The 141,889-nt window shown below is 42.3% G+C and overlaps 2 protein-coding genes, 2 long non-coding RNA genes, 1 other non-coding gene and 2 pseudogenes across 15 annotated transcripts in view; 4 read left to right on the forward strand and 3 right to left on the reverse strand.

The window, feature by feature from the left end:
* The first annotated feature begins 1,616 nt into the window (after positions 1-1,616).
* LOC112579693 lies at positions 1,617-30,399 on the forward strand. 2 transcript variants are annotated; one of them, XR_006545383.1, is made up of 3 exons: positions 1,617-2,049; positions 2,608-2,685; positions 30,229-30,399. It is a non-coding gene; the product is annotated as an uncharacterized LOC112579693 (long non-coding RNA). The 2 variants fall into 2 exon arrangements; XR_003104008.2 differs by lacking the exon at positions 30,229-30,399 and adding an exon at positions 26,051-26,639 and having other exon boundaries at positions 1,619-2,049.
* A 10,659-nt stretch (positions 30,400-41,058) lies between these two features.
* LOC102400471 lies at positions 41,059-41,461 on the forward strand (annotated as a pseudogene).
* Positions 41,462-52,200: 10,739 nt separating this feature from the next.
* On the reverse strand, positions 52,201-53,948 carry LOC102409103 (annotated as a pseudogene).
* Positions 53,949-54,664: 716 nt separating this feature from the next.
* TRNAW-CCA lies at positions 54,665-54,736 on the reverse strand. The gene has a single exon. It is a non-coding gene; the product is annotated as a tRNA-Trp (tRNA).
* A 24,547-nt stretch (positions 54,737-79,283) lies between these two features.
* On the forward strand, positions 79,284-111,006 carry DDX6 (DEAD-box helicase 6). 5 transcript variants are annotated; one of them, XM_006044674.3, is made up of 14 exons: positions 79,284-79,468; positions 82,930-83,399; positions 86,437-86,500; positions 87,381-87,485; positions 95,315-95,444; positions 96,320-96,466; positions 97,627-97,721; positions 99,666-99,788; positions 100,214-100,342; positions 101,353-101,469; positions 102,743-102,806; positions 104,995-105,096; positions 105,493-105,699; positions 106,699-111,006. In XM_006044674.3, exons 2-13 carry the CDS (start codon positions 83,200-83,202, stop codon positions 105,666-105,668), a joined length of 1,452 nt encoding a protein of 483 aa, XP_006044736.1. In that variant the 5' UTR covers positions 79,284-79,468; positions 82,930-83,199; the 3' UTR covers positions 105,669-105,699; positions 106,699-111,006. The 5 variants fall into 5 exon arrangements, with proteins under 5 accessions (XP_006044736.1, XP_006044735.1, XP_006044734.1 ...); XM_006044673.3 differs by lacking the exon at positions 79,284-79,468 and adding an exon at positions 79,837-79,969; XM_006044672.3 differs by lacking the exon at positions 79,284-79,468 and adding an exon at positions 80,055-80,185.
* Positions 111,007-136,833: 25,827 nt separating this feature from the next.
* Positions 136,834-141,889, reverse strand: part of LOC123329805 — a 6,219-nt gene continuing 1,163 nt past the window's right edge. The window contains exons 2-3 of the long non-coding RNA XR_006545384.1: positions 141,228-141,516; positions 136,834-137,926 (exon numbers count right to left, since the gene is read on the reverse strand). This is a non-coding gene — a long non-coding RNA (uncharacterized LOC123329805). The remainder of the gene's footprint in view (positions 137,927-141,227; positions 141,517-141,889) is intronic.
* The window catches only part of LOC123329804 (trehalase-like), a 7,362-nt gene continuing 4,119 nt past the window's right edge, over positions 138,647-141,889 (forward strand). The window contains exon 1 of one of the 6 annotated variants that reach the window (XM_044929649.1): positions 138,647-140,598. In XM_044929649.1, coding sequence (XP_044785584.1) covers positions 140,435-140,598 — 164 coding nt within the window. In that variant the 5' untranslated portion in view covers positions 138,647-140,434. The other 5 variants (XM_044929647.1, XM_044929650.1, XM_044929648.1 and 2 more) reach the window with 5 other exon arrangements.

A 141,889-nucleotide genomic window follows, 5' to 3' on the forward strand; every position in this document is an offset into this window, starting at 1 on the left:
TGGGGCGGGGCGGGGCATTTGCCTTACTCCTCTTTGTAGCAGAGACATCCGCACAAGGGTCCTGCTAGATAATGACCTAGCACAGTGCCAGGCACACAAGGCAGTGGAGTCTGTAGTCCACAGAGGTTTGATGAACGATGGATGAACACATGCACGATAATTGAGTAAATAGCCTCTGGAATCTAAAATTCTACTTCTAGAAACTAAAGGAATGTAAGCTGTTGCTGTTACGGTTGTTCAGCTTCAGGCAGAGAAATTCTTTTCCTAAGTGGTTGATCCAGCCCTGTGATCTTCCAGGGCTTCTGGCTAGATGCCAAAGGGAGGCTGTGGAGGCAGCGGTGGAAGAGAGGCTCAGCTTGTGCAAAGGGGCAGTCACCCTGTGCTTGACGGCTGAGCCGGAAAAGAAACAATGCTTTTTGTCCTTATCGGGTCTAGGGTGGGGAAGAGAAAGCCACAAGTCACTGAGTCTTATGAATCAGTGCAGTGCCCAGAAAATGGACATTGGCCAAGGCTGCACAGCTGTAGAATTCTCTGTCCTGGAGATTGGCCAGGGAGCCTGAGCCCTGGTCAGCAGCAAAGAGAGGGCTCCTCAGGCTGAGCAGTGGGGAAAGACAATGGCTGGGGAGGTGCCTGGGGATAGGGCAGAAGGAACCCAAACTGGCCTTGACAACTTCCATGTGAAACTGGAGGGAAGGGGGCAGGGTGCGACCTTTAAAAGAATATCCTAGCCATCAGTTCAGTTTAGTTCAGTTGCTCAGTCATGTCCGACTCTTTTCGACCCCATGAATCACAGCACGCCAGGCCTCCCTGTCCATCACCAACTCCTGGAGTTCACTCAAACTCATGTCCATCGAGTTGGTGATGCCATCCAGCCACCTCATCCTCTGTCGTCCCCTTCTCCTCCTGCCCCCAATCCCTCCCAGCATCAGAGTCTTTTCCAATGAGTCAACTCTTCGCATGAGGTGGCCAAAGTACTGGAGTTTCAGCTTTAGCATCATTCCTTCCAGAGAACACCCAGGACCAATCTCCTTTAGAATGGACTGGTTGGATCTCCTTGCAGTCCAAGGGACTCTCAAGAGTCTTCTCCAACACCACAGTTCAAAAGCATCAATTCTTCGGCGCTCAGCCTTCTTCACAGTCCAACTCTCACATCCATACATGACCACTGGAAAAACCATAGCCTTGACTGGACGGACCTTTGTTGGCAAAGTAATAGGACGTGACAAAAACTGGTTAGAATCAACTGGGCCCAGGATGGCGGAAGATTTGACTTCCAGTGGACCTTGTTGTTGTTGTTTAGTCACTAAGTTCTGTCTGACTCTTTTCGACCCCAGAAACTGCAGCACACCAGGCTTCCCTCTCCTTCACTGTGTCCTAGAATTTGCTCAAATTCTTGTCCATTGAGTCAGTGATGCTATCCAACCATTGCATCCCTTTTCCTCCTGCCCTCAATTTTTCCCAGCATCAGGGTCTTTTCCTGATCAGAGTCAGCTCTTGGCATCAGGTGGCCAAAGTATTAGAGCTTCAGCTTCAGCATCAGTCCTTCAATGAATATTCAGGGTTGATTCCCTTTAGGATTGTCTGGTTTGATCTCCATGCTGTCCAAGGGATTCTCAAGAATTTTCTCTAGCACCACAACTCAAAAGCATCAATTCGTCAAAGAAAGCACTCAGCCTTCTTTATGGTCCATCTCTCACATCCATGATCTTGAGCCTCTTTATATCCTCATTGTAATACATTAGCATCTGAATGACCCACCCACAGGTGACAGTCCTGAGCTAACCATAACAGGCCAAAAAGTGGGCGGTGGCCCATTTCTGCAAATCCCCACCCCTTCCCCCCAGATAGCTGGACTACTCCTCCCACTCATTAGCCTATGAAATTACCCACCTTTATAAAAACTGACAACCCCATACCCTGGTACCTCTCGCCCACACTCTGTGGAGTCTTTCTCTCTAAATAAATCCACTTCTTGCCTATCAGTCTCTCACTGCATTATTTCTGTGATGAGACATCAAGAACCTGAGCTTTGTTAAGGCCTGAGACCAGGTGAGTGATTGTAATTAAAAGATCATGGGTTCAAGTCCCAGTCTGGGTTCCGTGGTTTCACATGCACCCAGTTCCTCCTGTGAGATGGGCCGAGTTTGGAACATATCACAGAAGGTTCTCGGACCGGCGGCACAGGAGGCTGCTGAGGGTCTCCTTCCTATCATCTGAGACTAGGGCATCGGGATGTGGCACGTGGGGGTGTGCCCTGGAGCGAAACCTGCCTTGCTGCTGGCCAGAGGACCCTTGTGAAACCGTACGGCTCACGCTGTGACTCAAACCCAACCACACCTCAGATGGGACTTGAACCCAGCCAAAACTCAGAATGGGACTTGAACTCCTGGGCTGGGACTCGAACCCACTGTCTTTTAACCGAAATTGCACTCCTGGTTTCGGGACTTAAAGAATGGGAGTTTTGTTTCGTGTTGGAGTCTCCCTTATGGACCAGGCTTTTTTTTTCTAAAGAGTCTTCTTCCAGGCTTATTTTTTAAATCTAATTATACAGTATATGAACACTGTATATACAGTTATTTTACAGTTATGTTTATAAATGATTTACAGAAAAAGCCCTATGATCAAGACCAACAATGTGCTTTCCCTTCTCTCCAGACCTGTTCCAGGTGCTGCCGAAAAGATAAGGTAAGCTTTGCTTCATTTTTCTGTAAAGGATGTCATGTTGTCCCTATTTCAGTAAGTCAAACTTTTGTTTTAGAGACAATTTTAAATGAAATTGGAAAATAGCAAGAAATTCCTTCTAATGTTACAATGAAAAATAATGCAACTTTTTCTTCTACGTATCTTGCAAATTTGTAATCATAGTATCTGTGTGATTTTGTAGCCTTTTCATTTAGTACGCTCTCATAAGCATTGTTTGTAGATTTTTAGCAAGAAATGTCAGTGCTTAAAATTGTTCTTTTCCAGACTCTTACTGTTTCCAAAATGATAAAAGAATAACTAGGGTGACTAGATATTAACTAAATGTATTCACAATTATTATCAGGAGTGTATTCAGTACTGTAAGCCAGGTTTTGTTTTAGGATGTAGCAGTGAACAAAATAGACAAGGATCCCAGTCTTCACAGAGCTTACTTTCTAAAGGTGAAAGGCAGAAAATAGGCAAAATAAATAAGAAAATTAGATAGTGCATTAGATAAATAGTTTGTGAGAAGGACACATGTACTACTAAAAAAGGTAAAGCTGGAAAGGAAGACAGGGAGGGCTGGAGCTGCCAGGAAATATGTAGCATTTAGAAGGGGACTTTTGGGTGAAGATTTGAAGGTTACAAGAGTGAGCCAAGAGGATGACTTGGGGTAAAAATGTTCCAGGCCTCTGCTAGCAAATACAAAGATTCGGGGGTGTGGGAACATGTAAAAGGCTGGGCTGACTGCAATAAAGTGAGCCAAGTGTAAAGAAGATAACAGCAGAGATGGTGGGACCAGATTGTATACAACTTCATAGGTCCTACAACGACTTTGAGTCTGACTCGAAACAGGGAGTCTACAGCCATACCGCCCTGAACACACCTGATCTTGTCTGGCCTCAGAAGCTAAGCAGGGGTGGGACCTGGTTAGTACTTTTGGAGGCTTCCCTGGTAGCTCAGACAGTAAAGAATCTGCCTGCAGTGCAGGAGACCTGGGTTCGATCCCTGGGTCAGGAAGATCCTCTGGAGAAGGGAATAGTTACCCACTCCAGTACTCTTGCCTGGAGAATTCCACGGACAAAAGCAGACTACAGTCCATGGGGTCGCAAAGAGTCTGACATGACTGAGCAACTAACACTTTCACTTTTCATTGAACTGGGAAGTACTGGAGAGTTTGGGGCAGAAGAGTATCATAACATGACCTTTATGCTGCTGCTGCTGCTGCTGCTAAGTTACTTCAGTCGTGTCCTACTCTGTCCGACCCCATAGACGGCAGCCCACAAGGCTCCGCCATCCCTGGAATTCTCTAGGCAAGTAAATAGGCTTACCCTGGGTGCTATGTTAATAGACTTGGAGGGACTTCCCTGGTGGTGTAGTGGATAAGAATCCACCTGCCAATGCAGGGGACATGGGTTCGATCCTTGGTCAAGGAAGATCCCACATGCTGCGGAGCAACTAAGCCCCTGGACCACAACCACTGAGCCCGAGCTCTAGAACCCGCAAGCCGCAACTACTGAGCCCATGTGCCTAGGGCCTGTGCTCCTCAACAAGAGAAGCTACTGCAGTAAGAAGCCAGCACACACCACACCTAGAGGAAGCCCGTGTGCAGCAATGAGTACCTAGCACAGCAAAAAGAAAATTAAAAAAAAAATTTTTAAGTAGATTTGGGGATAAAAAAACAAAAAAGAATAGGCTTGAGGAGAATAAAAATGAAAGCAGTGACACCAAGAAGCTATTTCATTAGTCCAGGTAAGAGCAGACAGTGACATGAACCAGTGTGGCTATGGTGAAGGTGGTGAGAAGTGGTCGGATTCCAGGTGTATTTTGAAGGAAGGGCTGATGTAATTTGCTAATGGGTGACTCCAAGGGCTTTGGCCTGAGCAGGTAGCAGTGTGGAGTTGCCATTACCTGAGACAGAGAAAACCTGGGAAAAAGCAGGTTTAGGGAGGGAGATGAAGAGTTCAGTGTGGGTCATGTGAGGCTTAAGATGTCTATTAGATGTCCAAGAGGAGTAGTCCACCAGGCAGCTGAGTATTGAAATGTAGAGATCAGAGGAGAGGAAGGAGCTCAAGATGTAAATTTGGAAGAAAGTATTTAAAACAGAGGTAGTAAGTGTAGGCAGAAAAGATGAATGATTCTGGCTTAAGGCACAAGGTTCAGAGGTCAGGGAAATGCATTCATTCATTTAACCTTCACAACAAAACCCTTTGAGGAAATTACTATGATTGTCACTATTTGTTTGTTGTCGTTTAGTCGCTCAGTTGCATCCGAAACTTTTGTGGCCCCATGAACTGTAGCCCAGTAGGCACCTCTGTTCATGGGATTTCCCAGGCAAGAATACTGGAGTGGGTTGCCATTTCCTTCTCCAGGGGATCTTCCTGACCCAGGGATTGAACCTGTAAAGTCTGTGTCTCCTGCATTGCAGGTAGATTCTTTACTGCTGAGCCACCAAGGAAGCCCTGCCATCATTTTACAAGTGATGAAATTCGGGCATAAAGAGATGAAACAACTTGGCAAAAGTCACATAGCCAACAAGCAGCAGTACTGGGATTTGAACCAGCCAGTCTGCTTCTAAGTACCATGCACTTAACCTCTAGGTTATGTGGGGGGCTCTAGGCAGGAGCACAGGTGGAGAAATTGAGCCTTGGGCTAAGTAATTTGCTAATTGGTGACAGAGCTGGGATAGGAAATCCCTCATTGACTCTTTGCTTTGAGAGATCTTGGCTTTTTTTAAATCATCCTGCCATGGTGGTGGTTTAGTCACTAAGGCGTGTCTGATTCTTGCAACTCCATGGACTGTAACCCACCAGGCTCCTCTGTCCATGGGATTTCCCAGGCAGGAATACTGGAATGGATTGTCATTTCCTCCCCCAGGGAATCTTCCCAATCCAGGAATCGAACCAGGGTCTCCTGCATCGCAGGCAGATTCTTCACTGATCGAGCTACAAGGCAAGCCCCAACATTTCTCAAGTTAAAGCCCTTAAACAATGGGCTTTCCTCCTCTCACACAAACATTTTTTGACTTGTTAACTGTGCTTGGAAAAATGGGATGCCAGGTATAGCTGCCAAGGCAGCCTCGGACCCTGAGACCCTTCACCTCCCCTCTCTCCCGATCAGGAAGCCCATGGTTGGATATGGTTCCAACTTCCTGAAGCTCGGGTCTTCAGGTGATTCCTACAGAATGGTTCTTTGTGGCTATTAGCAAGTTGCTTCCCTTCCCAGCCTCAGTTTCCTCTTCAGTAAACAAGAGGATTGGGTCAGGACAGTGGTTCCCAAGCTGGCTCCATACCTGATTCACCCACCTGGGGACTGTTCAGAGTCTGTATTGCTCACAACAGACCTATTGAATAAGACTCTGCTGGGGTGAGGCCCAGCCAGGAACTTGATGGTTCTGACACATCTCTGGTTAGGATGCCCTGGGTGAGATGATCTTGAAGGCCTCTTCTCAGCTCTGTGTACTGATCTTGGATTGAGCTTCTCTGATGTCTCTCAGGCCAAGAGCAAGGTGGACCTCTGAGTAGAGGTCAAGAACTTGAGTTCTTATGCTTGTCAGGCCCATAATTCAGCTCAAACAGGACCTCCCTCTGGACCTCAGTTTCCCCATCAGCAAGAATTGTTTATTGAGGGCAGGGCATAGGATTGCCCCAGAGTCATTCACCCAGCAAGTATTCCTTGAGCACCTACTGGACTCTCTACAATTTGCTGGGTCTGAGTCTAAATCACATGGAAGGGTAATATCACAAGAGGTGTGTGTGGGAGGGTGGCTGCTGCCAGGCAACTGGTCCCAGTTACCTAGACTTCCAGGCATGGATGCCATACATCCTTTTTTAGCATAAGTATGATGGTCCCCTCTCCCTAGACCCTCTTCCTGACCCTGGCAGCTCCAGTTGGTCTCCACAGCAACAAGCAAGCCTGGCAGACTCTGGGAAGGAAGAACATGCAAAACTGGCCAAATAAAAAATCATTAGCTTTTCTATAGAATCACAGTAACAGGGTCTAAAATATTAGATTAAATAATCCCATTCCAAATAGCACAACCACAATCTCAGTGATCAGCGTGCAAGCCCCAGCACCTTAGCAGCATCACCCCAGAGCTTGCTAGAAATGCAGAATCCTAGGCTCTGCCCCGGGGCCTGCTGACTCAGAGTCTGCTTTTCAAGATTCCCAGGTGATGGTATGCACATCAGAGTTTGAGAAGCACTAAACTAAAAATAAAATCACCTCAGAAAACCCCCTGACAAGAAATATGTGCGAGACCAGCATGAAGACAAGCACGTGACTTCCCTGACAGACAGCACGTAGCACATTCCTGGATGGGGCAACTCAGCGGTGTGAAGACGTCTGTTCTTACCACCACAGAATGTGTCAAAGTGATTTGTGAAATTCATGTGAAAGAATAAAGGGCCAAGAATAGCGCTTTTTTTTTTTTTTTAAAGAAAATAAAAATAATGAGATGAGATTTGCCCTGTCAGAGAGAAATGGGTGATAAGTAAGAATTCAGGTTCTGGAGGAAGCAGACCAGACATTGAATCTGGCTCTACCACTTCCTTGAGTTTCCTTCCTTGAGCAAATTTCAGGAGATAGTGGAGGACAGAGAAGCCTGGCATGCTGCAGTCCATGAGGTTGCAAAGGTCAGACACAACTTAGCGACTGAACAGCTACAACTTCTACCACTTCCTGGACATGTCCCTGTTGTGGCATGGTGTCCCGCCAAAATTCACATGTCGAAGCCTTAACCCCCAGTGTGACTGCACCCATAAAGAGACCTGTCTGTCTGTCTGTCTCCCTCCATGCCTGGGAATGAAGGAGAGGTCATGAGAGAACACAGCAAGAAGCAGGTCATCAGCAAGCCAGGGGGAGAGCCCTCACCAGAAACCAAACTCCATCAGAACCTGGATCTTAGACTCTCCAGCTTCAAGAACTGTGAGAAAATTAATTTCTATTGCTGAAGCCACACAAACTGCAGTGCTTTGTTGTATCAGCCTGAATGGACTAATATAGTCACCTTTGGAAAGATTTCTAACATTTTGTAGCCTCAATGTCCTTATCTAGGAGAGTGGGGAGAAGAATACCATTTAGAGTATTGTTTTTGTTTTTTTAACTTTTTGTCACAGTGTAAAGAATTCACCTGCCAATGCAGGAGATGCAAGAGACATGCTGTGATCCCTGGATCTGAAAGATCCCCTGGAGGAGGAAATGGAAACCCACTCCAGTATTCTTACCTGGGAAATCCCATGGACAGAGGAGCCTGGAGAGCTACAGTCCATGGGCAAAGAGTCTGGCATGACTGAGCACACAAGTAGTCAATTACCAATGTTGTGATAGTTTCAGGTAGACAGCAAAGGGACTCAGCCATACACAGTACAGGCATCCATTCTCCACAAACTTATAATATTGAGTGTCAGCTGGATGCAAAGCACTTAGCACAATGCTTAGCCCTTAACAGCTGCTCAATGAACAAGTACAATGATAACAACTGTGCCATTGGAGCAAGAATTCAGAGAAAGACCAGTGGAACAGAATAGACAGCTAAAAACATACCTCAGCATTTATATAAGCTCTGGGAGTGAGAAGAAGGACTATATTTTTATTCATGGTTGTTTCATTCCCCCCACGCAGTATAGGTATCACACATACTAGGTGCTAAAAATATTTTGTTGAATGCCTGAACTAGAATTTTGCACATACTAAAGGAGGACTCATGTTAATATTAATGGTGAAAGAAATTGAATGATCAGATAAGATCAGATCAGTCGCTCAGTCGTGTCCGACTCTTTGCAACCCCATGAATCACAGCACACCAGGCCTCCCTGTCCATCACCAACTCCCGGAGTTCACTGAGACTCACGTCCATCGAGTTAGTGATGCCATCCAGCCATCTCATCCTCTGTCGTCCCCTTCTCCTCCTGCCCCCGATCCCTCCCAGCATCAGAGTCTTTTCCAATGAGTCAACTCTTCGCATGAGGTGGCCAAAGTACTGGAGTTTCAGCTTTAGCATCATTCCTTCCAAAGAAATCCCAGGGCTGATCTCCTTCAGAATGGACTGGTTGGATCTCCTTGCAGTCCAAGGGACTCTCAAGAGTCTTCTCCAACACCACAGTTCAAAAGCATCAATTCTTCGGTGCTCAGCCTTCTTCTTCACAGTCCAACTCTCACATCCATACATGACCACTGGAAAAACCATAGCCTTGACTAGACAAACCTTTGTTGGCAAAGTAATGTCTCTGCTTTTGAATATGCTATCTAGGTTGGTCATAACTTTCCTTCCAAGGAGTAAGCATCTTTTAATTTCATGGCTGCAGTCACCATCTGTAGTGATTTTGGAGCCCAGAAAAATAAAGTCTGACACTGTTTCCACTGTTTCCCCATCTATTTCCCATGAAGTGATGGGACCAGATGCCATGATCTTCGTTTTCTGAATGTTGAGCTTTAAGCCCACTTTTTCACTCTCCTCTTTCACTTGCATCAAGAGGCTTTGTAGTTCCTCTTTACTTTCTGCCATAAGGGTGGTGTCATCTGCATATCTGAGGTTATTGATATTTCTCCTGGCAATCTTGATTCCAGCTTGTGTTTCTTCCAGTCCAGCGTTTCTCATGATGTACTCTGCATAGAAGTTAAATAAAGAGGGTGACAATATACAGCCTTGACAAACTCCTTTTCCTATTGAATGATATTTGAATTGATATTTGAATTGAATGATAGATCATATCATTACAGTTTATAAAGAAGCTTTCAAACCATGAAATATGTGAGACATCTCAGCCAAGTAAATACACTCATAAATATAAATTCATAATTAAAGCAACAGATCATAAAGCATATTTATTCTTATTATGTCAGATGGGCTCTGATCTGTTCTACCCTATCCAATTCTACTCCTAGTCTACCCTATTAGAAAGAAAATTCTTGTCCCTACCCAGTAAGCTGACCTCACTATACTTATGAGTAGCCATCAACAGTTTGAAGAATACTACCTTGTTAGATTAATTTCCAATTTGAAAAAGGAAAAGAAATTATAGCTAAATAATATAAAGTTTTGAAGTGATAAATGACTTGAGAATTAAAAAATGATGAGATAGGGACTTCCCTGGTTGTCCAGAGGCTAAGACTCCAATCTCCCAATACATGGGGCCCAGGTTGGATCCTTGGTCGGGGAACTAGATCCCACATGCCACAGCTAAGACCCAGTGCAGCCAAATATATAAACATAAAAATTAAAAAAAATAAAAGATATAACAAGGGCTTGCCTGGTGGCTCAGGGGGAAAGAATCCACCTGCCAATGCAGGAGACACGGGTTCAACCCCTGGGTCAGAAAGATCCCACATGTCTCGGAGCAACTAAGCCCCTGCACATCAACTCTTGAGCCTGTGCTCTAGAGCCCAAGCTCTGCAACAAGGAAGTCACCACAAAGAGAAGCTCATATACTCTGATGAAGAGTAGCCCCTGTTCGCTGCAACTACAGAAAAGCCCATGCAGCAATGAAGACCCAGCACAGCCAAAAATAAATACATTATTTAAAAAAAGAAAAATGATATAAGGAATTTACAGTAGGTCCTTGTTGGTTATCCATTTTAAATATAACAGTGTGTACATGACAATCCCAAACATCCTAACTTTCCCTCCCCTCGCCCTGGGCAACCATAAATTTGTTCTCTAAGTCTTTGAATCTCTTTTTGTTTTGTAAGTAAGTTCATTTGTATCATTTCTTTTTAGATTTCACACATAAGGGATGTCATAATATATTTCTCCTTCTCTCACTGTAAACTATTTTTTTTTTTTGGAAAGAAAATGATGGGGAAAATGTCACAGAGGCAAATGTTAACAGGTTTGACTATTTAAGCCTTTTAAAACATCCATCAGAGGGATTTCATGGGGAAGAGGCAGCTGTGACTGAAACAGGACATGTCTGTGACGGGAGGGAAAGAGGCCACTTAATCTTGACGCTTCCTTCTTCCTCAAACTCACCTGCCTCTGAGCATCACCAAGGCGTTTAGATTCGGCCTCCGTCTGTGGCCTCATCTCCCTCCCTGCAGCCTCATCTTTCTCCTGCCACCATTATCTCTCACCTGAGCTGCCGCCTCCACCTCCTAACTGGTCTCCCCACTTCCACTCTGCACCCCACAATCCTTTCTCCTCATAGCAGCGAGAGTGAGACTTTTAAAGTATAAGCGAAGTCTCACACTTCTTAATACTCTTGATGTACAATCCAAACTCCTGGATGTGGCCTTGCCGCTGCCCACCTCCCACCTCATATTCAGGCGCTCCCCATTCTCCTCCCTGCACACTCCCCTCTCAACTCTGGCCTGTCCTCGGTTCCATCTGAACTCAGTACTCTTCCCTCTACTCCCTTCTCCCCTGGTTTCTCATCCCCCATTCCTCAGCCTGGGTCACCTGCACCCAAACACAAGCAGCTCCCTCTCTCATAGTGTGTTTTTCCCCCCGAATGTATAAATATTTGCTATTTGTTTTCTCCTTTCTTTACTGCTCAACTCCCCTGAATAGTCTAAGCTCCTTGAGAGCAGGGACCACTCAGTCTTCTTGTCTACAGCAGCTTTGATATGCAGCACAGTGAACTTCCTGATGTTCAAGCTGGTTTTAGAAAAGGGAGAGGAACCAGAGATCAAATTGTCAACATCCGCTGGATCATGGAAAAAGCAAGAGAGTTCCAGAAAAACATTTATTTCTGCTTTATTGACTATGCCAAAGCCTTTGACTGTGTGGATCACAATAAACTGTGGAAAATTCTGAAAGAGATGGGAATACCAGACCACCTGATCTGCCTCTTGAGAAATTTGTATGCAGGTCAGGAAGCAACAGTTAGAACTGGACAAGGAACAACAGACTGGTTCCAAATAGGAAAAGGAGTTCGTCAAGGCTGTATATTGTCACCCTCTTCATTTAACTTCTATGCAGAATACATCATGAGAAACGCTGGGCTGGAAGAAACACAAGCTGGAATCAAGACTGCCAGGAGAAATATCAATAACCTCAGATATGCAGATGACACCACCCTTATGGCAGAAAGTAAAGAGGAACTACAAAGCCTCTTGATGCAAGTGAAAGAGGAGAGTGAAAAAGTGGGCTTAAAGCTCAACATTCAGAAAACGAAGATCATGGCATCTGGTCCCATCACTTCATGGGAAATAGATGGGTAAACAGTGGAAACAGTGTCAGACTTTATTTTTCTGGGCTCCAAAATCACTACAGATGGTGACTGCAGCCATGAAATTAAAAGATGCTTACTCCTTGGAAGGAAAGTTATGACCAACCTAGATAGCATATTTAAAAGCAGAGACATTACTTTGCCAACAAAGGTTTGTCTAGTCAAAGCTATGGTTTTTCCAGTGGTCATGTATGGATGTGAGAGTTGGACTGTGAAGAAGGCTGAGCGCCAAAGAATTGATGCTTTTGAACTGTGGTGTTGGAGAAGACTCGTGAGAGTCCCTTGGACTGCAAGGAGATCCAACCAGTCCATTCTGAAGGAGATCAGCCCTGGGATTTCTTTGGAAGGAATGATGCTAAAGCTGAAACTCCAGTACTTTGGCCACCTCATGCAAAGAGTTGACTCATTGGGAGACTCTGATGCTGGGAGGGACTGGGGGCTAGAGGAGAAGGGAACGACAGAGGATGAGATGGCTGGATGGCATCACTGACTCCATGGACGTGAGTCTCAGTGAACTCCGGGAGTTGGTGATGGACAGGGAGGTCTGGCGTGCTGCGATTCATGGGGTCGCAAAGAGTCGGACACAACTGAGCGACTGATCTGAATCTCTGACAGTGTCCGGCCTATAGTAAATGGTCAATAAACAGTCACTGAGTGTAATGCATGCAAAGACAAGAGCAAGGGGGGCTCCAACTTTGGGCCTGCACTTTAGAGGCCCCTGCTGTGGTCCTCCCATACTCTGCCCCTCCCTATAGGAAGCAGAGAATATGTGTCCACCAGGCTTCTCCCCTCAAGTCCATGTACCTGGGATCCTAGAATTTCTTTCGCGATGCCCCTCACCCTCTTCCATGGCCTTCAAGGGCCTCTTTCCTGGGCCCATCATCCCAAGGATAGGTTGGCTCATCTATGTGTGCATCCCTAGGCCTGAAGTTTGGGCATGTAGTAGAACCTAGATGTGCTGGCTGAGGCGATCACAAGCATACCCCCGAGACCCTGTGCAGGATGGGGTGGAGGTGCAGGGTTAGAAGAGCGAGAGGCCAGCCCTGCCTCCACCTCTGCATTCTGGAGAGAAGCTCTAAGTCCAGGAATTCTAAATTAGAGCCAGGACCTCCTGGTTGTTCTGAAGGTATATTTCTCAAGGTAGGAGGATAGACTATATGTATGTACATACATATTTAAATGTATTTTATTGAAGTATACTTCATTTATAATGTTGTTTCTGCTATATAGCAAAATGATCCACACATACACACAGATATAAATATATATATATATATATACTTTCATTTATTTATTTTTAATCAAAGGATAATTGCTTTACAGTATTGTGTTGGTTTCTGCCAAACATCTGCCAAACATCAGGAATCAGCCATAGGTATACATATTCTTTGGAGAAGGCAATGGTACCCTACTCCAGTACTCTTGCCTGGAAAATCCTATGGACGGAGGAGCCTGGTGGGCTGCAGTCCGTGGGGTCGCTAAGAGTAGGACACGACTGAGCGACTTCACTTTCACTTTTCACTTTCATGCATTGGAGAAGGCAATGGCACCCCACTCCAGTACTCTTGCCTGGAAAATCCTATGGACAGAGGAGCCTGGTGGGCTGCAGTCCATGGGGTCGCTAAGAGTCGGACGTGACTGAGCGACTTCACTTTCACTTTTCACTTTCAGGCATTGGAGAAGGCAATGGCACCCCACTCCAGTACTCTTGCCTGGAGAATCCCAGGGACGGGGGAGCCTGGTGGGCTGCCGTCTATGGGGTCACACAGAGTTGGACATGACTGAAGTGACTTAGCTTAGCTTAGCTTATGCATATTCTTTTTCACGTTCTTTTCCATTATGGTTTATCACGGGATATTGAATATAGTTCCCTGTGCTATACACTAGGACCTTGTTGTTTATTCATTCCATACACAATAGTTTGCATCTGCTAACCTCAAACTTCCAAACCATCACTCCCCACCCCCCATCCCTTGGCAATCATGTTTGTTCTCTTTGTCTGTGAGTCTGTTTCTGTTTCATAGATAAGTTCATTTTTGTCATATTTTAGATTCTACATGTAAGTGATACCATATGGTATTTGTCTTCCTCTTTCTGACTTTCTTCACTTAGTGTGATAATCTCTAGGCTCAGAGGATAGACTATATTTTATCTAATAAGTCTCTTAGCTTGACTTATGACGTCTACTTATTTACTTAATTTTCTTTTCAAATGATAATTTTATTTTTTAATTGAAGTATAGTTAATTTACAATGTTTTATTAGTTTCAAGTATACAGAAAAGTGATTCAGTTATATATATAAAACTGAATATATATATGAATATATATAAAACTGAATATATATGTATATATATAAAACTGAATATATTTATATATATATATAACTGAATCACTTTTCTGTACACTTGAAACTAATAAACATTGTAAATTAACTATACTTCAATTAAAAATAAAAATAAAAAATAAAATTATAGGAATAATTTGAAAAGAAAAATAAATAAAAGTGTGTGTGTGTTTGTGTGTGTATATATATATATATATATATATAAAAACTGAAAAGTGAAAAGTGTTAGTCACTCAGTTGTGTCTGACTCTTTGCTACCCCATGGACTGTAGCCTGCCAGGCTCCTCTGTCCATGAGATTCTCCAGGAAAGTATACTGGAGTGTGTAGCCATTCCCTTCTCCAGGGGATCTTCCCAACCCAAGGGTCAAACCCAGGTCTCCCACATTGCAGGCAGATTCTTTGCTGTCTGAGCCACTAGGGAAGCCCCATATATAAAACTATATATATATATAAATAACCATACATATATAACTATATATATAAGAATATATGTTAAAAAAAGAATATGTATTATTCTTTTTCAGATTCTTTTCCATTATAGGTTAATACACAATATTGAATACAGTTCATTTCCCTGTATTGACTGATAACTTAATTCAGTTCCCTGTATTGACTTATAACTTTTAAATGTTAGATATATGGTCTATGGACATCCATTTGCACTTCTGCCCTGGGCCTGGCTGGGTCAGGCACAGGCATGGCTGAATGCATGGACAGCGCCTTCTTGGGGCTGAGCTCTCCTTCTGTGGTTAGTGAGTGGGGACACACACAGACCCAGTGTTGGAGCTCCATTGAAACTTGACTCTCAAATCTCTGATGCCTTGATAGGAGGGGAGGAAATGAAAAACTGTCATTTCAAAGCTTTCGTTAATCCATTTTCACTCTAGGGAAACCACTTAGGGGACTTTTAGTTATGCAAATATAGAGCAGAACTACCCCTCTGAAAAGGAGATGCCTCTGGCCCACTGGCCAAATGGTCCAATGGCCCAGGAGCACCACTTCTGGTCAGATATTGATGGCCTTTGTTGTAGGCAGAAAGGCATCTCTTCAGTTTCTATTTCCAAAAACAGAATTTTTTTTTGTATAAAGTGTAATGTATACAATAATATTAAATGAACAATCATGTGTCAGATATTATGATAAGCACTTTACATGGATTATCTCATTCAGTTTTCATGATACCCAATATTATCATCTTCATTCTATAAATAGGGAAGCTGAGGTTCATCGAGTTTGAGTAACTAGTGCAGAGGTCATGCAATTAGCAAGTACAAAGCTGGGATTTGAACCTTCATCTGACACCAGAGACAGAACCACCTCTATCAACCTCTGGAATTGTTAATAATCCTTTACTGTGGAATGCCCAGACTAGAAGGGTATCCTCAAGACTGACTCAGACAAGCAGAGCAAGAGAAGCCATCATTTTCTATGAGGTGAATGCCAACTGGAGTCATCCTTCTGACTTCTAAATTTGTTTCTTGACCCAAGACAGAGAGGGCGGAACCACTTTACAATAAGGGCATAAAGATGCAACAGGCAGGAAGGAACCAAGGCCCTTTCCCACTCTGGGACAGGCCAGGAAGAGCTGAGCCCCACCCAGGTGATCAAGCCAAGTTCAGAAGGGTGATGTTGAGGACAGTTTCAAGGTGATGCTGACAGACCTAGTGTCTCCCAGAAGCAGAGAGCCCACTGGACAGGGGCAACTGGCCAGAGTGACTGCTGGGGTGATCCATTTCAGCAAGTGGAAGGAAACCTGAAAGCACCTCCCACGAGCAGCCTGAAGCCACCTCCTGGACAGAGCTGCCCCCTTGGTGCAGATTGGGGCTGGGCACTGTATTGGAGACCTGAGGGTCCAAAACAGAGGGATGGATGTCCTTATCCTTTTGGGTAGGGAGGCCTGTAGGACTCAAGAGAACTTTTGTTTGTAGATTTAGCATTTTTTACTTTTTGCTTTTCAAACCACATTGTTAGCAGAGCACAAATGCCGCCTGCCTCCTATCCACTCAATTTGCATTTTGGGGGAATCCAGGCCGGAGGTTGAGCAAAGAAATTGTAATAACTCCATCCTCTCCCACCCCTCCTCCAAGAAAAGAACCCAGCCTATTTGTTGCAGCTCAATGATTGCACTTTTATCGATACTTCTTAACATTTTGCTGTAAGCTGTTGGTTCATATTTAGCTTGTGGTTGACCTAAACCACCAGATTTTTTTCATACAAACTGCTGTGAGGCCAGTTTTTCCCAGCTTAAGCTTCTAGTACATGTGCAACTGATCAAAAATAAAGTAAAATGTAAATGCAGGACATTTCACTTTTTAATTTTATTCGATTCTGGTCTGCTGAACTACTGTAAATATTTTACTCTGTCACCTTTTATAATAATTGCTTTGCAGCTTTGTATCACCTGCAAAACTGATGAGCATCAATTACTTTGTAGTCAGTGAAAATTAATTACAAAACAGCATTAATAATTAATGAAAATGAAAAATAGGGCAAAACAGAGCCTTGTGGCATAGGATGACATTGGGGGTTCTCATAGTGTGGTCCACAAATCCTGGAGTTCCCTGGGACCCTTTCAGAGGATTTATGAGATCAAAACTATTTTCATAATAATGCTTAAATGTCTTTATCCCTCTCATTCTATCATGAACAAACCTTGAATTTTCCAGAGGTTACATGACATATGATATTGCTCTAGACTATGCAGAAGTAGTTATGAGAATCCAGCTGTCTTCCACGATCCAGATGTTAAAAAGATTTGCAAAACTGTAGAACAAAACCACTCTTTTTTCACTATTTTTTTTTCTTTTTGGAAGATATAACCATTTTAAATGAAAAGTTTATATAATATAAAATAGAGAAACAAGGACCTACTGCATAGCACAGGGAACTATAGTCAATATTTTGTAATAACCTGTAATGGAAAAGAATCTGAAAAATAGTATGTATATATGTATATAAATATGTATATAAAATAATACGTACTGCGGTTCATGGGGTCGCAAAGAGTCGGACACGACTGAGCGACTGAACTGAACTGATGTGTATATATATATGTGTGTGTTTTTATGTGTGAATATATATATATATATAAAACTGAGTCACTTTGCTGTACATCTGAAACTAACACAACATTGTAAATCAACTATACTTCAATAAAAAAAATCAAGTCTTGTAGAGCCTGTCCTCTGCAATGAGAGAAGCCACCACAAATGAGAAGCCCACACACCACAACTAGAGAAAGTCTATGTATAGCAACGAAGACCCAGCACAGCCAAAAAAAGTCTAAAAAAATTGTTTAAAGGTTATGTAACATACAATAGATTTATTATTTTTAAAGCAATAAAACATTTAATGTATTTTATGAATTTTAATTTCCAATACAATAATTTTCTATTAAGAGATATAATCCACATAAATGAAAGTTCTGAGAGTCCTCAAAAATTTTAAGTGTCAAGGAAGATCCTAAGACTACAAAGCTCAAGATTCACAATGTTAGCGATAACCCTACAGGCTGATAGCAAGCCTCTACTCTTCATAAATAATGTGAAGATTTGTAGAATTTCCTTAGCACTTTTCTTCTAAGGCAGAGGCAGTATAGTCAGGCAGACACTGACGATTAGAGAGATTGGAGCTCTAACTCTGGCTGTGTCACTAGCCAGCTATGTGATTCTGAGTGCTGTGCTTAGTCACTCAGTCGTGTCCAGCTCTTTGCAACCCCATGGACTGTAGCCGACCAGGCTTCTCTGCCCATGGGGAGTCTCCAGTAAAGAATACTGGAGTGGGTTGCCCTCCCCCAAGGGATCTTGGATCTTCCCAACCCAAGGATCAAACTCCGATTCTTTACCATCTGAGCCACCAGGGAAGCGCATGATCCTGGGTAAATCCCCTCATTTCTCTAGAGAACTGTTTCCACATTTGTAAAATGAGGAGCTTTATGGGATTGACCTTTAGGGTCAATTTTTCAAAAACTAAAGCACTTCAGGGGGAAGGAGCAAGGGACAGGTATTTATTCTTCATTTTACCAATAAGGAAGTTAAGGTCAAAGATGTTAATGAGAAAGAAATGTTCAAGGACATGTCTTGAACTGGTATCAGATTCAGGATTGAAGGTGGCGTCCTTGTCTTCTGGGCTAAGACTTGATGCATTCAATTGGTAATATTAATAGTAATAGTATTTGCATGTATATACCATTAAAAATAAATTCATATTCTGAAACAAGTCCAAATTTCTAAAAGTTGGACAGACAGAAAGAACTTTATAATTTTCGTGACTATGGGAGCCAGCCACTCAGGTGGCCTGCAATAATCCTTTCTTCTGGTATTTGTGGGCTTGGGAGTCTCCACCCACATTCAATAGTGCTGACCCGTGTGACCAACAGAATATTGGCCAGTAAACTGAAGCAATAAGGTGTGTCATAACAAACATTACAGCTTCTACCTTGCTCTTTCTTAGATTGCTCTAGGGATATCTAAGATTGCTCTAGGGAAAACCAACCCCAGTGTTTTGAGGACGCTTAAGCATCCCTGTGGAGAGTCACATGTGATGAAGAACTGAGTCATCCTGCCAACAAGCAGCACCAACTTGCATTCATGTGGAATGCAAAAGAGGTCAGAGGTCTTTGCAGACTGCTGCTGCTGCTGCTGCTAAGTCGCTTCAGTTGTGTCCGACTCTGTACGACCCCAGAGACGGCAGCCCACCAGGCTCCCACGTCCCTGGGATTCTCCAGGCAAGAGCACTGGAGTAGGTTGCCATTTCCTTCTCCAATGCATGAAAGTGAAAAGTGAAAGTGAAGTCGCTTAGTCGTGTCTGACTCTTCGCGACCCCATGGACTTCAGCCTACCAGGCTCCTCTGTCCATGGGATTTTCTAGGCAAGAGTACTGGAGTGGGGTGCTACTGCCTTCTCCGGGCTTTGCAGGCTAGAAAATGACAAAGGCCGAGGAGTAGGTCGAGCCCTAGGATAGAGCGATGATGGTATACTGCTGGACCTGCCAGCTAAAAGAAAATTGCGTTGGATGGTCTCTTCTAAAAGGTATAGAGTAAAAAGCACTAGTCAAATCAATAGAAAACTAAGTACCATGGGATATGTTGATTTGCTTTAGTGAAGAAATCATACCTAGAATAGCAGTTGTGATTGAGTCATCAAGTTTGGATAATCCACTGTCATTCTCCAAGTTCCATCAGTCTTCAGAGAGACAAAGAGGTGATCTGAATGCTGCATATGGTAGGAATAACTACCTCTGTGTCTGTCAAGACCGTGTTGGTGACACTGACCTCTTCAGTCCATCCAAGAATGCAATACTGGTTTTGGTATCCTGTTTTAGGAAGTGGACACAGTTCCAGTGACTCCACTAAGCCTTTTCTTTTCTTTCTAAAAAATATGTATTTATTTGGCTGAGCTAGGTCTCAGTCGTGGCACATGGGATCTTTAGGTGCAGCATGTAAGATCTAGTTCCCTGACCAGGGATGGAACCTGGGCCCCTTGAATTGCAAGCAGGGAGTCTTAGCCACTGGACTACCAGGGAAGCCCACTTGACTTTTTCTGTCATGATAGCTTTTACTTCCTGGGTCAGGGGAATGTCTACCAGTTGCTGATTTTATCTTCTCAGATACCTGCTGAGTATATCTAAGCTGCAATATATATCCATCTATGTATTCTGGAACTGAGGAAAAATAATGGGATGGTTTCTGGGAACCACTGGGCTTGTTGTGACATGAAGCTAAGCCAAAACTCAAGATCATCTGACTTTCCTAAGCCCCTACTTTGACGGTGAATCACAGTGGCATTTTGAGTCTCCAGGGATTAGTATCAGTTCAGAGCCAATGTTCAGTAATCCCCTAAAAATCTGGTTATCTCCCCTTCCTAATGCAGTTGCCATGATAAATGGTTGCAGGTTCCTTCAGGAGAAAGGGTTGGTAGAAGATTTACAGTGTGACTTTTTGGCAATAGAGCGGGGTCCTTCCTCAAGTGGTCTCAGGCTTCTCTTCATTCCAAAAAGTTGGAACAGGCTCCAATCTAAGAACTGGTTGAAGGGCTCTTGCTCTATCGTTAGAAGTCAGATTTCTGACCACAACTAGAGTATTTCACTCACAGTAACCAAGTAAAACTTCTGCCCCTGGGACACTCGGATCAGTTAGCCGCTGCCAAAGCTCTGTAGGCCAAACCACTTTGATGCCTGTTTGGGCTCTCCTGCCCATTAAAGTAACTACACTAACTTGTCTAGGTTACTAAATGCCTCCACTTTGCTTCTGATACCTGATAGCCTGTCATTCCCATTGAGTTAATTCAGGAAGCCCGTCTTGATGACTGTTCCCCACCACCACGCCTGCCTTTAGAGAAAAGCCACTGTAGCCCTCTTCAGGGAGAAGGCAATGGCACCCCACTCCAGTAGTCTTGCCTGGAGAATCCCATGGATGGAGGAGCCTGGTAGGCTGTAGTCCACGGGGTCACTAAGAGTCGGACACAACTGAGCGACTTCACTTTCACTTTTCACTTTCATGCATTGGAGAAGGAAATGGCATCCCACTCCAGTATTCTTGCCTGGAGAATCCCAGGGAGGGGGTAGCCCGGTGGGCTGCCATCTATGGGGTCGCACAGAGTCGGACACGACTAAAGTGACTTAGCAGCAGCAGCAGCACTCTTCAAGGATGCTGGTGTTCTAACCAATGTCTGTCTCAAAACTCTGGTGAAGGGAATATCTTCTGGATCCTACCCAGGAAGACTGTACATTGGTTTTATGTTATCAACCTACTCTAGTGTTCAGAATACTTTCCTCCTCAATATTGGAATTTCTGACATCTCAGCTTCCTTCAATGAAAGCCCTTTCTGGATTTAATCAAACTATTAGAGCTATTCCCAGCCAACATGAGCAAATACATTAAATCCAGAACCTCTGTTTAGTGTACTCATGTAAACACATTCAGCCCAAGCCACAATAAATATTCCTTCCATCCTGACCCAACACCTTTAGGATCCATCCTCACACATTTTCTCTGGCTTTCTGTCCATATACATTGGCATCAGTGGGGGTCTGGATGAAAGGTAAAGAGTATCGTTTGTACCATTCTTGCAATTTTCAGTAAGGGTGAAATTCTGTCAAAACAAAAAGCGAAACAATATATAAACTGACAGACTTTCAATATTCTTTTGGTGTGTTTGGCGCTTCCTAATGGGTCATGCTGGGGCCTGCTTGCACTTGAATCAGGTCACAGATCTAATAGAGGTGGTGGGGCTAGGTTTCTAGGAGGATGAGTTGCCTGCGAGGCAATGACTTCTGGGGAGATCATTACAGGTTCTTCAGGTAAAAGAAGAGTAACTTTATTTTTACTGCCCAGGGAGGGTCAGCAGAACTTAGAGGTTAAGGACTTCTTAGTTTCATCAGAATCTGTCCACGTGTCCCCATCCTAAGATTCAGGATCTCATTCCTTCCCAGTCAATGTCTTATTTTACATGAGACCCTGCTTGGTTATGAATTCAATTTGTAGGGAAATTCAGTTCCCTGCCAAGTGAAAACTGAGGGTTTTGTTATCAGAAATCTTGACCCTGAGGCTACAAGAGATAAAAGTTTCCTCCATGGCAGTTAGAGAAAGTTTTTGGTCCCTTTCCCAGATTTTGGGCTGGGAATTTAAAGGCCTAGGTTCATTATTTTCTTTCTCTGAACTCTCCAGCACACTTAGAAGCAACCAACAAAGCTCACCGTTTGTACTAAAATGTTCTAGGACTGCAAATATTTGGTTACCCTAAGGTTTGCCTTCCATAGGCATTTATCACAGTGAGCTTTATCTACAAGTGGGAATTAAGTGACTGCTTTGCCACTGAATGCCTTGGAACACTGATGGCCCCTTTCCCACTGGCAATAATCATTAATGTGTTTAAATTTCATTAGATTAGAAAACCAATTCCAGATTCCCATCCTTAAGAATCTATTTCCCTGAGACCACAGTCAGAACCAGTAAGTGTATCAGTCAGGAAAGCTTAACCACTGTGAATTATGAAATAAGAAGTTTACTATGGGAGGGACTTCCCTGTTGAGTCAGTGGCTAAGATTCTGTGCTCCCAGTACAGGGGGTCCTGGGTTTGATTCCTGGTTGGAAACTAAATCTCACATGCTGCAACTACCTGAGTGCCACAAGTCAGAACCTGCGTGCTGCAACAAAGATCATAGATTCCATGTGCTTGGACTAAGACCCGGCATGGCCAAATATTAAATATTAAATAAACAAAAGGTACCTCAGCCAATCACAGTGCAAGACCGTTAATAAAAGTGTAGTTTTCTATGGGAATTAGAGCTTACACAGTTTTGGAAAGAGCTGGAGAAGTGAAGGGCCAACAGAGAAGTCAGAGGATCAGGAAAGGAGTCACAAATGTGGGAAACCCAGCACATCTAGCAGACATGGGACACTGATGGGAAAGCTCATGAAAACTGCCACCTCTGCGGGTCTACCAGCAAGTGTCTGGAGGTGGGCCCAGGGCCACTGTTGGTCAGGAGGGTCAACAATTGGACTGCATTGCAGGACTCTAAGAAGTGCAGAAGGGAACGACAGAGGATGAGATGGTTGGATGGCATCACTGACTCAATGGACATGAGTTTGAGCGAACTCCAGGAGATTGTGAATGACAGGTAAGCCTGACGTGCCGTCCACGGGGTTGCAAAGCATCAGACATGATGTAGCAACTGAAGAACAACAACAAAGGAGAACAAAGCAAGAACAGGCTTGAGCTCATTTTTAACACTTGTTTCTAACAGTCACCATGTCTAATCACAATGACCTTCAGAGAATCATACTTGCTGCTTCATTTCTGCCCTCCGAATCTCGTGCCCATCCCTCATTTGACTAATTCTAACCTGAAACCATCCAGGGAACAGGATTCTGGCAAACATAGCTCCAGCTGAACCAAGTTCTCACAGTACAAATCATTGCCGTACTTGCAACGTGTGAGCCTGGACTGGACCCTGGACTGGAGAAAAACAACCCGTAACAGACATTTTCGGGGACTCCCCTCGTGGTCCAGTGGTTAAGAATCCGTTTGCCAACGCAGGGGACATGGATTGGATCCCTGGTCCAAATCCAGGAAGATTCCACACGCCTTGGGGGAACTAAGTCTGCTCGCTACAATTACTGAAGCTTGCACACGCTAGAGCCCATGCCCTGCAACAGGAGAAGCTGCCGAAACGAGAAGCCCAGGCACTGCAACTAGAGAATAGCCCCTGCTCGCTGCAACGAGAGAACATCCAAGTGTAGCAGCAAAGACCCAGAGCAGCCAAAACTAGAATAAAAAAGACATTTTGGGGATATTGGAATGGTTTCTATATAGATGATTAATAGGGACTAGTGGGTGTTTTTCTGGCCCTGATGTGCGACTTGTGGGGTTTTTAGTTTCCCGACCAGGAATTGAACCTGGAGTTGTGTCAGTGAAAGTCCAGAATTCTAACCGCTAGACCACCAGGGAACTCCCATAAAAGAGATTATGTTAATTTTTATGCTTGATCATGGCACTGTGGTTATGTAAGAGAATGTTATTATTAGGAGCTAGCTGTTTAAATATTTAGGGGTAAAGTTTCCAATGGTTTAGCATTTATTTATTTGTATTACTTATTAAGTGACTATGGTAGATTGTTAATCATTGCTGAATCTAGGTGGTGGATCTGCAGATGTTTCAACTTTTCTTTGTGTTTGAAATTTTTCATAATTAAAATATTAAGGAAAAGAAAAGACTGCTGTGGTCATTACTTCCTCTGGAAACCTTTCCTGCCCATCTCCCCTCTTCTCCTCCAAGGTGGTTATGTTGTTTCTTTTACTCTGCAAGTACCCCAGATGTAGCATCCAAGCATTTATCACATTGTACTTCAATTTCTTGTTTTCTCATCTCTCTCCCCCTCTAAACTTTGAAGTCTTTGTAAGACACAGGTGGGACTTCCTTGGTGGCCCAGTGGCTAAGACTCCCCACTCCCAATGCAGGGGGCCTGGGTTCCATCCCTGGTCAGGGAACTAGATCCTACATACTGCAGCTAAAGATCCGTCATGCCACAACTGAGACCTGGTGCATGCAAATAAATACATATTTTAAAAAGGAAAGGACACAGCTGTCTCTGGTCTTTAACTCTTCTAATATTTCTTCCTGTTTCTGACACAGAGTAGGTACTCCCTTAATCTTTATTCGCTCAAGAACAGAAGAAAGTCTAATTGAGGAATTGCTTCAGAGATACCATCAAATTAGGGTTCAAGTGAATCTAAGGAAAGCAAGGTTTTGAGTTTAAGATTTTTTGTTTCAAATTTAAAAAGTAATATATGCAAATAAAAATAATAGAGTAGTAAAGGGAAAATTAAATTATTGTTTCATTCCTGTTTTATACATATACTCCAACCCAGGAGTCAAGAGTTTAAAATGTATCCTTCCAGAACCATTTCTATGCAATTATAAACACCCCCACACACACCCCCCCACAAAATGTTGTTTGGTAACTTACTTTTTTCTTTAACTTGATGATCCACATCCTTGTATGGATAGATCTACATCATTCTCTACACAGGCTACCTTGTATTTCATTGTATTCATATGCACTTACTTATATAACAACCACATTTAAATAAGCATGTAGACAGAGGAGCAGTTTCTGCATGAAACCAGTACCGTTGACCAGGGGTCCCCAAACTCCAGGATCTAGTGCCTGATGATCTGAGGTGGAGCTGAGGTAATAATAATAGAAATAAAATGTACAACAAATGTTATGCCCTTGAATCATCCCGAAACCATCCCCTTCTCCCTGGTTCCTGGAAAAATTGTCTTCCATGAAACTGGTCCCTAGTGCCAAAAAGTTTGGGGATGGAGAATCCCAGGGACGGGGGAGCCTGGTTGGCTGCCATCTATGGGGTCGCACAGAGTTGGACACGATTGAAGCGACTTAGCAGCAGCAGCACCAGCCCTACAAAGGGATTTGGTAACTCCAGTAATCAAAGGAGTAAGAATAGCTCAACGTTGAACTATGGGTTCAGAGACAGGGTAAACTGGCTAGGAAGGGACTTTACCAGTCTCAGCTTACAGAAAGACTTGGCCTTTTCAAGGAATAAAAGAGAGAGCAAGATGATAACAATCAGAGCGTGAGACTGAACTGAGCCAAGTGACAAATGTGTGACCATGTAAGCCCCTAATCTGCATCCCCTGACACCTTCCCAGTAAATTAACGCAGTCCTTCGTGGACTGAGCACAGCCACCAGGGGACAAGTGAAAGTGGCCAGTGTATGGGCCTGGCTCATCTTGGAGGAGAAAGTCCCCCAGGTTTCCCAGTGACAGCAGAAAGTTACTCAAACAAGTGTTGATGAAATCCTACCAGAAGTTTGTTTCGTGGGCCTTTCTGATCTCATCAGTTGGGCCCCTCCACTGCTTTCGCTTTCCCTACTTGTTCCTCTTGTGCAAAAACAAGCTGATTTTGTCCTGTAGTTTGCCCCCCTCTTTAAGCGTCCTCATGCTCCCTAACTATCCAATCTTATCTCCCTGTAAATTTCTAATGTCCACCTTGTGTTCCACTTAGACTGTTACAGTGTCAACAAAACAATGCTGGAATGCACTGAGGCTGTTAAAATGTGTTGTACAGTCTTGTGGTGTTGACCTAAACCAAAGCACAGCATGATCCCATTCACATCAATTTACCTTCACTGCCATCTCAAAAGTGTGTGTTTGGGGTTCTTTCTGCTGCTAACGGCAGGTATTCACATTCTCTCCAGCAAGAATGCTGACTTTCATTCAATAAAAAAAAAATTTTTTTAACGTTTATTTATTTCGCTGAGCTGGGTCTTAGTTGCGGCACTCAGGATCTTTGATCTTCATTGTAACATTCGGGATCTTTTCTTTTTTTAGTTGTGGCATGTGGGATCAAATCCAGGCCCTTCCATTGCAAGCTCAGCCCTTGGACCATCAGGGAAGTCCCAAGAATGCTGACTTTTAAATACTAAATATTGGTAGCATTATCTCTCAATTTTTAAGATGATTTTTTGGGGGCATTTATTTTGTGTTAACCTTTTAGAGTGTCATTCAGTGTCTTCTATTATCAAATGTCTGTATCAGATAGAGATCATGTTAACATGTTATTGACATACATAATCTTGTCACAATATGTTGGTTCATAATAATAATAAATGTGCATTTATTATTACATTGCTTTTTTGTAGCAAGCCTCTGAAATGTTTAGTATAACCTTATTACAGAGAACTGATTATTATTAAGATCACTCACTGTTATTTAAAACATGTAAATAAAGTGTTATGAAAAATACAGAACAGTATATAACCTCAAGAATTCCTGGGGATTTTTATTTCTTATTCCCAGATCCAGAAGGTTGTAAGTTGATAATTTTTGAAGCTGTTCATATCATGAAGGGGTTCCTAATGCTGCTATATGTTGTCATATGTGTTTAAAGTTTTCTGTAATAAAAAGTAAAACAAAACTGGATCATGCGACATTCCTGCCTAAACTTCAAGGGCTTTCTCGCGCCTTTAGGACAAAAACCAAAAGCTTTTAAAACTTGCATAAATTTGACCCTTTCAGCTCTCTGGCCCCAACTCATCTTATTCTCCCACTACCTTCCAGAAACGGTAGCCTTCTTCCAGTTCCTCAAACTTCCCAAATATTTTCCTGACTCAAGATCTTTGTCCATTCTGTTCACTCAGCTTAGAACACTCTTCCTGGCCCTATTTCCCTGGTTAACTCCTACTTATCTTTAAATATGAGCTCCTGGGCTTCCCTGGTGGCTCAGTGGTAAAGAATCTGCCTGTCAATGCAGGAGACGTGATCCATGGCTCATGCCACGGAGCAACTGAGCCCTTGCACCACAATGGCTGAGCCTGTGCTCTAGAGCCTGGAGCTGCAACTACTGAGGCCCACACGCCCTAGAGCCCGTGCTCTGCAACAAGGGAAGCCACCGTAGTGAGAAGCCCAGGCACCACAACTAGAGAGTGGCCCCTGCTTGCCCCAACTAGAGAAAAGCCCACACAGCAACGAAGACACAGCACAACCAAAAGAAAACAATAAATAAATGAATAAATAAAATCTCTTGGAGGCTTTACTTGGAGCAACCTCCCCTACCTTGCACCACCAAGTCTAAATGAGGTCACCCTGTGATAATCTTACACAATTTCTTCATAGCACTCAATACACTTTGTGTTGAATATGTCTGTTCATTACTTATTGTTTAAATGGCCATCTCCCTCAGTACACAGTAAGAAGAGACGGTATGTCTGTTTTTCTCACCCCTGTTTTGCCTGCACCTAGCATAATGCTTGGTACAAAACAGGCCAACAGAAAATATGAGTTTAAACAATCCCAACTGTGCAAGGGAGGTAGGTATATAACATTTAGAAAATAAAGTAAAATTGTTCTTAATGAATATACAACAGCTCTCAGTGATGACCAAGTTTTTTTGTATTGCTCACAAACATGTTCTAGAATCTCACCCAAGATCAACAATGAGCTTGCTTTTTGTTGTTTCTGGAGTCTGCCTTTCTTCCCAACAGCTTTAATTAAGCCTAAAATGGATCCTTCAAGGTTGACTGAGAAAAGAAAATAAGCATAGGAGATCTAAGAGACATAGCAACCAGCGGTAATGTGTGGACCTTCTTTGCCTACAATTTGAAGTCTGACTCTTGTCCCAAGATTTAGTTTGGGGTGCAAGTCAAAAAGATGATTTTACTATAGATCTTACAGATTTTTAAAAGACAGCAATGGAAATACGAAAAACCTTATTCCAATAAAAAGTTGGCAACTTAGATGAGATGGAGACAAATTATAACAACTGACTCAGGAAGAAATCAAGTACTTGAATTGTCCTATATCAATCAAATAATTGAATTTGGAGTGAAAACAAAAAATCTTCCCTTAGGCCCAGAGAGAGCTTCTTTGTTAACAGAATATTAGTAAATGGAATTCATCAAGAGGATAACACAGCATTCCCAAGTAATCAAGATTGGTTTGAAATCAATTAACGTAACTTATCGTGTTAATAGAACAAAGGAGAAAAGCCATATGGTTATCTCAATGGAGGCAGAAAACAGCATTTGAACAAATTCAAAATTAATTTGTAACAATAGCTACAAAACACTCACCAAGTTTTGTTTTGTTTGTTTGTTTTGTCCAAGATTTACTGTGTATGTAGCCTAACTTTCATGTGATTTCACTCTGCACTGAGTCTCCCTCTACAGCCAATCCTGAGGGAGTCAACACACAACTTTGAACAAATATTTGTGACATAGGAGAGAAAGGGACAGGGTGCGACTTTTAAAAGGATGACATAGCCGTGGAGGATACAATATGTTGGTTAGAACCAGTGAGGCCCAAGATGGCAGAAGACTCGACTTCCAGTTGCCTTGAGCCTCATTATACATTCATTGTAATATATTACCATATGCTAAAATGCACACCCATAGGTGCCGTGACAGTTCCAAGGCTGAACATAAAAAGCCAAAAAGTGGGCAGTGGCCCGGTTCCTGGAAATTCCCAATCATTCCCCCAAATAGTTAAAATAATCTTTCCACTTTTTAGCCTATGAAATTACCCAGCCCAGAAAAACTAACCACTCTGGCACCCGGAGGCCTCGTGCCTTCTGAGTCTGCTGACACTCTGTCTGTGGAGTGTGTATATCCCTTAATAAACTTGTTTTCATGTTGGTATGGCTTGCTCTTAAATTCTTTCCTGTGTGAAGCCGAGGGCCCTTACTTGGCGGCCTGCCCCAGGAACTCACCCAAGACCTGGGACATGACCACCATCCTCTTGTGCCCCATTCTCTTGCAACATTTGAGTGCCTATAATGGATTAGTTATGTTCTAGGAGCCGAGGATACAGATGTGAACCAACAGAAGAAGTCCCTACCTTAAAGAATTTGGAAATAGGTTTGATTTTATTAAATGTTCTAGGAGAATTCTCTTTCCTTTCATCCTACCCAAACCACTTCTGAAAAATCAGATCTGTGCCTGTCTTCAAAACTTCTCATTCCATGGGACTGCCCCAGTGGTCCAGTGGTTCACACTCCTTGCTTCCAATGCAGTGGGTGCAGTTTCCATCCCTGGTCAGAGAACTAAAATCCCACACATATTGTGTGGCCAAAAAGTGAAACAAAACAGAAACAACCCCCTGAAAGAGCCCCATGATAACATAAATAAAAACCATATTTAAAAAAAAAAACAACTTCTCTCCCCTCCCCAATTCTCCAGAATTTCTCTTAGATTATGGGGTAAATGGGCTTTCCAGGTGGCACTAGTGGTAAAGAGCCTACCTGTCAAGCAAGAGACATAAGAGACTCGGGTTTGATCCCTTGGTTGGGAAGATCCCTGGAGAAAGTGATGGCAACCCACTGCAGTGTTCTTGCCTGGAGAATCCTATGGACAGAGGAGCCTGGTGAGTTACAGTCCATGGGGTCGCAAAGAGTTGGACGTGACTGAAGCGGCTTAGCACATGCACACAAGCGTGAGCTAAATAGTGACTAGTCCTAAATTTCTTTCAGGGCCCTAGGAGTAATTTATTGGGGTTTGGAGTCTTTAAAACACAAAGAGGTTCACTTATTATCTTTCCTGTATCTTGGACTTCAATTCACATTTAACTCCATTGTCTTTAGTGGTGCTTTAAATAGGGGATGCATGTTTTTCTGTCTGCCACTTGCAAATCTGGAACCTTATGCCTGAGCACTAGTTAGTGATTCTCTTGTTCTAAATATTTCTAAAAAACAGCTTTATTGAAATATGATTCATATACAGTTCAAAGGGTTTTTCTATTTAAAGTATATAACTCAGTATTTCTTAGTATATTCACAGTGATCTAATTTTAGAATGTTTTCCTCTCCCCTTAAAGAAATCCCATACCTATTAGTAATCAGTCCTAAGCACTTTTAAAGTGGCTTTATGACTGTCCTTAGCTGGTTTTCTCAGGCCTCATGCTAGGGGTGGTCTTCCTCCCCGGCTTCAGTGTCTCTAGGACAGCACCCGTAACTGGTGCACACGTTCCCTCATATGCATATTTGAACTTGCCCTTCTTCTATTTTCTTCCCTTAGGATCATAGTGGATGTTTTCTTCACAATATCCAGCCCACCTCCCCCACTTACGCAGCAGCAAACATACATTGGAGTTCCCGCTCCTGGTAAAAAGAGATTATGACTAACCTGCACTTAAAATCTTTACTTCCTCTATACTTTTCAGTTACGTGAGTCAATAAATTTCCTTTATTAAGTCAGTTTGAGTGGGCTTTTTTTAATAAAACTGATTATGGGATCCTACTTACCTTATTCACATTAATTTTTAACAGCTTTATTGAGATAGAATTTTTTAAGATACAATCTATGTACATATGATCCGTCCATTTAACGTGTGTACACAGATGGATGGTTTTTAGTATAACCACAAAGTTGTGTGACCATGACCAGAATGAATATTAGAATACTTTCATCACTTTTAACAGAAACCCTGTACGCAGTACCAGCCACTCTCCATTTCTACCTGTGGTGGACTTCTGACTTCCACAGCTACAAGATAATAAATGGCAGTGATAGAAAGTGAATAAGCAAATTAGAAAGAATGACATTTGTAATTCTTCTCTAGAGAAATGTCTATTCAAGTCTTTGCTCATTTTTCAACTGGATTATTTATCTTTTTATTGTTGAGTTATAAGAGTTCCTGGCTTCCCTGGTGGCTCAGATGGTAAAGAATCTTCCTGCAATGTGGGAGACCTAGGTTCAATCCCTGGGTCAGGAAGAGACCCTGGAGAAGGAGATGGCAACCCACTCCAGTGGTCTTTCTGGGAAATCCCATGGACAGTGGTGCCTGGTGGGCTACATTCCATGGCATCGCAAAGAGTCAGACATGACTGAGCAACTAACATTTTATAAGAGTTCTTTATATATTCTGGGTAGAAGTCCCTTATCAAATAAATAATTTGTAAATATTTTCTCACATTCTGTAAGTTGTCTTTTCACATTCTTGGTCATGTTCTCTGATCCGCAAAATATTTAATTTTGATAAAATCCAATATATCTATTTTTCTTTTATTGTCTGTGCTTTTGGTGTCATATTTAAGAAGATTTTGTCTAACCTAAAGTCATGAAGATTTACTTCTATGTTTTCTCTTAAGATTTTAGAGTTTTAGTTCTTACATTTAGATCTATGATCCAGTTAAATTTTATGTGTGGTGTAAAAAAGGGGTCCAACTTTATTCTTTTGCATGTGGATATCCAGTTATCCCAGCATTGTTCATTGAAAAGACTATTCTTTCCCCCACTGAGTTGTCTTACCACCTTGTTGAAAACTGATTGGCCATAATAGGAAGAGTCTATTTCTGGACTCTCAAATCTGTTCACCTTATATGGCTCTCCTTATATCAGTATTATCCAGTCTTTTAAACATTTTTTAACTTAATTAATTTGGCTGTGTCAGATCTCAGATGCTGCACGCAGGATCTTCACTGTGTTATGTGGGATCGTTTGCTGGGCTCCAGAGCAGGTGGACTCAGTAGTTGTGGCACTTGGGCTTAGTTGCCCCATGGCATGTGAGATCTTAGTTTCTCAACCAGACTGGAGCCAATCAAAAAAGATGTTCTACATCCAAAGATATAAAGAAGTCACAACAAGATGGTAGGAGGGGCATACTTGTGACATAATAAAACCCATATTCCCAAGGTGGGCAACCCATAAACTCGTGGTGGTTTAGTCAGTTCAGTGTGTCCAACTGTTGCAACCCCATGGACTGTAGCCTGCCAGGCTCCTCTGTCCGTGGGATTCTCCAGACAAGAATACTGGAGTGGGTTGCCATTTCCTTCTCCAGGGGATTTTCCTGACCCAGGGATTGAACCCAGGTCTCTAGTATTGCAGGCAGATCTTTGACTGACTGAGCTACGAGGGAAGCCCAGCTGGAAAACAATTATATTGTAGAACTTCTCCCATGGAAATTAGAGTTATGAGCCCCACGTTACGCTTCCTAGCCTAGGGGTCTGGCATTAGGAGGAAGAGTCCCCAGGGCATTTGGCTTTGAAGGCTAGCAGGGCTTGATTGCAGGACATTCTCAGGCCTAGGGGAAACAGAGATTCCACTCTTGGAGGGTGCACATAAAGTCTTGCATGCACAGAAACCCAGGGCAAAGCACTGGCCTCATAGAAGCCTAGGCCAGGCTGGTCTGGGAGGGTCTCCTGGGGAGGACCTAATTAAACTTAAAAACTTTTCGCACAGCAAAGGAAATCATAAAGAAAATGAAAAACAACCTACAAAATGGGAGACAATATTTGCAAATGATACTACCCACAAGAGATTAATTTCCAAATATATGGTTTTTACAGCTCAATATAAAAAAACCTCAAACAACGCAATCAGAAAATGGGTAGAAGATCTAAATAGGCAGTTTTCCAAAGCAGATATGCAGATGGCCAACAGGAACATGAAAAGATGCTCCATTTTGCTAATTATTAAAGAAATGCTAACCAAACTACAATGAGGTATTACCTCTCTCCTGTCAGAATGTCCATCATCAGAAAGTCTACAAATGGGGGGTTCCCTGGATGCCTAGTGGTTAGGATTCCAGGCTTTCACTGCCATGGTCTGAGTTCAATCCCTGGTCGGAGGAACTGAGATCCCTCAAGCTGCACAGCCCAGTCTAAAAAAAAAAAAAAAGAAAGAAAAGAATTCCATTTTTCTCTATGCAAAAAGAAAAGTCTACAAATAATTAATGCTGGGGTAATAAATGTGGAGAGGGTGTGGAGGAAAAGGAACCCTCCTACACTGTTAGTGGGAATGTGAATTGGTGCAGCCCCTATGGAGAACAGTATGGAGGTTCCTTAAAAAACTATAAATAGAGCTACCATATGATCCAGGGATCCCACTCTTGGGCATATATCCAGAGAAAACTGTAATTCAAAAAAGATACATGTATTCCTATTGTCATAGCAGCACTATACATTATAGCCAAGACTTGGAAACAAGCTAAATGTCCATCAACAGAAGAATGCATAAAGAACATGTGGTGTGTGTGTGTGTGTACGTGTGCCTATATATATATATAATAAAATATTATTCAGCCATAAAAGAATGAAATACTGTCATTTATAGCAACATGGACCTATAGGTCATCATACTAAGTGAAGTAAACCAGATAGGGAAATACAAATATCATATGATATTGCTTAATGTGGAATTCGGAAAAAAAAAAAAAGATACACATGAACTTATTTACAAAACAGAGTAGACCCACAGACATAGAAAACAAACTTATGGTTATCAAAGGGAAGGGGGAGCGGGATGCTTAGGAGGATGGGATTAACAGATACACACTACTATATATATAATAGATAGACAACAAAGACCTACTGCATAGCATGGGGAACTACACTCAATATTTTGTAATAACCTATAAGGAAAAAGAAACTGAAAAAGAATCTCTATCTACCTGTCTGTCTGAATCATTTTGCTTTACCTGAAACTAATACATTATAAATCAAAATACTTCAATTGAAAAATTTTCCAAAAAAAAATCAAAAATTAAAACAAGAAATCAAAGCATTTCTCCAATTTACTAGAAACTATGCAAAGCATCTTTTCTAATGATTGCATTAATGTTCTACTGTGGGAATAAACTGAAATGTATTAAACCAGTTTCATTTTTTGGTACCTAAGATGTTTCTATTTTTTTCAGCCTCGTATATAACACTGAATATTTGTAAATAACTCTTTGTATATATTTTGGATAATTTTTTTAGGATAATTTAACAGGAAAATACTTGATATGCATCACCAGATTATTTCTCTAAAAGCAGTATCAATTTGCCTTCCCATCAGCAGGACATAAGAATAGCCTTTGCATTGCATGCTTGCCAGCACTGGATAGTCTTTTTTTTTTCTTTTCTTTTTTTAACTTTTGCAAGTTTTGATAGATAAAAAAATGGTACCTGGTTTTTAAAATTTGCATCTCTTTTGTTATTAGTGAAGTTGTACATTTTCCCACGTGTCTTTTAGCCATGCATGTTTCCTCTTTTGTGAACTGTTCAAGTTCATTTACTTTTCAGGTGGGGTCCTTGACCAATTCTGACCAATTACTTTGGATCCTAACTTTCCTGTTCCTAACCACCCTCTTAACACACCTGGGTCATTTGCTCAGAATATACAGAAAGCGGCTTTCTAAATAAAGAGGATATTAAATACATAGATATCTAGAAATGGGCTTTTCTTTGTAAAGTGGACAGATTGAAAAAGTGGGGTCAGAGTACAAATATCCATTTCTGAAAGGGCCATTAGCACTTTCTGACCAGATTCAACAGCCTGAAAAGTTGACAAATGTAGCCTTGGGCAAAACACTACGGTCTTGAGAATTTCCATTCTTAAAAATCTCCAAATTTAAGTTCCCATTGTCTTACATACAACCTTAAATTTAAGTGCCTTAAGACTGTGGTAAAGATCTAAATGTGCTTCCCGGGTAGCTCAGACAAAGAATCTGCCAGCAGTGCACAACACCCAGGTGTGATCCCTGGGTCAGGAAGATCTCTTGGAGAAGGAAATGGCAACCCACTCCACTATTCTTGCCTGGAAAATTCCATGGACAGAAGAGCCTGGTTGCAAAGGGTCAGACATGACTGAGTGACTAACACACACAGAAAGATCTAAATGGTCTTGTATTTGGAAAAGATTTGGCATGGGGTGCCCTGCAAAAGTGAAGCAAAGTCATTATCTATTTATGCCCAAGGCAGGAAAAGAAAAACTAAACACAAACTGCCTTAGGACAGGTATGGTTTAAATATCAATAAGGATGAGCCAATTGTCAGCTGGGTGAGTTTCTGGGTCAGATCATTGGGAAAATCTGGTTATTTTGTAGGAAGAAATTGAGAATCCCTTGATAACTTTTTGGATATAATAAGCATGTCCTATGGGAGACTGGGATGGGTTAATTAATCTGGATTTCAGCTGGCCTGCGGAAGGCAAAAGAGTATGATCTCAGAGGGCCGTGACATCATCACGTCATCCACCCATGGCTAAATTAGACCAGTCTATTAACATGCAGGAATTCTGGGCCTGAGTGGGAATCCCACAGAAGTCACACTACAACGTGAAGGTTAAGGGGGAATACCAGACCGGAACCTGACATTTCATTCTGCTTCCCTGGCAGGACCTTTTCAAAGAAACAAGAACTGAAATGTAGCTTGAGCTGGCATGCAAAGCAGGCCGCTATTTCAGTCTGAATCATGAGTAGGGGCCTCAGTGGGCCATGTGAAACTGAGGGGCAAAAGAAAGCCGAACACCAAGGCAGGAGCTGCACGTGATAAAAAAAATTGAAACGGTCTGGGTGACCGGACAGTTCCAAGCATTAGCACCCTGGGAGCCGGGCCAGGAAGCAGAATTTTATAGCATTTCCTTTCTGGCTAGAATCGTGCACCAGTGGTATTCTCTCTCTCTTCTCTTTCCCAGGATTCCTGCAGTTACGCCCCTGATCTGCCGCAGGACTGCAGGACGGCAGGTCTCTGAGAACTGTTTGGCCACGTACTGCAGTGTTGCCACGTCACCTGGTGCTCTGCCCCTCCCCCCGCCCAGCCCAGGGTCACAGCAGCCTGCGGGGTTGCCAAGGAGCTGGCATTACCCAGATCCAGAGGGCAGACCAGTGGCTGAGGTGGCCAGCCATGTCAGTCATCTGCAACCCAGAGTGTTTATGTTCCCTGCAGTCCAGCGACGCAAGAATCTGTCAACGGTCCTCATATTTATTCTGCTTTCTTGAGCCTTCAAGAAGTGAAGAGCTGTCATGAAAACAAAGCAAAGAAAGCTCTGATGGGGAAAAGGTTCAGGCTGCCTTCTTGAATTACCTTTCCCTGCTAAGTAGTTTTCTTCCCTTCCTCCTGCGTGTCTCCCCTGATGGAAAGCCTTCCTTAACTGTGGCTAAGACCTGCTCACTCAGGTTCCTGTTCATCTCTCCTCTGACCATCAAAAAAGAGTTTTCATTCAAGGTCAAGTTACCTCCTAACCAGGGAAGCTGAAAGAGTGTTTAGAGAAAATAAATGGATTTTACTATTAGCTTAAGTTAACACACATGTCTTCAGTACATAGTAAGCTGGAAAAGACTGAAGGCAAAAGGAGAAGGGTGGGGGCGTGCAGAGGATGAGATAGGGGGCAGAGGATGAGAGGATGAGATGGTTGGATTCAATGGACATGAATTTGAGCAAACTCCAGGACATAGTGGAGGACAGAGGAGCCTGGTGTGCTGGAGTCCACGGAGTTGAAAAAAGTATGACACGATTTAGCAACTGAAAAACAACACATAGTAAGCACCAAATGTATTTAATTTAATTGATAATGTCATAGGGCTTCCCAGGTGGTGCTAGTGGTAAAGAACCCACCTGCCAATACAGGAGACATAAGAGAGTCAGGTTCAATCCCTGGGTCAGGAAGATCCCCTGGAGGAGGGCGTGGTAATCCACTCCAGTGTTCTTGCCTGGAGAATCCATAGGCAGAGTAGCCTACAGTCCATAGGGTCCACAGGCAGGCTACAGTCCACAGGGGAGCTACAGTCCATAGGGTCAGAAAGAGTCAGACATGACTGAGGAGACTTAGCACTCACATGTACTTGAGAGCCAAGGCAGTTTTAATTTTTATATTATCTATGCACACATCATTATTGAAATCCCAGGATCTTCATTTAGACAGACCTAAGTTTAACTCTAGGCTTTACCACTTAGCCCAGTTGTGTCCTGGGCTTCCAGGTAGCTCAGATGGTAAAGAATCTGCCTGCAATGCAGGAGACCTGGGTTTCATCCCTGGGTCAGGAAGATCCCCTGGAGAAGGAGATGGCAACCCATTCCAGTATTCTTGCCTGGAGAATTCCATGGACAGAGGATGTGACCTTGGACAATTCATTTCACTTCTCTGAACCGCTTATCACATGAAATGAAGATCCTAATCTGCCTCATAAGGCTTTTCAGATTATGTACAAGAGCCTCTTGTTCACACTTGTGAACAGTTAAGCAACAGCTGCATTACTATGTGTACATGTTATTTCATACCTTCTCTCTGTACACCTCTGCTTCGTGACCATGATCTATATGAGGGTGGCACCAGGCTCTACCACCTGAGTTGGTGGTTATCCAGCTGATTGATTCTACATGCATCATGCCAAGAAAGCTGAGATACAGTCTCATGGTACTTGGGGTACCTTCCCAGGTGGCCCTAATGGTAAAAAAATCTGTCTGCAATGCAGGAGATGCCAGAGACACAGGTTTGATCCATGGGTCGGGAAGATCCCCTGGAGGAGGAAATGGCAACCCACTCCAGTATTCTTGCCTGGGAAATCCTATGGACAGAGTAGCCTGATGAGCTATAGTCTGTGGAGTTGCAAAGAGTTGGACACGACTGAGCATGTACACAGGAGAAAGGCCCGGACCACTGATTTTGAGACACAGCATTAATATCTGCATAGTGAACCAAACGTGCTATGTCAGGCCATGATACATAGTTGTGAAGTTTTAGGAAACTCAGTTGTTTAATTATTTGATTATTCACCCACATATCTACTGAACATCTGTTATGTTGGAAAACATACAAGTTCTCTTTCCACCTAAGCTTAGAGTTTCATTATTTAACCTAAAGAAATAATGGGGCAATTGAACTAATTTTCATTGCAAGCATTTCAACTATGTAAGGGAACATTGTGGTTTATTAAAATAAACCAGAACCCTTGAAGCTTAGCTCGAGAGAAAATATCTAGATAGAATAACTGGCTGACCAGGGTCTTGACTCTGTCCCAGGTTCCCCCTCCTTCAAGTTTCCTTTGTCTTTTTTTTTTTTTTAATTGAACTATAGTTGATTTACAATGTCGTGTTCGTTTCTGTGCTATCAGTAGGACCTTGTTGTCTATCAGTTTTCCTGTGTCTTTGCTGTTTCCTCTCTAATCCTCTGGCCCAAACATAGATTATAAATCTTTTGCATATTGATGAAATCAGCTGGAGTACCCAAAAAAATACTCTATTAAAAAAAAGTATGGGAGGGGCTTCCTGATGGCTCCGTGGTTAAGAATCCACCTGCCAATATGGGAGACACAGGTTCAATCCCTGGTCTGGAAAGAACCCACGTGCTGTGGAGCAACAGAGCCCACGCGCCACAACTATTGAGCCTGTGCTCTAGAGCCAAGGATTTGCAGCTACTGCAGCCTGCTCGCCCCGGAACCCCTGCTCCACAACAAGAGAAGCTACCGCAGTGAGAAGCCACACATTGAAACTAGAGTAGCTCCCGCTCGCCACGACGACAGAAAGCCGGCACACAGCAATGAAGACCCAGTGCTGCCAAAAATAAATAAATGGATTGAAAAAGAAAAAAAATAAATAACAAAAGGACATTCTTGAAAACAATATGAAGCATCGTTATGACTTCGGACAATTGGTGGTATTTACTGAAGCCGCTCACAGTCATATACATGCAAAGACTCAGCAGGTTCATTCCTAGGAATGTACCCAAGGTGCATTTTTTGGGTATATTTGTTCACTAAAACCATGTACTAGGACGATAATAGCAGTATTATGTGTAATAGCCAAATATTGGAAACAACCTAAATGTCCATGAGAAGTAGAATAGATAATTAGGGTATCTTTATACAATGGAATACTACACAGCACAACAAACTACAACTCTAGGTAAAAAAATGCGTGGATCTCACCAACACAACGTCGAGGGTTAAACCAGGCACAAAAGCGGATCTGCTGTGTGGCTCTGTTTATCTACATTTCCCACACAGAGGAATCTGGGGTGTTTGCAATCAAGTCATTGTCACTGGAACTAGTGACGACAAAGGGCACAGGTAACTAGCCCTGGAGGGCGAGTAATGTTCTCTCTCACTGATTTAGGTTCTGGTTACAGGGTGGAAATTCATTGAGGTGAACTCACTCATTCACTTATTACTTCTGCACTTCTATATATACAGTGTATTTCAATAAAATGATTTTTAGAAAATGGTATAGAAGAGTCTGATTTCCTGATCCTTTTCTAGCTAACTCATAGGCTTGGTCTGAGTGATCTGTAACCCACTCAGACTGGGCAAATACCCAAGCACTTTGCATATGTTCCTGTTTCCTCTGTCCCCTGAACACTCACTGGGAGCAGGTGTGCTTTTATTTCCCACCACACAAGAGCTAATGTCTAGACAGTTGTGTCACCTTGGTGGCTTAGCTTTCTATCCCCCTGGGTCTTCTAGTCTGTTTCTGGTTCCCAAATGAGGGATTTTCCCGACCCCAGAAAATTGGCAGGACTATGGTGAATGATTCAACAAACGTGTGTGTGTGTGTGTGTGTTCAGTCGCTCAGCTGTGTCTGACTCTTTGTGACCCTTTGGACCGTAGTCCACCTGGCTTCTCTTCCATGGGATTTTTCAGGCAAGAATACTGGAGTGGTTGCCATTTCCTTCTCCAGGGGATTGTCCCCACCCAGAACCGAACCTGCATCTCCTGTGTCTCCTGTGTTGCAGATGGATTCTTTACCCGTTGAGCCATCAGGGAAGCCTGATTCAATGAATAGGCCTATCTTTTGGGTGAGATCCCAGCCCCTGTATCTAAGCATGGCTATGCCCCTAATATGGGCTTCCCTAGTGGCTCAGTTGGTAAAGAATCTGCCTGCAATGCAGGAGACCCGGGTTCAGTCCCTGGGTTGGGAAGATCCCCTGGATAAGGAAATGGCAACCCACTCCAGTACTCTTGCCTGAAGAATTCCATGGACAGAGGAGCAGGGCAGGGATCAAAAAGAGTCAGAAATGACTATGTGAATTTCATTTTTTCATGCCCCTACTATAGACACAATAATAAAGTAATCCTGTAATAAAATAATTATTGCATTCATGCCATAATTTCTACCCTTCCTTAGGAAAGAAGCTTTATGAGGGCAGGAATTTTGTTTTATTGACTGCCTTATTTTATTATACTCATGGCTGCTATAGCCCTAGCACCAGAACAGTCCCTGGCACATAATAGACACTCAAACTGTTTTGGGATTTCCTTGGTGATCCAGTGCCTAAGACTCCCAGTACTGGGGGCCTGGGTTCAATCTTTCCTCAGGGAACTAGATCCCACCTGCTGCAACTAAGAGTTTACTTGCTACAACTAAAAAGATCCTGCATGCTGCAACTAAGACCTGGCACAGCCAGATAAACAAATAAAAGAAAATATTTCTAAAATGTTTTGAATGAAATAATTACTTTCAAAGAAAAGAGACATACACAGAGGATCAGTGTGTGTTCTAGAATTAGACTGCTTAGGTTCAAATCCTAGTTCCACCACTTGCCAGCTATGAGATATTCGACAAATTATTTATTCCATTCATGCTTCATTTTTATCATCTGTCAATGGAGGAAGTACTAGTATATCTTTTTCTTAGAGTTACTATGAAGTTTAAAGAACACATGTAAATATCATGTATAGAAACAGCTTGGTGACCACTATGCCAAAAGTGAGCTTGTCCTATCTCTTAAAAATGCAAGAAAATTGAAGTATTCTGACCGTCTGTGGGGCATACAATAGAATAAGTAATAAATAGAAATTTAATAAAGACAAAATAAATGAAGAAAACACGTAAAAATGTTAAAATTCAAGATCCAAGCAAGATTCTTTTTGTAGGTACAGACAAGTTTAACCTAAAATTTATATGGAGTCCTAGAGCTAAAGCTGAAGTTGCTCAGTTGTGTCTGACTCTGCGACTCCATGAACTGTAGCCCACCAGGCTCCTCTGTCCATGGAATCCCCCAGGCATGAATACTGGAGTGGGCTGCCATTTCCTTCTCCAGGGAATCTTCCTGATCCAGGGATTGAACCCAGGTCTTCCGCATTGCAGGCAGATTCTTTATCATCTGAGCCACCAAGGAAGCCAGAGTTAAAACTAAGAGACTGAAAAAATGCAGACCACCAGGGCACTACTTATTCCTTCTGCTCTGATCTGCTCTTGTACCAGGTCTAATGAGTCCTGTGTCTGACTTCTTCAGAGGTCCCATTTGAACAGCCTTCCTACAGCAGTGTCCCAATCCAGGTGGCCAAGCGGAACTTGGCTAGACTAGACATTGACACAGTGGCCAAGTTTACTGGTGGTGTGGCTGCCATAATTGGTGTGGCTGGTTCAGGGGCCAGCTTTGGAACAGCGTTTGGCAGCTTGATCACTGGCTATGCCAGAAACCTGTTTCTGAAGCAGCAGCTCTTCTGTTATGCCATTCTGGGCTTTGCCCTGACTGAAGTTATGGGGGTTTTCTGTTTTAAAAACCCTCCTCATCCTCTTTGACACATGAGGCTCCATGGAGATTACCTACCCACCCCTGCTTCTACAACTCCATGCCCAATGCTGGAGAGAGTTAAACTTTAACATTAAATACAATGTTTCTCTAAAACAAATAAATAAATAAAATAAATTTATATGAGGAGGCCAAGAAGCTAGAACAGTTAAAACAATTTTGAAAGAGTAAAGTGGGAGGAATCACCATCTTATGTTAAGGCTTATGGGCACGTAGATAAATGGAACAGACCAGAAGACCCTGGAATAGACCCACACAACTATGCCCAACTGAATTTTCACAAAGGGACAAAACAATTCAACAGAGGAAGAATACCATTTTCAATAAGTGGTGCTGGAGAAATTGAATATCTATAGGCAAAAGAAAGAAAAAGAAGAACCTTAACCTAAATCTCATATCTTATACAAAAGTTAATTCAAAATTGATCATGAATTTAAATGTAAATATGATATCTGGAAAAGAAAAAACCCTAATTAGAAAAGATACATGGGGACTTCCCTGATGGCCCGGCAGCTAAGACTCTACACTCTCAGTGCAGGGGACGTGGGATGGATTGCTGGCCAGGGAACTAGATCCCATATACCACAACTAAAAGTTCACACGCTGCAACAACAGCCAGCAGCAGCCAAAAAAGAAAAAAGATACAAGTACCCCAGTGTTCATAGCAGCACGGTTTACAATAGCCAAGACACGCAAGTAACCTAAGTGTCCATCAACAAACAAGTGGATAAAGAAGATGTGAAATATACATGTATGTGCTGCTCAGCCATAAAAAAGTATGAAATAATGCCATTTGCAACAACATGGATGGACCTAGAGATTACGATGCTAAGTCAAAGACAAATATATGATATCACTTACATATGGAATCTAAAAAAAAATGATAGAAATGAATTTATTTACAAACAGAAACAGATTCAAAGACTTAGCAAGTGAACTTATATTTACCAAAGGGGAAAGTGGAGGGGAGAAGGGAAAAATTAGGAGTTTGGGATTAACAGATACATATTACCATTTATAGGCTTCCTAGGTGGCTCAGTGGAAAAGAATCTGCCTGTCAATGCAGGAGATGCAGGTTTGACTCCTGAGTCAGGAAGATCCCCTGGAGAAGGAAATGACAATCTACTCCAATATTCTTGCCTGGGAAATTCCATGGAGAGAGGAGCCTGATGGGCTACAGTCCATGGGGTCACAAAGAGTCAGACCCCATTCACTGACTGAGCAGAGCGCTGCAATGTATAAAATGGATACCAACAAGGAACTACTGTACAGCACAGGGAATTAGAGGTTATGCTTGTAATAACTTATAATGGAAAATAATTTGAAAAGGAATCTATCTACAGCCATAGGACCCTGCAATCCCACTGCTGGGCATACACAGTGAGAAAACCAGAATTGAAAGAGGCACATGTACCCCAGTGTTCATTGCAGCACTGTTTACAATAGCTAGGACATGGAAGCAACCTAGATGTCCATCAGCAGGCAAATGGATAAGGAAGTTGTGGTACATATACACGACGGACTATTACTCAGCTATTAAAAAAAAAAAAGAATGCATTTCAGTCAGTTCTAATGAGGGGGGTGAAACTGGAGCCTATTATACAGAGTGAAGTAAGTCAGAAAGAGAAACACTACAACAGTATATTAATACATATATATGGAATTTAGAAAGATGGTAACGACGACCCTATACACAAGGCAGCAAAAGAGATACAGATGTAAAGAACAGACTTTTGGACTATGTGGGAGAAGGCGAGGTTGGGATGATTATAAAGAAGAGTATTGAAACATGTATATCACCATATGTAAAATAGACAACCAGTGCCAAGTTCGATGCATGAAGCAGGGGACTCAAAGCTGGTGCTCTGGGACAACCCAGAGGGATAGGGTGGAGAGGGAGGTGGGAGGGGGGTTCAGGATGGGGGCACAAAATGTGCACCTGTGGCTGATGCACGTCGATGTATGGCAAAAACCACCACAATATTGTAATTGCTGCCGCTAAGTCGCTTCAGTCGTGTCCGACTCTGTGCGACCCCAGAGATGACAGCCCACCAGGCTCCCCCGTCCCTGGGATTCTCCAGGCAAGAACACTGGAGTGGGTTGCCATTTCCTTCTCCTTCTCCTCCAATTAAAATAAATTAATTTAAAAGGTTAAATGAAAAAAAGAAATCTATCTACCCATTTGAATCATTTCGCTGTACCCCTGAAACTAACACAGCATTGCAAATCAACTGTATTTCATTAAAAAATTAAAAAACATAAAATATGAAAACAGTCAATCACTATATGATTCCATTGATAATGACATTCTCAAAATGACAAAACTGTAGAGAGCGAGAGATGATTGATGGCTGTTGCATCAGGGATGGTGTGTGTGTGTTGCTCACAAGTATGAAGTAAGAGCGCATCTGTTGTGGTGGTAGAACAGTTCTTTATCTTGAGTGCGGTGGTGGTTCCATGAATCTACGTGGTTTAAAAACTGCATAGAACTACAAACATGTGAAAGGATGCATACTAAGAAATGGCAAAAGCTGAATCAGATCCAGAGTCTAGTTAAAAATATTGTTCCATGTCAATTTCCTGGTTTTCATATTGTGCTACAATTCTATGCGATATTACCATAGGGGAAGCAGAATGAACAGCAAATAGTACTCTATATTCTACTGCCTCAGCTTTCTGTGAGTCTATAATTATTTCAAAGTAAAAAGTGTAAAACTTCTCACAGCACATGATACAATAGTAAGTGCTCGGTGAACATTAACCATTATTCTCTTCTTAATTATTGCCATTATTATTATAAAAGGAGAATTACTCATTCCCACTCTTTGGCACAGATTAAGTGATCAATAAATATTTGTTGATTGTTGATTGGTTGAATGAGAGGTATGGAGGAAAAATAGAAGAATGATATTAATAGATTTTAAAATTGTGGGCTTCCCTGGTGGCCCAGTGGTTAAGCACCTGCCTGCCAATCCAGGGGACACAGGTTCGATCCCTACTCTAGGAAGATCCCACATGTTTCAGGGCGACTAGATCCGTGGGCCACAACTACTAAAACCACATGCCCTGGAGCCTGTGCTCCACAAAAGAGAAGCTACTGCAATGAGAAGCCCACGCACTGCAATGAAGAGTAGCCCCACCTTGCCTCAATTAAAGAAAGCGCACGTGCAGCAACGAAGACCCAGTGCAACCAAAAATAAATAAATAAGGATTTATTTTAAAAAAAAGATTGGAAGCAGCCTTCAGGGAACTTCTGCGCTAAAGGAAGAAACAGACATGAAAATAACTAAACATTTATTTTTAGTGGTGGTTTAGTTGCTAAGTCATGTCTGACTCTTGTGACCCCATGGACTGTAGCCTGTCAGGCTCCTCTGTCCACGGGATTCTCCAGGCAAGAATACTGAAGTGGGTTGCCATTTCCTTCTCCAGGGAATCTTCCCAACCCAGGAATCAAACCTGGGTCTTCTGCACTGCAAGAGGATTTTTACCAACTGAGCTACGAGGGAAGCCCCTTCATGGAGGTAGTGGCTTTGAACTGAGACTTGATGGAGAATAAGTTGATGGAGAAGAACAATGAAGAATCAGAGATGAGAATATCAAGGAGATTGAGGAGGGTTTCGAATGCATTTAAAGAGTTTAGCCCCATATTCTGCAGGCAAAGGAAGGCCATTAAACAGTATATGTAAGATAATTCCAGTGTCAGTGTGAAGGACAGATGAGCATGGAAAGAGTGTAGTCCACCTGTAAATATATAGTCCCTTACTAGGAGACCAGGGTTCCCAGGTGGCGCAGTGGTAAAAAATCCATCTCCTGCCAATGCAGGAGATGCAGGTTCGATCCCTAGGTCAGGAAGATCCCCTGGAGAAGGAAATGGCAACCCACTCTAGCATTCTTTTTTTTTTTTATTTAATTTTTTAATTTAATTTATTTTATTTTTAAACTTTACAATATTGTATTAGTTTTGCCAAATATCGAAATGACTCCGCCACAGGTATACATGTGTTCCCCATCCTGAACCCTCCTCCCTCCTCCCTCCCCACTCCAGCATTCTTGCCTGGAAAATTCCATGGACAGAGGAGCCTGTTGGGCTATACATTCCAGGGGGTTTCAAAGAGTTGGACATGACTGAGCTACTGAGCACAGCACTAGGAGATTACAGTTTAACTCTGAGTTGACAAGATATATTTATGCTAACATGTCAGCCATCACATGTCCATGACCAACTTTTCTCTGGTCTGGATAGACTTTTTAGAGGATTTTCCTGACCTGTTACCAGAAGGAAGTTAAAAATATGAAGAAGAGTGTTCCAGTCATCTCCATTTTGAATAATACCTATTTTTTAAAATTCCAGGACTGAATGGACATGAAATCAGTATACAAGCCCCTTTTTTCAGAGGTAGTTCTTAACTTCCCCCAAACAAATAGGTATCTTGCAAGAAAAAGATTAAATATGAAATCTAAAAACAAGTGATCTCTATAAAGTTAACACAAAGAAAATCTGCAACCAATTAAGGATGTTGTGATTTGGGGATTTGCACTTCTCTTTATTTCTCCACCTGGCCTATTTCCTATTTCTAAGGTACTTTGGTTGTCATGGAAACATAAACAAACATAACTATTTCCCCCTAGTTGGACTGCTGAATTCCACCCTGAGCTCTATCCCTCTGCTTTCTCCCTCATGGCCACTTCCCATAACTCTGCAATTAATCATCACCTTTTTCTGCCAACCCACCTATCCCCCTTCTCTTTGCCCCCTTAAATTTCTCTCCTAATCTCCCTCTCCTGGTGTGATAGTACTCTTGAGTGTGTGATAACTATTTGCCTCCCAAGTTATACATTCTTTGTGGAAACTAACCTCTCACCAATGGGATTGCCTCCTGCAAAGACTTCCATTTTTTTTGTGGTGCTAAATAGATTAGAATTATGAATACTTTGGGTATTGACACTTTGCTTTCTATTAAAACTGTGTAAGTAAATAGTAATCCATTTTTATAAGAAGATGAACAGCACAGAGCTTCAAGGAATTAGTGATATGTATACAAATTGGTGGGCTTCCCAGTGGTAATGCAGGAGATGCCAGTTTGATCCCTGGGTTGGGAAGATCCACTGGAGTAGGAAATGGCAACCCACTCCATTATTCTTGCCTGGAAACTTCCATAGGCAGAGGAGCCTGGTGGGCTACAGTTCATGGGGTTGTAAAGAGTAGGATACGCCTGAGCTACTGAGCATGGCACGGCACATACAAATTGGTACAAAATAGTGATCCAAAACAATGAATGACCTAGATAAAATTAAGAATTAGAGGAAATGGGGTGGGTGAGATGGACACATTGGCAGATTGGGATTGACATATATACACTACTATAGAGGAGAGTGAAAAAGTTGGCTTAAAGCTCAACATTCAGAAAACTAAGATCATGGCATCTGGTCCCATCACTTCATGGCAAATAGATGGGGAAACAGTGGAAACAGTGTCAGACTTTATTTTTGGGGGCTCCAAAATCACTGATTTTGGTGATTGCAGCCATGAAATTAAAAGACGCTTACTCCTTGGAAGGAAAGTTATGACCAACCTAGAAAGCATATTGAAAAGCAGAGACATTACTTTGCCAACAAAGGTCCATCTAGTCAAGGCTATGGTTTTTCCAGTGGTCATGTATGGATGTGAGAGTTGGACTGTGAAGAAAGCTGAGCGCCGAAGAATTGAGTGCCAAAGAATTAATGCTTTTGAACTGTGGTGTTGGAGAAGACTCTTGACAGTTCCTTGGACTGCAAGGAGGTTCAACCAGTCCATCCTAAAGGAGATCAGGCCTGGGTGTTCATTGGAAGCACTGATGCTAAAGCTGAAACTCCAGTACTTTGGCCACCTCATGCAAAGAGTTGACTCATTGGAAAAGACCCTGATGCTGGGAAAGATTGAGGGCAGGAGGAGAAGGGGACGACAGAGGATAAGATGGCTGGATGGCATCACCAACTCAATGGACATGAGTTTGAGTAAACTCTGGGAGTTGGTAATGGACAAGGAGGCCTGGCGTGCTGCGATTCATGGGGTCACAAAGAGTCAGACACGACTGAGCGACTGAACTGAACTGAACTGATGTATAAAGTAGGTAACTAATGAGAACAGACTATACAGCACAGGGAACTCTACTCATTGCTCTGTGTTGACCTAAATGGGAAGGAAATCCAAGGAAGAGGGGGTATATGTATACATGTGACTGATTCACTTCGCTGTACAGCAGAAACCAACACAACATTGTAAAGCAATGATACTCCAATTAAAAAAAAAAAAGAATTAGAGCAAATGGATTGAGGGGAGCGATGAAAATCTGGAAAGTTCATAAATGAACTATGTATTAACCATTCTTTCTCCTTCCTTCTCCTCATTCTCCTTCTTCTTCTTCCTAATAAAGTCATAACTTGGGACAAGCTGTGATCACAGACATTACATGATGTATACTGACATTCCTAATGAGTTGAGATATAGATCAGCTGGGGAGGAGATCCGACTGAACAGAAGCTCCTAGAATGTCCTGTAGCAACAGGTGAATCTAATGTCAGAGCTGTGTGATACGGGAGAAAGGGTGAAACATGTCATCTTCTGTGATAAGCACTATCGATATGAAAATCCAAGAAAAACCTTGTGCTTTGTGCTGCCAGGGGCAGGTCCCACCAACATACACTCTGCTAAAAAGGAAACTGCAAAGGAGAACTCAAAAGATTAAAGCCAGATCTCCAGGGAGAGATGTATTTACATACTATACGTAGGTAAAGTGGGTATATTTTTAGCTCAGCAGATCTGGCCAAGCAAGCTTAACGTGAAAACATGAGTATTGTCCTATTTCAATAGACCCACCCAATTCAATATTCTGTCTTTGAGAGTGGAAGTGAAAACTTCATTTTTGTGTAGAGTTTATTGTGTAAAAGATTGATTTAGTTCTCATTCTGCACTGCCATGTAATAAATCTACACAATCTTACCCATGAGATTAACTTTTCTCTAGGACAGTGTCCCTGTTAAATCACCAACTATCTGGAAACTTCGAGAAAAGTCATTGTAGATGGACAAGTTAAACACATAGGCAAGCACTAATTTTTCAACATACACAAAACTTTGCTAAATTGATAACAATAGGGTAAAGATTATAAAGCAATTTGTACACCAAATGTCTCAGAATACTGCACGTCTAAACTTTTCATGTAGGATTTTAATCGTTTTTCTTATCAGTTTCCCTAATATTGGCTCCCACTTCTCTTTGCTCTTAGGGTAGAGCCTATTTATGACAGACTGTCTTCCCTTCTAATACAGTTTCTAATCTACTGTCAGCAGATGATAAATGGTACTTACATTGGCACTACACGTTAGCAGTTGCAAAATGCTTATGGGACCTTTGCAGTTGACGTCATTGTCAATGGCGCTAGGGTCGGGCCTGACCAATCAGAATATTCCATCTCCCTCACCAAAGACTGGTTCAAGGATGGACACATGACCCAAACTGGGCCTATCGAATCTGTCCTAGGATTTTTCAGATTGGTCAAGGAAACAGTACTTCTGAAGATTATCTTCTGCTCTGCTCTGCTAAGTCACTTCAGTCGTGTCCGACTCTGTGTGACCCCATAGACGGCAGCCCACCAGGCTCCTTCATCCCTGGGATTCTCCAGGCAAGAACACTGGAGTGGGTTGCCATTTCCTTCTCCAATGCATGAAAGTGAAAAGTGAAAGTGAAGATGCTCAGTCGTATCCGATTCTTCGTGACCCCATGGACTACAGCCCACCAGGCTCCTCCGTCCATGGGATTTTCCAGGCAAGAGTACTGGAGTGGGGTGCCATTGCCTTCTCCAATCTTAATGCTATAAAATCGGGTAAATCTGGAGCTGCCTGTCTATCTTACCGCCAAGATCCTAACATACAGAAAAATAGCTGGGAGATGGAGGGACATAGACCTGAAACAATATCGTCTAAACATCTGAATCCTAGACTTTTGAGCTTGCACGAGCTCACTCCACCATACATATCCATTTTTCATTTATCTTTGTTGTGTTTAAACTGGTTTGAGTTGGGCTTCTGAGTTTCTGTCATTTATAACCAAAAGAGTTTTGAAAAATACAAACTTCCCATCAACACTTTGAGATAATAGGAATATTATTATTGGTTTTACAGATTGAGAAACTAATGATTTAGCTCACAAATTAATACACGTCATAGAAAGAGAACTTCAACCCAGGTCTCACATTTCTTAATCTAGAATTTTGTTTTTTTTTTGTTGTTTTTTTTTTTTTGGTTATATTAAATTCCTAGTAACCAAATGTGTTAAAATTGCATATAAAACAAGGGAAAGTATGCTCTGAAAAAGGGCCCTCAAGTAAGACATCATGGGGTCTAAACATTCAATGCCTCTGGACAGATTTGCTGCAGCCTGACTCCATCCTCTGCAACTCACAGCTCAGAAACTTCCACCATTCAGGGAAAGAATCCAGTCAGTAGGAGCTCCAGGACTGCCTGGGGGACAGATTTTTAAAAGCAAAGACTCTCAAGGACTTCCCTGGCTGTTCAGTGGTTAAGAATCTGCTCGTCAATGCCGGGGACACAGGTTCAACCCCTGGTCTGGGAAGATTCCGCATGCTGAGGGGCAATTAAGTCTATGGGCCACAACTAGAGAGTGGCCCCCCACCCCTCCCAACTGGAGAAAGGCTGAGAGCAGCAACACAGACCAAGCACAACCAAAAATAAATAAATAAATAAAAATAAAGCCAAAAACAAAACAAATTAAGACTCTCAAAACAAGTTTTCAATAGTTTCACTTTGAACATTTTCCCCCAATGGGTAGTCTCTTTTTATTTCCTCCCTACCTTCCTTCCCTTCCCTTTCTTTCTTTCCTTCCCTCTTCTTTCTTTCTTTCTCCCTCCCACCTCTTTCTCGCTCTCTGTCCCTTCCTTCCTTCTTCCTTCTTTTTTTTTTCCCCAGCCATGCACACTTGTGGGATCTTAGTTCCCCACCAGGGCTCAAACCTGGGCCCACAGCAGTGAAACCACCGAGTCCTAAACACCAGACTGCCAGACAATTCCCTTTCTATTTTTTTGGTTTTCTTTCTATGTTTAAACATTTTGCAAGACTTATTACAAGAAACAAAAATAGTAGTCTCTTGCTCCCTCCAACCCATTTTCTTGCCTCACGTTTTACTCTTTTAACTGATTCCTTTGTATTTTCCAGCATATTTTGAAAAACATGGTTATACTGCTACTTACTGATTTTTCTGTTTCACATATTTTCTACTGGCTTCCCTGCTATGGAAGATGAAGATTTATCTCTCTTTTACACTTACACACCACCACCATTACCACTGGTTCATATGTCCCATTCCTCATTCCCTAATATAATTATATCATAATTTTAGTTATTTAGACTTATTAAGATTATGAAGTCATTGTCATTGCTGTTTAGTCGCTAAGTCGTGCGACCCCATGGACTGTAGCCTGCCAGACTCCTCTGTCCATGGAATTTTCCAGGCAAGAATACTGAAATGTGTTGCCAAATTTCCTTCTCCAGGCAATCTTCCCAACCCAGGGATCGAACGCACCTCTCCAGCATTGCAGGCGGATTCTTTACCACTGAGCCACCTGGGAAGCCTTATTAAGTCATTAAGGCTTTGTAAATACTGCTCATAAATGAGTCATATAATGTCATATTAGTGTTCCTTTCTTGCAAAACTTTTTGCTTCCTGGAAGTTAATAATTATCTTTTCAGTTTATTTGTTTGAACGCTTAGTTTCTAGGTACATATTAATTCAGCTCCAAACATCCCCCCCCGCCCCACTATGAAATCCTCACTCAATACATTAAGTGTTTTGGATGTTCTAGTGCTTTCGTTTTGGCAACATCTCTCCGGGAGTCTCTGGACCCACTCCAATCTGGACTGGTTGTTGTGGCCCCAAGTGCACAGTGTCTGCCCAGGACTTCTTTTCACCATCATCCTCAGATACCCTTCACTTTTCTCTGAGCTGTGTCTTTTCAGCCCATGTTTTCCTCCTTGGTTTATTTCTTCATTTTGGTGAAGTACATCCCTCAATAACTTCTTGAATACAGCCACCATTTCCTGTAGTTGGGAAATTAATTCTTGAAGAATTTGCATGCTTGAAAATGTCTTTGCTTTCCTACATCATGGATAGCTGGGCTATATTGGGGGGTTCTAGGCTGTAAGTCAGAGAAGGCAATGGCACCCCACTCCAGTACTCTTGCCTGGAAAATCCCATGGACGGAGGAGCCTGGTAGGCTGCAGTCCATGGGGTCACTAGGAGTCGGACACGACTGAGCGACTTCACTTTCACTTTTCACTTTCATGCATTGGAGAAGGAAATGGCAACCCACTCCAGTGTTCTTGCCTGGAGAATCCCAGGGATGGGGGAGCTGGTGGGTTGCCATCTATGGGGTCACACAAAGTCGGACATGACTGAAGCGACTTAGCAGCAGCAGCAGCAGGCTATAAGTAATATTTCCCCAGAATCTTTTTATTTTTTTTATTTTTTAACTTTACAATATTGTATTGGTTTTGCCATATATCAACATGAGTCTGTCACAGGTATACACGTGTTCCCCATCCTGAACCCTCCTCCCTCCTCCCTCCCCATACCATCCCTCTGGGTCATCCCAGTGCACCAGCCCCAAGCATCCAGTATCGTGCATCGAACCTGGACTGGCGAATATTAAAGATATCTCTTCACTGCCTTCGAGTTCTGTGTGGCTGCTAATAAGTCTCAAATCATTTGGATTCCTAAGTCTTTCTCTATGTTTAATTAGTTTTGTTTCCTTTCTCGGATCTGTTCTTCTCTTTATCCCAGATTTTCTGGTGTACCTCGAAGATGTAATATTTCTCATTGTGGGTCTGTTTTCACTCACTGTGCTGGCTCTAGGTGGGACATTTCAATGTGGAAAGTAACGTCTTTCAATTCTTTAACTGTTCATCTAATAACTTCCTCCTCTCTGATTTCTCTGTTCTCTTTCTTGAGTACCTATTATTCAGATGTTGTATCCCCTGGTCTAACCCAATTATTATGGGGCTTGTTTTGTTTTTGCTTTTTAACCCGTTTATTATCTATCTTTATAATTTTTCCTGTAAGATTTCCTCAAACTTGTTTTGCAAGCTTTCTGTTGTGAATTTTTTTTTTAATTTCTGTTATCAGACAGAGAAAGACAAATACTGTATGATTTTACTTATATGTGGAATCTAAAAAGCAAAACAAATGAATAAACATAACAAACTAGAAACAGTCACGGATAGAATAAACAGGTAGTTGCCAGAGTTGAAGAGGGTGGGGGGAGGAAAGAAATAGCTGAGGGAGATTAGAAGGTACAAACTTCCAGTTGTAAAATAAATGAGTCACAGTCATGAAATGTGCAGTGTGGGGAAAGTAGTCAATAAATGTGCAATACTTTACTATCGTGACAGTTTGTAAGTAGACAAAAAAGTTCTGCTATCATATATTTTTTTTTGGTTGGCATAAATTTTCTTTAATAATTTCTAAATTCCCAATAGGATTTAATTTTGAGGTTTAACGTATCAAGCCAGTATTATGCTTTACAATTTTAGTAATTCTGGATTCCAGGTCATTTAAGATGAAAATAGAAATGCAAAGTTTATTTAAGAAATTTAATTTTCGTCTTCTATAACATCTAAATCTTCATCCTCTTCATCATCATCTTCTGTTTGTTGATCCTTTCTTAGTGGAGAGGTCAATACCTGTCCTGTTCCAGATACACGCTTAGCTGACAATGATCTCCGAAGAGGTAACTTTGAATTTGCTCTTACAGTATCTAAATGGGATGAATAATCTTGTGGATATAGAGAATGTCAGAAAACCTCTAATCTTCAACAATCTTTTGTATATTTTGGTAGGCAGCAGTGTAGACCTCTAAAGCTTTTCTGTGAAGTAACATTTCGATAGTGATAAATTCTGAAAATACAGTCTTTATATCCTTTATTTTCTGCTTTGCAAAATTGTCGGTAATTTCCTCCAGATGACGAGTGGTTCGGGTCACATCCATTGTAGCTCTTCGTAATTCAGTTTCTGCCTGCGAAATAACATGTCAATCAGATGGGTTTCTCTGATGTGTTCTTTCTAACTGAGTTAATTGTTTAACGTCTCGATTCCTTGCTGTTAATGTTGCTTTGAGATCATCTCACTTCATTTTTACAATGGTTCCATAAGCTTTCAAAGGTTCAATTACTTCCGCTTCAAGTCTTTCAAGCTCAGCTCGTCAATAATCCCGACGTTTGGCAAAGTCGTCAACAAAGATTTTCAGGCCCTGCTTTAAATGCAGGGTCTCAGTAGAGGCATATATGTTGATTTCATTCACCAGGAGGTCCGCTTTGTCTCGCAGTCTGGCAGTTTTCTGCACATAAGCAGCAAAGATTTGGCACAGCTCTCCAAAATGTTTCTCCACATTTGTGACAGCATCTTGCAGTTGTCTGGTTTGAGCGTCCTGGTTTTCCAAGCTGCATCTCAACATGCCTCCTTACTCACGACTAGAGACCCTGGGCTGGGCCCAGTGACAGAGTCTGGGCACCCGGAAGTGTCCTGGGGCACCCATATTTTTAATTTGCAAGGGTTCTTTTTTGTTTGAGTGTTTCTTTTCATAGTGTCTGTTCTTGTTTCATTAATTTGATAGCTACTTATTTCTCTGAGGATATTAGTGATATATTTTTAATTTAATTTCTCTTTTTATTGTAAGAGAAGTCTAAATTTTCAAAAAAAAGACAAGAATAGATTGTTTTGTTTTGCTTTTTGGTTGTGTCATGCAGCATGTGGAATCTTATTTCCCCAACCAGGAATCAAACCTATGACCCCTAAGTGGAAGCAAGGAGTCCTAACAACTAGACCACCAGGGAAGTCCCCTCAAGAATAGTTTAAAGAAAATTTTTCTTAAATCATTCGAGAGTAAATTGCCAACATGGGTAAATTGCCAATGATGGGTGTCATACCCATCATTCCCAGTACTTGAGTATTTCCTCAAACAAGATATACCTAACAATATCATTAGAATCAACACATTAATACTGATACATGACTGCCATCTAATCCACAAAGTGAAAGTGAAAGTGAAGTCGCTCAGTCGTGTCTGACTCTTTGTGACCCCATGGACGGTAGTCTACCAGGCTTCTCCGTCCATGGGATTCTCCAGGCAAGAATACTGGGGTGGGTTACCATTTCCTTCTCCAGGGGATCTTCCCAACCCAGGGATCAAACCCGGGCCTCCTGCATTGGAGGCAGATGCTTTAACCTCTGAGCCACCAGGGAAGCCCCATCTAATCCACAGACCCCAGTTAAATTTCTCCAGTTGTCCCAACGCTGCCTTTAATAACAAAGGATCCAATCCAGGACCATACACTGCATTTATTGTCATGTCTCTAGTTTCTTTCAGTCTAAAACAATTATTCCACTGTTTCTTTGGCTTTCGTGATCTCGACAATAGAATGTCCCTCAGCTGGAGTTTCCTCATGACTGAATTCAGGTTATGCTTTTTGGGAGCAAGAACATCGTGAAGTGATGATGTGTCCTTATCCCCTCTCAGGTAATAGTGGAGGCCTGCACCTGCATGTGCGTGCCCAGTCATGCCCAATCTTTGTGACCCCACGGCCTGCAGCCTGCCAGGCTCTTCTGTCCATGGGATTTTTGCAGGCTAGGATACTAGAGTGGGTTGCCATTCCCTTCTCCAGGGGATCTTCCTGACCCAGGGATCGAACCCGTGTCTCTTGCATCTCCTGCAGGCAGGTTTTTTACCACTGGTGCCGCCAGTACTGCAGGAGGAAATGGCAACCCTGTCCAGTATTCTTGCTGGGAAAAATCCCGTGGACAGAAGAGCCTGGCAGGCTGCAGGCCGTGGGGTCACAAAGATTGGACACAACTAACCACATACACACACACACACACACACACATGCGTCAGTTAATGCCCAGGTAATAATCAGTTTCAATGTGTCCCAGTTTTGAGATTGTTTTGATCACCTGGTTAAAGTGGTATCTGCTAGGTTTCTCCATGTGAAGTTACTCTTTTGCCCCATGTAATTTAGTAAACATTTTGTGCAGAGCTACTTTGAGACTGCGTATATATCCTGTTCCTCTTCAAACTTCTACTCATTAGTTTCTTTGGCTTAATGAATTTTTTACTATGATGGTTGCCAAATGGTGATTTTTCAATATATTATTCCTTTTAATTTATTAGTTGTCATTCTAAAAGTAAGGAAAATTTTTCTCTTCTACCCATTCATTTATTTATTCATTTTTATATCAGTAGTGCGCCCGTTGCAGCTGCCTGCGCTTTAGCACGCCCATCGCAGCCGCTGACCCCTGGTCCAAGGTAAGGAGCATTGGCTGTGCTTTGCTGGAGCAGCCGTGAAGAGATACCCCACGCCGAAGGTAAGAGAAACCCAAGTAAGATGGTAGGTGTTGCAAGAGGGCATCAGAGAGCAGACACACTGAAACCATATTCACAGAAAACTAGTCAATCTAATCACACTAGGACCACAGCCTTGTTTAACTCAATGAAACTAAGCCATGCCCATGGGGCAACCCAAGACAGGTGGGTCATGGTGGAGAGATCTGACAGAATGTGGTCCACTGGAGAAGGGAATGGCAAACCACTTCAGTATTCTTGCCTTGAGAACCCCATGAACAGTATGAAAAGGCAAAATGATAGGATACTGAAAGAGAAACTCCCCAGGTCAGTAGGTACCCAATATGCTACTGAAGATCAGTGGAGAAATAACTCCAGAAAGAATGAAGGGATGGAGCCAAAGCAAAAAGAATACCCAGCTGTGGATGTGACTGGTGATAGAAGCAAGGTCTGATGCTGTAAAGAGCAATATTGCATAGGAACCTGGAATGTCAGGTCCATGAATCAAGGCAAATTGGAAGTGGTCAAACAAGAGATGGCAAGAGTGAATGTCAACATTCTAGGAATCAGCAAACTGAAATGGACTGGAATGGGTGAATTTAACTCAGATGACCATTATATCTACTACTGCGGGCAGGAATCCCTCAGAAGAAATGGAGTGGCCATCATGGTCAACAAAAGAGTCTGAAATGCAGTACTTGGATGCAATCTCAAAAACGACAGAATGATCTCTGTTCGTTTCCAAGGCAAACCATTCAATATCACAGTAATCCAAGTCTATGCCCCAACCAGTAACGCTGAAGAAGCTGAAGTTGAATGGTTCTATGAAGACCTACAAGACCTTTTAGAACTAACACCCAAAAAAGATGTCCTTTTCATTATAGAGGACTGGAATGCAAAAGTAGGAAGTCAATAAACACCTGGAGTAACAGGCAAATTTGGCCTTGGAATACGGAATGAAGCAGGGCAAAGACTAATAGAGTTTTGCCAAGAAAATGCACTGGTCATAACAAACACCCTCTTCCAACAACACAAGAGAAGACTCTACACATGGACATCACCAGATGGTTAACACCGAAATCAGATTGATTATATTCTTTGCAGCCAAAGATGGAGAAGCTCTATATAGTCAGCAAAAACAAGACCAGGAGCTGACTGTGGCTCAGACCATGAATTCCTTATTGCCAAATTCAGACTTAAATTGAAGAAAGTAGGGAAAACCATTAGACCATTCAGGTATGACCTAAATCAAATCCCTTATGATTATACAGTGGAAGTGAGAAATAGATTTAAGGGCCTAGATCTGATAGATAGAGTGCCTGATGAACTATGGAATGAGGTTCGTGACATTGTACAGGAGACAGGGATCAAGACCATTCCCATGGAAAAGAAATGCAAAAAAGCAAAATGGCTGTCTGGGGAGGCCTTACAAATAGCTGTGAAAAGAAGAGACGTGAAAAGCAAAGGAGAAAAGAAAAGATATAAGCATCTGAATACAGAGTTCCAAAGAATAGCAAGGAGAGATAAGAAAGCCTTCCTCAGCGATCAATGCAAAGAAATAGAGGAAAACAACAGAATGGGAAAGACTAGGGATCTCTTCAAGAAAATCAGAGATACCAAAGGAACATTTCATGCAAAGATGGGCTCGATAAAGGACAGAAATGGTATGGACCTAACAGAAACAGAAGATATTAAGAAGAGATGGCAAGAATACACAGAAGAACTATACAAAAAAGATCTTCACAACCCAGATAATCACGATGGTGTGATCACTGACCTAGAGCCAGACATCCTAGAATGTGAAGTCAAGTGGGCCTTAGAAAACATCACTACGAACAAAGCTAGTGGAGGTGATAGAATTCCAGTTTGAGCTATTCCAAATCGTGAAAGATGATGCTGTGAAAGTGCTGCACTCAATATGCCAGCAAATTTGGAAAACTCAGCAGTGGCCACAGGACTGGAAAAGGTCAGTTTTCATTCCAATTCCAAAGAAAGGCAATGCCAAAGAATGCTCAAACTACCGCACAATTGCACTCATCTCACACGCTAGTAAAGTAATGCTCAAAATTCTCCAAGCCAGGCTTCAGCAATATGTGAACCGTGAACTTCCTGATGTTCACGCTGGTTTTAGAAAAGGCAGAGGAACCAGAGATCAAGTTGCCAACATCCGCTGGATCATGGAAAAAGCAAGAGAATTCCAGAAAAACATCTATTTCTGCTTTATTGACTATGCCAAAGCCTTTGACTGTGTGGATCACAATAAACTGTGGAAAATTCTGAAAGAGATGGGAATACCAGACCACCTGATCTGCCTCTTGAGAAATTTGTATGCAGGTCAGGAAGCAACAGTTAGAACTGGACAAGGAACAACAGACTGGTTCCAAATAGGAAAAGGAGTTCGTCAAGGCTGTATACTGTCACCCTGTTTATTTAACTTATATGCAGAGTACATCATGAGAAATGCTGGACTGGAAGAAACACAAGCTGGAATCAAGATTGCAGGGAGAAATATCAATAACCTCAGATATGCAGATGACACCACCCTTATGGCAGAAAGTGAAGAGGAACTAAAAAGCCTCTTGATGAAGGTGAAAGAGGAGAGTGAAAAAGTTGGCTTAAAGCTCAACATTCAGAAAACGAAGATCATGGCATCTGGTCCCATCACTTCATGGCAAATAGATGGGGAAACAGTGGAAACAGTGTCAGACTTTATTTTTCTGGGCTCCAAAATGACTGCAGATGTTGACTGCAGCCATGAAATTAAAAGATGCTTACTCCTTGGAAGGAAAGTTATGACCAACCTAGATAGCATATTCAAAAGCAGAGACATTACTTTGCCAAAAAAAGTCCGTCTAGTCGAGGCTATGGTTTTTCCTGTGGTCATGTATGGATGTGATAGTTGGACTGTGAAGAAGGCTGAGCGCCAAAGAATTGATGCTTTTGAACTGTGGTGTTGGAGAAGACTCTTGAGAGTCCTTTGGACTGCAAGGAGATCCAACCAGTCCATTCTGAAGGAGATCAGCCCTGGGATTTCTTTGGAAGGAATGATGCTGAAGCTGAAACTCCAGTACTTTGGCCACCTCATGCGAAGAGTTGACTCATTGGAAAAGACTCTGATGCTGGGAGGGATTGGGGGCAAGAGGAGAAGGGGACGACAGAGGATGAGATGGCTGGATGGCATCACTGACTCGATGGACGTGAGTCTGGGTGAACTCCGGGAGTTGGTGATGGACAGGGAGGCCTGGCGTGCTGCGATTCATGGGGTTGCAAAGAGTCGGACACAACTGATCGACTGATCTGATCTGATCTGATGGACATATAGGTTCCTATTTTATTCAATGTATTATAACCTTTGACTGTCATTATTTATTTGATGCTCAGATTTTGTTAATAAGAGATCCTGTCAAGCCCCTTTTATATTCTTTTGCTTTGTCTGCATTATTCTTTAAGAATCTCTTTATTTCTGACACAGAAAGACGGTCCAGGTTTATCTTGTACTTTCCCTATCTCAACTCTGGAATCAATCATTTCCTCAAGGGTCCCAGGTTTCTTTTAGTTGAGGATGGTATTTAGACACCAGGATTTGGGCAGTAGAGGTGTTAATTGCCATTGGAGTATTGTTGTTTCTGGGCTTCCCAGGTGGTGTCAGTGGTAAAGAACTTGGCTGCCAATGCTGCAGACATAAGAAACACGGGTTTGATCCCTGGGTCAGGAAGATCCCCTGCAGGAGGGCACGGCAACCCACTCCAGTATTCTTGCCTGGAGAATTTCATGGACAGAGGTCCGTAGGGTTGCCAGCCAGAGTCGGACACCACTGAAGTGACAGCACGCACGCGTGCACGCATTGTTGTTTCCAAGCTCTCTCGCAGCGGATACAGCTAGAAAATGTGTGTATCCAGAACTCCACTCACAGATACTTGCCTTTCCCGGATCCTAGCCATTCTTATTCTTCTTAGATACCCCTAACCTGTTTGGGGCTACTGTCTCATCCAGCCCCCACCCCATTCAGATGCCATCTTCCCTCCCTTTTGGCTCTAACAAAGCACACTGGCTATGGACATAACTCCTTACTCTGCTCAAACTCTGATCTCCCAAACTGTATGGCTGCCCCTGCCTCTCCTGGACAAATACTCTCCTTGCCCTGCCCAGGCTCTGACACCAAGCTTGGGCTTATTGCCATCTACCCCTCAATGCTTTGGGCTTCCCAAGTGATGCAGTTGGTAAAGAATCTGCCTGTCAGTACAGGAGATGCAAGAGACTTAGGTTTGATCCCTGGGTTGGGAAGATCCCCTGGAGAAGGAAATGGCAACCCACCCCAGTATTCTTCCCTAGGAAATCCCATGGACAGAGGAAGAACCTGGCGGGCTGCAGTCTATGGGGTCTCAAACAGCTGGACATGACTTAGCAGCAGCAGCATCCTCAATGCTTGATGGCCTGTCTGACTCATCTGACTTCTAATACCCTGGCAGGCAGCTGCTGCTGCCACTCCCACTCCCTCTGCAAATATTCTCTTTACCCGACTTGGGCTCAATACCTATGTGGATTCCTTGTCACTCTACTTAGACTTCAACAGCCTATACCTGGCTGCCAGTGTCATGACCACTGTCTCCACCCAACAAAAGTCCTGCCCACCCTGCTTTAATACCACCTCTCCCAAGCCCTCATAGATATCTATCTGCTCATACCCATGGCTTTGGGACTAAATTAGTGAAGGGGAATAGAAGAGAGGAAGACAGGAGGCAGGTTTCTACCTAGTCTGTTTTCTGTAAGTAGTTTTTTTCTATTTGTTCTGGCCTCATCTTCATATAAGAGGACATTCTCAGATATCTAGTGGTTCTTGGTTGTCTATGTGGGGGTGAATGGGTGGAGGGGAGTGTTTGCTTATCATCGAGGTACTTTACTGATCTTGCAGGGCTATTTCTTTGAGGAACAGCTAAAGGCTGTATCTTTAGGTTTTTGTCTCTTTTACCTGCTCCAGAAACAAGACCTCCAGCTTTCTGTTGGAATGAGAGGAGAGGTTGCCCAGCCATTTGGGGTCAGTGAGCGATTCTGGATGTCTAACAGCATTTTAACCAGACTCTCAATCCATCTCCTGTTCATAGTCCCTCCTCTCCACAACTTCGAGAGGTACCAATGTCATCAGTTCCTGAGCCTTTGCAAGTTGTGGGGTGGAAATCCAAGTTGCTTCTTGGCTTTCTCTGTCAGTTTAGGAAGCCACTTCCCTGGTTCTGCTAATTTGGTCATCGTTCCTCTCCTCTCTTGTTCTCTTTGTTCTTAAGCAGTGTTTGGTTTTGTTTTGTTTTTTCAGTCTCTTTTCTGTCATTTTAGTAGAGTTTCGAAAGGAAGTGGAATTAAATGCGTGTTTAATCTGGCGTTGCTTACTGGAACTCCAGTTTGAACTTTCAGGCTTTTAATTTGCCTTCATGACTCAGTATCAAGGTCAAAAGCCCAAATACAATTTTTTTAAATTGCATCTTCTTTTAACCCCTCATCTTTTTAATTCTTTGTGTTTCTTTCCATTTGGCTGTTCTTACCATTGACCTATTTGCCATCTCTTTCACTGTCCTATAGAATCCTCATTTTGCAATAGCAACAGTAACAGTAATAAACAAATCTTGATTTCTCCCTGTTGACAAATAATTATTTGAGCCAAAGTATAACTTGGGAACAGCCTCTCAGAAAGTGCTTAGAACAGTTCAGCCCATTAAAGGTCAAAACACAGTTATATCAGTTTTTGAGACAGAGGGCTCTATTATATTAAATGATATATTATTGGCAATTTACACAATCCAGATTATGGGTCGCTGTGGCTATATTTAAGTAAGAAGGAAGGATATCTCCTAAGGAGTTGTGACCCTTGATGAGATCAAGAAAGATGTTATCTCCTAAGGAGATCTAGTTAATATAGATACACAATACATACCAAAGGGAAAGGAGGAAGCTCAAATGGGCAAAGAAAATTTTTGTTTAAATTTTTCTTGTCATGACATAAAATATAAAATTATAAAATTCATCATCCCTTAGCCACAGATCAAATTTACCCCAAGGCCTGGTGATTCTTCTTCCTAAATATCTCTAGAACCTACCACTTCTCTCCCTCCACACTTGATTCCCACTCAAACCTTCATTTCTCACCTGGACTGCCTTCTGACCTTCCTGCCTCTTGCCTAGCTTCATTCCATGCATCTAATTTCTTTTTCTAAAAAACAAATGCAGGGACTTCCCTGGTGGTCCAGTGGCTAAGACTCCGCCCTCCCAATGCAGGAGGCCCAGATTCTATCCCTGGTCAGGGAACTAGATTTCACATGTCACAACTAAGAGCCCATATATTGCAACTACAGACCCCACATGCCGCAACTAAAACTTGGCACAGCCAAATAATTAAAAAAGAAAAAAAGTGTGATTGTGGCTCTTGTCCAGGTCACAGTTTTAAAATTCAAAACTTTTGAGTTTTGAGTGCTTTCAGGGGAGTGTGGACTCTGGCAGTCTTTGTGGGCCCCATTGCTTCCTCTAGGACATTGATTTAGGCCACCTGCCTTCCCCTGAAGGCATTTGAGCTTCTGATTCCCTGCTTAAATGATTTCTCCATTGCCCTCAGGTAAACTACAGACTCTATCTGACCTACAAGACCTGCATGATCTGGCCCTGCCCACCTCTCTCCAGCCTCATCTTTCCCCACAGCTCTGTTCTCTTGCCAACTGGAACTACTTTTATTTCAAATGTGCCAAACTGCGTCTTGCCTCCAGGCTTCTCATTCTCCCCTCCCCATTCATCTGGCTAATTCTGACTCATACCTCTGTCTCAGTTTAATTTCTTTTGGAAAACCCTGCCAGTTATGTGCCCCCTCCTGCTGACTCTTGCAGGCAACTTGGTCTACTTCCTCTATAATAGCCCTTATTACACATAATTATAATTACTGGTTTATTGTTTTATTGTTCTATCCCCAGAATGTGTCTCAGTATTTCCACATAGGCTGTTCTTTGCTTAGTCACTCAGTCATGTCCAACTCTTTGGGACCCCATGGACTGTAATCTGCCAGGCTCCTCTGTCCTTGGGGATTCTCCAGGCAAGAATATTGGAGTGGGTTGCCCTCCTCCAGGGGATTTTCCCAACCCAGGGATTGAACCCAGGTCTCCCGCATTGCAGGCAGAATCTACCAGCTGAGCTACCAGGCATGTGTGCTGCATTGCTCAGTCGCCTCCAACTCTTCACGACCCCTTGGACTCACTAGGCTCCTCTGTCCATGGGGTTTCCCAGCAAGAATATTGGAGTGGGCTGCCATTTCCTTCTCCACAGGATCTTCTGCACCCAGCGATTGAACCTGGATCTCCTGCATTGCATGAGGATTCTTTACCACCTGAGCCACCAGAGAAGCCCAAGTTATAAACAGTATTTCTGAAATAAAGTTGATCAATTTAATTTAGACCTCTAGGTTTCTGTCTTAGATGAATGACGATACCATTAACCAAGATATACAATACAAGAAGGTCCGGGAGGTTGCGGGGGTTAGACACAGGATGAAAGGCTAGCGAGGCAGCCAGGATAGATGTATCTAGTCACTAGATGGGACACAAGCCTGGGGGTTATACAATCGGTGGTTAACAACACACTGAATGCCTGGTGACTTCATGATGGGTGAGATCATCTGCGAAGGAAAAAAAGAGAATCAGGAAAAGTGGAGTCCTTAGGAGTCAGGTGAGGAAGATACGGAGAAACAGTGATTATTCAGCAATATGTAACACTGGAGAGTAACATGTTCCCATGTGTGTTTTATAAATTCCCCCAGGATGTTTGCTGGTATTCTACTGGGAGTGTGAGAGAACAAAGAGAGCTATGGGCAATTGAGTTTGGAAAATCCTGATCTAAATAAATTTGAACACATTTCTTCTGTGTAGGATTTTACATTTAATATATTCACATTGTGATTTCCCCTGAGGGCAACATATTCATTCGTTCATTTAATTCAACAAACATCTTTTACATTCTAGAATATGGGACTATTCAGTAAAAATCAGATAAGGGTCCCTGCCCTCAAGAACCTGCATTTCTCAGAAAAGTCAGATATTAACTAATTAAACAAATTAACTGCAAGTGAGCTAAATGCTGCAGAGTTGAAGCACAGGATGCTAGAAAGGTGTTTAATAGGAGGAACAGGAACACACTTTTTCATTAGAGCCACTCAAGGGACCAGTGTTCTGTGGAACGAAATTGAGGAAGTGTGGCTGTAGAAAGGTCAAGTAGGCTGAGAAGTGGAGCATATGTCTGTGGATTTAAAAACAAAGAGGTCATTCATGGTACTAGTGAGAGCTGTTTCACAGAGTGGGAGTGGATGAGGTCTAGACAGACAATCCACTCTTTGGTCAAGTAAGGGAAGAAGCAACAGGGCTGCAGCTGCAAGAGGAAGAGAAAGTTAAGGGTAAATCTTTAGCTTTTAGTCTGAGGAGTCTTATACCGATTTGCAAGTTAAAAGAAAAGCTAGACAGTTTGCACTGAAAATAGTGAGGGCACTCATTCATGTATTCACTTGTACATGTTTGGTATATTCTTTGCTCCAGGGACTGTACTAAGCACTTGGGATACAGTGGGGAATAAAATATACGTTGTGTTCCACGCTCACCTATATTCTAATAGGGAAGACAAGCAGTAAGCAAGTAATCATGGTGGACTTCCCTGGCGGTCCACTGCTTAAGACTTCGTGTTTCCACTGTAGGGGGCAAGGGTTCCATCCACGGTCAGGAAACCAAGATCTCACATGCCATGCAGCCAGAAACAAACAATCACCTCCCCAAACCAAGTCATCATGATGAAATATAATAATTAGAACTCTGATAAGAATTATGAAGAAAATAAACAAGATCCTGTGATAGAAGACAGGGTGTATGTGTGTTCGGGAGGGTCTTTGAGGAATGACATTTGCTTGAAGAACAACAAGAAGCCAGGTGTGTAAGGAGAGAGGAGAAGTGCTTCTGTTAGAGAAAACAGCAGGTCTTGAGGTGGGAAAGAGTTTGCTGATGTTAAGAACTTCCAAGGGCCACTGTGGCCGGAGTAGAATGAGCAACAAGGAGAGTCGCAGGAGCTGATACAGGAAGGATAGGTAGGACTTGGATAATATAGGCCCTTGCAGACCAGGGAAGGGAAATGGGAGCATATTCTCAGCATGTTGGGAAGCTATTGACAATGCACAGTGCCGACGCTGTCATTTACATGAAAAATATCACTGAGGCTGTGTGGAGAATAGATTGGGATAAGACAAGAAGGGGCAAGTAGGGAGCCCAGTTTAGGACACAACAGCAGGAAACAGGCCTGCTGCTGCTGCTGCTGCTGCTGCTGCTAAGTCGCTTCAGTCATGTCCGACTCTGTGCGACCCCATAGATGGCAGCCCACCAGGCTCCCCCGTCCCTGGGATTCTCCAGGCAAGAACACTGGAGTGGGTTGCCATTTCCTTCTCCAATGCATGGAAGTAAAAAGTGAAAGTGAAGTCGCTCGGTCGTGTCCGACTCTTAGCGACCCCGTGGACTGCAGCCCACCAGGCTCCTCCGTCCATGGGATTTTCCAGGCAAGAGTACTGGAGTGGGGTGCCATCACCTTCTCCGAGGAAACAGGCCAGTGGAAAACAATTCTGTCTGGTTGATATTGGAGGCAATGGGGTAATAAGGAGCAGACAGATTCAGGAAATATTTTAGAGATTGAACCCATAGGACTTGGAGATGCATTGGATATAAGACATCAGGAAAAGATCTAGGATGAGGAAGTAGAAATTGAGATAATATGTAATTCCTTTGGAAGGATTATTTTTGAAAAGGAGACTAAAGGGAACGTACAGTTTAGTTTGCTCAAGAGCCCATTCAGTAAACGTTTACTGAGCACCTATCAAATGTCAGGTTTTATGTCAGGTGTTGGACATATAAAGAATGAGGCATAGATAGATCCAGTACTTGTGAACCTACAACCAAGTTATCTCTGATACCAAGAGATGTGCACAGTAATAGAAATTTGCACAATGGTGGCACCAAAATGGGAGTGCTTCACTCTGCCTGGAGCATTAGAAGGAAGGGATGTCAGGGAAGATGTAAGGCTAGATTCTGTGGAAGATGAGTCTAGAGGTAGAGAAGGGAAACTGAGGACTGACCTCTGCAACCTTGAGTTTTTGCACAAAGTAGCAAGCAGTCAGGCTGCCCCAGTGGCCCAGCAGTAAAGAATCTACCTGCAATGCAGAAAATCCAAGTTTGAAACTTGGGTTGGGAAGATCTTCTGGAGAAAGGCATGGCAACCCACTCCAGTATTCTTGCCTGGAGAATCCTAAGGACAGAGGAGCCTTGTAGGTTACACTCCATAGGGTCGCAAAGGACAAAACTGAAGCAACTGAGCAGGCACACACACGGGAAGCAGTCATCTGCTGCCAGTCAGTAATAGGTTAGAAGACTTGAAGGAATGTTACATATTTTGTGTTCTCTGTAGGTGAAGTCACTGGTTTTGCACTTTCAGCAACCAGCAACCTGACCTTAGTCACAGGGCATTTTATGTTCATCCAGAGATAACATTGAGAGCATATCTCCAAAAATGTCATCATCTCCTCATGTTACTTATTACTCTGTTATTTATTCAACGTTTTTTGTTGTTGTTGTTCAGCTGCTCAGTCGTGTCCAACTCTTTGTGACCCCACGGACTGCAACATGCCAGGCTTCCCTGTCCTTCATTATCTCCCAGAGCTAGCTCAAACTCATATAAATTGAGTCAGTGATGCCATCCAACCATCTCATCTTCTGCCGTTCCCTTCTCCTCATAGTCAGCTCCCTGGTAGCTCAGACAGTAAAGCATCTGCCTGCAATGCAGGAGACCCGGGTTTGAGGAAGATACCCTGGAGAAGGAAATGGCAACCCACTCCAGTACTCTTGCCTGGAAAATTCCATGGATAGAGGAGCCTGGTGGTCTACAGTCCATGGGGTCGCAAAGAGTCGGACTCGACTGATCAACTTCACTTTAACTTTCTCCTCCTACCTTCAATCTTTCCCAGCATCAGAGTCTTTTCTAACGAGTCAGCTCTTCACATCAGGTGGCCAAAATACTGGAGCTTCAGCTTCACATTAGTCCTTCCAATAAATATTCAGGGTTGATTTCCTTTAGGATTAACTGGTTTGATCTCCTTGCAGTCCAAGGGACTCTCAAGAGTCTTCTCCAGCACCACAGTTTGAAAGCATCAATTCTTCAGCACTCAGCCTTCTTTATGGTCCAACTCTCACATCCAGACACAACTCCAGGAAAAACCATAGCTTTGACTATATAGAATTTTGTCAGCAAAGTAATATCTCTGCTTTTTAATACACTGTCTAGGTTTGTCATAGCTTTTCTTCCAAGGAGCAAGCGTCTTTTAATTTCAAGGCTGCAGTCACCATCTGCAGTGATTTTGGAGCCCAAGAAAATAAAGACTCTCACTGCTTCCACTGTTTCCCCATCTATTTGTCATGAAGTGATGGGACCAGATGCCATGATCTTAGTTTTCTGAATGTTGAGTTTTAAGCCAGCTTTTTTACTCTTCTCTTTCACTTTCATCAAGAGGCTCTTTAGTTCCTCTTTGCTTACTACTATAAGGGTGGTGTCATCTGCATATCTGAGGTTATTGATATTTCTCCTGGCAATCTTGATTCCAGTTTGTGCTTGATCCAGTCTGGGATTTTGCATGATGTGCTCTGCATATAAGTTAAATAAGCAGAGTGACAATATATAGCCTTGACATACTCCTTCCTAATTTTGAACCAGTCTGTTGTTCAATGTTCAGTTCTAACTGTTGCTCCTTGACCTGCATACAGATTTCTCAAGAAGAAGGTAAGGTGATCTGGTATTCCCATCTCTTTAAGAATTTTCCACAGTTTGCTGGGATCCATACAGTCAAAGGCTTTAGCCTAGTCAACGAAGCAGATGTTTCTCTGAAATTCTTTTTCTATGATCCAACGGATGTTAGCAATTTGATCTCTGGTTCTTCTGCCTTTTCTAAATCCAGCTTGAACATCTGGAAATTCTTGGTTCATGTACAGTTGAAACCTAGCTTGGACAATTTTGAGCATGACCTTGCTAAGCATGTTAGATGAGTACAATTGTGTGGTAGTTGGAACATTCTTTGGCATTGCCTTTCTTTGGAATTGGAATGAAATCTGACTTTTCTCAGTCTTCTGGCCACTGCTGAGTTTTCCAAATTTGCTAGCATATAGAGTACAGCACTTTAACAGCATCATCTTTTAGGATTTTAACTAGCTTTGCTCATAGTGATGCTTCCTAAGGCCCACTTGACTTCCCACTCCAGGATATCTGACTCTAGGTGAGTGATTACACCATTGTGGTTATCCGGGTCATTAAGAACTTTTTTATATAGTTCTGTGTATTCTTGCCATCTCTTCTTAACATCTTCTGCTTCTGTTAGGTCTGTACTGTTTCTGTCCTTTATTGGATATTTCATCTTTGCATGAAATGTTCCCTTGGTGTCTCTAATTTTCTTGAAGAGATCTCTAGTCTTTTCCATTCTGTTATTTTCCTCTATTTTTTTTTTTTTTTGCATTGTTTGACTAACAAGGCTTTCTTATCTCTCTTTGCCATTCTTTAGAACTCTGTCTGCAGATGGGTATATCTTTCCTTTTCTCCTTTGTTGTTAGCTTCTCTTCTTTTCTCAGCTATTTGTAAGGCAACAAATAAGTCAATATTTTTAACTGTAACTGAATTTTTTTCCTTCCAGCTTTATTTACAATTATTTATAATTGACATCCAGCACTGAATAAGTTTAAGGAATATGGAATAATGATTTGACTTACATACATCATGAAATGTTTAGTGACCATCCATCATTGCATACAGATATAAAAGAAACAAAATTTTTTCTTGTGATGAGAACTTTTAGGATTTTCTCTCTTAACCATTTTCTTGTACACTATACAGCTGTGTTGATTATATTTATCATATTCTATACTACATTCCTAGTAATTATTTATGTTATGCATGGAAGTCTGTACCTTTTGATTGCCTTCATCCAATTCCTCCTGCCCCAACTTGCCTCTCTGGTAACCACAAATCTGATCTTTTTTCACTATGGGTTTATTTGTTTGTTTTTTATTCGACTATAGTTGCTTTACACCACTGTGTCAATTTCTGGTGGACAGCAAAGTGAATCAGCTACATGTATACATATATCCCCTCTTTTTTGGAGTTCTTTCCCATTTAGGTCACTACAAAGTACCAAGTAAAGTTGTTTGTGCTACATAAAAGGTTCTCATTAGTTATCTGTTTTACAGATCAGATCAGATCAGTCGCTCAGTCGTGTCCGACTCTTTGAGACCCCATGAATCACAGCACGCCAGGCCTCCCTGTCCCTCACCAACTCCCAAAGTTCACTCAGACTCACGTCCATCGAGTCAGTGATGCCATCCAGCCATCTCATTCTCTGTCGTCCCCTTCTCCTCCTGCCCCCAATCCCTCCCAGCATCAGAGTCTTTTCCAATGAGTCAACTCTTCGCATGAGGTGGCCACAGTACTGGAGTTTCAACTTTAGCATCATTCCTTCCAAAGAAATCCCAGGGCTGATCTCCTTCAGAATGGACTGGTTGGATCTCCTTGCAGTCCAAGGGACTCTCAAGAGTCTTCTCCAACACCACAGTTCAAAAGCATCAATTCTTAGGCACTCAGCCTTCTTCATATGTCAATCCTAATTGTCTGTTTTTGAGGTATAATTCATCTACAAGACTATGTTCATTCTATTACACAGCATAGTTATTTAGTATTTCTACACATTTCAAAATGATCACAATAAGTTTAGTTACCATATGTCGCCTTACAAAGAACATAGTTATTGATTATATTCCCCACACTGAACGTTTCACACCCACAACTCTTTTATTTGTAACTGGAAGTTTGTACCTTTTAATCTTCCTCACCTATTTCTTTCTTCACATCACCCTTATTCAACAATATTTAATAAACATTTATTGTGTATCTGGCATGAAAGAAAGCGAAGTTCCTCAGTTGTATCTGACTCTTTGCGACCCCATGGACTGTAGCCCACCAGGCTCCTCCATCCATGGAATTTTCTAGGCAAGAGTACTGGAGTGGATTGCCATTTCCTTCTCCAGGGGATCTTCTCAACCCAGGGATCGAACCTGGGTCTCCTGCATTGTGGGCAGACACTTTACTGTCTGAGCCATCAGGGAATCCTGGTATCTGGCATAGAATAAACGAATGAACAATGAATAAATGAACAAAAGAATAAATGGTTGAATGAATAAACAGGTAAAGAATTACAGCTGTCACTGACACTAGAAACAAGGTTTAACTAAAAATTCGATAGCAATTATATTTTTAGCTACCCCACCTTTAGCATCGAAACCTTTAGCTACCTAGATCACCCATTATAAAAATAGCTATTGTTTACTGAGGCTTGCAATAAGTTAGGCCCTCTGCTAAGCATTTTATGTGTTATTTCTCATGTACTCTTCTCACGACCACCCCAGAGGCAGAGGTATCATCCTGATTTTCCAGATGAGAAAACAGGTTTAGGGAGGTTAAATAGCTGAGGAATTCAATCCCAGCTTGTACTCCAAAGTCAGGTCTCAACACTATGCATAGTTTTCATTCTTCCCCTACTTCCAAAAGACAACTATGCTTTTGCATAACTATTACCTGATCTTTTGAACCCATACTCTGAAAATGTTACTGAAATCCTTAGGAATAGGATTTCCTACTCCTCCTGCTTTTGTTGGCTGGAAGAACACAAGAGGCATCATCTACAAAGAGGGAAGGTGATCTTCAACCCTGGTGCCTCTGATTGTTGGCACCTAAACTGATACCTCTACCAAGGTCATCATTTCACTCTTTCCTACAAATTACCAGCCAATGAGTGTGGAGAATCCTAGTGATCAACAAGTTTATAAACATGAACTAGTTTTGCTATGTGGAATAGAGAATTATAAGACAATGATGCTTGCCTTCAAAGAGTTTCCAATCTAGTAGAAGATATACGATCACACACACAAAAAAACTCAATAAAAGCAAACTAGCTAGTATGTAGCTGGATACTAAATTATGTGGCACAGCCTCTCAACAAAGAGCTTGGGAGACATGACATTTGGAGTCAACTGGGGCAAAGGAAACCAACATATATCGATCTTTTTTGTTTTAACCTAACATACTTAGAATGTGTTAAGTATTTTGCTAGACTCTCCACATATGTGATATTTTAATGTATCAGCCAGTCTTATTTAACAAACACTTTCTGAGCTTTCTACTATATTTATACAAAATACTTTACTATGTGTTATTGATGAAAGACATAGGAACATGACTTGCTTCCTGTCCTCAGTGAGCTTAGAAACAAGACATATGTACAAATGGCTCTGAAGTCTTTCCCCGTGGCTCAGCTGTAAAGAATCCACCTGCAATGCAGGAGCTACAGGTTCTATTCCTGGGTTGGGGAGATCCCCTGGAGCACATGGCAACCTACTCCAATATTCTAGCCTGGAGAATCCCATGGACAGAGGAGCCTGGTGGGCTACAGTCCATAGCATCACAAAGAGTCAGACACAGCTGAAGCGAGAGCACACAACCACAAATGGCTATGGTACAAGGCTATAATAACAGTGGTTGTATAATTTATTATCCAAATTGGAATAATTTTGAGAAAAAACAGAAACACTATTAATAATGACTGTGAAGCAATCCAGGCATTAAACACAGACTACTCTGAACAATCCAGGTTGTATTATCTCAGCAGGGAAAGAGCTTGAAGTGGTGGCCAGCACAAGAGCAATTGGGATGAATCAGTGAAACCAGAAATGGGCTGAGTTGGGCTTGCTGCTTGGGAGGGCACAGGCAATAAACATGCAAACAAAGGCACAGATAATAAACAGGCAAACAAAATAATTTTAGGCAGCTTAATGTGGTAAAGAGTGAGGGGGGAAGTTGTTGCTTAGTCACTGAGTCGTGTTTGACTCTTTTGTTACCCTCATGGACTATAGCCCGCCAAGCTCCTCTGTCCTTGGGATTTCCCAGGCAAGAATCCTGGAATGGGTTGCCATTTCCTTCTCCAGGGCATCTTCTTGGCCCAGGGATCAAACCCGTGTCTCTTGCATTGGCAGGCGGATTCTTTACCACTGAGCCACCAGGAAAGCCAGGGTGGGGAAGCAGACTATTTATAAAGGCACAGTCAGTGGAATTCCCTGTCGTTCCAGTGATTAGGGCTCTGCGCTTGCATTGCCAAGGGCCTGGCTTCCAACCCTGGTCTCGGGAAACTAAAACCCTCTAAGCCTCATGACACAGACAAAAAAAAAGTCATGTTCATCTCAGAGGCAATAATATTTAAGCTGAAATTTGAAAGATGAGAAGAATCGAGAAATTGAAAGACAAAAAAAAAAAATCTCAAGTAGAGTCTAACCTCAACAGTGATCTGCAGGTCAGTAGGACCAGCCTCACATTCATGAGGTTTAGAGTGAAGAGGTACTTAGTGTGAAAAGAAAGGAGGGGATTTAAATTTTATTCTGTAGGTAATAGAGAATCATTAAAGAGACTTGAACAGAACACTGATATGACTGGAAAAATTACCCTGGTGCTAGTGTATAAGGTGGGTTGGCAAGGGAAAGAGGTTAAAGAAAGAAATCCAGGTAGCTATTGAAATAATCCAAGCAGGAGAAAAAAAACTCCTGGATTGGGACAGTGGCAGTAATAATGGAAGAGGAGAGATGGAAGTGATACCCCAGAGCTAGAACAGGTAGGATTTCATAACTGGATGATGTCATCCAGCACAGTGTCAGTCCCGAGGTAAATGCCAGCTCCTCCCTCCTCTCACTCAGGTAATGGAAGTGAGGAAGACTATTTTTGTTTGTTGTTTAGAATCAAGAAAAATCTGGACAGGAATTCAGGTTCAAGTTGAGGAAGAACTATGGTCTAGTGCTTAAGATTGTGCTCCCAAAGCAGGGGGCCTGGGTTTGATCCCTGATCAGGGAACTAGATCCCACATGCTGCAACTAAGACCCACTGCAGCCAAATAAATAAATTTTTTAAAAAAATGAAGGAAGTTACCATCGGTATATTTTATTTTAAAAGGGATCAATGTGAAGGGGGGTTTCCCTGGTGGCTTACTGGTAAAGAATTCACCTAACAATGCAAGAGAGGCAGGTTCAATCTCTGGATTGGGAAGATTCCCTAGAGAAGGAAACGGCAACCCACTCCAGTATTCTTGCCTGGGGAATCCCATGGACAGAGGAGCCTGGTGGGCTACAGTCCCTGGGGTCCCAAGAGAGTAGGATGCAACTGAGCATCTAAATAGCAAAAACAACAAAGATGTGACAGTTAAGAGAGTCTAGAGATAGGAAATGTGATACTTTATCCTCCAAGACAGAATCAACAGAAGTCTGTTGTGGGAGGTGGAAAGTTAATGAAGTGTCTATGGAACATCTTTGATTTTAAGGTGGGCTTATGAATAGAAGACGGAGAAGGCAATGGCACCCCACTCCAGTACTCTTGCCTGGAAAATCCCATGGATGGAGGAGCCTGGTAGGCTGCAGTCCATGGGGTCACTAAGAGTCGGACACAACTGAGCGACTTCACTTTCACTTTTCACTTTCATGCATTGGAGAAGGAAATGGCAACCCGCTCCAGTGTTCTTGCCTGGAGAATGAATCCCAGGGACGGTGGAGCCTGATGTGCTGCCATCACGGGGTCGCACAGAGTCGGACACGACTGAAGTGACTTAGCAGTAGCAGCAGCAGCAGTATGAATAGAAGAAAAAGTTTGGAATGCTGCTGTGGGAGAAAATTTGCCCAACAGCGATTCTCATCCTTGACTACATTATACTCTTCCTGGGAACTTTAAAGCAAAAAATTATACTGGACCCCTGCCCCAAGGGTTCTGATTTAATTCCTCTGAGTGGGACCCAGGCACCCATGTTTTCAAAAGTGCTTGTGTTGACACTAATGATTAGCCCTGATTGCGAACTACCATGAGAGTTTCTAGGGCCTCAGAAGGGGCTCAGCTGATGTGTGGAAGCAAGAATTTGTTGTTGAGCCAATTAGCTTGGTTTCAGGGCTCTCCCTAGCACCAACATTCCCTGAGCAGAAGCTGTGAAACAGGAGCATGGCTCTTGTTTACTGAGGTTGGTAAGGCACTAAACTGAAGGAGAATAGAGGCTGGGGGAAGAGAACTGATGGGCCCACCACAGATTGCCTAATCTGAAAGAAAAAGCTGAGGTTCAGATCAAAGTCGATAAACCAATAATAGCAACACCACATAATTGGTTTTTGAGGCTATCTACCAACTACAAAAATAAAGCAACTTTTACAATTTCTTTGGAAAAGGAAATGGCAATCCACTCCAGCATGCTTGCCTGGAAAATCCCACGGGCAGAGGAGCCTGGTGGACTACAGTCCTTAGGGTCGCAGAGTGGGACACAGCTAAGCACAGCACAGCACATGCAAATTCTCATTTATTCTCACATAGCTCTAGGTCCTAGGACTTCCCAGTTGGCTCAGTGGTAAAGAATCCACCTGCCAAAGCAGGAGATGCAAGAGACACGATTTCAGTCCCTGCATCGGGAAGATACTCTGGAGTAGAAAATGGCAACCCATTCCATTATTCTTGCCTGGGAAATCCCACCGACTGAGGAGCCTGGTAGGCTACAGTCTACGGGGTCACAAAGAGCCAGACACGATTGAGCACTCACCGCAGCTCTAAGTCCTATTTCCCCCATTTTATAATTGGGGAAACTGAAGCTCTGATGTTAAGAAAGTTTCCCAAGTTTATGGAGTTAACAAGTGGCGGAATCGGAATTTGAACCCAGATCTGACTCTAGAACCCGAGATCTGATTGGGCAGGAAGTAGAAAGGAGGGAAGATAGGAGCCTGTGGGAATCTACTGGTTTGAATGGGCTTGAGATTGGCCCTGAGGAAAAGAGATGAGAGGGTTTCCGAGGGAAACAATGGAAGGTGAGGGAATGGGTCCTGAGGAGACCAGAGCAAGAGGCATTGGAGAGAGAGTGGGAAATCAGACTGGAGAGGCACCCTGACAGGCCTAATCTTTCAAGAGAATGTAGCCATGCAGTGAAAAGGTACTGGGAGACAGGGATTATTCACCAGGCTTTCCCGGCAGCTCAGTGGTAAAGAATCCACCTGCAATACAGGAGTTGCAGGTTTGATCCCTGGGTCAGGAAGATCCCCTGGAAGAGGGCATGGCAACCCACTCCAGTATTCTTTCGTGGAGAGCTCCACGGACAGAGGAGCCTGGTGGGCTACAGCCTATAGGGTTGCAAAGAGTCAGACATACCGAAACAACTGGGCATGCACACATGCATGCAAGGGGTTATTCAGGAGGTGGTTGACATGATAAAGAATAACTTTAAAATTCATCAAGCAGGTAAAGAGCTAGGAAGTTCACTGAGGAAACCTCTGCACAGAATTCTTTTTATTCCTTTGTTCCCTGTCTTGTCCTGGAAGCCACAGATGTGACTTCACCCACCCATGGTATTCAGGGCTGCAGACTGCCCAGCCCTCAGCTCTAAGCTATCTTCCCAGGACTCGTACCTAAGATCATAGTTCTATTTTCAAGGATCAATAGAAGGCTCTGCAAATTGACTAGAGGCAGGAAATCAGGCCCAGGCACTTTGTCATGATTGTAACTACTGCGGCAGAGAAGGTTATTCCGAAATATAATGTTGTTACAAGGTCCTGGGTACAAAGGAGGCACCATGCACATAGCAACAATTCCATGGGATTGCCAGGGTCCCCATCAACATCACCGGTTAGCAACTGCCCCAAGCTAACTCAGAAAGTACCTGAGAAGACCAAGACATCATAGATGGGACAGTGTCAATTCTTTCTTGATCTGAGTAAACCAAATTAAAATCATACCTAAAGAATCAGTTTCCAGATTTCAGGATCTTTCCAGTCACACATTGTTTTCAAATTAATGAAGGTTAAAGTTGCTGGTGTAAGTAAAGAAAACTCAAGAGGGTAAATTTACAGCTAGAGTTCTCTGAGTGATGACCAGAACATAAATAATCCTGGGACCTGAGGAGGCCAGAAGACACCTCAGGTGAGTTGAGCTAGCTGGCTGTGGTACCCAGGGAAGGGGGAGATGTTATCTGTCAAAAGGAATAAAATTCTGCAGACCAAACGTGGTAGTCTGGGGGAAATGTGTTTAAGGCACTCACTTTCCTCCTTGTTTTTAATACTGCTTTCCTACTTTTCAACTTGAGTTTACTCTGGAAGTGGAACATTTATTCCAACAAAATGTGCCCGGTGTGCTCTCTCAGTGATTAAAGATGTCTGTTTTATAGGCATTAACTTCGGTGTAGTACTTGCACCAGGGTTTACCTGGTGGCTCAGTGGTAAAGAATCCGCCTGCTAAAGCAGGAGACATGGTTCAATCCCTAGATTGGGAAGATCTCCTGGAGGAGGAAATGGCAAGCCACTCCAGTGTTCTTGCCTGGAAAGTCCCACAGACTGAGGAGCCTGGCAGGCTATAGTCCATGGGGCTGCAAAGAGTCAGACGTGAATAAGTACCCATGGCACGCAACTTGCACTTCTCTGAGGCTATCTTTGCTAAGCTCTCGGTAGGCTGACGCTACTTCATTTTCTTCTGGTGTATAAATCCAAGAGGCAAATTTTACCAGTTCTAAAGTCCAAAGAAAATGGTACTTGGCTCTTTGGGTTCATTAGCCTTGGTTCATTAGTCTTGGTTAGTAATTATTAGAGGTTGCTCAAGCAAATTTGGAAAAGAACTTTTTTGAACTTTCTTTTGGAAAATCAGAACATTTTAATTCAAATCGTGAAGGAAGGAAAATGCTGTACTAGAAAGCTTAGCCAGGTGTGATATAGTCATTTTCTTTAGGCTGTGGTGTGGGTGAACCTTTTTTCTTTTAGGTAATGAATATATTTGCCTACAGTTTGAGTTTTTAAAAAAACCATCATGCTTCCTTAAAAAAATCTTATAGAAAGCAAAAGTATGAAACCCATTTTAGCCTGATGAAAGCATTTGGGTTTTTAAGATAGTATCACAAATGTATATATTCCAGGTTTAAATTACTTAGAATTCTAGGTTCTAAATATTATATGAATATTACTGAACTGAGAAAAGATCTAAGGTTTCATAATTTAATTCTATACCATCCATACTTCTCACAGAGAACTGAAAAGGGCTGACATAAATAACTCAGATGGAAGGAGATCTTACAAAAACATGATGCAGAATCTTTAAAGGTGTTATAGTTGAAATTTTTTGTCTAGTTATTTTTCAGTAAATAGCCAAGGACAGGATGTGAAGCTGGTAAACAGTATTTGCTGGGAGGGCCCATTACTGATTGAATTCCAGGTAGTATTTCTCAGTTGCATCTCATTCTTATACACACACACACACATCCTGTTGTTTCAAACGGAGATACTGAAAACCTCAATTCTATTTGTGAATCTTTTTCTTTTTTAAGATATCTTTCCTACAGACAGATTCTCTAGGAGCCAGCCAACAATCCAGGCCTAACACTTCAGCTTACAGCTTCATAGTTGAAAAAAAGTAGGGGGAAGTGAGAGTGACTAAAAACAAAATAAAAATGACCAATACATTTTGGGAAACACATTATTAGGTGACCTCACTGGGGATAGCACACCCTCGGTAAACCATATTTACCACAGATCCCCCAATATATTATACTCAATAAGGCCAAAGGGTTGGATTTATGTAATATTTTTAAATATAAATTTTATAATGTGTGAGGTGTCATATTTTCTATCATTTTTGTTAATCTGTTTGAACTAGAGAGAAAAAAGGTATTGAGATAGTTGAATTGGATCCATCAATCAGTAAACTGAACCGAGAAAAGATCTAAGGTTTCATAATTTAATTCTATACCATCCATACTTCTCACAGAGAACTGAAAAGGGCTGACATAAATAACTCAGATGGAAGGAGATCTTACAAAAACATGCTGCAGAATCTTTAAAGGTGTTAGCCCTGGCAGGATTCCTAGGTGAGAACGGGCAGCTATTTCATGTTCTACTCTTGGTTGCCTTCTCACATATGGTTTTTGTCATGACCTCAGCCAGGCCCCCTTTGAAGGTAAGAAATTTATTTGCGAATACAAACCCCTTTCCTTTGGCTGGTCTCATTTTTTGAGAGGTCTAGGGGAAAGAGACCAGGGTAGGCTGTGGCCTGTTTTAAATCCCTAGGCTCCTCTCCCTCCTACTCACTTCTTGTCCTCCTCCACTTCACCTTCCTGCTACATGGCAAGACAGTGGGGCCTCAGACCTCAACATTTTATTAAACAACCACTTAGCCATTCTCTCTCCGGTATGGACTCAAGATGTTGGTTATTTCCTTTAGATGAGTGGGTTTTTTAAAAGCTGGGTGGGTGACCACATGCTACAAATTTAGAATTAAAAACAAAAAACAAAAAACAAAAAACACCAAAAAACTGTTAAAAGGACCGTTAAAAAAAAAATCTCAACAACAGCCTTTTCACATTTCTTTAACACCTCTTCTTTGGCTGTGTGGAAATAAAAAAGACCACCAAATGAGAACAAGTTATTTACTCAAAGCTTGCTACAGTAAGAGAGCCAGCCACCTTCAGTTAGCTGGGGACTCACACGCCGACAGTTAAAAATAAAGGGGCGGGTGGGGATGGGTGAAGGAAGCTTCAGGGTTTGCTCTGATTGGAGGTTAACTCGGGGAAGCTGGAGGCGGGCTAACTAGAAGCGGGGAGTCTAACGTGATTGGTTTAGGGGAACATATTTGGCTTTCTCTAATTGGTCCAGAGTTGGAAACACGGGCAAAGATTAGGGAAGCTGGCAGTCAATGACCGAGTCTGGCTCATTCTGAGCTGATCACTGCAGAGGTTGTGGTTTGGCTTCGCGTGTTGGTTGCAGCAGAGGTTGTGGGTCGGAGTTCTGTTGTGAACCTATGGTCTGGTCATTGCCCTGTATATTGTCTCTCAGTTGAGTGAGAGCCAGGTTTTTATTTTCCTTTAACCTAGCCAACTTGCTAGCTTCCGATTTTTGTTCTACCTGGAACAAGACTGCATTCCTGTTAAGGATAAACGGAGACACTAGAATATGAAAATTATGGGAACAAATACATAAATATCTTTCTGATGAGGGTCAGGCTGGGAAAAGAATTACGCTTGGTCTTCTAGTTCATTTCCGTACAGAACTCCTATTCCCATCATAACTGGCTCTAGCGGCGTTTCCTTCCTTCTGGGGAGGCTCGGCCTCCCTGGTTCCCTCTCTTTGAGGATTGCCCTTTAGTGCTGAGAAAGCGGGAATCGCTGCTGTAGTCTCCCACTTCCCTCTCCGAGGCTCGCTTTCTGGGTTCCTGCCCTGGTCGCACCCCAGCTACCCAGCACCCCACCCCCGCCCAACTCTTCCCACAGCCTTCTCCACCCCCGCCCCCGCCCGCCCGCGCACAGCGCCCCCTGGCCCCCGCCCCGCGCTCTCCCCGGGGTTCTCCCTGCTGCACCCGTCCCGGCCGGTCGGTCCCCTTTCCAGTCCCCACACCCGGGTGCGAGCCGGCGCCTCCGGACCACTGGTTCCGCGCGTTCCTGGATGGAGGCGCGCCCCGGAGGGGCTCGGACGCGGCCCCCTTGGACCTGCAGCAGCTTCCCTGGCCCGCGAGAGATGTCAGGTCAGCTCTCTCGTCCCCGAATCGCTACCGGGTCCTTGGTCAGGAATAAGCAGATCCTCCTCGGATCTTCCAAACCCTTGACTTCCAGTTTGGGGGGAGACTCTTACCACCCACCATTCCCGGATCATTTCTCCTTAGCTGTGGAAAAGGCAGTTCTCCTTTCTCTTTGAAGGGATCCATATTTCCCTTTCAACTTCCCCTCCATTTCAGCCCCCGCAGGCTCCCCGTCGGTGGAAAAACACTGCCCTCCATTTTCTCCTGAGGAAGGCTCCTCGGCCCGGATTTCTCCTGACGCGAAGCAACGGAGGCCGAGGAGCCGCGACGGGTGCAGCTGCGGCAGCTGGGCGCTCGCCATTTTGCGCGGAGGAGGAGCCGCGGCGGCCGCCATGTGGAGAACGGAGGGGGGTGGGGGGCGGTCGGCGACGGAGGGGGCGGGGGAGCCGAGTTAGCTCAGTCCGGGCGGCGGCTTCGGCGGCGCCTTGAGAGCGGGCAGCGGCGGAGGTAGGACTGGGCGGCCGGGGAAGCGAGCGGGCGGGCGAAGGCAGGCCGGCCGGAGCTGCCCCCCGAGCGGGGGCGGGGCGGGGGCGGGAGGAGGCCGAAGCGAGGGGCCGGGTGGGGGCGGGCGGAGGTTTCCGAGGAGGAAGGAGCCGCCGCCATTTTGGGAGCTTCGAGTCAACAATAAAGGACCGAGGGTGCCGAGCGGGAGTGGCCTCGGTGGTAGGACTCGGGCCTGAGCCGCGGGGCGTGGGGTGAGGTGGAAGGGTGGCGGTCGGCCGTGTCGCGGGGGCTGCAGGAAGCCCCCAGGATGGCGTGGGGGGCGCTCTGAGGCGGAGGCCTGAGGCCTGGCCGGGCCTCGGGGAGGAAGGCGGGCGGCGGGCGCCAGCTGTGGGGTGGGGGCGCCGGGAGGAGTAGCACAGAGCAGTGTTGTGCCCGGTGGGGCCCGGAGGAAGAGCGAGAGAGTTCCTCAGAGGAGCTTTGTGGGTGACGAGGGAGGGTGGGACCGTAGGGGGCGGCAAGGATTTAGGGAGATGGCGGAGGTTATAGGGTATGAGGCGGCCCTATAGGGGGCGGCAGGGATATGCTGTAGCGGAGGGCTCAGTTTGGAAGAGGACCGGCTGCTTGACGGAGTAAGGCCTTGCAGGTCAATAACGGGGTGATTATGGAGCCTCCGAATATCGGAGGAAAGAAGGGGCTGTCTGACTTAAAGGTTTCTCTTTTGGGGGGAGTCCCTATTGTTCCCTAGCTGTGGAGCTGGTTCTCTGCTCTGGTTGCGCAGATACGATTGCAGGGCCCCAACCCTTTTGTGTTTATGGGCCCAGGGAGCTGACTTGAAGTGTGTAGGGGTTTTGGAGGGGGGTATGAAGGGGAGGGGAACAAGCAATTATTTGCTTGCAAATCAAAATCATTAGCTTCTTTCCTTTATCACTCACTCCCCTTTCTCTTTCTCAGTCCCCTTGCCCCTTCAAAATAGAACAGACACTCCAACTTGCAGACCGAGCTTAGAGAAACTGCGCTGCATTTGCAAACAAAAGGTCTTTTTGGAGATGACGAGACTGTTTTGGGTGTGAAACTGTCAGTCGCTGACTACAGTCTGGGAAGTGCTGTAATTAACTCCGCTAGGGTTCCCTCCCAACTAGTCTCTGTTTCGTTCGTATTTTTGAAAATATAGAAATACAACTTGGAAATCTAAATTGGGAAGGGGTAGGAGGAATATTTCTTTTCCTGAGACGTAAAGCTGCAGAGCAGCTTAATTAAGAGGGGAGCAGTTCTCACATAGTCACATTTTGGCTCTAGGGAGATACGAGGTCTTAGGTGCATGATGGACAGTAATATACCATTTAATCTTTAGAAGTTGCCCTCTTCATCCTCTTAGTGCTTTGCAAATAAGTAATCTTCGGGTGTGAAATAGGTGATATCGCTGATCATATATAAACCTGTCAATACAGGAAACCACCTACTACCTTGAACTGAAATTAGGTGGCTGTTAACTACCCTGCTTAAGAGGTCAGTCAGTTTCTGGATGACTTCAAAATATACAGCTTTGTGTATGTGATAATCAGTATTTGCTTTTGAGCAACTTTATTTTCAATTTAAAAAAAGACATCAAAGAATTTAAAATTTGTATTGTTTGAGAAGCTTTGGCGTATGGCAGAAGGAACAGTAATTAATTAGCTACTGTATTTTCGTATATAAAGGTGTTAACACCAGAGTAGGCCTTTATTCCCTCCCACCCGCGGTTGTGAAATTAAGGTCTTACTTTAAAAAAAAATAATTTTATTTGGGGAATAATTTTTAAAAATAACTTAATCAGTACTCTGGGTGTCCTAGAAAGTTTGATTAAAGTTAGTAATGTCTTTATTCTTTCACAGATTTTTTTTTTTTTAAAGCACAGGTAATTTCCTCATTGGAAAAGACCCTAATGCTGGGAAAGATTGAGGGCAGGAGGAGAGTGGGGCGACAGAGGGTGAGATGATTAGATAGCATCACCAACTCAATGGACTTGAGTTTGAGCAAACTCTGGGAGATAGTCAAGGACAGGGAAGTGTGGCATGCTGCAGTCTGTGGGGTCGCAGAGAGTTGAGTGAGACTTTGTGACTGAATAACAGTTTCCTTTTTGTGTAGTGTTGGGGTTTGGTTTTTTTTTTTAATTAAAAAATTGCTACTTCAGGTTGAGACATACTTTTGAAAAGTGTTATATTTAAAAATGTAACAGTTCTGTAGTAGTCAGACTTAAGATAGCTAAAGGTTTTCTTGGCTGTTTTTTGAACAGAAGATTTTGACGTGTAGACGTATTTATGTCCCTTGACTGCTTTAGTTATTGTTTTAAAGGGCAAAAACTTAGGGGGAAAAAGAAAATGTAGTTTTCTTCAGGTTTAACTTCTTTGGTTGAAATTCATAAGGGCGTACATAATGCTTTCTGAAAGCATCAAGTGAAATCAAAAGCTCAACTCTTCCAAGGATTCTCAGTTGTCAGAAATAGAAAAAAAAAAATGAATGAATTGTTTTGCCTTGTTCCTTTGTAGATTTACATTAATTAAGTTGTGCCATTCTTCATTGAGTTGTAATGCATTGAATGTAATGAATCATTGACTTTTAGAGGTGGCAGGGACTTCAGAGAATTCTTCCGGGAGGAACCTGAAGGGAAGAGATTATCATCTGACAGCTAATGCTAATTTAATCACAGCATTGTTCTACCTGATATTTTCTGGGTTGCTTTGAACTGATGATTTAAATGAGATCTGTCTCAGTGCAGGTTTGGGTTTTGAAGCAATTCATTTTTTTTACATCCTCTTTCCTATCCTGGATAGTGATTTGATCTACATGCAGCTGTATCCTTAATTCTTTAAAAGAAGAGAGTGCTTCTAAAGGAGTTCTTCAAATGGAAACAACAAAGGGGTGTTTTGTTTTGTTTTTCCAAAGTTTACTGTGTTTACTGATTTAACTTTTTTCCTTTGTTTCAGATTGAAGTGAGATTCAGATACATAACTCAACCTTGTTAGAGGGCTTTTTAAAAAATAAAGAGTTGATTCGTGCATGAGAGCAAGTTACTGCTGCTTACCGTTCAGAGACTTACAGGTGCTTGCCTGCATTGCAATAAAGGACTCATATATTGAGCAAGACTTATATTTATCTCTTCGTTTTGGAGAGCCTAATAAACTGTTATTACAGTTTCTCTACTGACTTTCAAAAGTTTTGAAGTTTGAAAGAGACATCTTTAAAATTAATACAGCATGAGCACGGCCAGAACAGAGAACCCTGTTATAATGGGTCTGTCCAGTCAAAATGGTCAGCTGAGGGGCCCTGTGAAGCCCAGTGGTGGCCCCGGAGGAGGGGGCACGCAGACTCAGCAACAGATGAACCAGCTGAAAAACACCAACACAATCAATAATGGCACTCAGCAGCAAGCACAGAGTATGACCACCACTATTAAGTAAGTGTTAGAATAAATAATAAACACACTTGGGGCACCAAGGAGGTATATTTTGCTAGTTTGTTGTTGACTACTTTATGTATATACCATTTTAGTTTAACCATTTTGATTGTGAATAGAGGACAGTTGATTGTTTATGGTCAATAGGTATTTGTGATAGAAGAATGTATCTCTGTCATAATTAATTCAGGTTTGTTGAGTAACAAACATAGGCACGGATAATACATATTTTGCATAGAGTATTTTTTGAAACATTTCTGGCTTTCATAATGAGCTCAGATTCATCTGGTTTTTGCCAGTATGGCTTTTTTCCTAGTGTGATAACTTGACTTTATCCTAATGTGAATGGCAGTTAAAGCCAATCTTAAAGACTTGTCCAGCTTTCTGAACTTCAAAAGTACTCAGAAAATTTATCCATAACTTTTTTTTTAGTCTATGACACTTTGCTTTTCTGTCTTATTTTATTTATTTTTAAAATACGCTTTCTCCTTTTACACATACACAAAATAACAAGCAGTTTATATCATAGGGAACTCAGGACTTTGAACTCTTTGGAACACATCTCTGAATAGTCCCAAACCTCTTCGAAGACTTTTAAAAACTAAGAGCCTTATTTTACTACGGAATATTTTTCTTTTAAATTTGAAAGCATGTAGGCTGTCATCTCGACTGAGTGACTTCACTTTGACTTTTCACTTTCATGCATTGGAGAAGGAAATGGCAACCCACTCCAGTATTCTTGCCTGGAGAATCCCAGGGATGGGGGAGCCTGGTGGGCTGCCGTCTATGGGGTCGCACAGGGTCGGACACGACTGAAGTGACTTAGCAGCAGCAGCAGGCTGTCATCTTTAAGTGTACACTTTAAAGTATGTGAATGGTGACTATGATTCCAAAGAATCAGTTTAATAGAAAATTAACAATTAAGAATCTTGACCCATTTGGTATTTGTCTTTGTTAAGAATCTAGCTGTGTGAGTTGATTTAACCTCTAGAAATATGATGAAACTCAAAAAGTATGTGTTTTATTACAATATAAGTCTTTTTCATGCTTAAAAGAAGCATTTACTAAAGAAAAATAGCCCAAATTTTCAACAGAATTCATTTGGTCACTGGGAGAATTGGCATTAATGCATATTATTATTATTTTTGAGGTGAATACTATAATTGGTATAGAAATCAAAAATGTTTTCTAAATCGCAGTTCGTCTTGACAAAATATGAATAGACTAGCAACATTTAGTCTACTTTTAATTTGAAACATAAAGCTGCATTATTCCATTTTGAGAGCATTTAATGCTTAAACTCTGGTTTGAGACTGCAGTGGATTTTGCCTTTTTTTTTTTTTTTTTTTTTGCTCTTCTTAGATAAATGGGTTTTTTTCAGTTCTGTGACTCGTTAAATTTCAGTTGAAATACCATCTTTTCTGTGAAGACTCCTAGATCGCATGTCTCAGAGATAGTTAATACCTGTCTCTGTTAGTTAATCTCGCATTTAAAAAATTTTTAACTTTCTAAGATGATAAATTTTTTTGTGGGAAGATTTTGCATTGTATCGTATGCATTTTTATCCACTGTTTAGTAAATTTGACAATGTGACAAGCTGGCCTACTAGGATGTTCAACTGAAAATGCTCAGAAACTTTGGTGTGGTATTATAGACTGGGGTGAAAGGCTTTACAACTCTTGGATTTGGTGGCAAATAGTTTCCTGTGATAGAGTATCTTGGATTATGTGGGATGAAACTTTAAATAAAATATGTCCTTATCTTCCTGAATGAAGACTCGAGATGTTTGAGGGGGGCTTTAATTATGAGCTGTTATCATTAAATCAGTGAAAACTTAAAAAACAGTTGAAAGCATTGTCTGGTTTATTGACAGTCTTTTTTTCTGTTAGATGCTTTGGATATTATATTACTTGAAGTTTTTACATGACCAAAAAGAAAATTTTTTTCTTTCATGGTTTCAAGATCCCCATTAAAGAAGATTGAGAGATGTTTTTTATTGACAGCTAATTTTTCCAGGCACTGTGCTGAGTGCTTTATAGAAGCTATTTTATATAATTTTTATCTTATTTTATATATGAGAGAATGGAGATTTAGAAAAGTAACTGTTGCAGGGTCACAGAACAGATATGTAGAAGAGTCAAGGCTTGAACTGAAGTCTGAAACTTTATAGATTCTTTGGTTTTAACTAGTCACCAGGAGCTACAAAATCAGATGCCTGTAGGGGACTGCCGGAGAAGGCAATGGCAACCCACTCCAGTACTCTTGCCTGGAAAATCCCTTAGAGGAGGAGCCTGGTAGGCTGCAGACCATGGGGTCACTAAGAGTTGTACACGGCTGAGCGACTTCACTTTCACGCATTGGAGAAGGAAATGGCAACCCACTCCGGTGTTCTTGCCTGGAGAAGCCCAGGGATGGCGAAGCCTGGTGGGCTGCCGTCTCTGGGGTCGCACAGAGTCGGACACGACTGAAGCGACTTAGCAGCAGCATCAGCATAGGGGACTGCCAGATGAGAGGGGACTTGACCTACTTAAAGGCATCAGGTGCTTGATTTTAAACTCCAGTTACTAACGCCTATCAAACTGTTGCTATGTGGAAATTTGGAACCAGTGTTGCTGCTAAAGCTTTCCGCCCTGCCCCCCCCCCCCCACAAGAAAATCCAGAATCAACTTTATACAAAATATCCTAGTTTTTTAATGTTGGCAACTTTAAATGAAGTAGTACTATTTTAGGTCAGACAAAACACATGGGTTACCAGTTTTGAAAACAGTTGAATTGTATACAACATGCTTCTCTTGAAGAGGATGGATATCTTTTTTTCCTTCCATTCTTGATTTTTTAAGTTCTCCCTAGATTGTTGTGCTTTGTAAGAAAGAGTATTTTTTCTGGAGTTGTTTATCTCTGTTGTTACCTGTATTCTTAAGTAAATGGCAATATATTAGTGTGCTTTTTAGAAATTATTATCAAGATGAATTACCTTTGTATTTTAGAAAGTAATGCTGTGAACTCTGATACTTCAATTTTACTCTATTCTCTCTAGACCTGGTGATGACTGGAAAAAGACTTTAAAACTCCCTCCAAAGGATCTAAGAATCAAAACTTCGGTAAGTTGGTTGTAACATTCAAGTGGAAAAATGATGTGGAAACTCTTAAAAGTGAAGTAGCTACTTGATGATGACAGTAGGCACTGCATGTTTACTCTTAAGTAAGTTTAACTGGTTGAAATTGTATAGCTTATATATGATTAATTGCCAAAAATTTCCACTATTTGGAGGAATTGGTAATAATGTGTATCCATATTAAATATTGTGTTTATACATATGTGTATCTTATCTCACTTGTGGAACACATAGTTTTCATGGCATTTTCTCAAAAGTCTCTTGTTTCTAGAAGCACAATAAGATTCAGGCTAGGTTTTATCCACATTTTGTGGATGGAAAAACTGAAGTTGAGAGGTTAGTTCTCTTAGCCCAGCAGTGTCAACCAAGGGTGATTTTTGTCCCCTCAAAAGCATTTAGCAATAAGTTATCACAGCTGAGGATATGCTACAGGACAGCCCCCTTAGAGCAAACAATATTCTGGCCCAAATGTCAATGGTGCTGGGCTTGAAAAACTCTGGTTTAGACTAGGGTGTTTGTAGGCAGTGCATGGTAGAACTAGGTTTTGACTTTACACCTTGTGGTTTACAGTTCACAGCCTGGTACTTGTATAGAAATAACAGTATTCCATCACTCCTTAGCAGAAAACGACCACAGGGTGGCTGGTCTTTCCCCAAAACATAGTTTTTAAATGGCTGATTTGTGTTAGAGTGGCTGTTTTTCGGAAACAGTTGAACTGCAGATTAGGACAGAGAACTAATCTGCATATATTTTTTTTAATGGGATAAAGAATTAGTCTCTCAGACACTTTCTTAAACATGGTAATTACTAAAGAAACACAGTTGTACTTCATTCTTTTGAAGCTTGTCTGTTTTTGTTTGACCAGGATGTGACCTCCACAAAAGGAAATGAGTTTGAAGATTACTGTTTGAAACGGGAGTTGCTGATGGGAATTTTTGAAATGGGCTGGGAAAAGCCATCTCCTATTCAGGTATATTTCCCCTTTTTACCTCCTATGTAATGTTATGAATTAAGTGTTGCATACTTTTTGATGGTTTAGTGAAGCAGTATTGCTCTCCAGCGTGTGCGCACATGTATGTATGCTTGTACATGAACACACACTTTCTGAACCTTAAAAGGGTAAGTTACAAAATCTTGGCACTTCGTCTCTAAATGTTTCACTATGTATTTCCTAAGTCTAGGGATATTCTCTTGAACAAGCATAGTACAGTTATGTTCAGTCAGTTTTAATGCAGTATTTCTAACTCATCTGTCATTTGTAGTCTGATTTTTAATTGGGTCCCAAATTTTGTCTTAAAGTATTTTTTTTTCTTCTGTACAGGACCCATCCTAGGATCAGATATTGCATGTAATTGTTACATCTCTTTTAGTAGTTAAGTTTTTCCCTACTCTTTTTTTTTTTTGGCGGGGGGGAGGGGGTGTCTTTTATGACATTGACATGTTAAAAATAGAACTCCCTTCCTTTTTTTATTCCAGTAGAACATTTTTCATTTTGAGTTTGTCTCCTGTTTCCATGTGATGTGATTCAAATTATGCATTCTTAGCCAGAATACTGCAGAAGTCACTTTCGGAGTTACGGTGTTCATTTATTCCAAGGGTGATTTTAATTTTGATTACTCTTTCAAAATGGTATCTTGATTTTTATATTACATATTTCCGGCCCTGCCCCCTCCCCTTGAAACTAACAGTCTGTGGGAAGCATTTAAGGCAATGCCGATATACTATTCATCAGAATTTTCCCCTAATTCCTCCTTGATGTATCTGTATATTATCAGTGTAACTCATAAATTCCTTTTTTATTAAATGGTATTTTTGTGCTTGAATTGTCCCATATTTGGCCAGTGTGAGCTCCTTCAAGCCAGTTCCTTTGTTTTTGTAATGTGTTCATTTTTTTCCTCTGATAAACTATTTTGTAAAGCAGTTTTAAGTTTATAGCAATTGAGCATAAGAAATTTTTCATAAATCCCTGGTGACATTCATGCATAGGTTCCCTGATTATCAGCATTCCCCACAAGAGCAGTTTTTGTTAAAACTAATGAACCTATGTTGACATATTATCACCCAGAGTCCGTAGTTTACAATAGGGTTCATTGTTGATATTGTGCATTCTGTGGGTTTGAATAAATGTATGATGACGTGTATCCACCATTATAGTATCATACAGAGCAGTGTCACTGAACTCTGTGCTCTGTCTTTTTACCTTTCCCTCCCCCTTCATTTTTCTTGAGCACTTTTTGGTGGTATATCATGATGCCAAGCTTATCGGTACAGCTACGCTTCCCCAGCCTCAGAATCAGCTGTTTCTCCAAAGAACTCAAATTCCAGTTAGTTGGGAATAGTATTAGAGACCAAGATCTAAACACTAGGTGCACTCTTTCAGTGGAAAGAGCAAGGAAATATATGTATATATACACACGTATGTAGACCTACATACAAATTTGATGTGTCTTTTGTCTTCACATAAGTTGAAGCTGTCAAATCCAAGCTGTACTTAGGACAAACTCTGTGACATCATTGAGCACTTTTTCATTGAACAAGCATGTGTCAAGTGACCTAGAAAGTGTTAGACCCTGAGGGTGTTATGATGAACAAGATAAATAGGGTTCCTGCACTCAGAGTCTGATGGAAAGGACTGCTAATTATACAGGTAATTTGAGTGTGATATAATGGGAACATATATGTAGACATTAGGAGAAAATGGAACAACCTGGAAGAAAAGATCCATGTTCCAAGTGGAGAACTAGAATAGTGATTGCCTAGGAATGAGAGTGCCTTTGTGGACAAGCTAGAAGAATTTTGTTGTGGTTGGAAAAAGTATGAAGATAAAGTTATACCTCATTAGGCAGTCTGAGTGCAGAGACCAAAAATATTTAGGAATTTGCTTTTTTATAATGTAGTTCATGTTAATCTGTTTTATCTATAGGAATGAAAAGTTTTATGGGTACTTTTCTACTGAATCATTCCACTTTGTAACTCTATACTTAGCAAGGTGTGTGGCAGGAAATAGGCCCTCAGTTGTATTATTTTGATGAAATTATGATTAACAGATGTCTGTAGGTGAACTTGGTCTAGAGAACTGTTTGAGAGTACTGGCTTTGCATTCAGGTTGCCCAGATTGAATCCAGCTCTCCTGCTTTCCAAGTTGATTATTTGAGATGTCTCTAAGCCTCAACTTTCTGGCCTATAAAGTTGATACAGCAGTGTAGACCATAGAGTTGTTGTAAAGATGAAGTGAGGCAACTCATGTTAGTATCCTTAGTACAGTGGCTGCTGCTGCTGCTAAGTCACTTCAGTCGTGTCTGACTCTGTGCAACCCCCTTGACGGCAGCCCACGAGGCACCCCCGTCCCTGGGCTTCTCCAGCAAGAACACTGGAGTGGGTTGCCATTTCCTTCTCCAGTGCATAAAAGTGAAAGTGAAGTCGCTCAGTCGTGTCCGACTGTTCGCAACCCCATGGACTGCAGCCTACCAGGCTCCTCCGTCCATGGGATTTTCCAGGCAAGAGATAAATGCTCAATAAATGTTACAGGTTTTTATTTTATGTAGTAGTTTTATCAAAAAATATGGTTCATTTAGCAGACGTAATTCTTGATGGACCCTTAATGTCTCATGTTTCACACCTTTGTATTAAAATTTTAAATTCACTTTGTTATTTGCATCCTCAGTTTGATATAGCATATAGGCAAGTAACTCTCCAGCCACTTAGCCAGTCTACCATATGGCTTTTTCTGTAAAGTAGAAATGAACTCCTTCACAGGGTTTTTTTTGTGAGGATCAAATGTAGTGTACAGACATACCTCGTTTTACTGTGCTTTGCTTTATTGTATTTTGCAGATACTGCATTTGTCTTTTTGTTTTTTAAACAAATTGAAGGTTTGTGGCAACCCTGTGTTGTCAGATAGTATTAAAGTATTTTTAAATTAAGGTATGTATGTTGTTTTTTTACACAAGGCTACTGCACACTGAATGGACTAGAGTATAATGTAAGCGTAATTTTTGTATGCCCTGGGAAACAAAAATATTTGTGTGACTCGATTTCAATGGTAGAAACGAATCTGTAGTGCTTCAAAGTATATTTTGAAATAGCAAGCACAGTATGAGTGTAAGGTATTATATATACCTGAGACTGCCGTTCACATTGACTTTTCCTATAGTATTGCTTTGTCTGAGAATCCATGAAAAATATAAGATAACGTGTTTTAGACTCTGTGTAACAAACCATAAATACTAGGACTTCAAAAATAAGTTTAGAGGTTCTCTAGTGAAATCCAGCCTCATGAGTGGCATTCTTCTACTATTTTTATCTACCTTTTCTCCTTACTTATTTTCTTGTCATTGTTTTCTTTTTTCTTCCCCCCGCCCCAAAATGTGTCTGTTGTCTTGTATAGTACTTAGTTTTACCATGTTATCCAGGCATTTTTTTCCTCTCCAAATGTAAAAGCCTCTTGATGGGTGTCACCTCCTTTAGAGATGAAACTTGGTTGCACTTTGGCTGTGGTATAAGATTTTTGGAAAATTAGGCACTTAAAATCTTTTGAGAGGATATAATTTTACACCGACAAGCTGGAACCAGATACACTACAGATTGGTTCCACACATCTTTCTTTGCTACAGCCATCTGTGACTCTAGTTCTAGGTCTGAATGCTATGCACAGTAACATAACTGTGCCATTTTAAAGGCGTAGCTCTACAGTAACAGAGCCTTTTTTGGAGTACCTAGGAGTCTACTGTTTTATTCTGTTTAACATTGCAAACTTATATTAACTTGGAGATGATTGAAAAATGACAGCCCTTGCCGTTTCCAGACTTGAGGCACAACTTTTGAGGACTTTATAGATAAGAAGGTGATGGAATAGCAGGTAGTTAATTATTGAGAGAAAAACAGAAGTTAGCTTTGGCAACCAAATTTCATATTAAGTTGGGAATCTCAAGTTATTTTTAGGAATTATTTCATTAACCAAGTCTAATTAGTCATTTATCAAATTTATAGTTAAGAATTAGAACATTCTTAATTCTTTTGTAATTCATTCCTCCTGCTAACAGAATTTACTATGGCTAAAAGAATTGTTTTCTTAAATTCTCAAAAATGCATGTCTTCATTGGATACTATGGTAAAACTGGAGTGTGTTCCTTAGGCTGGAGATACTATTTTTGAAATTACTGTCTTCCATCTCCTTTTTTTTCTACGGAGCAGTAGATACCTTAATCATAACTGCCTCCACAGTATCCATTTTGTTCTCCCTGAAACTAAGATTTAAGTTCAACTGACCCTAGGAGTTAAAAAGCAGTTGGTGTCTCCATTTAGCTGCGGAAGTTGACTAGACTATCCATCGGGGACTGGAGAGAACGTAATTCCTCAGAAAAAAGTTTAGGGTTCTACTAAGAAAGGGAAAGTGTTAGTCTTTCAGTCGGGTGAGACCCCATGGACTGTAGCCTGCCAGGTTCCTCTGTCCATGGAATTCTCCAGGCAAGAACACTGGAGTGGGTAGCCATTCCCTTTTCCAGGGGATCTTCCCAACCCAGGGATTGAAGCCTGGTTTCTGGCACTGCAGGGAGATTATTTACCATCTGAGCCGCCAGAGAAGCCCTGAATGCTGAAGCTCCAGTATTTTGGTCATCTGATGTGAACAGCCGACTTACTGGAAAAGTCCCTGATGCTGGGAAAGCTTGAAGCAGAAAGAGAAGGGGGTGTCAAGAGGATGAGATGGCCGGATGGCATCACTGATGCAATGGACATGAGCTCTGGCAAGCTTAGGGAGATGGTGAGGGATAGGGAGGCCTGGTGTGCTGTAGTCAGTGGGGTCACAGAGAGTCGAACGACTGGGTTGCTGAACAACAGCAAAGAAAGGGAAATGGATACTAGGGTTATTAAAACACAATAAATACATATTGGCTCAGTCCCTAGATCTTACAGTGGAACTGGAACATGGACTTTGGAAAATGGCAGAATCAGACATACCTTTAAGTTCGTGGGATTTTTTTTATTTTCGGTTTTTGTGTTCTGGTGGTGTTTTGTATGCTTGTTTTTTGCCTTAGGGTATTGGTCACAGAGATACAGTTTACACATTTTAAGTAATGCAGTTAGTTCAGTGGGTTTTTTTTTTATTTTTTTTATTCACAGTTGTGCAGCCAATTACTACAATCAGTTTAAGAACATTTTCACCAAAAAGAAACTTAGTAGTTACCCTTCTTCTCCTAGCTCTAAGCAACCACTAATCTACTTTCTGTCTGTATGGATTGACCTATTCTAGACAATTTCATGTAAATGGGATCATAAAATTCATGCTCTTTGTGACTCAGCTGTGGCTTTTTGACTTAGCATATTTTTAGGATTCATCCATATTGTAGCATGTGTCAGTACTTTATTCCTTTCTATTGCTGAATAATATTCCACTGTATAGCTATACCACATTTGGTTTATCCAGTCTTCAGTTGGTAGAGTTGTGTCCACTGTTAGCTATTATGAATAATGCTTTTTTGAACACTGATGTATATTGAATTTTTTGTGGAGGTATTTTCATTTCTCTTGGGTATATACCTAGGAGTAGAATTGCTGGTTCATATGGTAATTTTTTTTATCTTTTTGAGGAACTGCCAGACTATTTCCCAAAATGGCTGTATATTCTACTTGGTAGAGTATGAGGTTCCAGTTTCTCTTATTTGCAGACCTAAGTTCAAATCCTGATTCTAGCATTTCTTGCTTAGTCACCTTGTGCAAAGCAATCTTGAGGATCCATTTTGCCATTCGTAAGACAAAAAGGAACCTAACTTGAAAGGATATAATTAACATTAAATATCTAAGTGTAGTACCCATCACAGTAAGTTTTTAAAATTTTTAGCTTCCTTCCTCCTTTCTCTTCTCCCTGGCAGTTCCCCATGACTTCTCTTGAGTTTCAAAGCTGTCTGAATCTGACTTGAATTTTCTCACTTCATATTGTTTAATCTTCCTAGCAAACAGTGGTAAGAGACAGTGTGAATATACTGAATTCTCTGACTGCTAATCATAATAGCCACCATAAGAGACAAAGTACAGTGCATCTTAACTTACAGGCTAGCTAGCTTACTTTGTTAAAGCCCTATCCTTAAACAGTTTCTGTTTCTGTAGAACGTAAGTCCTGTCAAAGAGCAGAGAAATAGAAGTCAGTGGCCTTTAAGTCATAATGTAAACCCCAAAAAGGAATTAGGATACCCCCAATCTAATTCTATCCTGTCTCACTTCATTGAGATATCTTATCCTTTTAAAGGACCTGACTCAGGAAGTCACTGAGAGACAAAAGTCTTTTTCTGCTGTCGAACTGAGTGGTATACTGGTAACCTGTTTAAAAACCATAACAGAGATTGAACCCATGTGATAATTGCCCTTCAGGACAACTGAAGATTAATAGAGTTGACTCAGAGTTATGGCTCAAGGGATAAAGAATCTCCCTGCAAAGCAGGAGCTGTAGGAGATGTGGATCCCTGGAGGAGGAAATGGCACCCCACTCCAGTATTCTTGCCTGAAAAATCCTGTGGACAGAGGAGCCTGGCGGGCTACAGTCCACAGTGTCACAGAGAGTCAGACACAACTGAGTAACACATGTGCTCAAGCAAGGAAGGATTTAAGACCAGAGGGTCGAACCAAGACTTTCTTCTTTGACCTGCTTCACCCTACATAATAAGCAGACTGTTTAAATAAGCAGACTGTTTAATGCTGGCTGTTGGAGTAAGATAACAGAGTGTTGTCACTGAACTATTTTCACAGTTGTTCTGGCAACAATGTTAGTTATTCTGATTATATGGAACCCATCTGACCCCTGTGATTGGGGTTCTAAAATAAGTATCATGGTAGGAAATGAAAGTCATGATGCTTATGACTTGGGTATTTCTCCAGTAACAGTTTTAAATTGCTAGACATATTTGTTTTGGTCATTAGCTCAAGCATAGAAAGAACTAATTATAGTGATTATTATAGTGATTATGAATATTTTTCCTAATTTTTCTAATTTTCTAGTTGTAGAAATTAGTTTTAGAAATAGAAGTGTTCTGCTTCCTCTGTTCATACCTGTTTTACCTTTTTAAATTTCTCTCTGTATATGTGTATTTAATATATAGTAATTGTTGAGAATCCTTTGCTATTGTCTAGGAAATTTGCCCTAATAAGAAATATTATCTTCTGCAAAACACTCATGTGTGCAAAACACACATGAGTAAGCCAAATTTGAAAACGAGAAGTCAGGGCACATCTCAGGACAGAAGTTGGCTGCGAGACAGACATTGGTCATTATGTAATGCAATTTAAAAAAAAGATAGGACCCAAGACTAAACTTTTCCAGCTGAGTCCTATTTATGTAGGAATAAAATTGTCCAACCTACAATTTTTCATTGTGGTCAAGTTGGTTTACTAGTCTCAGAATATCATATAGTCCTTCTTTTGAATATTGTTTGTGCTGTTTTTTCTTCCAGTTTTTAATTGTGAAATGTCCTTTGCTTATTTTCCTCTATGTGTTTATTGTGTCATCCCAAGTTCCTCCTCTTTTTCTGTTGTTGATGCTCACAAACATCATGTATGTTGTTTGCTCATACAAACTCAAAGGTTTTTATTACTAAATTTAGTATGTATTTTATGAGTAGTTCTGATAAATGTCAGTTGATACTAACGGTGATGTTGACTGGTCCTGCTGATTTATTTGGTCTTTACTTTTGTAAAATACTTCAATACCAAGGAACTTTATATACTTTCAGTGTGTTTGAGAGAAGAACTTGCCTATGTACTGTTATTAGCAATGCATACAAGTAATAAGCATTGTTCGATCTCTTCTAGGAGGAGAGCATTCCCATTGCTTTATCTGGTAGGGATATTTTAGCTAGAGCAAAAAACGGAACAGGCAAGAGCGGTGCCTACCTCATTCCCTTACTTGAACGGCTAGACCTGAAGAAGGACAATATACAAGGTTGGTTGTTTAAACTATAAATGGTGATTTAAATCTTGGAGCTATATAGAAGATATTACCATCTTTTCTCAGTCAGAACTTAAATCATCTGAAATTAGTATTTACCCTTTTCACAGCTTTTGGCCTGGTTGTCTTATAAAAATGATTCCTAACTTTTTAAAAAGAGATTTCTAGTTTTTAAGGTTATTTTGCATATTATACAGTTACAACAACATTCCAATGAGATAGGCAAAATAAGAATTTGTCCTGTGGATAGGGGAATTAAATTATCTGAAATAGATACTTAAAACTATGGAGCTAGAATGTTTCTCGTGACAGCTGTGTCTGCAGAGTTCCTTGTAAAAGCAGGAACTTTTTCTCTCTGAAGCCTTGTGGCTTGGGGATTTTAAAATCTTAAGCAGTAGGGAAGAAACACATTTCCATAGCTGTACCCAGTAGATCTATGTTTTCACCTCTAAAGCTTTTTCTAAAATTTTCAGTTTTTTTCTCCCCATGCTTTCTTGATCTATAATAATTATTTCTGCCATCTTCCTATTATGTTCATATGATATAAATAGACCTGGGCAGCAGGAGTTTCCTATTTGGGCATTTTAACTAGTGATCTCTTACTAAAATATTAATATATTTTGAGCTAATAATTGCCAACTCAAAGAACCCTTTAAGGCTTTGTAACCAGGAAGAGTAGAAGAATTGTATAGCATTGTTACTGAAGAAAAGTCTAAATCTGGTGCACTATAATAGGTTCTTTTTTTGAAATTTATTCATTTGAGTGTCTCGATTATAAGAGGCAATATTTCTATAGCTTCTTAAACTCTTTAATACATGGCTTTTTTTTTTCCTCTCTCTCCTTTTTTCTGTTTGTTGATATTTTCCAGCAATGGTGATTGTTCCCACTAGAGAACTTGCTCTACAGGTCAGTCAAATTTGCATCCAGGTCAGCAAACACATGGGAGGGGCCAAAGTGATGGCAACCACAGGAGGAACCAATTTACGGGATGACATAATGAGGCTTGATGATACAGGTAGGAAATGATTGGATATAAGCTGGCTTGCTGGCTGTAATTTGACACACAAGTGTTTCCTTTCAGTAATTTATTAAAATTGTTTTTAAAATAGGGAACAAACATTGCAGTAGAAAAACAAAGGAAATGACCATTTCAGTCAAGAAAAAAAAAAATTATTTTCGTCATTGAAAGGATATTTAACCTTACTAGTAAATTTTTAAATTTTTTAAATTATAAAAACAGTAAATTGATATTCTACCTATCTGATGGACAAGATTAATTAAGATTGGAAAGGCTAACTAGTAACCAGTAATATGCATTTGTGAAGAAATTTGTTGTCTTGCAACATGGGGATATAGATTGATACAATCTCTATGGTGGGCAATTTGGCATTATGTTTCAAAATTATAAATGTATGTTTTTAATCTTTTTTTGAAGAAATAATTGGACAAATGCAAAGGTGTTTACTGTAGTGTGGTTTGTAGTACTGAAAAACTGGAGCAACCTAAATATCAGGGAAATTTGGCTAAATACATTGGGGTATAGACTGAATGGAATGCCACATACCATTAAAGAGTGCAGCTGATCTGTATTCATTTTCATGAAGAGCTCTCCATGATAACATTGTTTAGTGAAAAAAGAAAACAGCAAGAGTTGAAATCCAGTTAAAGTTGTACATTGAATTTTAGTCAGGATTTTATATATGATTGTTACTTGATTAGTTTAATTCCTATATCCTTTGTACTGCCTTTGTAATTAAAAATGATCATCTTACTTGATCCTGTTACAGTCTTCTGCAGACCATTGATCTATTAATAGATTAGAGGCAAGCTGCTGTATCAGGACTGAAGTGACTTAGCAGCAGCAGCAGCTGTATCAAAAGTTCGGCATACTTTTTGTTTTTCCCTGGGGGTTTCCCTCAGACAAAGAACTGTGTTCCTTATTTGGAACAGGTGAATTGGAAAGCTATAGCCCACTGCATGCAGAGGTGAAATTAACTGGTATTCTCTAGCCAACTGAAGATGAGATGGAAATCCATATTCTAAAACACATCTTGGCCTCTTTGTATTATTCCTGCAGCAGTGTTTCTGGTAAAATATGTATGTGATAAACCTTTACTGTATCCTTTTTGCCCCATCTAAAATTAACGAAAATACGTGTTTTCTAATCTTGTGTAGTGCATGTGGTGATAGCTACCCCTGGAAGAATCCTGGATCTTATCAAGAAAGGCGTAGCAAAAGTTGATCATGTCCAGATGATAGTATTGGATGAGGTAATGTTTTTTCATTTGGAAGCATACTATTCTGTACTGATTTGGCTTTGTTTATAACTGCCAGTGAATGAAGCATAACCTCTTTGTGTTTAAGACCTTCTAGTAAATTCATTACTCTTGTTGGTTTGTTCAAACTAACTTGCTTCTAAAACGTGTTTTGCCTTTTAAAAGCAATAGATGATAGGTATTTATAGGAATAATTCAGCCTTGTGTCTTTTTCTTAGGGAAGTCAGTTTGTTTTTATTTTGCAGTGAGAAGTCATTGAATAACCTCAAAGCCAAGCCCATTCTGCATCTCGCTTCATTCTGTGATTCATCTTAAAAAGCATGTTAAAAAAAAGGCATCTTAAGAACCCCTTATTTAACATATCCAGCTTGGTATTGTTTGGTTTTTGGTCTCTGTTATATGTGTTCTTTCACCAGACTATAAGTGCCTTTTGAGAACTTACTCAGCTCTGCATTCTTGGGACCTAGCAAGCAAGTGTTTTATATGTATATGCAGTCAGTGTTGATGTTTGGGTTTTTTTTTTTTTTTTTAATTGAAAGATAATAGCTTTACAGTGTTGTGTTGTTTTTGCTGTACATCAGGCTCCAAGTATGCGTACATTCTCTCCTTGAGCACCCCCACACCCCCCAGTGTTGATGTTTTGAAATGAAGTTATTTTCCTATGTGGTCTGTTTTAAGATAACTGGATCCATTTCCTCTTGGTCTAATTTGAAACAGGTTTTTATCTTTGAGTAATGAGAGAGCACATTTATTAGTGGCTGTGTTAGCACTAAGTGCTTTATGTGTTTTTTCATTGAATTTTTACAACAATCCTATAAGGTAGTTAGTTATCCCATAAAGTAATTCCTACAATAAGAAGACATCTTGATTTTTAAATTGTAGAAACTGAAATAGTAGTTAAGAAACCTCCCAACATAGATAATACTGAAGGAGGCAAGTTTTCTGTTTGTGTGTGTGAGTGGGTGAAGTAGAAAAGGATAGCTTTTATTATTTGCCAGGCAAAGGGAAATACACCCTGCTTCTGCCTCAAAAAACTGTATCCCTGAAAAGTTTGAAACACAGGTGGTTTAATGCTGTAGCCTGTACTTCTAACACCATCAGATCAGATCAGTCGCTCAGTCGAGTCCGACTCGTTGCGACCCCATGAATCGCACGAAGCGCGCCAGGCCTCCCTGTCCATCACCAACTCCCGGAGTTCACCCAGAGTCAACGTCCATCGAGTCAGTGATGCCATCCAGCCATCTCATCCTCTGTCGTCCCCTTCTCCTCCTGCCCCCAATCCTTCCCAGCATCAGAGTCTTTTCCAATGAGTCAACTCTTCGAATGAGGTGGCCAAAGTACTGGAGTTGCAGCTTCAGCATCATTCCTTCCAAAGAAATCCCAGGGCTGATCTCCTTCAGAATGGACTGGTTGGATCTCCTTGCAGTCCAAGGGACTCTCAAGAGTCTTCTCCAACACCACAGTTCAAAAGCATCAATTCTTCGGCGCTCAGCTTTCTTCACAGTCCAACTCTCATATCCATACATGACCACTGGAAAAACCATAGCCTTGACTAGACGGACTTTTGTTGGCAAAGTAATGTCTCTGCTTTTGAATATGCTATCTAGGTTGGTCATAACTTTCCTTCCAAGGAGTAAGCATCTTTTAACTTCATGGCTGCAGTCACCATCTGTAGTGATTTTGTCTCTTTAATGGAAATCACATTAAAATTTTTTATGGGAATAAGGATTTTGTCTGTCTAGGATTCTTCTTCCCTTAGATCAGTATTACAGACTTGCCCCTTTTTGTATCACTGAATGTGTCTTGGTGCCTTTGGACTATATAATGTTTACAGCCAGGAACATTCTGTGAACTCTCTTGCTGGAATGATTCCTTATTAACCAGAAACCTTAGACATGATTTCATTTTGTTTAAGATCATCTTCTCTTTGTACTGCAGGCAGATAAGTTGCTGTCACAGGATTTTGTGCAGATAATGGAGGATATTATTCTCACGCTACCTAAAAACAGACAGATTTTATTATATTCTGCTACTTTCCCTCTTAGTGTACAGAAGTTCATGGTGAGTATAAATCTGTACTTAGAAGCAGTACCTTCCTGTTGCCCATGAGTGTACTTTTATCTATAATGACATTATATTACTAGTGTATATTTTATGCTGGTTTCAAGTTTTAAGATACAAAAGTATTTTGATTTTTATTTGTTCATTAAGCTGGTGTCTGACATAGCCATTGATGCTAGATAAATTGATTACAGCATAATCCTATATTTAAAGTACAAAATAGTAATAACTTAGCTGTATATCTGAATGTTAGATCTCCCATTTTATGGTAATGGCAGATTATATTTTAAAGAGAGCTGCATCCCTTCAATTAAGAGTTTATCAGACAGACATGTATGAGGATATATTTTGAGTTAAAGTTTATTTAAAGAAATAAACTGCTTTAACTATAAAAGACTTTTTTTTTTTTTTTTTTTTTCCTTCAGAATTCCCATTTGCAGAAACCCTATGAGATTAACCTGATGGAGGAACTAACTTTGAAGGGAGTAACCCAGTACTACGCATATGTTACTGAGCGCCAAAAAGTACACTGCCTCAACACACTTTTCTCCAGGGTGAGCCAGTTAGACTTCAACTGCTGAATGTTATCCATTTCTTAACCTTGATAAAACAGTTGTATTTGTTTTCTCATCATTTTGAGTGCAGGAAAAAAAAGTCCTTAGTTTTTCCTAAAAGGTAGTTTTAGTTGTTGATCTGAAGCTAATACTATATTATTGACAGGTCATAGGCACTTTTAATTTGATTCTAAAATAATTTGACCTTAATTATAGGTAATCCCATTATTCTCAGTAATTATAATTGTTCTGTTATAAGTAGATGTGTTTTTGCAAGTTTGCCTACTTGCCAGAATTTTCTTGTCACCCTGAAGTCAGTACTCAAGATGCTCTTCAAAGACACACGTGAAAAATTTGAGACTTCATGCTGTTTATCCCTGCCCTCTTGTTTGAGCTCAGAAATGAACACCCTTTTCACAGTCTATTTAATGCCACATTCCCCACTTTTTTGTGCTTTTTTCTTGATTCCACTGTTTTAAATGGTCCTTAGGCATAGTGCTGACATGTTGTCCAGTGCTCCTAAGAAGAGATGATGTATTAGATAAACTTCATAAAGACCTGAGTTATAGTGCTGTTGGCCATGAGTAAATAAGGTGTCTTTAAGACAGTAACAAATGGGGTGAGTTCCCTGGTGGTCGGGTGACTAACACTCCACACTGTCAATGCAGGGAATGTGGGTAGATCCTTGGTTAGGGAACTGGGATCCTGCAAGCCATGTGGTGCAGCCAAAAAAAACTCAGTAACATGCATAAAACCAGATTATCTGTTCACCCATTGATGAAAAAAGTTACGAGTTCCTCACAGGAACCTAACCCTCTATTTCCCCGGAAGGAGTGGTCGTATATTAACTGTGCTTAACTGCAACTACTATTAAATGAATAGTACTTAAAATTTTTTATAGTTTTGCATCTCCTGGGTCATGAGATTATAACTCTTAGTGTTTTCAACATTTGTTTGTCAATATTTTATTTTCTTTCTTATGTCTTTTTTTTTCTCTCTCCTGTGCTCAGCTTCAGATAAACCAGTCGATTATTTTCTGTAACTCCTCTCAGAGAGTTGAATTGCTAGCCAAGAAGATTTCTCAACTGGGTTATTCTTGCTTCTATATCCATGCTAAAATGAGGCAGGTGAGTGTAAAACTTGTACTTACATAGATTTTTTTTTTAAGCTTTTTCTGAATATTTCTTGAATTTTGTTTTAATGCTCTTCCAAGTGCCCTGAGTTTAAGAATAAATTACTGTTTAGTAGGCAAAGGACCCTTCATTTTAACTTCTGTGGGGTAAGGTTTCCTAACTATAAACAGGGGTAATAGTATATTATTACCCCTGTTATGTGAAGAACCTTACTTCACAAGGTTTTAGGAAGATTGAGATTGTGTATGAATGAATAGTTTCTCAGTTGCCAAGCATAATAGAAATATGAGATTTTATTCCCTTCCTTCCCCATAATCTTAGATTTGGGCTAGTGTTTAGTACAGTAACCACTAGCAACATTAAACTATTTAAAATTTAGTCTTCAGTCATACTACATTTCAGATGCCACTTTATGTGTGACTGTCAGCCACAGTTTTGGAAGGTTTGTAGAAGGTTCTAGTTTATCTGTGTACCTTCTCAGGTTCATCTTTTTCTCTTTATTGTTTGCCTTCAGAAAAAGGATGTAATCTGTTTCAGAACTTGATTTAACAGAAAATAAATTCAAAACTATCAACATATTGTGTTTGTATGTGCTAATTAACATTGTGAAATTTCATGATAGGAAAGCAATTTCTGTAGTCTGACAGGTTAAGAACTTAATCAGCTCACATATGGTTTTCAAAGAAGCTTATTGTCATGGATCAGGTGCCATCATGTAGGCACCTAATATTAAAATTATCACAGGAAATGGTGTATAAAATTGAAGAGAATATTTCAGAGTGGAGGAACATTGCATTGAAAAGAAAGACCAGTTTTGCCAGATGGTAGATTTATTGATTTTGCCTGAGTTAATGTGTTTTCATTTTTATTTAACTGAAAAGTAGTTATTTTTAGCTTTTGTATATAATAACTGAAAAGATAAGTAGTAGATGTTTCAGTTAAGCTAAACTTTTGGCCTCTTTTATTTGAAACATTTTAGAAGTAAATATGGTGAAAATTGTTACTTAAAACCCACTCCAGCAAAAAAAAAATACCTTTAAGAATTGAGATAATATGAATACATGTATATTTGTTGCTTATTAATTCCCACGGGAGACTTTTCTTTTTCTCCTACCTTTTGTTTTTAATGTATATTGAATGTGGCTCTTTTCTCATTCATGAAAACAAATTTGGATATAAAGAAACTGCTTGGGTAGGAGAAAAAAATGATGGAAATTTGGAGGCTTGTGTGAGTTGTAATCAAATAAATGCATTGCTTTATTCCTAGGAACATCGAAATCGTGTGTTTCATGATTTTCGAAATGGCTTATGCCGCAATCTTGTTTGCACTGGTAGGTATTTTCTATTCCTTTACCCATTGTTTCCTTCCTAGTTTTGTTCTTTCTCGGTCCTGTCCTGCAGTGAAGCTGCTTACATAGTCAGCTCCCTTTCCTACCATTTCTAGAATTTCTGAAGTTGAGAATGAGCTGTAGGTAACTTTTTTTTTTGTAGTTAACTTTTGAAATTAGGTTCCGTACCTGAAACTGCAAAACACTTACTTTGGCACTCCTACCTAATCTCTGCCTATTAAACCAGTTTTGGAGTTTGTGTATTTTCTAAATAGTTTTAGCATATAGGAATGAGTTCTATTTAGCATATGCAAAATGAATTATGTTAAGAAACTATGTTTTGGACGTTTATTATGGCCTTTCTTTCTTTTGCCAGAATCAGACTAGTTTGTGTTCTGGTGTATTTCACTACATAAAGAAAAGCGGACTGGGGGTGCATGTGGACAGTTAGATTCAGTAGCCTCCTGTCTGTACACTGGGAATATAGTCTTAGTATTGATACTAGGTTTATAATCTAAACTAGGTTTCTGGATAGAGGGAAGAACCTAGTTTTTTGTTTTTTAATTTTTGAGCTGTACACAGAGATAAATACAGAAATGCATGGGTTCTGAGGGCCAACTATAAAGTTATATGCAGACTTTCAACTGAGACCCTAACTCCTGATTGTTCAAGGATCAACTGTACAGACAAGTAGAAAGGTGCCGTTTGCCATTAACCATTTCCTTATTTGAGAATGAAAAATACTTTTTTTTTCCCCTAGAAAGAGTTGGTAGTACTTACAGAACTCACACATTGTTAGGAATTACTGCTGTGGTTACATGGTTTTATTTTAAGCATTAACTTGCTGAGGCTGCCCTCAGATAAGTTTTGAAGTGCCAGTGCTTTCTTCTTTCTCATTTTTCAGAACAGTGGGCAAATACATCATTAAATAAGTACTGAACATTTATGTGTAGCATGTATAAATACATACAAAGTACCAGCCCTCTAGAGTAGTTGTTTAATCAGAGATAAAAAGATGACATTAAGAACCTCAGGCTGGGCCTGCAAACTTTTTCTGTAAAGTCCATGTAGTAAATATCTTAGACTTTGCATACTATGTGGTCTGTGTTACAAGTGACTTGACTCTGCTGTTCTACCTCAGTGGCAGTATATTTCACAAATGGCCATGGCTATGTGGCAGTAAAATTTGACAAAAACGGGCATTGGGCTAGATCTCCAAGGGAGTAAGAGTAATTTGCAAGTGTGAGGTATATACATTAAATAACCCTAAATTTTCATAGGAGAGGGAAATAACTAGCTGAGGTGATCTGAGAAAATATGAAATTGTAATTCATAGGCTATAGATGAGTTTTAGACTTGGATAAGAAGGAATATTTCATTAGGGGCCTGGCATAAAAAGTAATCTATAGATTGCTAAGAAGATAGTTTAAAGAAGTATAGTGGGTGAGGTTGGTATAGTCGAAGTTTTGAGATGTGTTACAACCAAAATATAGAACAGAGGACTTTGAATGTCAGTTTTAAATTTTATCTGGAGACAGTTGAAAATAACAAGTTACAAATTCAAACCAGTATATTAGAAATACTTGTCTGACCATCATGGATTATTTTGACATGTGGAGCTGAGAAGTGCAGGGAAACCTAGTTATTAGCTTATTGAACTTACTGGAGTTGTGTCTGTGTGTATTTGTCAAAGCCTAAATTAGCATAATAATTGTGGGACTGGAAAAAAGGAGAAGGGATAGTCGTGCATATTAGCTTACCTCAGACCTGTTATAAGTCATTCAGCAGAATGGGATGAAAGAAATCTGAACAAAGTATAAATTACTTGCTGGTAGATTGCCTCTTTTTAAAAGTTTTCTCCATTATGCAATGAACTTTAAAAATAACTTATTAACCTTGAATTAAATACTTAAAAATAGAGTGAAGAAAATTATACTTGGGAGCTCATTTTTGAGTGTATAAGCTTTTTCAGTCATCCTTGATTTGTACTATGTTACCTCAGAAAGGTAACTTGTGAACAGAAAGCTGCTTATGGTTAATGCGCATGAGAAATAATGCCAGTAATTTACAGATCCTTTTGAATTACTGCATGAAGTGAGTGAAGCTTAGGTTCCTTTAGAAATAAATGTTAAAGAGTATTATGACACCAAATTGAAGGATATAATGGAGGTTTTTTTTGTTTGTTTTAAAGATTTGTTTACCCGAGGTATTGATATACAAGCTGTGAATGTGGTAATAAACTTTGACTTCCCAAAGCTGGCAGAGACCTATCTCCATCGTATTGGAAGATCAGGTGAGGAAAAGGAAGGAGATGTTCTTTGTGCAAGTTTTTTGAGAAGTTTAATCACTAAATTTTGTTCCTTTTGTGAAGTAGAGTGTGGTAGCAATTAAAATAGTGAATTTAAACTTGTTTTTTGATATATCAATTTCTAATTCTTCCAGAACATTTATTTTTAAGTTAAAATAACCTGATGCCTAATTTAAGATGTACAAATTAGAACCTCACTTTTGTAACTGTACTGTTTGTATTTTATACTGTGTATTTTGGCAACTTTTGACACTGTTAGTTTAGGCTGTGAATGAGTGGCACTGAATAAAAACATTAATCCTATATGGATTTACCACAGAGACTAGTGCTTACACATTGACTCCCATATTTAACTCATTAATTAGAATTGTTTTTTGTCAGGTCGCTTTGGTCATCTTGGCTTAGCCATCAACTTGATCACATATGATGATCGCTTCAACCTGAAAAGTATTGAGGAGCAGCTGGGAACTGAAATCAAACCTATCCCGAGCAACATTGACAAGAGCCTGTATGTGGCAGAATACCACAGCGAGCCTGTAGAAGATGAGAAAGCTTAACAAGCATGTGTGTACCTGAGAAAATAGCCAAGTAAGCATAATGTTTCCAGGAAGGAGATCAAGGTCCTCTTCCCCCAGGGGGGATGCAATGTCCTACCGTATACAGTTAGCATAAAAGATGAAATACCTCTTGACATAAATGGCAGTAAACAGGAAGTATTTCAGTTGATGTGATCTTACTGGCCAATCCATAAATGCAGTTCTTGAATGCCATCTTCCTAAGGAATGTATATGAACGGTACTTAAGACAAATTCAGACTTCTAAAATAATGGAAGCAAAAAAAATTAGCAATTTTGAATATGAAAATATTTTTGCTCTTTTCCTTTATCACTTGGTCATCTGTTAGCATTCACTCTTAATTTCTAATGGGTACCTTAATAGGTTAAATTATCTGTAGAACCTTATTGCTAAAGGTATAATCAGGTTATAAGGATAACTGCCTTACTTTAAATGGCCACTGGACTCATGTGCATCCACCTTTTCATCTTTTGTTGACTATAGGACTCTGGAAGAAATGCTTAAAACAAGGCTTAATTAACATAGGAAAAAACCCTCCAAAACAGCCAATATTCCTGTAAGGAAAATCTGATTTCAGAGATGATAGTTTTCAAATTAGCAGTTAACATTTTACCCATTATTTTTAGAGTCTCCAAATTAACTCTTCACTTTAACCTTTTTGTCCTAATTTACTTGTCAAACACAAAACTCGTGGACAAAAACTAGCTCATGTATGCTAGTACACTGACAGGCTGTTGAGTTCATAAAGGATTTAAAAAAACTTTTTAAAATTGTCACAGATGACTACTGCCTGCTACCAGTACTTTCAGGATTTCATCCTGTCTCTGGGATGTCCAGTGGAAATTCCTTAATCCTGAGCTGATTCTATAGTGTGTAAAGAGGCTCAGTAGAAGCTATTATGGAGAGCATTTGGGATGGACTTGTGAACGCCTACTTCACATGTGCTTCACGTGTGTGTGTCCTAGTTTATATTGCTTACTGGCGATAATTTTAGGTTTCTTCTTTCTTTAGGCTTTGACAAACTATGGAAGGCTCGTTTGGATCTGTGACACATCGATTTTGGGGGGAATGCTCTTCTCTTTGTGGGTTTTTCATCTTCTTTTATTTTGGAACTATGAAGACGTAAGAGCTCAGACATTTCTTTTTTTTAACTGGTGAAGAGAAAAGCTGAAAAGGAATTTACCTTTTTTGTTCCACTTGTTTGCACTGTGTGCTGACTGAACATTAGTTGCACTAACTGCTGGTTTTTTAAAAATTTTTCTGGGGAAGGGGGGACAAAGAAGGAAGAGAAAGAAGGGGAGAAACCCTAAAAAGAGAAGAACCTTGATGAACACAAGCTTGTCTACGATTTCAAAATTCTCCAACAGCTGACTCTTGAGTGCATTTCAACTTCTCCCTGGTTACTCATCCGTTTTTAAGCCTGAAGAGCTTATTACTTATTTGTGCGAAGTGCCTTATGCTATGAGACCATTCAGAATATCATCTTTTAGACACAGCCCAAGGAATCAACAATAGTATTTTTTTTTCTTTTTTCTTTCTTTTAAAAATTTTTGTCTTTTCATTTTGGTTTCAAGTTGAAGTCTCTCTGTTCCCTTTCTACCCGATACTCAAGCCCAGGGCTGGAAGATGAAACGTATTAGTAATGTTAAACACCATTTTCTTTTTCTTTATGTGGAGGAGTTGATATGCAACTGCAGTTCATCCGCACTGTAAATACATGTATTTAACAAAAAAAACAATCCCAAGTAAAAATTTCTTCTGGGCTGAGTAGATGCAACATCATCGCTCCCAAAGGAAAGAGCAGTCTATCATCGCAGGAGCCATATGACAAGCCTTTTGTGCTCTATAGCAGAACACTAAAGACTGGTTTACATACGCCTCCATTAGCAGTTATGGCACTTGATGTGTAGACATGTCAGAGCCTTTGACCCTCTTTCCTCTGTGGCAGAGCGTGTCCCATAGAAAATTGGGTGTGTATACTTGTATAAACTTTGTAAATAGGTTTTTTTTCTGGGTTCATATATATATATATATACATATATATATATTTTTTTTTTTGGATGAAGGTTGCTGGGATTAAGGGGATTAGAGTGATTATGGGAGCAGCTAAAGATGAGAGGGGCTCAGTTTTCCGCAACACTAAATCTAAAAAGTATTTTGGCTTCTTACTGTAGAGAGCAGACCTCTACAGGAATCCTACATGGAAAAGAGACCCAGAAGTCTGGGGCTCACTGCTGCCACACTGTCTCATACAGTACCTTTGGAGTAGGCCTGACAGAGAGAGCAAGGAAGCTTCAGAAACCTAGAATTCAAGATGTTATTTTTTTGAGACGTTCTCTCTGATACTGTTCCCCGCCAGCCTTTTTTAAAAGTTTGAGAAACTTTTCAAGCTCTGCAAAAGGGGACAAAGAATTTGCCTTGCAGTGTGGGGGTATGATTGAGCGGCAGTGTCTTTGAGCAGTGTATGTATAAAGCATGGATTTGCATTTCAGAATATTAGCCAGTACCAGCTTTGGTAACTTCAGCAGTTCTGGGGCTTACTTTCTGTGGATCACCTCCTGTACTTTTGTGTGTTGCCCTCTGCCCACCTTGATACATAAACTTGCAGGAACGGGCGACCCCTGAGAGCTGTTAACTTTCATGCTACAGAAAGCTGCTTGCCATTCTCTTGCTTTGTGACAAGAATTATCTGTCATTTTGCATTGTAAATTGCTGGCAAATGCTTTACAGTCAATAGTGTTGCTTTAAATTGTGCCCCTCCCAACATGCTTGATGTTTGGCCTGATCTCCAGGCAAAAGGAGTGAGATGAATCAATACCAGTGAACTTTTTTTTTTAATGTTTTTAATTCCCTTTTAACCCAGTATACTAGGTCAATCAGGAGGCATCTAGGATTAAAAAAAAAAGAGAAAAAAAATTTTAAAAAAAATTGGTTTTCATTTGTCATTGTCTTTTAAAACCCTAAAATATTCCAGGATATGTCTTACATAAACTTTCATGCTTAACTCATCTGGATAAAGAAGTCATTTATTCAAAGTTGCTTTTTTGACTCTGCCTAGGTCTAAGCAAAATTATTTGTAATTCCAAAATTCCTTGAGGATCAAAATCCTGCCGATGCCTCCTGATCAGACATAGCCCTAACTCCTTAAAAATTGTAGCAAGAGCTGCACAGTACAAACCCAAAAAAGAATAACTCATTTATCTGGTATCCAAGCCACACTGTGTCTCCAGCCAATGTTGGTTACTAAATGCAAGGCCTAATTAAGAAAGTAACCTTTTCCCAGGGAGGGGTGGGGGGAGGGAACTTAAAAGGCATCAACTTTTGACCAAAAAATCTTGCCCTTGTACTGATGCAGCTCTCTCTTCCCCCCCATCTCTGGCGAGATAAGAGGGATCATTCATTATAGAAGAAAAACAAGGAAAGTTCATAAACGCAATTTTGTGTCTCGCTAGAGAGAGTGGGTGACTAAACAACAGCGCAGTCTCTCGCCATCCTCAGACTGTGCTCTGCGGTGCCACGTGCCTGTGGGTCCCTCTAAAAGCACAGACTTTAAATGGAAAGTATTACTGAAGTACAGCCTCTGATGAGGAGTGGCACTTAAAACTATCTGGGACACCACTATTGGACACAGTCTTATACAGGCAGCTGTCCAGTTTTGGTGCTTGACTCTTGAATAGGAATTGTTAAATGGAAAGATGCTCTACAAACTAGGTCAAAGCCTAGTCTTTTTTTTTTTTTTCTTCAATTCCCCCTTAAAATAAGGAGCATTGTTACTATTAGTTGTTGTTCTGTTCCTTCCAGTATTGGGTGTTTAAGTAATGGTAATATTTTTCCAGTGGTTCATTTGGATAAAAACTACTCCCCTTATTCTTAATATTTAAATTACAATTAGCTCCTGGTTTAACCAGTGGTTATATAGTCGTGTAATGAGTTATGGACTGTTACACAGCTTGCTGTCTCTCTCGTCCTTACATTCCGATGGAGAAACCTTGCCTTTTCCCTTAGGAATGGAATGGAATAAATTTATTCTAAAATGATCTTCCATGGGAAGAAGTAAGGGGGAGAGAAACCTAAATATAATCTCTAAATTATTTTCAAGTTGGTCCCAGCATCATTACAGGTTGGCCTCAAGGGGCGGGGGGAGGGGGGAGGTGATTGGTTGTCAGTATTTGTTTTCAGAATGAGATGGGAGCATCTTTCCTTTGCCTTGTGCTTTGTGTTTGATACCATCATGCTTGGATTAGAACCAGACAACTCAGCACAAAGCCTTGAGTGTACATTGTTGGAATCAAAACATCTCATTCTGATCACTTGGTTTAATTTTTTTCTTTTTTATTTTTTAATAGGGGTGGGAGGGAGGTTACTTTGCCCCAAGAGGGAGGGTATCTGCACTAAGGATTTAGAAACACTTTGGAAGCTCGTGACCTCATCAGAAACTGCCTTTAGTCACACTCCTGACCTTACTATAGATGAGTAAGAAAAAGATGAAATAAATTCTTGGGAATTAAGCCATGTTGTTTTTATTTGCTACTTTTTTCAGCGTTCTGTGTGTCTTAAGCTGTTGTAGAATCATTTTCCTGGCAAAATACCTTTGTCAAGCCAAAAATTTTTGGCCTCATGGGAGCTGATGTAGTCAACTTCTTGGTGACTTTCGTGGACCTTTTGAGCCTGTAGTTCTACTTCATACCTTTAGGGTTTTGGGTTTTGTTTTTGTTTTTTAACTTCCAAAGAAAACCCACTTCTTTCTGATCTAAAAACTCATCTTTGGGGTAAAGAGTTAAGTGTCCAAAGGTTCATGAGGTCAGAGGGAGCTAGCCTGGCACCTGGACTGTGCCCCTCCATAGCTGACAGATTCCAACAGAAGTGTATTTAAATTCTCCAGTAGACAGTACTGGGCAGGGCAAGGGAGGGGGTAGGGTTGGGCTATTAAGATACAGGCTACTGTATTTTAACCAGTGGTTGTGGGGGAGGGGTGCTTGGAGAAAACAAAGTCACTATTCCCTTTTTTGAAACAAAACGAAGACAAGTTATTTTTTGTTTAGTAAAAACAGGATAGAATTCCAGTGTCCCTAGCCACAAGGGACCAGTTCCACTGAGAAGTGAACAGTGGGGACTCAATTTTGAAAACATCTAGGGAATGGGAAAATTGGCTTTCTGTTAATTGGCAAATGTTCCAGTGGGGCTGTGTTTTTGTTGGAATGTCTTATGTTGTATGTACACATATATTGACCAGAGTCTCTGCTGAATTTAAAAGAAAAGATGGTGGATAAAATCTTGATTTGTTAATTTATCTCAATAAAAGCCCACTGGAACTCCAAATATGTGTGTGGTGTGTCTTTAGTAGCAGCTGTTCAATCTTGAAGTCATTTTTAGTTAAATGACTCACATTCTGAAAAGCAAGAAGACTCAGCACTACTCCTCTGAGCCCCAGTTCAATAAAATCTGAGAGCACCTTTGTCCAGCCCTAAGGCTGTCTCTCCATTTGCATTTAATTTTTCATAGCCTAAACAGAACAGGAAAAGAGAAAGGAGAGAGTTGGTCCACGGTATGTTGAAGAACTGCCAGTAATTACCCCCTAGAATTGTTCAGAACCTGCCCCCCAAAATTAGTGAATAGAATTTGTATTATGAGAACTACAAATTCTGATGAAAGAAATCAAAAGACCGAAGTAATTGGAGAAAAGCAGACAAAGCTGGACCCGACATCCTCACCTGTGCACCCAAAAGACTTGTGTAACAAGGTATGTGCAGGACTTGTATGCTGAAAACTGCAAGATAACGCTGGTGAGGAATCAGGCCTGAAGATAACAGTCTTCAATCCATGTACTACAGCTGTCTTGTCCGTTCCCCAGTTTCATCTACAGGTTCCCTGTATTTCCTTCCAGTCAACCCCAGCAAGCTTTATGACAAAAGCTGATTGTAAAATGCATGTGGAAAGGCAAACCGCCATCCACAACAGCTTTAGAAAAGAACAAGTTCAGTTCAGGGGCTCAGTCGTGTCCAACTGCGACCCCATGAATCACAGCACACCAGGCCTCCCTGTCCATCACCAACTCCCGGGGTTCACTCAAACTCAGGTCCATTGAGTTGGTGATGCCATACAGCCATCTCCTCTGTCGTCCCCTTCTCCTGCCCCCAATCCCTCCCAACATCAGAGTCTTCCAATGAGTCAACTCTTCGCATGAGGTGGCCAAAGTACTGTTTGAGCTTTAGCATCATATCTTCCAAAGGACACCCAGGACCGATCTCCTTTAGAATGGACTGGTTGGATCTCCTTGCAGTCCAAGGGACTCTCAAGAGTCTTCTCCAACACCACAGTTCAAAAGCATCAATTCTTCGGCGCTCAGCTTTCTTCACAGTCCAACTCTCACGTCCATACATGACTACTGGAAAAACCATAGCCTTGACTAGACGAACCTTTGTTGGCAAAGTAATGTCTCTGCTTTTGAATATGCTGTCTAGGTTGGTCATAACTTTCCTTCCAAGGAGTAAGCATCTTTTAATTTCATGGCTGCAATCACCATCTGCAGTGATTTTGGAGCCCCCAAAAATAAAGTCTGACACTGTTTCTACTGTTTGTCCATCTATTTCCCATGAAATGATGGGACCAGATGCAATGATCTTAGTTTTCTGAATGTTGAGCTTTAAGCCAGCTTTCACTCTCCTCTTTCACTTTCATCAAGAGGCTTTTTAGTTCCTCTTCACTTTCTGCCATAAGGGTGGTGTCGTCTGCATACCTGAGGTTATTGATATTTCTCCCAGCAATCTTGATTCCAGCTTGTGCTTCTTCCAGCCCAGCGTTTCTCATGATGTACTCTGCATATAAGTTAAAAAAGCAAGAGGAGTCAAATTTCAGTTCAGTCGCTCAGTCGTGTCCAGCTCTGTGACCCCATGAACTGCAGCATGCCAGGCTTCCCTTGTTCATCACCAACTCCCAGAGCTTACTCAAACTCATGTCCATCCAACCATCTCATCCTCTGTCGTCCCCTTCGCCTCCTGCCCTCAATCTTTCCCAGCATCTTTTCCTAGGGTCTTTTCGAATGAGTCAGTTCTTCACATCAGGTGGCCAAAGTATTGGGAGTTTCAGCTTCAGCATCAGTCCTTCCAATGAATATTCAGGACTGATTTCCTTTATGATTGACTAGTTGGATCTCCTTGCAGGCCAGAGGTCTGCCAACTTTCAAGGAAGTTGTAAATTCAGTTTTCACTACAATACACTGTGAAGAAATGACAGACAAGCCACCAGCCTTTTCAAAGAATGGGTATGTACAGTCCAGCCTAAGATGAGCCACATAAATATTTCCCGATTGCTGGCTTGCATTTGGGTTTACTCACCAGAGACTCCCATAGGAAATTAGATGAAAGGGAGTTTGTGCTTAGTTGCTCAGTCGTGTCTGACTCTGCGACCCCATGGACTTATAGCCTGCTAGGCTCCTCTGTCCATAGGGATTCTCCAGGCCAGAATACTGGAGTGGGTTGCCATGCCCTCCTCCAGGGGATCTTCCCAATGCAGGGATTGAACCCAGGTCTCTCACATTGCAGGCGGATTCTTCCTGTCTGAACCACCAGGGAAGCCCAAAGAGGGAGTTTGTATTCCTTTAATTCCCAGCCTGTAAGATGCCTCAGGGCTTCCCTGGTGGTGAGGATCCTGCTTGCCAATGTAAGAGACAGAAAAGAGTAATTCAATCCCTGGGTCTGGAAGATCCCCTGGAGGAGGGCATGGCAACCCACTTCGTGGACAGAGGAGCCTGGTGGGCTACAGTCCATTGGATGGCAAAGAATTGGACACAACTGAAGTGACTTAGCATGCACGCATGCACAAGATGCCTCTAGCCGCTTTGTTTCTCACCTGGAGATCTCTGCAGCTAAGTGTCACCCTGCCTCCATTTTCTGGTTCCCTCCCCTTGGTAGATTTTCCCTACACCCACAGCTTTGTAAATAGGCATGATGAAAATAAATTCTCAAATTTTCCTACTACAAATGTGCCATCTGTTTCTTGTTGGGACCCAGACAGAATAATTGGTTCCAGAAGTGGTCCCAGAAAAGAGACTCTTAAAATGAGATTCTGGCATTGAGTTATTTATATTTGATGAGCTCAATGATAACCTCCTTAGCAGGGTTGGTGCATGGGCTATTCATGGACGTGGTGGCATCACAGTTCGGATTTTCGTTGGTAGTACCATGGGATTAAGTGCAGGTAAAGGATGAGACAGGAAAATCAAGGGTCTGTGACAATCAGTAAACCTGCAGACTTGGAGAAAATACTTGCAAATGATGTGACAAGGGATTAATTTCTACAATATACAAATAACTCATATGACTCAACAACAGAAAAATAAACCCAATTGAAAAATGGGCAGATGATCTAAGACATTTCTCCAAAGAAAACATACTGATGGCCAAAATGCACATGAAAAAAATGCTCAATATTGCTAATTAGAGAAATGCAAATCAAAACTACAATGAGGGTCACCTCTCTCCAGTCAGAATGGCCATCATTGAAAAGTTTACCAACACTAAATGCTAAAGAAGGTATGGAGAAAAAGGAACCTTCCTAACACTGTTGATGGGAATCTAAACTGGTGCAGCCACTATGGAAAACAGTATGGAGGTTCCTTAAACAACTAAAAATGGAGTTACCATAGGATCTTGCAATGCTGATCCAGGGTACATAACCAGAGAAAACTGTAATTAAAAAAGATATATGTACCCCAATGTTCATAGAAACACTATTTACAATAGCCAAAACATGGAAGCAACCTAAATATCCATAAACAGAGGAATGGATAAAGAATATATGGTATGAATGTGTGTGTGTGTGTGTGTGTGTGTGTGTGTGTGTATATATATATATATATATATATAAAATGGAATATTAGCCATAAAAAATGAAGTAATGCCATTTGCAGCAACATGGATGGACCTACCAATTATCATACTAAGTGAAGTAAGCCAAAGACATATCATATGATATCACTTACATGTGGAATCTGAAAAAAGAGATACAAATGAACTTATTTATAAAACAGAAATAGATCCACAAATATAAAAAATTTATGGTTACCAAAGGGGTAAGAGTGGGGAGGGATAAATTAGAAGGATGGGATTAACATATACATACTACTATATATAAAATAGATTACAAACCAGAGGTCTTAATTCCCAAGAGAGAAATGCTTCCTCCAGAGAACTCATCAGAAGTTCCATTAAACTGGAAATTGAGCCTGCCACACTGGACTTCTGCCTATTTTGGGCTTCTCCTGCTACTCAACCAACAGGCTGCTTTGTGACCCTAATTTGAAAGGGAGAAATTGGGTTGTGATTACACAGAGAGAGCAAGGAAGACTTTGTCTGGAATGCAAATCTCCTGGGGCTACTTTCAATATACCTTATAATATGATAAAAGTTAATGGAAAACTACAATAATCTAGTAAAGACTGGATTAGTAATAGTCCAGACTCTTCAGAAGGTTTGGGTCATTCCACCAGGCAGAGAATCAAGATTATCCAAGATACTTGCAGAGGACAAAGGACATATGGAATGGGTAGTGGAAGAAGGAAGTTATTGATACCATATGACCACATGACTAGTTGTAGAAATGAAGATTATAATATTTATCAGTATTTATTCCTTATTTTATTATAAATCTATTAGGTATGTATCAACTAGTTATTTTTTTCTCCTCTCATTCTCCTACCATCAAAGATAAGATTTATTAATAGGTGTCAAAAAGGGTTTTGACCCACTAGAAAAGGCTTGAACTTGCCTGAAAATATAAAATGACATATAGGAATTTGTATCCTCTTTGGGGAGAGGGTTAGAATGCTTTTGATTTTCTGCTGGACAGTGGAGTATTTAATCAGATGCATAATTTTGCTAATTTTTAAATTTGGAAGCTAAAAATGGTTAATAGAAGTGACTGAATGTCATATTAACATGAGATGGAATGTTGTGGTTTTTTTTTTTCTAATTTGTCCATTTAGCTAACCTGCAACTACCTTTCCTAGAATCTCCTGTCTTGTTAAGTTCTACTTTGGTAGATTTGTGATATACTAATTTGGTTAAGCTCAAATTAAATTTCCCACAATTCCCTTCCCTATTTGGCTCAGAATCAGAGCTGGCCAAAAGAAAATTTGCACAATATTTGGAAGGTGAAACTGAAGCAGCAGGAATCACAATCTGAAGGTTATCATGGTCAGAGGTGATGAGAGAGGTGCCAGAAAGTTCCAATTTCCCCTTGCTCTTTATTTTTGCTGCACATTCTTGTTCTTGCTTCATGTCCAGCTCTTGTTCCTTATTGGTAGCTCTGCTGACCAATAGCAACACAGATCTATTGCCAGACCACTTGGCTGTGAATGCACTAATTTGTTCACTCAAACTAGTGATTAAGAGGGTCAATTAGTGATTTTCCCCTGTTTTTTTTTTTTTTTTTTTTTTTAATATCCTCATTTGGACCATTACTTCCCCAGTCTCTCCTCCAATTATGTAAAACAGTGGCTCTCCAACTTCAGACATGTGAATTACCTGGAGGGCTTATTAAAACCAACTTTCTGAGTCTACCCCCAGAGCTTCTGAGTTTATAGGTCTGTGGTGGGGCCTATACATTTGTATTTCTAACAAGCCTCCAAGTAATGCTGAGGCTTGATGCTGTTGATCCAGGGAACATATGCTGGAAACCACTGGAGTAAAGCCTAATTCCTCTAATAAATTCCTCATTCTATAATATCCATTGTAGTTCTGCTTCCTCGAATTAAGCCTGGCTAATATAGGGCTCTAGACCCTTGAGAGTCCCTTGGACTGCAAGGAGATCCAACCAGTCCATTCTAAAGGAGATCAGTCCTAGGTGTTCTTTGGAAGGACTGATGCTAAAGCTGAAACTCCAGTACTTTGGCCACCTCATGCGAAGAGTTGACTCATTGGAAAAGACTCTGATGCTGAGAGGGATTGGGGGCAGGAGGAAAAGGGGATGACAGAGGATTAGATGGCTGGATGGCATCACCGACTCGATGGACATGAGTTTGAGTGAACTCTGGAAGTTGGTGATGGACAGGGAGGCCTGGCGTGCTGCGATTCATGGGGTCGCAAAGAGTCAGACATGACTGAGCGGCTGAACTGAACTGAACTGAGACCATATAAGCTTCCTTTGTAGTACCTCAGTCAGTAAAGAACCTGCCTGCAATGCAGGAGACCCAGATTCGATTCCTGGGTTGGGAGGATCCCCTGGAAAAGGAAATGGCAACCCACTCCAGTATCCTTGCCTGGAGAATCCCATGGACAGAGGAGCCTGGGAGGCTACAGACCATGGGGTCGCAAGAGTTGGATACCACTTAGCAACTAAACCACCAGACCATGTAGGGGAAGAAAAGAAATTAAAGGCTATAAAAATGCAACTGGGGCTTCCCAGGTGGTGCTAGTGGTAAAGAACCCACTTGCCAATGCAGGAGATGGAAAAGATCAGGTTTGATCGCTGGATCAGAAAGATCCCCTGGAGGAGGGCACGGCAACCCACTCTCGGGAAATCCCATGGACAGAGGAGCCTGGTGGGTGACAGTCCATAACGTCTCACAGAGTTGGACACAACTGAGCAAATTAGCACGCATGCATGCAAACACAATTAGGAACTTGCCAGTGAGGGCAGTAGAAGAGGACTGCCTTCCAAGACTTCCTGCCAAGATAGAGTAATGGTGAGCAAATCTACTCCCTTTCCTAAAGCAGCCAACAATGGACAATACATGAGGCAATAGTTTAAGACACCAGGCGATGAAAGACAGTGAAACCCAAAGATGGAGGCTCCATAACTATTGAATGAACAAACAGGATTTGTAGATAGATGCTACTTCTGCCCATGGCTGCAAAACCTAGATTTTTCAAATGTCTCCTTTGCATTATTAAGCATTTGACCATACGGAGAAAGGCAAGATGAGCCCTGTGATTATGAACACCCAACTTACTGCCTTGAGAAAGCTTTCCAGCTGTGATGCAGGGAAGGGAACCCAAGTGGAACCCAGCAAGCTACATGGCTTGAGGAAACAGAGCTGAGATTCTGAGGAGAGCGAGCAGATGGAGACTACAGGACAAAGTGTCAGAGAGGAGAGGACTGCAGAGAAAAAGAACTCCAGAGATATGCAGAGGATCTGCCTTGAGTCTTTGGCTGAGCATTGATTTGCCCAAGCATGCCTGGAAACTACTTGAGACCAGAGAAAGAACCACCCAAAAGGATTAGGGGGGTACAGTGCCCAGAGCTCACACAGGGTTGGAAATAGTGCCTGTGCCCACCAGGCAGACCTCCTGATTCATGAGGCATTGGGTAGAGTACTGAGAAAGGTCTGGCCATAGTAATGAGGAATCATTAGAGTGCTGATAAGTCCCCACCAAATGCATCTTAAGGGCTCCCCTGGTGGCTCAGTGATAAAGAACCTGCCTAAAATGCAGGGGACTGGGTTCCATCCCTGGGTCAGGAATATCCCCTGGAGGAGGGCCTGGCAACCCACTCTAGTACTCTTGCCTAGAGAATCCCATGGACAGAGGAGCCTGGCAGTAGGGTGACTCAGAGTCAGACATGACTGAAGCAACTAAGCAGCAGCAGCAATGCATATTAAAAAGCAAGAACTGAGACTTCCCTGGTGGTCCATGGCTAAGACTCCACACTTCCAGTTTTGATCCTTGGTGAGAGCTAGATCCCACATGCCACAGCTAAAGATTCTGCATGCGGCAATGAAGCTCAAAGACCATACATGCTGCAACTAAAACCCCGCACAGTCAAATAAATAAATATAAAAAAATTTTAATTAAAAAAATAAGACCCCAAAGGATTTAACTTTTTCCAAAATAACTGCTTCCCAGAAAAAAAAATTCAAGAATATTTAGGAGAATATAAAAAATCCAGCACCCAAACTAAAATTAATAATGCCTGACAACTAATTAATAACAAGCAAGCATGCAAATCAAAACCACAATAAGATTATCACCTCAAACCTGCCAGAATGGCTATCATCAAAAAGAGGACGAACAGCAGGAGTTGGCAAGGATGTGGAGAAAAGGGAATTTTGTGCACTGTTGGTGGGATTTTAAATTGATGCAACCACTGTGGAAACAGTATGGCAATTTGCCCCAAAATTAGGATCAGCACTACAACATGATCTAGCAAATTCACTTCTAGGTATTTATTTACCCAAAGAAAACAAAAACACGAATTCAAGATGATATATACACACCAATGTTCATTGCAACATTATTTATAATAACTAAGATAAGGAAGCAATCTGAGTGTCCATTGATAGGTGAATGGATAAACACTTGAAATACACATACACACACAATGGATTATTACTCAATCAGAAAAAAGGACATTTACCATTTGCAACAACATGGATGGATCTAGAGGGTATTAGGGGCTTCCTTGGTGGCTCAGACAGTAAAGATTCTGCCTGCAATGCAGGATACCTGGGTTGAATCCCTGGGTTGGAAAGGTCCCCTGGAAAAGGGAATGGCTCCAGTATTCTTGCTGTAGAATTCCATGGATAGAGATATAGTCCAGGGGTCACAAAGAGTCAGACAGGACTGAGTGACTAACACTTTCAGAGGGTACTATGCGAAATGAAATAAATCAGACAGAGAAAGACAAATACTGTTTGTCTCATTTACATGTGGGATCTAAAAAATAAAACAAAATGGAAACAGATGAAGATACAGAGAATGGGCGCATGCCAGAGGGGAAGGCGGTGGGGGTAGGGGTGAAGGGAATTAAGTGATACGAATCCTTACTTACAAAATAAACAAACCATGGGATGGCATACACAGCATAAGGAGTATGGTCAGTAATATTGTAATAACATTGTATGGGGACAGATGGTTACTAGCCTCACTGTGGGGATCATTTCCTACTGTAAGCGAATGTCAGAATCATGTAGTATTCCTAAAGACTAACAATACTGGACATCAACTATATTTTAATTAAAAAAATTAAAAAACACAAAATAAATTCTAGAAAATGTAAGCCCTTGGGGACAAGAAGCAGATTAGTTGTTGCCTATTGGGGAAGAGGTGAGAAGGAGGGGAGGATTATAAAGATATACAAGGCAACATTGAAGTGATAGATGTGTTCAGTATTTTGATTGTGATGATGGCTTCACAGGTATATACTTGTTAAAATATTAAATTACAGACTCTAAATATGTGCAGTTTATTGTAGGTCAATTGTGCCTCAGATCCCAGGGATGGGGGAGCCTGGTGGGCTGCCGTCTACGGGGTCGCACAGAGTCGGACACGACTGAAGTGACTTAGCAGAGAAAGCTCTTTTAAAAAAAAATAGAGCATGCAGAAAGAAGCAGAAGGCCTTAAGGAAGATTTGAAGGAGTCATATGTGGTCCTAGGGCACAGAAAACCGAAGACCAAGACCTGGGTCTGACTGCAAGAATTATAGAACCACAGGACCCACTGGAATGCACAGCCTACCAGGTTTCTCATGTTACACAATACTGATGGGGAGGGAGGAGCCCTCTGAGATGTGGGATGGGGCATTTGGACATACATAAACCAGGCTCCAAAGTCACTGCAGATGGTGACTGCAGCCATGAAATTAAAAGATGCTTACTCCTTGAAAGTTATGACCAACCTAGACAGCATATTGAAAAGCAGAGACATTACTTTGTCAACAAAGGTCCATTTAGTCAAGGCTATGGTTTTTCCATTGGTCATGTATGGATGTGAGAGTTGGACTATAAAGAAAACTGAGCACCAAAGAATTGATGCTTTTGAACTGGGGTGTTGGAGAAGACTCTTGAGAGTCCCTTGGACTGCAAGGAGATCCAACCAGTCCATCCTAAAGGAGATCAGTCCTGGGTGTTCATTGGAGGGACTGATGTTGAAGCTGAAAATCCAATACTTTGGCCACCTGATGTGGAGAGCTGACTCATTTGAGAAGACCCTGATGCTGGGAAAGATTGAGGGCAGGAGGAGAAGGGGACGACAGAGGATGAGATGGCTGGATGGCATCACCGACTCGATGAACATGAGTTTGGGTGAACTCCGGGAGTTGGTGATGGACAGGGAGGCCTGGTGTGCTGTGGTTCATGGGGTCACAAAGAGTTGGACACGACTGAGTGACTGAACTGAACTGAAACCAGGCTAAAAATTTTAAACCTTCTCCATTCTTAAAGAATGAAAGGAGAGAAGAAAAGAATCACCTGATGGCAGAGAAATCGGACAAACATAACTCAGCCAGGTAGTTCAGGTCAAGATCAACAGTAAAGAGCCATGTTGACCATATGTACCCTTGAAATGATGCAACGCGAACAGCACTTGTCCTCTTCCTCCCCCAAACCCGCAATTCCAACATAACTATGAGAAAAACACCAGACACTCCAACTTGAGGGACATTCTAAAAATGTTCCTGGCCAATACTGACCAGTACTCCTTGAAACTATCAAGGGCGTCAAAAACAAGAAAAGTCTGAGAAACTGTCACAGCCAAGAGGAGCCTAAGAAGGTGTGACAACTAAATGAAAGGCTGCTGCTGCTGCTGCTGAGTCGCGTCAGTCGTGTCTGACTCTGCGACCCCAGAGGCGGCAGCCCACCGGACTCCCCTGTCCCTGGGATTCTCCAGGCAAGAACACTGGAGTGGGTTGCCATTTCCTTCTCCAATGCATGAAAGTGAAAAGTGAAAGTGAAGTCGCTCAGTCGTGTCCGACTCTTTGCGACCCCATGGACTGCAGCCCACCAGGCTCCTCCGTCCAGGGGATTTTCCAGGCAAGAGTACTGGAGTGGGGTGCCATTGCCTTCTCCAAAATGAAAGGTAGGATTCTGGAATAAAGAAGTAAGTGAAATAAAGCGTAAGTGAAAGACTGAGGAAATCTGAATAAAGCATGGACTTTAGGCACTAATAATATATCAATGTTGGTTCATCACTTGTGACCAATGTACCAGCAAATGTACGTTATTAGTTATACGGGAGGAAGCGGGGAGTATGCCTGTGTTTTTTAGATAATACAGGTCCTTGCCTTTTGTCTGTACTCACCAGCCATCCCTGTGCACTCAGATGAACCACCAGCACAAGGCTGCTGCCTTTAAACTAGACAGAGACTCTGAGGTTAACAGGATATTGTGAATATAATGGAAGAGAAACACGTCTCTCATGGCAGTCAGCTGCCACAGAGCCCCACGTGCTAGTGGAGAGCCACCTTGGGATTGTCCCCACAACTTTCTGCTCCCTGTCCTTATTTCTAGACATGTCAGGGCTCAAGGGAGTTTCCTTGGCCTCCTGGCTGACCTGTCTCTTGGGCTCCATGTAGCAGGCTTGGAAACCTTGTGTATAATAACTGCCCAGCCTGGAGACCAAAGAACCCAGAAACAGTGACAGAGACATCAGTGGGTTATTAGATAGGGGAACTTACACTTTTGAAGCAAAAGGTCCTGGAGTGACACCCACTTTGTGTACAGCAGGTGAGAGCTAGCTAGACCTTCACAACTCAGGGGAGACGGAGGCTACCATTTATAGGGGGAATTGCCATAAGGTTGGCTCATCAGTTACCAGGGAAACCAGCGGCTAGGGCAGGGGGCAAGCATGTTGATAGTTACTGATTAAGCCCTGTAATTAAGAGGATTGGATAGTCACGTGAGTGCAGCAGGGTCTGGTCAAGCATGAGATGTACAGACAGCAGGAAAACAGCCATCTTGAGTGGCCTGACCGTACATGGCCCTAGACAGTTAATAAGCATAAGGAATAATTTCCATGAACCCAGACCCTTGCATCTTTCCATACAGAGAAAAGCACTAAAACCATGAACTTGAGATGCCTGTTTTCTGTGATTAATTGTCATCTTTAAATGTTTGACTACACGTTTGTTTCAGCAAAATCTCCTATATATCCTGCTTCCTCTCTTACCTCTTTGGAGCAGTTCCTCCAAACTATCTGAGAGGCTATGGTCCTCTCAGCAAGGTCCCCTAGCAAAGCACAACTTACAACTTTTAGGTTGTATATTTTTCTTCATTTGACATGATTGTGTTACTTTATAACTATGGTTCTGATAACTTACACGAGGTTTAAACCAACTGCCCCTTTGTTTATTGATTGTAGTGAGACTCAGGATTCACTCCTGGTCTCACTCAGCACCCTGGAAGACTCTGCCTTGATGGGATGATGGAATCACCTGCTGAGAGACAGCGTCCTGCAGGACCGGGGCAGCATCCTGCAGGACTGGGGTGCCATCCTGCGAGATACAGTACACGCCTAAATTGCTGCCAATGTATAGGGCCATTTCCCCATAGGCAAGAAGCACGGGTCCAAGAACCAAGAGCTGGAGATGAGAATGGCCCCTTTTGGGACTTCCCTGGTGGTCCAGTGGGGTTAAGACTCCACGCTTCTAATGCAGGGGGTTCCAGTTCAACCCCTGGTTGGGGAACTAGATCTCACATTCCACGAGGCCAAAAAAAAAGAAAAGAACCCTGTCCAGAAACATCCTGTCAGAGGCTAAGGAGATCAGAGAATAGAAGGTATAAGAAGGCAGCTAAGATTACCTTGGTCTTGGGGTCAGCTATAGAGATGGGAATGCAGCAGCCACATTTGATGAACTACAACTGTTTCTTTTTCTTACCTTATCTGAAGAACACCAGTGCTTTCAGCTCAAAGCATAACTAACTAGCATCACCCCAAGATGGTACAGTAGCTGATGGGACTTTATGAGTCCTTTGTGTTGAGGAAACAAAATTTTCCTGTGGACAAATGTCTAGAGTGGATGCTGAGGGCCAAAGGGGTGGACTCTGCCATTTATCTTTTGTTTGCCCCTCCAGAACCCCCTGTCACCCCACCCCACATCCCCTTCGCCCTGTCCTCTGACCCAGTAGGCTGATCTGTATGGTCCACATCCTGTGTCTTCAGTATCCTGGAAGAGCCCAACAGGAGATCAGAGAGAGAGAGAGAGAGAGAGAGAGAGAGAGAAAATAGAGTGTGGTCAAGTTACTTATTCCCTCTCCTTGAGCTGGCCGCATCCCTCAACCAATGACCACGACTTCTCTCACCACAGGCTTGAAGCACAGCTCTCCTCCACCCACTGCCAGCCTCGTGATGGCCATGCCTGGCTGCTCCTAAACTTGGGTTACTGCCCTATCCTTGTGGTTCCCCAATAACCACGTCTTTTTTTGTAAATAAACCCTCCTCAAATTATCCTATTTTGAATGTGCCATCTGTTTCCTGTTGGGAGACAGACTGACGCAGTAGGATTTATGTCACAATTGCTCTGCTAACGGTTTTGTGTTTGCACGTCAACTTGGGGTGTCCTGGCATTTTCTGCCCTTAAATGGGAGCTGCTTTGAGCCCCTAGAACTGTCTGAGCCATGGCAGGCAAAAGGGTGAAATAAGACAATGAAATGACCTTGCACAGTGCCTGGGGCAGACTCCATAAATGCTAGAAGAATCACCCTCCCATTGCCCCAGACTCTGCACTTCAAACAAGAATAGCGCGTTTGACATCGTGTGTGTGCCCGTCATGCATGTCAGTGATTTCACTGGAGAGGGTTAAACCGGAGAGGTTTCGCTCCAAATGACTATTTTATTAAAGTCCTGCTCAATTCTTCAATGTTGATACACCACAAAAGGCAAGGAAGAAACATATCTAATTTAAGATGTTTGGAAATAAACAGAATCGAACTCTAGGCAGGGCTCACCTAGCTGTGGCCAGCAGGGGTGGGTTTCCTGCCAAGGCAATGATGCATAAACCCAAGCCTCTCTATAGCTCTACTCCTAGTTTTGCATTCATAATTTGATTCCTTTTCTTAAAGGAGGAGTCCAAATTGTTTAAGCTTAAGGAGTCCAAATTGTTTAAAGTGCCGTGACACCTGGGGACCCACGCTGCCGGGAAGTTATTACATTTGGGCTCCTCTCTGGGACAGGTGAAATGAGGGAGACTGAGAGGCCGGCTCACACCCACTAGAAGTCACTCATTCTGGATGAACACAAACAAACCAAGGGCCGCGGGCAGATGTGAGCTGTGCTCAGGGACAGTGGTTCAGCTGCAGCTGTGACAGGAGAGCTCTTGGTCTCAGCTTCACCTACAATCAAGACACCTGAATGTGTGAGACTGTAGACACAAACTCTTGCCTACCTTCTACAGGGCAGGCTGTGCAACCACAAAGCAGACACTTTTCAGAGCACGGGCGTTATTCGACTTCCAAGTGAGAGCGAGTTCCTCACCATGGCCATCACCACCTCTAACCCATGCTGCTTCACTTTACCGCTTGAGAACTGCCCTCTACTACAGGCGGGCTCGTTGCCTCCAAAGCCGAACCTTCTGTGAATCCTTTGACCCTGCAATTCCATGTGGAGGAATTTATTCTGAGGAAATAATACTACTGTTTATAATGAAATCAGTATAAAGGCATTCTCTCTAGCATTGTTTGTAATAAGAAAAAAGAATAAACTTCAATGTTTACATTTATTCAGGGTCTGATAATAAAGCATTGATTAACTCATGGTCCATCCGTATAATAGAATGTGGTGAGGCTGTTAACATTACATGCAAGTGTTAATAGAATACATAATGATATGAAATGATAAATACATTGCGGTGGACAGACCCTAGGGGGGACCTCATGAATCCTACCTTGTGACTTGCTCGTAGCCAATAGAATGTGACAAAGATGAAGGGGGTTTGCATTTGTAATTAATGTCCTGAGTTGATTTTGAAGTATAGCGTGTGTGTGCATGCTCAGTTGTGTCTGATTCTGCGACCCCATGGACTGTAACCCCCCAGACTCCTCTATCCATGGAATTTTCTAGGCAAGAATACTGGAGTAGGTTGCCATTTCCTACTCCAGGAGATCTTCCCAACCCTGGGATTGAGCTCGCGACTCCTGTGTGTCCTGCATTGGCAGGTGGATTCTTTACTGCTGAGCCACCTGGAATACAGTAAGTCCCCTATATATGAATGAGTTCCTTCCTGAAAGGACATTTGTAAGTCTAATTTGTTCATAAGGCCAATAAAGTTAGCCTAACACAATTGGCTATATTGTACTGTACTGTAATAGGTTTATAATACTTTTCACACAAATAATACATTAAAAACAAACACAAGAAAATGAAGAAAACGTTTTTAATCTTGCAGTACAGTACCTTGAAAATTTCAGCAGTACCAGCTACCTCACTGCTGACACTGTGCTTGCTTCCAGATGTCCTGGGCTTGAAATAACGACACTGCATTGCTGTACTCTCTGCAGTACTGCACAGTAAAGCATGCAAACGCACAACTACTCGTAGATGTTGCACACACACGACATGGTACACCAGACATGCGAACTAACTTCTGTGCTTGGACATGTGAATGCATGTTCGCATGTTTGAAAATTCATAACTTGAAGGTTCATAGGTAGGAGACTTACTGTAGTCAAAGGGAAGTTATTGTGGCTGGGTGAGCCTGACTTAATCAGTTGAAAGGCTTTGAGTTGAAAGGCTTTGAAAGAGGATCTAGGCTGTCTCAAGGTCAGAGACTCTCTCTAGTGCTGGTTCTGAAGCTTCCGTATTGTGACAAGCTGAGTGTCACCCAAACTGATGACCAGCAAAAGACAGACTCTACAGGCATAAAGAGATGAATTCAGCCAACAATCTGAATAAACTGAGAAAGGACTGTTTCTCCACTTGAGCCTCTGTTTAGATCATAGCCCCTGCTGACACCTGAAACAGATAACGTGGGTAAGCTGTGCCCAAACTTATAACTTACAGAAACTATGAGATAATGTGTATTGTTTTAAGCCACTAACTTTGTGGTGGTTTATTACATAGCAGTAGAAAACTAACACACATAATGTGTTGTTACATGAAAAAAAAAAAGCATGTTATAATATGTATAGCATGATCCCATTTTGATTTAGAAAATGAAATGTTGACATCTGCTTAGGAAAAAACCTGGAAGAGCAAATGCCAAAATATTGGCCCAAGATGGTCATCTTAGAGCATATTTTCATTTTGTTTATTTAAATGCTTCTAAATTTCCCACAATGAACATGTAAGAAGTTATTTTTAATGAGAAGAATGTCAGTAAATGAGATTAATATTTTTCATTCCTTTTTTAAAATGGAGGGGCTTCCTTGGTGGCTAAGAGTCTGAGCTCCCGATACAGAAGGCCCTGATTCAATCCCTGGACAGGGAACTAGATCCCACGTGCTGCAACAAAATGTTCACACACCGCAACTAAAACTATCCTGCGTGTCGCAACCAACCCCAGGACAGCCAAAGAAATGAAAAAAAAATTTTAATAAATAAAAATGGAATCCTAAACAATGGAGTTAAAAAGAAAAATCTAGACTTCTGTTTCTGAAAATATAAAAAAACCCTCCCAAAGCGATTGCCTAAAATGTTGGATAAAATGTAACAAAGATCCTTTTTTCTTTACTGAGATAGAGCTGACCTTCAGCATTATATTAGTTTCAGGCATACAGCATAGTGAATCAATATATATATATATTGAGAAACAATCATCAGAGTAAGTCTAGGTAACCCTAGAATCCTCTAGGTAACACGTAGACACAATTTTTTTTCTTGTGATGAGAGCTTCTAAGAGCTACGCTGTTAGCAACTTTCAAATATACAGTATTATAAACTATGATCCCTATACCATATATTACATCTCTATGACTTATTTTACAACTGGGAGTTTGTACTTTTTTACTCCTTTCATTCGTTTTGCCCACTGCCCACCCCCTCACCTCTCAAAACCAACAAGCTATTCTCTGAGTATAAGGAAAAGCTTAGATTTTTTTTCTTCCTGGGTATTTGTCTTCTCTGTGTCTCTTTTACCTTCACAGAAAACACTTCAATTATGACACTTCTGGCCACCAAACGTGTGGAGCAAACCTCTATGACACTCAGTTCATTTCAGTTCAGTCTGCTCAGTCCTGTCCGACTCTGCGACCCCATGAATCGCAGCACGCCAGGCCTCCCTGTCCATCACCAACTCCCGGAGTTCACTCAGACTCACATCCACCAAGTCGGTGATGCCATCCAGCCATCTCATCCTCTGTCGTCTCCTTCTCCTCCTGCCCCAAATCCCTCCCAGCATCAGAGTCTTTTCCAGTGAGTCAACTCTTTGCATGAGGTGGCCAAAGTACTGGAGTTTCAGCTTTAGCATCAGTCCTTCCAAAGAACACCCAGGACTGATCTCCTTTAGAATGGACTGGTTGGATCTCCTTGCAATCCAAGGGACTCTCAAGAGTCTTCTCCAATACCACAGTTCAAAAGCATCAATTCTTCAGCTCTCAGCTTTTGTCCTACAGTTTAACTCAATTCTGACACTAGCCAGAAATAGCATCGGGTCCCACAGCTTAAGGGCTCAGTCCCACAAGACTGCCACACCATCACACACACACACACACACACACACACACACACACACTCTTCAGATGCCAGTGCTTCTGACTAACTGGCATTGATCTGAAGTTCAACGATCCCCCTTTTTGGGTTTAATAAATTTGCTAAAGAACCTCCCCATGTGCATATGTTCACTAATTGGAAGCTCTCCCAGCTCCATATGTACTATTGGGATTTTATGGAGGCATCCTGACATAGGCATGATCAATTATTAACTTCATTTCCAGCCCCTGCCTTCTCTCTGGAAGATGAGGGTGGGGCTGAAAATTCCAAGCTTCTCATCATTGGTTGGTCTTTCTGATGACCAGCCCCCGTCCAGGAGCCTCCAGGAGCCCGTTCGGAGGCACTTCAGTAGAACAAAACATGCTTCTAGTTCTCATATCACTTAGAAAATTATCCTGCAAGGTAGTCAATAATACCCAAGGGCTGTGAAGTAAAAAGATGGAGCTGAGTCCTCACCTAGATCCATAATCCTCAAAGAGTTACAGCCTCAATGAAAAGGTGATCTAGGGAAGCAAATCTTCCCTAGCCCAGGAAAATAGCAAAAAAGGATGTCTCAGCTTGGGTTCTGGGTAGAAAATGAAATTCTCCTGTTTAGAATTTCTAAACATAGGTCTGTGTTTCCTGTTTGGGGCTTGAGTTGATGCTGCCTTCATGATTATTTAAATAGGATCCAGCAACAAGACAAGAGAATAACATTAAAAAAAAAAAAAAAAAAAAAAACTTCTCATAGTGAGTGATACTGTTGGGGTTCCTAAAAGAAGCAATCACAAAGTAACTCTGGAATATCATGCTTTCAACCCAGATCACACGGAATCCCAAAGGATAAAGCCCCACTGAACATGAGCTTGCAACCCAGACTTACAAAAAAGAAAGAAAGGAGAAAGGAAGAGAGGGGCGGGGAGAGGGGAGGAAGGGAGGGAGGAAAAGAGAAAGAGAAAGAAAGAAAGGAAAAAAGAAAGGAAGGGGAAATAAGCCATCATAATGAAAGACTCAGCGGACTTAACCTCAAAATTAGACTCTCAAGCATCTGAGATGTTATATGAAGACTAAAGATATTATACAATAGATATCATTAAAATGTCTAGATGCATATAAGGCATTGAAAGCATAAGAAAAGAATAAAATACTATGAATAGGTGTAAAAGAACCAAATAGAATTTCCAGAAATGAAAAAATAACTGAAATATACAATTCAATAAATAGGCTAAACACCAGATTCAATACAAATGAAGAGAGAAAAATAGTGAATTGGGAAACTGGTCTAAGAATATTACCCAGAGGAAGAAGAAGAAATAGAAATTACAAAAAAGAGGTTAAGTGACACAAAGAATAAGATGAGAAGGTCTACCATTTGTCTAACAGGAATTTCAAAAGAGAATGGCCAAGGCGTTATTGAGAGATGACAATTGATAATTTTTCAGAGTTAATGAAACATACGCCTCTTCAGGTTTGGTAAGAATAGTAACACTTCTAAACTATGCTACCTGTGTTTTATCCATCTTTGTTAATGTACTTATATCTTTTTTTTTTCTTTTTTGGAACAAGATCAAATAGAAACAGAAATTTTAATTAATTAATTTTAAAATAAATTAAATGAAAAGATGAATGTAAAGTTTCACAGAGGAAGGACATCTGGATCAGGCTGGGCTGGGATAGGTATCAGTTAGTACCGTTTCACTTGTAAATGGCATAAAAATCCATTTAAAAGTGGATTTTTTTAAATTAAAAGTCTTAAGGGACTTCCCTGGTGGTCCAGTAGTTAAGAATCTGCCTTGCAATGCAGGGGATGCGAGTTCGATCCCTGGTAGGGGAACTAAGATCCCACATGCTGTGGAGCAACTAAGCCCACGCGCCACGACTACCGAGGCAGAGCGCCACAACGGGAGAGTCCAGCCTGTCCGCTGCAACGAAGATCCCACACGGCAACGAAGATCCTGCGTGCCGCAACCAAGCCCTGGTGCAGCTAAATAATTTTTTTTTTAAACTATCTTAAGAAACCATGGGCAGGTTTTCCCTGGTGGTCCAGTGGTTAAGAATCCACCTTGCAACTCAGGGGACACCAGTTGGATCCCTGGCCTGGGAAGATCCCACATGCCGAGGAGCAACTATTAACAAGCCTGTGCACCACAGTTATTAAGCCTGTGCTCTAGAGCCCACAGGCTGCCGTTACTGAGCCCCTGTGCCCTGGAGCCTGTGCTCTGCAACAAGAGAAGCCATTGCAGTGAGACGGCTTCATACCATAACTAGAGAGTAGCCCCTACTCTCCGCAACTAGAGAAAGCTTGAGCACAGCAACAAAGAACCAATGTAGTCAAAAGTAAATAAATAAACAAAATAATTTAAAAATATTTATTAAAAAAAAGAAAGAAACAAGGGGCAATGATCGCTACGTTACTGAAAATATAATGAGTAGGGCTGCCTTTGGGTATGGCACCATGCAGGTTTCAACCATGCATTCAAGTTTTGCTTTTTCCAAAACCTCAACTCTGCTCTTCTGCACGCTGGCTTCATTCTCAGGCTCTGTGCCTGAGAACAGAGTCTCCCCCCATATGAGAATAGAGTCTTCCTCTCTTTTGTTCACAGTTTAATTCCCAACGCTTAGAATAGTATTTAGCACATAATATATACTCCAAAACTATTTGTAGGAGTAAGAGGAAGAGAAGGCAGAAGCAGGAATATCAGCATAATTTCTGACAGGAAAAAGAAAACAGAGACTCTACCAGATATGTTTTAGAGAAACTGCAGACCAGTGGAGACAAACAGATGATTTTAAATCACCTGACAGATTACCTACATAGGAAAACAATTTACAGCAGCCTTCTCGATGGCAGAACAGAAGACGGAAGTCAGAGGCATGCTACAGAGTGCTGACAAAAACTAACTCACCCTAGAGTTCAAACTCCCCTAAAATACCACTCAAGAGGGCTCCAGTTGGCTCTTGCTGCATAGTAAACCTCTCCATAATATAGTGGCTTAAGGCAACCTCCCCTGTGTATTCGCTCACAGTTCTGTAATTTGACAGAGTGGGGACAGCTCATTTTACCTTCTGTGTGGCCTTGGCTAGGGTGGCCCATCTGAGACTGGAAGAAACGAGGCAGCTTCACTCACACGCAGGCCCTCAGCGGAAGGGACGGGATTGCAGGTGACTCTCTGGCCCCTTGTCATTGTCATCCTCCAGGCCCCCTCTATCTCTTCAGTGGGGCAACTGGGCTTAGCTTCATGGTGCTTGGACCCCAGCTGGGTAACAGTGGAATCAGTCAGTCTTCTTATGACCTAAGGCTGGACCTGGCACGGGGTCACTTCCACATTCTACTGATCAAAGCAAGTCACAAGGCCAGCCCATGTTTAAGGGCAGGGGAAATAAACTCCATCTCCTTGGGAGGAGTGACATGGGCATCACAGGGATGGACAGAACTTGGTGGCCAGCGTTGCTGACAACCCAACGCAAGGAGTGAAAGTGAAATAAAGACCTTTCAGATGAAGACGGAAAAGACTTCACGATAACATCACCGGGTTAGGGCTGCCAGCACATTTATTTTAAGAGAAAGGAAATGGAACTCAGAAGGTGTGAGATGTAAAAAAGCCGTGAAGAGCAAAAACACAGACCTACTGCTTAGCACAGGGAACTATAGTCAGTGTCTTGTAATAACCTGTAACAGAAAATAATCTGAAAAAGAAAAAAATTATATATATATATGTAACTGAATCATTTCGGTGTACACTTGAAACTAACACATTAAAAATTAACTACACTTAAATTTTTTAAAAAAGCAATGAAGAGAGCAAATACACTCTGGTAAACATGCGGGTAAATGGATATACGCACCGACTGTGGAAACGTGCGACTCTGACGGCGGTGAGTTGGAGGAAACTAAGGCGGCCCACAAGCCCGGGTGCTGCTATGGAAGGGGAGGAGGTGATCGAAGTGTTCCAAGGCCCTTCCCCCATCAGGGGACGGTCCTGTTCCTCATTAATTGAATCAGTGTACGTGTGAAAAGAAGGGGAGAGGAGCCCTAAAGAGTAGGAATGAAACCTACAATTTCCCAGAAAATGAATGAAAGAAGGAAGGAATAAAAGTAGAAAAAAATAACAAAAGAGGCTCTGATTTCCCTGATGGTCCAGTGGTTAAGAATCTGCCTACCAATGCAGGGAGCACAGGTTCTAACCCTGCGTGGTGAACTGAGGTCCTGCCTACCGAGTGGTCCCGCCAAAAAATAAAACATAAAAAAATAAAAAAGGCTCACTAGATTCGATTGATATAGGAAACAAGAGAAAAACGAAAAAGAAAAACCCATGAGAAGATCGAGGAGCACAAAATAATAAGATGGTAAAAATAAGTCCAAGTAATGACAATACTTGTAAGTTAAAGGACACAGATTCTCAGATTAGATCTATGTATTAATACGGCTGAAACTGAGAAACATACAAGCGCCAAAGAAAAAAAAGCAACGAATTGCTAAATAACACAGTACAATACCCTCCATACACAGTACATAAGATTTTAAAACATGCAAAGCAATAGGGGGGGTTCCTCAAACAATTAAACACAGAATTACCATATGATCCAACAATTCCATTTTTGTGTACGTCCCCAAAAGAACTGAAAGCAACTACTTGAACAGATACTTAAATACCTGTGTTCAGTTGCATTATTCACAGTTGCCAAAAGGTGGAAACAGCCCAAATGTCCATCAATGAATGAATAAACAAAGCTTGGCTGACATATGCAATGAAATTTACTCAGCCTTTAAAAGGAAAGAAATTGACACATGCTACGACATGCAGGAACCTTGAAGATGCTATGCTAGGTGAGATAAGTCAGACACAAAAGGAAAAACATTATATGAGTCTATTCATACCAAGAATTCATTGTGATAAAAAGTAAAATGATGGTTTCCAGAAGTTGTGGGGGAGGAGGGAATAGGAACCTTATTGACTAATGGACACAGACTTTCAGTTTTGGAAGATTAAGAATTTCTAGAGCTGGACAGTGGTGATGTTACCCAACAATGGGAATGTACTTCGTGCCACTGAAGCGTGCAATAAACCATGGTGAAAATGTTCAATGGGAAATTTTATTTTATGTGTTTTACCACAGTGAAAAGTAACATGCAAAGCTAATACTACATGTGGTTTGTCGATACATACAGCAAAAGTATGAAGGCGTGCATGAGAATCAGATCAGATCAGATCAGTCGCTCAGTCGTGTCCGACTCTGACCCCATGAATCGCAGCACACCAGGCCTCCCTGTCCAACACCAACTCCCAGAGTTCACTGAGACTCACATCCATCGAGTCACTGATGCCATCCAGCCATCTCATCCTCTGTCGTCCCCTTCTCCTGCTGCCCCCAATCCCTCCCAGCATCAGAGTCTTTTCCAATGAGTCAACTCTTTGCATGAGGTGGTCAAAGTACTGGAGTTTCAGCTTTAGCATCATTCCTTCCTAAGAAATCCTAGGGCTGATCTCCTTCAGAATGGACTGGTTGGATCTCCTTGCAGTCCAAGGGACTCTCAAGAGTCTTCTCCAACACCACAGTTTAAAAGCATCAATTCCTCAGCACTCAGCCTTCTTCACAGTCCAACTCTCACATCCATACATGACCAAAGGAAAAAGCGTGGCCTTGACTAGACGGACCTTTGTTGGCAAAGTAATGTCTCTGCTTTTGAATATGCTATCTAGGTTGGTCATAACTTTCCTTCCAAGGAGTAAGCATCTTTTAATTTCATGGCTGCAGTCACCATCTGCAGTCATTTTGGAGCCCAGAAAAATAAAGTCTGACACTGTTTCCACTGTTTCCCCATCTATTTCCCATGAAGTGATGGGACCAGATGCCATGATCTTTGTTTTCTGAATGTTGAGCTTTAAGCCAACTTTTTCACTCTCCACTTTCACTTTCATCAAGAGGCTTTTTAGTTCCTCTTCACTTTCTGCCATAAGGGTGGTGTCATCTACATATCTGAGGTTATTGATGTTTCTCCCTGCAATCTTGATTCCAGTTTGTGTTTCTTTCTCATGATGTACTCTGCATATAAGTTAAATAAGCAGGGTGACAATATAAAGCCTTGACGTACTCCTTTTCCTATTTGGAACCAGTCTGTTGTTCCAAGTCCAGTTCTAACTGTTGACAATGCAAATTCAGAAGAGCGGCTAAGCCTGGGAGGGTCAGGAATGCAAGCAGGGACCTGTTTCAGCTCTAAAAACAAAGACGAAAACAGGGCAAAGTCAGGTGGCAGGCATTCGTGTGTTTCTTGCCATTACACTCCCAACTTTTCAATACTCTTTGAGTTTCTCGTAAGCTGAAGTACAGGATGCCAGGTATGCCTTCTAGGGAGGAGTTGTGACTCAGCCCTGTCTGCCCCACACAGACCCATCGCCTCTTTGGAGACTCAGACCTAGGAATTAACTTTCCCTGGTGGCTCAGATGGTAAAGGGTGCGCCCGCAATGCGGGAGACCTGGGTTCAGTCCCTGGGTTGGGAAGATCCCCTGGAGAAGGAAATTCGCAACCCACTCCAGTATTCTTGCCTGAAGAATCCCATGGACAGAGGACCCTGATAGGCTACAGTCCATGGGGTCTCAAAGAGTGGGACACGACTGAGCGACTTCACTTTCGCTTTCACTGTCCTCGTGTCCAGAGCACCCTCCACTGATTTGCCGCTTGTAGAGTAGAGCCTGGAACTTTTTAATTGATGTATAATTGATTTGCAACATTGTGCTACTCTCTACTGTACAGCAAATGACTCCTAGACATAGACATGGCTACATTCTTTTCTATTCTTTTCTATTACGGTTTATCTCAGGAGATTGGCTATAGTTCCCTGTGCTATACAGTAGGGCCTTGTTTACTCATTCTAAATGCAATAGTTTGCATCTACCCACCTTAAATTCCTGATCCATCCCTCTCCCTACCCCTCGTCCCCTTGGCAGCCACACGTCTGATCTCTATGTCTGTGAGTCTTGTTTTGTAGACAGGTTTACGTATGGTATATTTTAGAATCCACATATAAGTGATATCATATGGTATTTGGCTTTCTCTTTCTGATTTACTTCACTTACTGTAATAATCTCTAGGTCCATCCATGTTGCTGCAAATGGCATTATTTTGTTCTTTTTTTATGGCTGGGTGCTATTCCATTGTGTATGTATATACACCACATCTTCTTTATCCACTCATCAGACATTTAGGTTTCCATATCTTGGCTATTGTGAATAGTGCTGCTACGAACTTAGAGTGCATGTATCTTTTTGATTACAGTTTTGTCCAGGTATATGCCCAGGCGTGGAATTGCTGAGTCATATGGTAATTCTATTTTTAGTTTTCTGAGGGCTCTCCATACGATTCTCCATAGTGGCTGCACCAGATTATACCCCCACTGAAGCTGCAGGAGAGTTCCCTTTCGCCAACACCCTCCCCAGCATTTGTTACTCATAGACTTTCTGATGATGGCCATTCTGACCAGTGTGAGATAGTTTTGATTTGCATTTCTCTAATAATTAGTGATGTTGAGGATCTTTTCCTGTGCCTAATGGCCATCCACATGTCTTTCTTTGTAGAGCCTGGAACTTTCAATGTCAGAAGATCCTTCCAGGCCTATCCTCTCCAGGCTGACCAAACCACATCCTTCTTGCAGGAAACCCCAGAAGTGGAGCGGCAGAGAGACAGCCTGAGGAATGCAGCTATTAACAAGCCATGAGCCTGGGCTGTGAGCTCTGCAGGAGGCCTTCTGCGGGGAATCCTGAAGCCTTCCAGTCCAGGGTCTCCACGGCCCCATGCTGGGCCGCAGGCCGCTGTGGGTGGCTGGCTCTGAGCAGCCTTCCTGCTACCTTTCACTCTACCCAGATTTCGAGGCCCCCAGAACAGCCCTCTTTTGTTGCCTGGAGATTGGTCTTTGCTTGTCCAACCACCAGTTCTTCTTGGCATGATGCTCACTCTGCTGGGCACCTGCTGGCCTACCGCTCCCTGCAGGTTTGTGTCAAACAAGGCTCAGAGCTGAAGGGTCTGGAAGGACAGCCTCATGGGGAGTGGCTGACAAGGAGGTCTTCCAGGGGAGGGTGGGGGCTGAGGGAAGCTTAACCTTACCTTCCCTCGAGCCCTCGGGGACCCTCATCCACATGGTGTGAAGTTTGCAGGGGGCCTCGAAGAGAACAGTCCCGCTCCCTCCCCTCCACTGCTGGGATGGACTAAACTAGGGCATCTCCACTCACGAACACAGCAGACGCTGCCCTTGGCTGACTCTCTGTACCTGAAAACACATCACGTCTGATTTTTACAACACGCCTGCAGGAGAGATAATAGCGCCACTTCACAAATGAGGACACTGAGGCTCAGAATGGTCACCTGACTTGCCCGTACGGGGAGCCCGTGTGTGAGACCCCCACTCAGAGACAGGCTTGGCTCCGTGGCCCTGGGGGGCCGGAGTGGGGTCGCAGGTCACGGGCCCTACATGTGCCAGCAGCACGGATCGAGGAAGGCGCGTGGGCAGTGACAGACGGTGGCAGGAGTCTCGGGGCCGTGCGGCTGGCGTGTCAGAGGCGAGCTCGCCCTTTCATTTGTTTTTTTAATACTTCTCACCACAACAGAAACTGCTGATCTGCAGGTGTGCAGCTATTCTAAGAGAATGAACTGGCTGACACTCGATTCCATGGAAGGCTCGGTCCTGCCCGCTCACCCTGCCCCTCCCCAGGAGGTGCCCCTTGCTGGCTCTTCAGGCCGCTGCTGGACGGTCCAGCCTGCGGCCACCGCCGACCCTCCCCCTCCTGTCCAAATGGGCCAAATCCAGCTGACCAATGGCCTCTGAAATTTTCAAATGATTTTACTGTGAATTAAGATGCAAAGTGGGAACGTCCATAAAACACAAACGATAGTGAACAGATCACGTAAACCAAACGCCTTGTCATGGGTCATGAAACAGAACATCGCCGGCACCCCCAGAGCTGCAAGCGCCACTTTCCATCCGTAGTCACACACCACCCTGGCTCCACTGCCCGTGGGGAGGCCAGGAGCTGTGGACACGAGTGCCGATGAGGACGCAGGGGGTCTGGGGTTCGGTTCCAAGACTGTGCGGACGGTGTGCTGGGATTGGTCCTATTTGGACTGATCTGCCCCTCCACAAAGAGCTGGACTGAGATTAGGCCAGGCAGGCGGCGGCACTGCCACCCTGACAGGCCAGGAGGGCACTGAGCTAGGTGTGAGGGAGAAAGTACTGACCGGAAGGCCTTGCAAGAGGACCTGCCAGAGCTGGAGTCAGCCAGAAGGGACAGAAATCTGAACACCCGCAGCTTAAACTACTAATCATTTTTTTTTTCTCATCTGAGGGGAGCCCAGGGCCATGAAGGCTTCCCAAGTGACTCAGACGGTACAGAATCTGCCCGCTGTGCGGGAGACCCTGGTTCGATTCCTGGGTGGGGAAGGTCCCCTGGAGTAGGAAATGGCAACACACTCCACTATTCTTGCCTGAAGAATTCCATGGACAGAGGAGCCTGGCGGGCTGCAACCCATGGAGTCTCAAAGAGCTGGACACAATTGAGTGACTAAAACATGCACACAAGGCTGTGTGACTCACAGCACAACCCAAGCCCAGGTTCTCCATCTTTCTGCTCTGCCATCTAAGTCCCTGGTTTTCAGCCTTGCGTTCATTGCCTTGTGGTTGCAAGGTGGCTTCTGCAGATCCAAGCACTTCATCTGTGCTCAAGGCAGGAAGGAAGGCGAAGGGCAGAGGACCAAAAGCAAAGCTGGCCGAGTCTCTCTCCTCTGAAGGAGCTTTCCCAGGAGCCTCTTCCAGTGGCTTTCACTTGCGTGTGTCAGAACTGGGTCCCCGGTCACCCCTCACTACAGGGGAGCCTGGGAAATCAACCTCTTCAAAAAAGCTGGTCACATCGCTACCCTGAGAAGAGTACAGAAGGAAACCAGAATTTCTTCCTCAAAGAAATACTCTGGGACCAAGGCAAGGAGAACCTTCCTCCCCCTCCCACTCACCCCCCGCCCCTGCCAGCTGCCTTCCAAGAATGGGGGTCGAGCAGCACTTTTACTGCATGAGGATGCAAGTTTGGGCCAGAGTTGGCTTACTGAGACGGCTGAGAGAAGCCTGGGCTGCCTCTCGGGGTCCCTCTCTCAGTCCTTCCCCCACATAGCCTGCCATTTCACTGCAAAACCAAAGCTGAATAAGTAATGTATTATCTTTCCCACCAGTGACGCATCTGCTTGTAAATGTGCCAAGAAGGACTAGACAGACAAGTTAAGTGGTGAGACCTGGCTGAGAACATCTAAGAAGGTCAGAGCACAGAGGGCAGTGAGGAGCTGTGTCCCTGTGGGCTGAGAGCTGAACCAGATCCAGAAAAAGAATGAACCGAGCATCATGTTTATCGGCCATCCAGTCACTCTATAGATTTTTTCCAAGCATGACAATATTACTTTTCCTTTTTGATTTGCAAGAGATCTTTACGTATTAAGGATCTCAATCCTTACGTATTAAGAGTATCTCACTATAGAGGGCTTCCCAGGTGGCTCAGTGGTTAAAGAATCCACCTGACAATGCAAGAGACACAGGAGATGTGGGTTTGATCTCTGGGTCAGGAAGATCTCCTGGAGTAGGAAATGGTGACCCACTCCAGTATTCTTGCCAGGAAAATTCCATGGACAGAGGAACCTGGTGGGCTATGGTCCAAGGGGTCGCAGAGTCGGACATGAGTGTGCACACACACATTACATTACACAGTTAAGGGCAACACATGACTTGGAGTGAGCATCCAGGCTGACTCATTCAACAGTGGGGCTCTGGACGCAGTGGGGAAAAGGGAACCCTGTAGTGGGCTCAGGTCTCCTCCTTCCTACGCCTCACTTCCTCACAGGCTTGCACTTCTAGAGCTACAGTCAGAATTTGGGACATCGAGACACTTAAAAATTGGAATATTTCATGTAAACTATGGATCTCCATCTTATGTTGAGAAATTGGAAGATCTATCAAACAAGGACCCCGCATTCCCCTACACTAGCCAGAAGCAGAGACCCCAGTTACACAGGAATGTGTTTTCCGGGGACTTCCCTGGTGGTCCAGTGATTAAGAATTCACCTTGCAATGCAGGGGACACAGGTTCGATTCCTGGTCCCGGGAATCTCAGCTGCCACAGAGCATCTAAGCCAGCACATTGCAACTACTGAGCCCGTGCGCCATAACTAGAGATTCTGTGCGCCACAGTGAAAGACCCTGCATGATGCAAAGAGTTCGAGTGCCATCACTAAGACCATCGCAGCCAAAGTAATTAATTAATTAATCAAATTTTAAAAAAGGAATGTGCTTTCTGGTCACCCCAGCCCCACCAAGCATCTTCCTGCTTGCATAGTTCGAGTTCCTTAGTCTCAACTACATCCCATAATTGTGTCCTGGAATTTGAGTCTGCAACCCCTTGTGGCTAGCAAAGCCTTCAGGTGATAGAGATGAGCCGCTCAGGAGCCCACAGCCTTGAATGGCTTCAATCAGGGGCTCCTGGGGCCCAGTTCTGGTTGAAATCCTCTCTCATGGAGATTTACAAACATTGCTAATACCCTTAATTACAGAGCCTGGGTGGGAGAAAGCGTGTGTGACTTGAGTGGATCACCTGGGAGCCTGTGAATTTTGCTAATACTGGGCAGTGGCCCTGAACTCCAGGCCAGGCAGGGAGACGGCCAGTCCTCTGGGCGTTGTGGGAGTCCCTGTTCTCACGGGGAGAGGAAGCCGCCACAGTGGTTGAGGTGAGAACAAGAGGTTGGGCATCCTGGGTGGACAAGAGCAGCCACAGACAGCTGCCACAGGCTGGTCCCAGGCCCAGATGCACCCTCCACAATCTTTCTGCAAAAATCGCTGTCGTGTGCAGAAATGCAGAAACGTGCAAAGTCTGAGGGCGCTCAGGAGTCCCCCCACCGCATGTGTGTAGTCTCAGCCCCACCCCCAACCATGTACATCTTTCAGGCAGCTGAGGATTTTAAAAAAGATGTGTTTTGATCTACAGGTGGCTGTGGTTTGAGCAGGTGGGGGTGGGGACTTGAGGCTCCCTTGTCTTGCTCCAGGCCTGGCTCTGGGAGGAGGGGCAGTGCTGCGTTGCGCAGGCTGGTGTCTGAACTACAAAGAAGCTAGTGCCAGGGTGTTCTGCTCTCCTCCTACCAGAATGCAGCCCCTGCCCCCGGTCTCAGTGGTGTCCTGCCTGCTCCCATGGTCCTCTGGGGCCTCTCCTGCCCCAGGTATGGCCCAGAGCAGGGCCTGGCCCAGGATACATGAGCATCTGGCTCGATGTGATCCAGCCCCCAGAGCACAGATCAACACCCCTTTCCTGGGAGCCCACACGATCTGAGAGGAGGAGCTAAGTCACCGGCACTCCTGGAGCTGGGAGGGGCCTGGCGCTGGGGCTCTAGGCCCTCCATGCCCAGGCAGGAGGCTGCCTCAGCTGGGACCCACAGCCCTGAATCTCCCAGGGCTATCAGCTCACCATCTGAGAGGTGGGACTCAGTCCCCCACCCTCCTGCCCAGGGAAGTCCTGACACTCAAACCGGAGTGAACATACAACAGATTGAGAGGCTGGCCAGGTGGGTCCTCAGCTGGGGCCCCCGTAAGGGACTTCATAGCGATTCAGGACATAGTTCTTCTCCCGGAGCTCACGGAGATGCTCCTGTTCTTAGCCCAAAAGTCCAGCTCTAGGGACTTCCCTGGTGGTCCAGTGGCTAAGACTGACCCGTGCAGGCATCCCAGTACAGGGGGCCCAGGTTCAACCCCTTGTCAGGGAACTAGATCCCACATGCCACAACTAAGAGTTCGCGTGCCCCAACGAAAGATTCCACATGTCACATCTAAGACCCAGCACAGCCAAATAAATAAATTAAAAAAAAGTCCAGCTCTAAGGCCAAGGTGTCAATGTGGTCCCTGGAGTGGAGCCGGATGGGCACCACCTCAGCGCAGATGCCCCGCCCCAGCCCCGCCCTGGGAGGTCTCAGGAAGGGGGTTGTGGGGCAGCATGGGGAGGGGTGCCCACTTCAGGAAGTCAGTTCTGCAGCATGCTCTTCACCATCTCAGTCACCTCAGAGAGGAGCAGAGCCTCCATCACCCAAGGAGTCCCTGGGGGAGGAGAGCTCAGGCATCACCCATTGCCACCCTCTGTCCTGCATGCCCTGGCCACGTCAGGGCGCCCACCCGTTCACCAGGTTAACCCCTCATTCACCCTGCAGTCCCCGGACATCTGCCACTGGTGGAACTCCACAAAGCGCCCATCGGGCACAAAGAAGGGGTGTCTTGAGTAGATCAGCGAGAACTGCTCGGGGTGGCTGAGGACCTCTGGCTTCACCTGGAGTCAGGAGAGAGGACACGGGCACCCTGGGCCCGTGTGGAGCGGAGGCTGGTGGCCCTGCAGCCCGGGCTTGGGCTCCGGTTCTGGCGCTGCTCAGCCGTGTGGCCTTGGTCCAGGCCTGGGCCATGGGGAGTCTGGTCTGCTGGCCCCCACGTGCCGGCCTCTAGAATCCCAGCAAGAGCAATGGTGTACAGGAGCCGGGACCCCCTCAGCCCGGCACCCCAGTGCTCACCACACAGCAGCCAGGATTAGCAGCCAGCTGGTGGCAGGTTCCTCTGGCTCCCAGTGCCCCCTGAATCTCTGTGGTCACCGTGAAGCCAGGCCCAGAGGCTCAGGGCCCCTAGTTCTGGCCCAGGTGTGGATGAAACCCCAACAGCTTTCTCCAGTGAGGCGGACGTGGATGAGCGTGCCCGGGGAGAGCGCGGGAGCGTCAGAGCAGGGCTCGCTGCTCTACATCAGGTGTTTTCTGTTCATCCCCTCCCAGCGCTACACACGTGAGGGGGCTTAGTGGGAGACAGGCCAGCCTGTCAGAGATT

This window comes from Bubalus bubalis, chromosome 16, assembly GCF_019923935.1.
Source record: "Bubalus bubalis isolate 160015118507 breed Murrah chromosome 16, NDDB_SH_1, whole genome shotgun sequence".
Classification (NCBI taxonomy): domain Eukaryota; kingdom Metazoa; phylum Chordata; class Mammalia; order Artiodactyla; family Bovidae; genus Bubalus; species Bubalus bubalis.

Excerpts from the sequence above, each read along its gene's own strand:
- DDX6 (XM_006044674.3), top strand. The coding sequence starts at position 83,200 with ATGAGCACGGCCAGAACAGAGAACCCTGTTATAATGGGTCTGTCCAGT. Across the intron at positions 100,343-101,352 it reads TCAACACACTTTTCTCCAGG|CTTCAGATAAACCAGTCGAT; the intron begins GTGAGCCAGTTA and ends TCCTGTGCTCAG. Across the intron at positions 105,097-105,492 it reads CCATCGTATTGGAAGATCAG|GTCGCTTTGGTCATCTTGGC; the intron begins GTGAGGAAAAGG and ends GTTTTTTGTCAG.